The 123,916-nt window shown below is 42.1% G+C and overlaps 4 protein-coding genes across 8 annotated transcripts; 1 reads left to right on the top strand and 3 right to left on the bottom strand.

Annotated features, from left to right (window-relative positions):
- Window positions 1-10,276: 10,276 nt before the first annotated feature.
- Window positions 10,277-11,793, top strand: LOC128744697 (uncharacterized). 2 transcript variants are annotated; one of them, XM_053841875.1, is made up of 2 exons: window positions 10,277-10,318; window positions 10,379-11,793. In XM_053841875.1, exon 2 carries the CDS (start codon window positions 10,391-10,393, stop codon window positions 11,522-11,524), a length of 1,134 nt encoding a protein of 377 aa, XP_053697850.1. In that variant the 5' UTR covers window positions 10,277-10,318; window positions 10,379-10,390; the 3' UTR covers window positions 11,525-11,793. The 2 variants fall into 2 exon arrangements, 1 of the variants encoding a protein (XP_053697850.1); XR_008412406.1 differs by having other exon boundaries at window positions 10,315-11,600; window positions 11,665-11,793.
- On the bottom strand, window positions 11,778-15,543 carry LOC128744696 (vacuolar protein sorting-associated protein 33B). 2 transcript variants are annotated; one of them, XM_053841874.1, is made up of 5 exons: window positions 15,356-15,543; window positions 15,244-15,302; window positions 14,899-15,036; window positions 13,755-14,012; window positions 11,778-13,685 (listed from the first exon to the last, which is right to left on the bottom strand). In XM_053841874.1, the coding sequence occupies exons 4-5, from the start codon at window positions 13,910-13,912 to the stop codon at window positions 11,891-11,893; spliced, it is 1,953 nt and encodes a 650-aa protein (XP_053697849.1). In that variant the 5' UTR covers window positions 13,913-14,012; window positions 14,899-15,036; window positions 15,244-15,302; window positions 15,356-15,543; the 3' UTR covers window positions 11,778-11,890. The 2 variants fall into 2 exon arrangements, with proteins under 2 accessions (XP_053697849.1, XP_053697848.1); XM_053841873.1 differs by having other exon boundaries at window positions 14,899-15,116.
- Window positions 15,544-21,664: 6,121 nt separating this feature from the next.
- Window positions 21,665-76,388, bottom strand: LOC128744461 (uncharacterized). Of its 2 annotated transcripts, none has more exons than XM_053841491.1 (4): window positions 75,817-76,388; window positions 31,724-32,202; window positions 23,595-24,728; window positions 21,665-23,517 (listed from the first exon to the last, which is right to left on the bottom strand). In XM_053841491.1, exons 1-4 carry the CDS (start codon window positions 75,844-75,846, stop codon window positions 22,638-22,640), a joined length of 2,523 nt encoding a protein of 840 aa, XP_053697466.1. In that variant the 5' UTR covers window positions 75,847-76,388; the 3' UTR covers window positions 21,665-22,637. The 2 variants fall into 2 exon arrangements, with proteins under 2 accessions (XP_053697466.1, XP_053697465.1); XM_053841490.1 differs by lacking the exon at window positions 75,817-76,388 and adding an exon at window positions 52,969-54,116.
- A 648-nt stretch (window positions 76,389-77,036) lies between these two features.
- LOC128742024 (TP53-binding protein 1-like) lies at window positions 77,037-118,801 on the bottom strand. Of its 2 annotated transcripts, XM_053838202.1 has the most exons (8): window positions 118,394-118,801; window positions 108,665-109,895; window positions 107,279-108,597; window positions 105,813-107,214; window positions 78,280-78,455; window positions 78,055-78,206; window positions 77,791-78,000; window positions 77,037-77,729 (listed from the first exon to the last, which is right to left on the bottom strand). In XM_053838202.1, the coding sequence occupies exons 1-8, from the start codon at window positions 118,443-118,445 to the stop codon at window positions 77,268-77,270; spliced, it is 5,004 nt and encodes a 1,667-aa protein (XP_053694177.1). In that variant the 5' UTR covers window positions 118,446-118,801; the 3' UTR covers window positions 77,037-77,267. The 2 variants fall into 2 exon arrangements, with proteins under 2 accessions (XP_053694177.1, XP_053694178.1); XM_053838203.1 differs by lacking the exons at window positions 77,037-77,729; window positions 77,791-78,000; window positions 78,055-78,206; window positions 78,280-78,455 and adding an exon at window positions 88,623-90,110.
- Between the last annotated feature and the right edge of the window lie 5,115 nt (window positions 118,802-123,916).

Genomic DNA, 123,916 nt, shown 5'->3' on the forward strand with positions numbered 1-123,916 from the left:
TGATGAAAGTGCTGAAGAAGCATGGTACGAGGAAGTGCAGATCAAAAACAAAAAAGTGTTGTTCAAGCTTGACAGTGGTGCAGCTTGTAATGTGATACCGTTTAACGTGATCAGTAAATTGGGGGTGGAATTGTATCCGTCCAAGACTAAACGGTTGGTTTCATATAGCAATCATAGAGTAAACGTGGTCGGCGAAGTACAATTACCTATGGTAGTAAAAGGAAAGGCGGAAAAAGCAGTTTTCAAAGTAGTGGAAGGGGATGTTGCTCCAATTATCGGAAGAAAAACAAGTGTTCGCCTTAATCTGATCGCGAGGGTGGATCAATTGAGTATGGAACAGTCATTGTTTCAGGGTCTTGGCCGTGTTAAGGGATTCGTGTATGATATCGATTTAGTAGAAAACCCGACTTTTGTCACAGTTCCCGCACGAAGAATTCCTCACTCATTACGACAAGCCGTTAAGAACGAGCTGGATTCGATGGAAGAAATGGGAGTAATAAAGCCTATTAGCGAGCCAACACCGGTAACAAATGCACTTGTCATTGTCAGACAAAAAGGTAAGTTGCGCATATGTATCGACCCGTCTCAAGTAAACCGAAACCTCCTCCGTCGCATGCATCCCCTATCGACAATTGAAGAAATATCCGCGCGTATCTGCAATTCAAAAATTTTCACAATACTAGATATGAAGAAAGGCTTCTGGCAAATACCGGTATCAGAAAGAACAATGCAATATCTGGCGTTTTCCACACCGTGGGGTCGTTATACTTGTAAAAGGCTTCCCTTTGGATTAGCATCAGCTCCTGAAGTCTTCCAAAAGATAATGAACACATTATTAGCAGGTCTAGAGGGCGTTGAAAGTTCTATGGATGACATACTCATTCATGCTGAAACTGAGGAAAAATTGAGGAAGTTGACAAGCACTGTTTTGAGTAAAATTGAAGCCGCTGGTCTTAAATTGAACAAGGAAAAATGTATTTTCATGCAAAAGTCAGTAAAATTTTTGGGACACATAGTAACGCAAGACGGTCTACAGGCGGATCCAGAAAAACTAAAGGCAATCCAGCAACTCAAACGACCAACTAACAGATTGGAATTACAGCGCGTACTAGGAACAGTGAATTACGTGGGCAAGTTCATTGAAAATCTCTCTGCTGTCACTGAGCCCTTGAGAAGACTGTTAATCAAAAACGTTGAGTGGTTCTGGGATAGAGAGCAAGAGGATGCATTTTCAAAAATAAAGGGTCTAATGACATCCCCTCCTGTGTTGAGTTTTTACGATGTAAATGGGCCGGTAACTCTGTCCGTAGATGCAAGTTCCAAGGCATTTGGTGCGGTATTATTACAAAAAGAAAAACCGGTAGCATACGCGTCAAAATCCCTAACGTCAGCTCAAGAGAATTATCCTCAAATCGAGAAAGAAGCCGCAGCAATTCGTTTTGCTTGTAACAAGTTCCATGAATACATCTATGGCAAGCAACTGATAATAGAAACTGACCACAAACCGCTGGAGTCGATCTATAAAAAGTCGTTAGACAGAGCTCCTCCCCGCCTGAAGAGAATTCTGTTAGATATAAGTCAATACGGTCCAACGATTCACTACAAAAAAGGGAAGGAAATTCCACTAGCGGACATTCTTAGCAGGGATGTCGTCAACCAGGACATCAAAGAGAAAACAGACGAATTGGAGGTTCATGTCGTACTGCAGATGTCGAAATCTGCTAGACTCGAATTAGAGGAAGAAAGTGCTAAAGATCCGGAAATTCAACAACTCACAAGGGTCGTTAAGTTGGGTTGGCCAGAGGATAGAAAAAAGCTACCCGTGGAACTACGTCCATATTGGAATTATCGGGACGAATTGGCATGTTATGAAGGTCTGGTATTCAAATCACATCAAATCATCATTCCAAGGAACCTGAGACGAAAGATGCTAACAATCATTCATTCAGGACACACAGGTGTTCAAGGCTGTATAAACAGAGCGAAGCAACAACTATTCTGGGTAGGAATGAACACTGAAATAAAGCAAATGGTGGAAGTTTGTTCTGTTTGTGCAAGACATCAAGACTCGAATCAGAAACATATCATCATTAACAACGAAATACCAACTTTACCGTTTGAAATTGTCGGATCTGATCTCTTTCACTTTCTTGGGGAGGACTACATTTTAATCGTGGACAGCTATTCAGGATATTTTGACTTTGAACGACTCAAAGAAACTTCGAGTAGATCGGTGATTAAAGTTCTGAAACGATGGTTCGCTTGTCATGGAATTCCCCGAATACTTTATACTGATAATGGCCCACAGTATTCCTCAAGAGAATTTGTCAATTTCAGCAAACAATGGTCTTTTGATCATGTCACCTCTAGTCCCCACTTTCCAAGAAGCAATGGCTTATCAGAAAGATTTGTTCAAACTGCGAAAAAGCTGCTAAAAAAGTGTTCGGAAGACAATACAGACGTCGACCTAGCTCTACTGCTATTCCGAAACACGCCAAGGGATAATGAGTTGGCGTCGTCAAGCCAACGTTTAATGGGACGTCGATTAAGAACACCCTTGCCAAGCACGCAAAATTGCTTGAAACCAGCTCTGATCGACAGGGTACCGGAAAGCCTAGAAGCCAAACGACTACTACAAAAGCAATACGCAGACAGAGGAGGTAAGGAAGCTCCAGAGTTCACTGAGACGCAGCGGGTAATGGTACAAAACGTTAGATCACGACTTTGGGAACCAGCACATATCAAACAGAAGCTTGAGCAACCAAGGTCTTATTTAGTGAAACTTGCAGATGGTCAAGTCGTCCGTAGAAACGCCCGGGACATTAAGGAAACACAGTCGTCGCCGTTACCATCGATGACCACAGAGTCAACGCCGTATGGTAGTTCGATCGTCCAGTTGGAAACTACTCCTGCAGAGCGCTCGCCAGATGAATTGAATCACGACAATCCAGCTTCAACAAATACAGAAGAACGGCAGAATGAATGGCAAGTCGAAACGCGGACCAGAAGCGGTAGACTGGTTCGTTCAAACAGAGACAACGATTTCGAATATTATTAATAAGACTTTGAAAAGGAAGATGTAACATATAGCAGTTTATAAAGTGTAGCCCCCCGTCAAATATTACTGAACAGTCACTCACACACATACCTATCACTTGTATACCTTACCCAGAGAAACCGTTTAATAAATCAGTATGTTTAAGACACGCGTCCGAGTAACACTTCGTTCCTACAAACACCAGCACCCGCGCGACCTTCGTACAAGGAACCATCGGTATAACAGACCACATAGTCGGAAATTTTCCTTTCCATGTAGCCTGACATCCAATCCTCTCTAGGAGGAAAGTCACTTGAGAAAGTCCTATACGGGAAAGTACGCATGAGCGTTACATCGCTACTGTTTTACCTGACTCACTGCGAATATGCGTATTATTGAAATAAAACGTAACCATACGTTTTATTCGTTTATAACGCATATGCAGTTAATATCGATAACAAACGATTTTTTATAAGTTGTGCTTTTGTTATTGCATTTAATTTGTAAAAAGTTGCATAAATAACAATTCAGTTTCACAATACAATTATTGCGTACTACTGGCACATGAAATATAACGTTTAAGCACGTTATTTATAGTGATCAAAATTAACGATATTTTCGACACAAGGGCGATATTTTTCGAAACATTTCGAACCAACACGATCCCGCGAACACAACGCATATTCGCAGTGAGTCAGGTAACACAGTAGGAGCAAGGGCAAACTTGTCCTCAGCAACAATTTGCGACCACAATCGAGTATGACCAGTGGAACCGTCCACAGACTGCCAAAGGCCAATCGCGTGTAGTCGATAAGCACATATTAGTGCCTCTTGCTTCAGGTGGAAGTGTAGAGGTTTAATATTGAAAATAGCTTCTAGGGCGGCAGTAGGAGTTGTAGTAAATGCACCAGACATTGCCATTAAACACATCCTTTGAAGATGGTTTAGCTTTGTCTGGACAGTCACAACTTCCCCTCTCTGCCACCATACAAGACAACCATACGCCAGTATTGGTCTGACAACGACCGTGTATAACCAGTGTATGTATTTGGGTTTAAGCCCCCAAGAGTTGCCAATTGCTCGTCTACATTGCCCAAAGGCCATGCACGCTTTTTTAATTCGGAAGTCAATATTTGTGGACCAGTCAAGCTTGGAGTTGAGAATCAACCCCACGTACTTCACTTCGTTCACAACATCAACATCCGAATCGTAAAAGCGCAGAGCGCGAGCTCCATTGGTATTTCTACGTCTTGAAAATAAGACGATAGATGTTTTGCTCGGATTTACCGAAAGTGCAGTTTCTCGGCACCACGTTTCCACGACGCGTAGTGCCTGCTGCATTAAGTCAAATAATGTGCTTATGCACTTTCCAACTACTAGGATGAGATAGTCATCCGCAAAACCATATGACGGATAGCCTAGACCATTGAGTTTCCTCAATAGGCCGTCCGCCACAAGGTTCCATAAAAGAGGCGAGAGAACGCCACCTTGTGGACATCCACAAACACTTTGCTTCCAAATGCTTGCTTGCCGTAAGGACGAAAAAAGCAATCGGTTACTAAGCATTTGTTCTATCCACTTTATGATTATTGAAGGCACATTATGATAACGAGCAGCCTCCAAAATGGAAGCGAAAGATACGTTATCAAACGCGCCTTCAATATCCAAAAAAGTTCCTAAGCAAGATTCCTTTTGGGAAAAAGCAACCTCAATTTTATCCACCACATCATGTAATAAAGTGGTTGTAGATTTGCCACTTTGATAAGCATGTTGTGCTGAATGAAGAGGAACTTCTATTAAGCTTGTTCCGCGGATGTGGTGATCAACAATCCGCTCAAGTGATTTAAGCAAGAATGACGTTAGACTGATTGGTCTAAAACTTTTTGCTTGCTCGTATGTCGCGCGTCCACCTTTAGGAATGAACTTAATGGTTATTTCACGCCATTGAGTTGGGATGTACCCAATAGCAATACTACACACAAACATCCTTCTCAGAATGTGTTTGAAGTACTTGAATCCTTTCTGCAGTAGAATAGGGTATATTCCATCTGTTCCAGGAGATTTGTATGGAGAGAAGCTGTTCACGGCCCACTCAATCGCTTCAGTTGTGACAAGTCTCCGAGCAAAAGCCCATGAGTCTAAGCCACCTAAAACGATTTCTGGATCGTTTCGAACTTCAGGTTCCACACAGCCCGGAAAGTGACTATAAAAGAGACATTCCAGGATTTCATTGTCATTCGAACAGTATTCACCGTTCGAACTTCGAATGTTATTAACCTGATAATCTTTCGATTTTGACAGTATTTTATTAAGTCGACTTGCCTCGCCGAAACTGGAAACGTTGCTACAGAACCTGTGCCAGCTCGTGCGTGCTGAAGACCGTAGAGCCTTTGCATAGGCTTTCCGGGCCTGCTTGAAAGGCTCCACGCCATCCCTCCGACGTCTATTCCAGGCTCTCCTGCATCGTTTCTTTAGGTCCGCGAGATGAGAGTTCCACCACGGTGTTCCTCTAGTCGTTTTAATAGTTTTTAGCGGGCAAGCTACTGTAGTATCCATCAGTGTTAGTCACTGTTGACCGAACCTTTCGGACGACAGAGCAACAACAACCGATAAAGTCTACGTTCGTCCAAAAACTGACTTTTTGCTTAGAGCATAATATAACATGCCCCAGTATGCGTAAGTCTCATATTGAACGATTTCTTGATTTCTCTCTGTTTCCCTCATCGTTCGTACGATGAATTCTCGCAACACATGCGAGAGACTTTCAGTTACACTGAAGCAAATAATTCAGTTTCATCAGATTTATTTTTACGTTGATTCATCTAACTCGGTACATTCCCTACATTCACTCTCTTTTCTACTCCATTGAAAAATTATCTTAAAAAATTTCATTATCATCGTTATCATTTTCGTCATCATCGCTATAATTTACATCACCATCATTATTCTCGTTATTAACATCATTATATTTGTCATTACCATCATTTTTGTCATACCTATTATTTTCATAATTAGTTATCATCATTTTCGTCATTTCCATCTTTCTCGTCATTTTCATCATCATCTTCATCGTATTCGTCATCGCCTTCGTTATATTCGTCATTGTAATAAATTTGTTTCCATTACAATTTTCATCATTACCATCGATTTTGTCATTGCCATCTTAATTTTCGTAGTTTCCATCATTATTCCCATCTTTATTTTCATCGTTTCCATCATCGTTTTCGTCATTTCCATCAGCATTTTCATCATGACCATTTTCATTTTCGTTATCATCATCATTTTCTTCATTATTTTGATTTTTGTCAATTCCATCGTTATTTTCGTCACTACCAACATCGTTTTTTTGACATTACCATCATAATTTTTTCATCACCATCTTTAATTTCATCATTTTCGTTAACACATTTTATCGTATTCGTCATCCCCTTTATCATATTCATCATCTTCGTAAATATCATCATCATTTTCGTCATTTCAATCATTTTCGACATTGCCTTCATCGTATTCGTCATCACTTTCATTATATTCGTCATTATCATTTCCGTCATTTCCATAATCATTTGCGACATTTTCGTTTCCATTACAATTTTCGTTATTACCATCATTACCATATTCATCATCTCCATCATTTTCATAATTATCATAATCATTTTCAACATTCCATTATAATTTTCATTTCCTTTATCGCCATTTCCATTCCTATTTTCGATATCATCGTTTTCGCTTCAAACTCATGCCACAATGTGTTGTGAAAATCAAGCTTTAGTTGCCAATATCTAAATTACACTGTATTTCCTTTTTTCGTCCTTTTTTTTCGATACTCAGAAAAAACTGGCAAAAACACGCACACAACCAAGAAAGTTCCTCTCAATGGAGCTATCGCACACAAGCGATTCAAACGCACACGAGCGATTTTCAACAGCCCTCCCAGAGGCGTTCAATATACGCATACCAACGTATTTCAATAAAGTAAGACGCGCCCAAGCGAATTACTATAAGTCCCGCTCAGGGGAGATATCGCACTCAAGCGATTCAAACGCATACGAGCGTTTTTCAACAGCCCTCCCAGAGGCGTTCAATATACGCATACCAACGTATTTCAATAAAGTAAGACGCGCCCAAGCGAATTACTATATAAGTCCCGCTCAGGGGAGATATCGCACTCAAGCGATTCAAACGCACACGAGCGTTTTTAATAGCCCTCCCAGAGGCGTTCAATCTACGCATACCAGCGTATTTCATTAAATTATTCTGCCTTCTCAGAGGCGCACGAAGCATGCGTATACAAACCAAACAGACGCGCACAAACGTCTTTCGTTCCGTTTCAAACAGGCGTTTGCCAGACGCCACCAATTATTCACTGAATAATTTAACCAGAAACTATACTCACTCTTTGGGATCATTTTCCTTCTGCGCCAATGTAGTATCCATCAGTGTTAGTCACTGTTGACCGAACCTTTCGGACGACAGAGCAACAACAACCGATAAAGTCTACGTTCGTCCAAAAACTGACTTTTTGCTTAGAGCATAATATAACATGCCCCAGTATGCGTAAGTCTCATATTGAACGATTTCTTGATTTCTCTCTGTTTCCCTCATCGTTCGTACGATGAATTCTCGCAACACATGCGAGAGACTTTCAGTTACACTGAAGCAAATAATTCAGTTTCATCAGATTTATTTTTACGTTGATTCATCTAACTCGGTACATTCCCTACAGCTACTTCAAAAGATTCCGCAATAAAAGATGTTGTGACATCTACAGCCACATCCAAGTCGATCGATGACTCAATCGTCGGTTCGAATCCTTGAAATTTCGTCGCCAGTTCCTCCTCAAAGAGTTCCCAGTCAGAAAATCTCGGATTGCGAAAGGTTGCAGCGTTCAAGGAGACACCCAAATGATCAAAATATATAAAGCAATGATCAGATATTGGTGTCTCATTTGAAACATGCCATTGTGCCAACTCATGACTGATCCTGTTAGAGCAGAGCGTTATATCTAACACTTCCTCTCTACCAGCTCGTATGAAAGTTGGACATTTGCCAATGTTGAGTATTCCAAGGTTAGTACTACTCAAATATTCCATCAAATCAGAGCCTCTCGGATTGATATCCGAGCTGCCCCAAATGATGTGATGGGCATTGGCATCACTGCCTACAATGAGCGGAAGCCCATTAGATTGGCAGTATCTCACCACATTTCTGAAACCGTCGCTGGGAGACGGTTCATCGTGTGGTAAGTATGCAGAACAGTACACATAGCGCCTATGGACATCATCCACGACGAGTTCTACTGTGACTGCACAAATATCTCGAGTAGTCAACTCCGAGATAAGGCATGCACTTATTGACCTATGCAACAATATGCATGCCCTGGGCATCAAACGAGGATTTGTCATACCAGTTTTGCTGAAAGCAGCAAAGTTCTGGTTTCCAATATCCGTCGAATGAAAGTACCCCTTGCGAAAATATGGCTCCTGAACCAATGCGATGGTGACAGAGCCATTAAAAAGTTTTTCGCATAAATACAAATTTGCTGCCCGTTTGTGTTGAAGATTTATTTGTGCGACCCTAACTATTTGACTAGCGGAGTATATGCACAAACAATCTCCAACACAGATCAGACAGCAAATTGTAAGCGAAGCCAATTATATTGGCCAGAACGCACTTGGCGTAAAACCCATAAGGGAAATTGGGCAGGACTACTATGCTGTTCCCACGAAACGCAAGGGACAACAAAGATCGACCGTACCAGAGCCCCGCATGGCACAGTAGGGGCAAGATGCCCAAAGCACTCCGTTCGCGACTGGCATGTTTTCACCCCTCCAGCCATTCAGTCATCGGCACGGAGGTAGACCTTGACTTAGGGGCTCCTGATTTGCCGACTCCCGGCAGGATCAGGTCCCGTGGCTCAATTTTTGCCCAAACGTACAATTCGGCACCAACCGCCAAAGGGCCTAACTGCAGATTGTGTAAAACAGACCGATTTAGAGGCTCTCTCTCTCTCTGTGCTAAGCCAGCTGAGAAAATAACTCTCTCCCGGTGTGCCCACACCCCGCAGCCGCGCCCTCCGAAAAACCTGCGCCGAACTGCATGATTAGGTAGCCGGAAACCACACGGCGAGTGTTCCACCTTCTCTGTCTGCATACGACAACCAAGGTTGCGTACCACCAGGTGCGCAACTTTGGCTACCGTACCCCAGCCGGCACCTCGTGGAGGTAGAGATAGGAGTTAGAAAACAGAGGTGATATATTTGCACATGTTCACTCATTTGCCAGCCAGTAGAGTGACTATATACAGAGTGGCGACAAGTCATCCCAAATGTATGCAATGCGGTTTTTCCAATGTTTTTCTTTCTCTTTCCTGCATACGCGTTGGATAGGTCGTCTGCTCGATTGGAATGACACTGACAGATAATTATCATTCCAATTTTGACATTGTCGCCACTCTGTATATAGTCACTCTAGATGTATGCAGAGTTGTCAAAAAGATTGTTCGCATATTACGAACACAATTTATAGCGGCCATCATTATAGCGCGTAAAAAGCTGGATAGACCTTTCCATTTATGTGTGTGTTGGTGCTTGAAAATGAGACAATCAGGCATCAGCTCTTTCCCAAAATGAGGCAAATATCATGTATTTACATGCGTATTTCGTGTTCGCTAGTGTGGGTGCTTGACCTGTCAGAAAGCTCTATACCCTGAATAGAGTATTTTACGTGACGTTTAATACCATATGTTTTTTGTTTGTTTATGATCTTGACACTTACTGGTAACGACAACATGTACTAGTAAAAGAGAGACAGAAATATATTTGGTTCTGATGTCACAAATTCTCTGAAAATTGCTTACGCGATCCGTGTAAGTGTGAGCGGATACCAGAAGTGTTTCCTTCTTCTTCTTCATAGCAATGTAAACAACAACAAACTGCACTGCTCGAATATAAACCATAATCTGTCGTCGTAAACAGCCTTATAGCGTATCTTTTTCACATTTTGTTTTCCTAATGCATGGGGTGAATTCGTGATTTCAAGCTTGAAGTTTAAGCTGGTATCACATTGATCGTCAGCGAACATCAACGGCAACGTATCGTGTGATTTCAGCTTTATGCAGATTTCGAGCAGTTCGTTTTTCGAGCAGCTGCGTGCATTTAAAAATTTCTGGCAGCAAAAGCAGTCAGTCAAATGACGGATCACACAAAGCCTTCTCCGTTCTCGTTTTGTTTCGTTTGTTTACCAAAGAATGTCAAATTTTTACTGCAAGAACACACCTCGGCCTGTAATTAATTTATTTCCTTTCAAAATATTACTAGAAAATACAAATTTTAACACCTTGTAGTGCCCGTAGTTGATGCAGCTGGTGCAATTTTACACCTTAGATGTAAAAATGTTACGCACAATTATAAAATTTGCCTACCAACGACAAAAAACACTGGCACGATGTTATGTACGTCGCGCCCGCAATCCCGGAATTGAACGCCGGATGAAATTGCTAAATGATGATCAATTGCAAACCAGCGCAGAGGAACTGGACCATATGGAAGAAGCCGATTTCAGTCAAATACATCAATCTCACAAACAATACGAACAAGAAGTGGAACAGCACCGGGAACGTCTGCAGTCCTGGATCGTCGGTAATAAGTACTTCAAAACGAAACAGCTAAACTTCCTGACCTGGTCGGAAAAGGAACAAATCCGCTACTTGCGCAACTTCGACTCGGAAGAGTGGACCATCGACAAACTGGTGGAAAGTTTTCCGGCAGATAAATATACGATAGTTAAGATTCTTAAAGCAAAATGGATTCCACGCGATGCTAGCCGAGTGCAACGGCACGACGAAGCGGTCCGTGAAAACTGGGAACTGTTCAAATCGGGCAGAATCAAAAACATTGACGACCGCTTTGCGGAGCACTTGGGTAAATTTGTGAATCGTAATTTTCAGGAAGTTACAAAGCCTAAAACTGCGGCTAAACGTCTGTACGAAATACGCCCGCTGCCGGAGGATGGGGAATTTTCCAAAATTATCACTAGTTGTAAGAAGTACTCTAAAGCTTCCGAGGAAGCGTCGGAAATTCCGCAAATAGGCAACCAGGTAATGGAACCAACTATTCCGGAAATTCCGTTTAAAGCACCAAAAACGGACGTCTTTTTGATGGGGGAAATTACTGATCGTGCTCCGAAAACGCTGGCTCAGATGAAAAGAGAGCTGGGTCAGCCGGTAGGTAGCGAATCTACTCAGGAGTCTCAGGAGCCTGCTAGCTGCAGTGTAGGGGAGAATGTTATACTAAATGTCAAAAAATATGATTCGGACATGGTTTCCTTTGATCAAGATAAACGCGCCGCGACAGATATTAAGGAATTTATACAAATACCGAAAAAGCTGTACAAAAAAGGCGCGACGTATCAACTGGATGATTGCTTCTATGATGACGACGGAGAGTTCCTTTATCGAGTGCCTGGCATGACCGGAAGAGTAAAGCGTTGATTTGCGCTGGTTGCAATGACGGAATAGTAATACAACAGTCGCAGCACATGTTTTAAGATTAGCGATAAACATGCGAGTAAGTACAGAAAATTATCAAATTATAACTTTAAAAACAATAGTTTTGTTTTACTTTGTGCAAGCTTACAGTGGCACCGAAGTGTGCATGGCGATGGAAGGTTTCAATCTGTTAAAACTTGTTCTAAATAGAGTATGCTAAAACACGTCTAGTTAGTTGTCTGAGACGTGCAGCTTTATTAGTACAAACGCCGAAAAACGTTTTCTAAAAAATTGAATTCAATTTTGTAATTTTATTCATTTTGGTAAATTAATAACTTTAACAAAAAATAGTTTCTTTTAAATCAATACCTAACATCCAACAATACTTTCGATTATATCACATCCGGATTGAATGGAATCCGAGGCCAGCACTATTTTGCCACCGGTTAGTTTCTCCACCAGCTGACAAGCGGCTATCTCGGCATAGCTGAGACCACCGACCACGAACACGAATATCGTTTTCGTTTTCAGTGGAAGCAGCTGGTTGATGTCACCTTTGGCGCTGGTTATCGACAGCTCGCGCAGTGTCTTTGGGGCGAAACTCTTGCCACCGCCCAGTTTGAGTCGTTCCAGATGTCCGAGACGGTTGAACAGATCTTCGAAACTGTTTCCGCTGAGGATAATCTGGCTTAGCTGGGCAATCAGTGGGATGTAGTTTCCGTTGAAAACGTAACTAGGGCACTGTTTTTTGCCTGTGCCTCCACCGGTTTGACCGCTGGAAGATGCACCTGATTCGGAGCTCTGCAGTGGATCGGTTGGTAGAAGTTTCAGTTTATTGGCTTCAATTTGAAACGGAGATTTCAGAATAGGTATAGATATTTGCGATAGGATTTTCGTTTTCGTTAGATTGGTTGTGTCTGGAAATAGTTTTGCTTGAAACAGATTGTGAAAAACCGTCAGCAGTGGATACCCAAAGGCATTTAGATATGCGGTCATCAGTTTGGTGATGTCTTCGCTCGTTAGCCCGACGGTGACATGATATAAACAAATCAACCGTAATGTATTGTATTTGTGCGCATCGGCTGCTAGCTGTTCGTCTATATAAGTCAGAATTTGCTTTCGATTTGTATTGGTCAGAATGCTTTCCTCAATTAGTTGTAGTTTCTCGAAGTTTGCTCCAATTTCTTCAACAATCGTTTCACAAAGGAGCAAATGTTTGAAAAGTTCTTTCTTTTGGGCAGCCACTTTTGGTAATTTGTTTGTAACGTAATCCTTCATTTCCGATAGTTTCATATCTTTCGAATATATTTTCCCCTCCAGGCCTAGAGCTTTTGCCTGGGAACTTAACAAACCAATTACCTCCGAAAAATGTCGATATCGATTCTCCTGATAGATTAAATCGTGCGTTCCGTTCATTGTGAGGTGCGTAGTTTGCTGTTTAGACTTCGTCCCGCTGTCATTTTGCAGAAAAGCCAATTTTCCACTCTGGATTTTGTTTCCGGTTGTGTCAACCGTTAAAGACCCCGAGTTAAACTTGTGTATCTCCAGCAGTAAACCGGCATAGACGACTGGCGTTAGCAAACACGAGGGATAATCCCGATCGCGATCAACGATCAACATGACACTAAAATCCGGATTTTCTTTCGTTTCGCCACTTTTTTCCTTCCTATCCCCTTCGATAGTCTGCATCATTTGCACTATTTTTTCAGCATTCCCTCCCAAGCTGAACACCAGATTCGGACGGCCCATGACCATTTGAAAAATTCGCAAACTTTGTGCAATCGAACCCAGCAGAGAACAGTCCTGCCGCACGAAAACATCCGGAAAAACGTTCGGTAACTCCAGGCTGAGCAGGCCTTGATCGAATACTATAAAATCCCACTGAAAACTGTACAATTCAACCGATCCGTACAGGCCTTCTTCCTCCAGCAACTGTTCAAAGCTGGCCAGAACAAGCGGGAAAACGACCACGTGGTACTGCTTGTTGCCTTTGTCTGCTTCGGCCACCAAGAGGCTGGTCGAGGTTTGACTCTGATAGCTGTTGATTTGATCAAGCGCATTTTTGAACACAAGCAGATCAGAAGTGAGTAAATAGAGAAACTGTTTCCGTTTCGGTGGAGCGTTCTTCGGGTCAAATTTGTAGATTTTGTCGATGCCTTTTTTCCTACGGAACGTTCGATAATTATTCATTGATAACGAATTTAACAACCTAAGTAGGTAGCAAGAAACTTACTTTAGCCAGGATGCTCCGACAATATGCTCGAGTGGTTTGATTAGGGCCGGCTCGATCACCAAATCTTTTTCCAATGGGATTGAGTAGAGGATATGCTGCAGTTTCTCTTGTGCAATTTGGCGAAATCCGTACAACTTTTTACTTAACATTGAATCCATTAGTAAATATCCTTTGGGCGAAGCCACAATTTATTGAATTGCACATGAAAAACGTACCGAAATGAATACTCGATACTCCTGATGTAAAAAGTATAAAAACCTAAAAGCAACAAAAATTTAACGTAAACAGAAATACAAAAAAAATGTAATGTCAAACTTCCATTCGTCAATTGACAGCTGCAAGTGCGATGTAATTTTGTTTGTAAATTATAGATCATTTTGCGATGACGTCATTTTGCCGTCAAATGACACCACTTGGTGGTTTGTTTACATGTTTTTTGTCACATCCAGCAGTTTCGATTTAAAATTTCGTGAAGGATTACTGCATCAGTTGCTTTAAAATGCATGTAAGGTGCTTTCTCTTAAATAAAAACTATAATTTTTTATCATTATCTGCCGGACAAAGGTAGAAAACTCAATTCAAACTTTAACACCATGTAAACAAACCACCAAGTGCTGTCAAAAAAGTGTGGTTAGGAGCTCCCGTGTAATGATCTATAGATCATTTTGCGATGACGTCATTTTGCCGTCAAATGACACCACTTGGTGGTTTGTTTACATGTTTTTTGTCACATCAAGCAGTTTCGATTTAAAATTTCGTGAAGGATTACTGCATCAGTTGCTTTAAAATGCATGTAAGGTGATTTCTCTTAAATAAAAACTATAACTTTTTATCATTATCTGCCGGACAAAGATAGAAAACTTGATTCAAACTTTAACACCATGTAAACAAACCACCAAGTGCTGTCAAAAAAGTGTGGTTAGGAGCTCCCGTGTAATGATCTATTGCAGGGATTGCAGATTTTTACACTGAACACAATCTATAGCCGGTGGTTGGTGAACTGGAATTTCAGGCTGATCAAACGCTTTCATACCTGATTGTATTCAACCTTTGTCTCAACTAAGTTTTGTTACTAGACCTTTTTTCAGCTCCTACCCAAGTAACAACGGTAGCTGAATTGCAAGGGCAATGGCTGTTTACTTACTTTACTTTTACTTTAGTAGCAACATTCCGTTACCGATCCTGCGCCGAACGAATTATGGTCCTCCAGTACCGTCGGTCCTGGGCTGCCGTTCTCCAATCCCCACGAACACCAGCTGAATGTGCATTGTTACAGTAGCAACTGGACGGGATAGAGAAGAGGTTGTTTTCGGTTTTGTAACACGTATATTTGATGATGATGTGAAGCGCGTTATAAAATCCCTTTGAGGGTAGAACCAAATAGATATTGAATTATCAGTTACTGTATCGACTTTCAATTCAAGCAAATAATATAACGATCAAGCATTTACAATTAGATTTAAATTTAGGATTGCATGTAACTACTCACGTTTAGTCTTCTTCTACCTTCCTCAAGTCCGTACTATATCCGTACTGTAGGTTTAAGTACTGTAATTGCATGTGTTAGCTTAGGTTAGGATATAAGCAAATCTTAATTTTACCTTTGTATGTAAGTAGCACTAGGAACTAGCATATAATAATCAATTTAGGTTTAGATGACGATAAGTATATAATAATTAGCACGTAATGACTTTAGCGTTAAGTTGAAACTTCTAAGATAATCAAACATTTAGTAATAATTAATTGTAACCACATTTTCGGCTTGTTATACATCCGCAATCGCACTTTGATGACTTGCCTTTTTCTTCTACTTACGGTCTGTCGTCCGTCAAACGAGCACAGTTGGCAATTCGGAGCAGGGTTGTGTTGTGTTGAACAATGTGCATGGACGCAAGGTGCGTCGCATCCCGTATAGGGTTGTGACATGCATCGTCTTCGACAGCACACACCTACCGGGTGCGGGGTCTGCCTCGGAGTCTACGGCCTCTTCCTTGTTGTCTGCTGAAAATAGTTTTGGCTACTCTTTCATCGGGCATTCTGGCCACGTGTCCAGCCCACCGCAGCCTGCCACATTGCACTACCTTCACTATATCAGCATATTTGTATACTTGGTACAGCTCGTGATATAAATTCCTTCACTACTTCCTATCGTTCCCCATCTAACTCCACCTCGGCACCAACACCACTTGGGCCCCCAAGTTCCCTAGCAGCAACGATGTACTTCATTTTGGCGATGTTAATGGTAAATCCCAATCTTGCCGCTTCCCTTTTAAAGGGCCTGAAGGCCTCTTCCACTGCTCTACGGTTGATTCCGATGATATCGACGTCATCCGCAATACCAAGAAGCATGTGAGATTTCGTGATGATAGTTCCATTCCTTTCCAAGTTTGCCCTTCGTAATGCACCCTCCAAGGCAATGTTGAATAGCAGGTTAGAGAGTGCATCCCCTTGCTTCAGTCCATCCAGCGTCACGAAAGCAGCTGAGGTCTCACCCGCTATTCTAACGCATGATTTGGATCCATCCAGCGTCGCACGAATCAGCGTAACTAGTTTCGTCGGAAAACCAATGTTCTAGCATTATCTGCTACAGCTCATTTCGTTTAACTGAATCGTACGCCGCTTTAAAGTCCACAAACAGATGGTGTGTCTGCAAGTTGTACTCCCGGAACTTGTCTAGAAACTGACGCAGGCTCCGTCGTGGAGCGACCCTCACGAAAACCCGCTTGGTACTCGCCGACGAAGGACTCCGCTAACGGTCTCAGTCTACAGAACAGGATACGAGATAGCACTTTGTAGGCAGAATTGAGCAATGTAATTCCTCGACAGTTTTTACACTCCAGTCAATGTCCCTTATGTAAATTGGGCGAATGAGGCCATCCAACACCTTCTCCGGCATTTGTTTTTTCTCCCAGATCTTGACAATGGTCCGGTGGATTGCTTCGTACAGCCGCTCGCTCCCCGCTTTTAGAAGTTCAGCCGGGATACCGTCCTTCCCAGCAACCTTACCGTTTTTCAGCTCACTGATTGCCTTCTTAACCTCCTCCTGTGTTGGTGGCTCCACAGCTTGACCATCGCTTCCAATTTCCATCCTGTCCCTGCTGATCTCCGCATTCCTCTCCATTCAATAGTGTCTGAAAGTGCTCCTTCCACCTGGCTGCTACCGCCGTTTTGTCGGTAAGCAGGTTGCCAGTACTATCATTGCACATCATAGGCATGGAAAAATTCTTGCATCTCACCGTTTTACAGAAACTCCGTGCGTCGTTGCCGGCGTATCGCTCCTCTGCGCCGGCGAGCACGTGCTCCTCGTACTCGCGTTTCTTTAGACGATGGATTCTTTTTTCTGCTGCTCTAGTCTCTCTCTAGTCTTTGACGCGTTGCCGCAGTGAGCATGCGACTCCTGGCCTGGTTCTTTTCATCTGTCACTCTCTGGCATTCGGCATCATACCAGCTGTTACGCTGTCTTCCACGCGTCATGCCTACCACCTCTCTCGCAGCTGTTTCGATGGCACCATGGATGTTCCTCCACAGCCCATTTATATCTTCTTCTACCTGCTGTTCTGCGATTCGCTGGTCAAGCTTCCTCGCGTACTCCACCGCTACGCCATCTGCCGTTAACCGCTGGATGTTGAAACGCAGCGTCCTCTCAGTGCGAGCTTTCGCCGTGCTCGACAGCCTTGCGCGAAACTTACTCACTACGAGATAGTGGTCAAAGTCGATATTTGGTCCGCGAAAAGACCCCGTACATCGATAACATCCGAAAAGTGTCGACCTTCAATCAAGACATGATCGATATGAGAGCTAGAGTCTCCATTTGGATGCCTCCAGTTGTGTTTCCGAATATTCAAACGTGGAAAGTAGGTGCTACAGACGGCCATTCCTCTGTCCGCGGCAAAATTCATGAGCCTCAGACCGTTATCATTGGTGGACAAATGAAGGCTATGTCTTCCAAAACCTGCACGGAAGAATTCCTTCCTCCCGATCTGCGCGTTTGCATCTCCGATGATGATTTTCACGTCGTGTTTTGGGCACTCTCCATAGGTCCTCTCAAGCCTGTCGTAAAACTCGTCCTTAGCATCATCGGATTTATCATTTGTCGGTGCGTATAAGTTGATTAGGTTGTAGTTGAAGAATTAGCCCTTAATTCTCAACACGCATATACGGTCATCTACGGGCCTCCACCGGATAACTCGTTGCTTTTGTTTACCCAACACTACGCAACCGACTCTATGTTCTGCTTTTTTGCCGCCACTGTAGTAGATTTGGTACTTGAAAGAAGTGCCTGCAATAGGGTCTACTGCACGGAATTCCCTTTCTCCGGAATTTGGCCACCGAACTTCCTGAATAGCAGCGATCTCCTCTACGAGTTGATGCAGCGCTCGCAAGCAAGCAAGTCAGCCCATGCCGGTTCATGGAGAGTTCGGACATTCCAGGTACCAGGTTCCCAATCATCATTCCTTAATCGTTTTCTTGTCCCTTGCCGTGTCCTATACCGATTGCTCCGTTCTGAATTTCTTTCTTCGTTATTCGTGGTAATTGAGTTTTCGGTATACTACCTTACCGGGGTCGCGATACCTATATCCCTCTGATGGGTCTGCCATCTTATGTATAGCTTGCAGGATACAGCATTTCATATTCAGCCACCCGTTTCGAGACAGACGCTGTGTGAGCCGCCGTTCACCTGGAGAACAGGCGCTCTAGTTCGCACCTCCTAGCTTAGCTGCTTCAGTAAGTACATGATGCATTTCCGGGTAAGGCCATCGACCGTCATCATTTGACTTAGATCTGCGTGGAGGCGCCAGGTGGGAGCTTGAGAGAGCCAGAGCTGAGTTTGACGCTCCTTCCAGGTAACTCTCTCCATTTCATACTATAGATATTTTTGGCTGCTTAAAGGTCGATGAGGCGTTAATCAAGCGACTGAAAAAGCATTGCAAAACTATTTCTCGTTCTAAAAATAGAATTGACAGTATTACGCAAATTGGCTATTTGAAAGCGCGCAAAAGCCTCTAATAAGCTTCATTACAGCTTCGAAAGCAGCTAATAACTAGCCTAAAGCTTGATAAAATCACCAGATTTAGATGTCTAAGAGCAGAAAAGAGGTCTTTATTTCTAAACCTGGATCCTATAGTTCAGCCACAGGCTGAATAAAATCAGTTATAAAAGCGTTTGATCAACCTGAAATTGTATAATCAAGCAAACGGAACTAAATTTGGCATGTGGGGATTTCTGAAAGCAGAATTTTTTTCTATGATGGTTTGAGATCCCTCCCTTTTCTGGAAGGGGGGCTCTCATCAAATAAAACAGAAATTATTGCATAACTCGAAAACTAATCGAACACGAGAAATTTTAAACTCTTCCATAAAACATTAGTCAATAATAAGACCACCAAAGTTACCTATAGTAACACTAGATGATTCAGGGCGAGACGGCCGCAGACTTCGAGTATTGCCGGCGACCCACCGTCGGAAGCACTGGCCACTGTGGAAGGGCGGGGGCTCTGTCTAGGTTTATTCTTATTTGTTTTCCTAGGTCTACTGACCTCTATTACTTTCCTTCAGTTGAGTCCGAACGAGCGACAGCGAGTGAGAGGATCACACCCGGCAAATAATACTTTTCACGAAAAGGTTATTCCGCGTTATGGTCAACTGGGAATTGGTTTTTCGCGAAATGGTATTGGAGGTATGTACTCGGCGAAATGTTATATAACCACGGTGAATATATAAAATTGGCACACAAGCTGGGCACAGCTTTTATAGTGATGGGCGAGATGCAGAAGCGGGTGATCTGGTGGTGGCCGATCAACCCCCGAATGTGCAGATTAAGAATCAAGGGCCGATTCTTTAATATTAGCATAATTAACGTGCACAGCCCTCACCTCGGAAGTACCGATGATGACAAAGACGAATTTCACGCGCAGTTGGAGCGTGAATACGACCGCTTGCCAAGACATAATATCAAAATTATCATCGGGGACTGTAATGCTCAGGTTGGTCAGGAGGAGGAATTCACACCGGTGATTGGACGATTCAGCGCACACCCGCAAACGAACGAAAACGGCCTAAGACTTGTCGACTTCGCCGTCTCCAATATCTGTTGTGAACAACATACGATACCGGCGCCCGCCACGGTATAATCCAGCGCGACTGAAGCAACCGGATGTCGCCGAAAACTACGCGTTATCTCTCGAAACCGCGCTGCCGGAAGAGGGTGAGCTGGATGAAGCCCCTTTTGAGGACTGTGCGAAGAACTCAAACAGCTGTACCGCTTTCACGACACACGGAAGTTCTATCAGAGACTTAACGGATCTCGCAAAGGCTTCGTACCCCGGTCCGAAATGTGCAGAGATAAAGATGGAGGTATCTTGACTGACGACCGTGCGGTAATCGAAAGGTGGAAGCAGCACTACGATGAACACCTGAATGGCGTGCAAGCGGAATACCATGATAGCGGAGGAAGTGACCACATTGGTTTAGCAAGCAACGAAGATCTGCCACTGTCACCCCCATCGATAAGGGAAGTTAAAGACGCCATCCAGCGGCTGAAGAACAACAAAGCAGCGGGAAAGGATGGCATTGGAGCAAAACTTATTAAAATGGACCCGGACAAGTTGGCCGGCTGATTGTCAAGATTTGGGATACGGAACGTCTACTGGAGGAGTGGAAAGACGTTATCTGCCCTATCTACAAAAAAGGCGTTAAGCTGGATTGTGATAACTACCAAGCAATCACTATCCTGAATGCCGCCTACAAAGTGCTGTCCCAAGTCATCTTTCAACGACTATCGCCAATAGCCAATAGATTTGTGGGAAGTTACCAGGCCGGCTTCATGGAGGGTCGGTCTACAACGGACCAAATCTTTACCCAGCGGTAGATCCTCCAGAAGTGCCGCATATGATAGCGTTAACCGACAAGAACTATGGAAAATTTTAGACGAAAACGGCTTTCCGGGTAAGCTTACTAGACTTATCATGGCTACACTGGATGAGATCCAGCGCTGTGTGAGAATCTCGGGTGGATTGTCGGACCCATTCGATTCTCGCAGGGGACTTCGACAAGGAGATGGTCTCCGTCCTCCGCCTTAAACTTCTAAATTGTACAATTGGAGCTGTTTAGCTTCACAACGGATACCTACGTTACTGCCCTCCGAAATGTTTTCTAGAGTTTTCACAACAGCGGAAAAATTCAAACGATTTGATACCTTACTATGCTGCGATCTGGGTCCACAACCTGTTGGATACTCGGAAGGAACGGGGAAATGATATGAATCGATTAGGTACCACTTGAGACTTGACCGAAAGACCAATTATATTTCTGCTCTCGATATAAACTGACAAATAATTTACAGATTGCTTCGATTCGACAACTAACAGTATTCGCCGTTGAAATATCGAATGTTATTAACCTGATAGTCTTTCGATTTTGACAGTATTTTATTAGGCCGACTTCTCATGTCCGAAGTGGAAATGCCAAAAGTGCAGAGCCTGTGCCAGCTCGTTCGTGCCAGAAAGTCGTAAAGCCTTTGTATAGACTTTCCGGGCCAGCTTGAAAGGTTTAGGGCCATCCCTATGACTCTGTCTATTCCAGGCTCTCTTGCATCGTTTCTTTAGTTCCGCGAGTACAATGGTGCTCTTCTAGTCATCTTAATAGTTTTTAGCTTCCGCAATTAAAGATGTTGTGGATTGTGGTTTAATCAGCGGTTCGAATTGACAATGCAATAGACAATTGCTAATGTTCAGTGTACCAAGATCACGACATCTATCTATGAAACGTCAGTCTCCACGAATAAAAACCTATGTTTACATCCTTCTGGTGTGCTACAGGGAAGCAATCTATGGTCACTACTTTTTCCACTGTCATTTCTTCTCCATTCCGGCATTCAACAGAGTCATGAATAATCAGATATGTTTATGCATTACAAAAATCACCGTTAATTACTGTTTATATACAGCAATATATTGTAATAGTATTAGGTGTTGTAGGTATGGTTACATTTATTTGCCTTGCTATAGCTACTCACTAAGCTAACGTACTTAGTCAATCACGTTCCAGGTTATTTTTATTTACTACTTGCAGAAAAATTGGGTTCAAACTAGAAATAAAGATAAATTGATTCAATCTTGGTCTCATGAATGAAGAACGAAGATCGGTTACTCTAAGTTGTAGAATCGTCGGTATCCATAATTGAAAAGCAAAGTGCTGATGCTTATTTAGACTTAATTGATAGGCTCTGTTGTTCTAATGAATGATAATTCCCGTGTGCTAAATAATACATAACATAGCTATTAGACTAAGTGTAAACATTTCTAGGTGGACGTTGTTACCGTTGCTAGAATTTGGAACTTAATTAAAGCAAATAAAGTAGAATGGAACAGCGAAAGAAAAACATAATTGCACAAGTAATTCGTAATAGCTAAAACAGGTGAAAATAAGCAACAAGGACATATACCTATAACAGTGTTTTGTAAACCACTATCTAATTCTAGTTAGACAAAAAATCAAACGTTATACCAGTACGTGTCAATACTAAATGTGTGATTCTTTTGTTTGCTTTCCCAATGTCAATGCTTTGCTCTTTTGCCCCTGGCTAAGGCATAATTCTCCTCTAAAAGGCCAAAGACAAAAGAGCACACTGTCGAAGCAGCATTCGATAGATTAAATTATATCGCATATCTACGGTAGGACAGCAGTGTGACTTAAAAGAGTAAAATGCCATCAATACGCAAATTGATTTCATCGATTTAAAATCTAGAGAAACTTAATGGACTCTTTTCCTATACTTTCACGGATTACCAATCTTAAAAGTAACATATATTTACACGTAGAAATAACAGCCCAGCGAAAATATCTCCAATCCAATGCGAAACAACGGTATGCCACCACAATTCGATTAAAGGAGTAGCTTTCTTTTGTTGTTTTGCTGTTGAATCTGTTGCGAGGCGTTCAGCTTTCTTCCTATTTCATCTACGCTACCTGTCGTGCCGGAACCGGTATCCGAGACCAGTAAGTCAATGCTGTGTCCATCTTTCGCTAGCAGACCGGGTGAGCTGGCGAATGCATCGAGATTCACCGTACCCTTTCCGGACATGGTCTCTAGCAATTCGCGATCGACAATCACCTCGCTGTGCTCTGTTTTAATATTCTGCAGTCCGCTGTTAAGCTGATTCATTTTCTGTTCAAGCATTGTTTGGAAATGTTTCGATTTATCATTTACTTCTTCGGCTTCTAATTTAATTCTCATTTTACTGCCACCGTTCCAAATATCGTCGTCCACGTCATAATCCACCAGCGAGTGTACCACCTTAGCTTTCTTAGCCTTTGGCTCTCCCTCGGAAGAATAGTCATGCTCACTGGCGATTAGTGAATTCACATTGAAAGCCATGATTTCATCGAAGTTCATTTCTTCATCGACCAGTGCATCACCGAGCTGTTCCTTGGTGTCGAACAGAAGCGAGCGCCGGCTTTGGGCTGCAGCCGTCTGAACCTGGGTCTTTTCGGCAGCGCTATCCTGCAGCAGTTCGGCCATCTCGAGCGAGTCCTGTATGTTCTGCTGCTGAGGTGAACTGCCGAGTTTCAGGTTCGGGACTGCTACCAGAGCCATGCTGAGCAGTAGTACCATCAGACAGGTAGCCGGCTGGGTAGTTTTGCCTGTGCCCTTGGTCAGCAGCGATTGAATCTTCTTCATCTGGCTCATGAGATCGTGATTCTGGCTTTGCAGAATTTTGATACGCTTCAGCAGCGTCTGGTTTTCCTCGGTGCACTGTTTGACCCTGTGAAAACAACGTGGAAATGAATGTTAAAAAGAGGGAACTCAACCCACTATTATGGGAAAAGTATGCAATCTTACCGTTCTTCCAGTCCATCGACGTACTCCTTCTTCCGCTTGCGCGAGTCCTGGGCGGATATCTTGTTTCGGATCTTACGCCGGATTCGCTTCAGCTCTCGTTCTTCATGCTTGGTCAGTGGGTAACTGGTCGGCAGACTGATTCCTTCCTTTGCGAGCAAACGTTTTTCTTCCGTTGTGAGAACGAGCTTCTGATAGCCTCCGGAAGCGGTTTTCCCATTGCCAACGACGCTATCATCGCCATCCAAGTCGTCGTCTTGGTCCAGTTCGGCATCCGAATCGCTGACCATTTGCTGCTGCTGCTGCTGCTGTTGAACTTGCTCGATGACGGAATTGCTTTGCTGCATAATGTCCTCAAAGACAAAGCTTTCGTTATCACTGGCATTTTGCGTTGCGTCGCTATCATCAACAATTAACTGCTCTTTAGGTAGAACTACGTTTTTCTGAATTAAGCCTTGTTTCGATTGCTGTAGCAGATTGGCAGCAGCCAGCTTGATGTTGGCCGATTTAGTCTTTAGATTAGCTGAATTCACAATTTTGATGGTACGAAGGTCCTGAATGGAAACCGGTACCAGAATTGAGCGTCCGTTCTGCTGCTGTTGCTGCTGAACGCGGTAGATTTTCCGGACACCCGTTTGTCCATTGCCTGGGGCGGAGGTTAGTACTACATTCTTGTTGTTTATGAAAACGGTTCCGTTGGCTCGGCCGGCGGTTACATTCGGTGCGGCAGTACCGTTCTTCAGCTGAAGGGTAACTTTTTTGTTGGCATTCGATCCGTTCGCTACGGTTACAGTTTGGCCGCTTTTAGCCGCCGGCGCAACCCGGTAGATTTTCACTTCCTTTCCGTTGGCAAATTGTGCCGGCGAGGGTTGATTTTTGATGGGGGTCTTTTTTGCCGGAATAACGGTTTTTACCGTTTGGTATTGAACCTTTTCTGTTTTAACGACCGACGGAGCAGTCGGAGCAGCGACGGTTTGTACCGTCTGCTGGAAAGCGACCGCTTGCGGTTTCTGGATTGGCTGCGGAGTCAGCTGCTTGACATAGCGGGGTGGTGAGTTCTGACCGCCACGCTCGCTAATCGACGGACCAGGGGAAGAGAGAGCCGGGCTGAGTGCTTCATAGTCCGTTGCGGGGTCGCTGCAAGAGTGAGAAGACACTGGTTGTTAAATATTGTTGGGAAAATATGCTGGTATATCGTGGATTGAATTTAAGTTTATTCTAGAACTTGTTTTAATCGATAATCTAGAAAACTAGAGAGATTGGGAGCAATGTAAATTCTTAAAAAAAATGTCCTCAAACCCTATGTCACTTGACAGTTCGTTTTATTATCATTAGATACGATCGAAGCAAACTGTGATCGAGAGCGGTCGAGAAAAATTTTTCGCAGGAAATTATTTGAAGTCGTAAAATTTCGTTTAGTTTATTCAAGCTAATGTGCAGGTGATATTTTGTGCATATTTCGCAAATGACGGAAAGATGGCTTGCAGTTTTTTCAACGCATTTGGCTTTTTAAGATCTTCAGGGTACGCGGTTCGATAAAATCAAATTTCTATTTTGTGAAGGAGAAACTGTGCTTTTGTGGATATTTAAGCCTAGTATCGACCTGAAAAGAAATGGGTAAAAAGATAGGCCAAGAAATGCTAAAGAAAAGATTTTCCGTTTGCGATTTCTTTACCAGTATGCACCTCACAAGAAATATTGTTTTACTTTCAGATGGCGCAGTTTTACATGCTAGTGAATTGAAACGTCACTTTTCCGTACGGAATAATATCCGGCGCAATTATTACCACAAGAAAAAATGACAGATAATTGCTTGCCTTGCAGTTGTCAAAATTTCTTCGGTAAATACCAGGATTTTTTCTTGAGCTGTTTTCTTTTCAGCTGGATACTAGGCTTTAGGCTGCCTAATCAAATGGCGAAGAATTCCAGTTTTCAATTTCAAGAATGTTTGATCAACTTATTTGAGTACACAAACGTGGTAGCATTTTATTTATACTTTTAAGAAAAAATATGGATAAAATTATTCGTCACGATTTCGAAGGAATTCTCAAACTTTTCCTGTAATAAGGCTCATTAGGCGGCGCCCACTTTCTTCGTCCATCGTTTTGGCTATCTTATTCCACCAGGTCTATCTGATTGATGCCTTTGATAACTTTTCCCTTTGCCTTGAGTCCTCCTTTTCATGATTGCCCAGTAATTCTCAAAAGGACGGAACTGGGGGAAATTACGTGGGTTAAGGTCTTTCGAAACAAACTGGACCCCTTTCTCTGCAGTCTGCATACCATTCTTGAACGACTTTGCTGTGATGACAGCTTGCCAAATCTGGCCAAAACGCCGAGCCGAGCCGTTGCCAAGTAAAATTTTTGACCTGGCATTTGCCCGAAGTCAGCCGTGACATAGGTTTCATCGTCCATCAGAAGATACCCACCGAACTTGGTTAGCACCCAGTCGTAGAGCTTTCGAGCACGGATTTTGGCCACCTTATTCTGTTTTATGGTTCGGTTTGGCTGTTTGCTAGCTCAATACGACTTGATTCCTTCTCGGAGTCGAATTCTCCTCATGGTACTATGGGCAGCACCGAATTTTCTGGACAAATCACGTTCCGACAGATTGGGATTCATTTTGATGGTTTTCAAAATCTTACCACGCACTTTCCGGTCGACAGTTTCACTCCGATGATTAGCTTGAGGCTCCCGAACCGTCGTCAATCTTCCCTTATACCGTTTGATAACGCGCCATACGGTATTTCTGGTCAATTTCAGCTGTTTAGATAGCCTAGATGCAGACCACAATGGAGTTTCCAAATGACTGTGCATAACTTTTTTCCTTCTTTCGGCTACCATGTTGTTTGTTTACGAAATACAGTCGTTTTGCGGAATGTCAAAAATACATAGGTGAAGCTAATAGAATTTTCGACACGTGGGCACTACTTTAAGTTGGATTTCGAGTCTAGTTTTAAACCCAATATAAAACCTATTTATTTCGATTTTTAAGTCCAATTTTATGTTAAACTAGTTGAGCCCGAATCTTACGATCCGGAAAATATAAATGTCAGAATTCAGAATTCCGAAGACTGCGGGTACATTCCATTGGCCAGTGTTTGCAAAGATGTTTAATCTTTGTATTAGTTCTTTGAGTTCTTATATTGCATAATATAGCTCTAAGAAGTTGTACCTAAAAGAGTCATAGCCGGAATCTGAAACAAATAGTATTTATGGTCGCATTGGATTTTATTTAACTGAATAAAAACTTCTGGCTGTTTGCAACATTTATGTAGTCTGATTAGAGTAAAATGCTGCTTAGAAAATTCTTGATCGTTTACTATCATTAACTCATTTTTTGAAATTTTACGACTTGGTTCGGTCTGATTTAACACCGACCATATGATATCGCGACAAGCAATCGAGTCAAGCAGTTGGGCCGAGCAGTCGAGTCGAACAGTCAAGTCGAGCAGTCAAATCGAGCAGTCTAGTCGAGCTGTTAAATCAAGCTGTTCAGTCAAGCAGTCCGGACGAGCAGTTGAATCGAGTAGTCGAGTCGAGCAGTTAAATTGAGCAGTTCAGTCGAGCATTTTAATCGAGCAATTAAGTCGAGTAGTCCAGTCGAGCAGTTGAAACGGGTAGTCTAGTTGAGCACTTGAGTCTAGCAGTCGAATCGAATGGTTTAGTCAAGTAGTCGGGTCAAGCGGTTAAGCTGAACAGTTGAGTCGAGCGGTTAAGTCGAGTAGTCCAGTCGAGCAGTTGTATCGAGCATTTGAATCGAGCAATTAAGTCGAGCTGTCGAATCAAACAGAAGACAAGCAGTTGAGTCGAGCAGTCAAATCAAGCTATTCAGTCAAGCAGTTCAACCGAGCAGTTGAGTCGAGTAGTCCAGTCGAGCAGTGCAATCAAGCAGTTGAATCGAGCAGTCTAGTCGAGCAGATAAATCATGCTGCCCAGTCAAGCAGTCGAATCGAACAGTCCAGTCGAGCAGTTCAATCGTGCAGTTAAATAGAGCAGTCAACTCTAGTAGTAAGTCAAGCATATGTGTCAAGTAGTCGAATCGAGTAGTCCACTTGAGCAGTTAAATCGAGCTGTTCAGTCAAGCAGTCAAGTCGATCTGTCCAATCAAGCAGTTGAGTCGAGAAGTCGAATCGAACAGTTCAGTCGAGCAGTTCAGTTGAGCAGTCCATTCGAGCAATCAAATCGAGCAGTCTAATCGACCAGTCCGACCAGAGAATACAGCCCATTGCTACGAAAGCATGACGTCCTGTCAGGGACCTGGTTTTAGTTATTGATAAGCCTCTTATGACGTCCTGTCAGAGACCTGGTTTTCGGTACAGACATAAGCCTCTTATATAAATAGATGATGGTGGAAAACTCCAAATGGAAGTCGCAAAATCAGTGTTAGGCAAAAAAGCAAAGCAAAACAAAGCCTAGGTGCTACATTCCGTTATCGAAACTTGACCTTCTGTTTTTATACGACAGACTTCGCAGCCAGCTGTTAGAGTACAGGACAATTGCAGGGCCGGTTGCTACGATCCCCTATTGACTCTAACAGCCTCTTCCAGCCGAGATTCGAACATACGACGACTGGTTTATTAGGCCAGCATCAAACTAATTTGGTTAGCGGTACCCACCACAGAATTATGTGAAATATTTTTTTCTTGTTTGTCAAGAACCTAAGTCCTAATGACTGAAAACCTTGGGTTTCCTGAATGTTTACCTAATTTGAAAATTCATGTCTCATGAAGCAAACAATAGTCTGTTATTTCTTAGCATATTCACAGATCGATGACCGATGAATTTAGAGGTAGTCCGTCTTCTGCTGCTCTCCAGAATAAGAAGCAAAGGAAAAGAAAAAATCAGACAGAAGGGGAAACAACGGAGGAAAACTATACGAAAGGAAAACGTTACAAAACCTGAACAAACGGGTTAAAATTAGAGAAAAAATGCGAGAGAGAGAGAGAGAGAATAAAAACTGAAAAAAGAATAACGATAAAACGTGACAAAATGGGACCAAAAAGAGAAAATAAAGAGAGAGAAAAGGTGAAAATGTAGAAAATGGAAGGAAAAAGTGGGAAAGCGAGCCAAAAAACAAAAGGACTGGACAGAAAAAGATAAGCGGAAGACAAAAGAATAAAAATGAAAGAAACGAAGGAAAAAACAGAGAAATCGAAGAAAATAAGGATTAATTGAACAAAAAAGGAGGAATAAAAATACGAGAGCAGGAAAATGGAGAAGCGAGAACAGAAAAAGAGGAAGAACGGTACAAAAAAACAAAAAGATGAAAATCAGAGATAAAACGGAACAGAACAGGAACAGCCTCCCAGTTGGCCTCGAGGTATGATGCTGGCCTAATAAGCCAGTCGTCATATGTTCGAATCCCGACTGGGAGAGGCTGTTAGAGTCAATAGGATCGAAGCAACTGGCCCTGCAATTGCCCTGCACCCTAACAGCTGGCTGCGAAGTCTGTCGTATAAAAACAGAAGGTCAAGTTTTGATAACGGAATGTAGCATCTAGGCTTTGCTTTTTTTACAGGAACAGAAAACGCAGAAAAGATGGCTATAATAAGAGGAAGAACGGAACAGGCGAACACGAAAAACGGTATAGAACAGCGGGAAAAGACGAAAAACGGGACCAAAAAAGAAAAAGTCGAAACGGAACAGAAAATGACAAAACAAGACAGGAAAAGATGGGCCTGAAAATGAGAAAAGTAGAAAAAAAATTTAAGAAAAATGGAAACTGGAAAACAATCACGTCTCTGGAAAGGGAAAAGGAAAGAAGAAATGAGGAACAGAGAAAAATGAAACAACGGGCAGAAAAAAGGAAAAACTAGAGTGAAAAGAGGGAATACGATACAAGGAACCAAAAGGAAAATCAAGTATAGCAGGAGAGAAATAGGAAACGAGAAACGAGGAAAACAGGAAAAAGAGCACAAGCGGGATATATAACGAAAAAGAAAGAGAAAAAACCAGATAAGGGGACCGAAAAAAAAATAAAAAACAGGAAAAATGGACTGGTGAACAAGAAAAAGTCATAAAACGGGAGATAAAAAAAAAAAACAAGAAGCCAAAACAAAAAACAAGTTTACGTTTGACCGCGAAAAACTCAGTAACAGTAAAACGAAAAACACACCTGGTGTGGTAGAAGCAAAGGACAGTCATATTACAAATAATAACCGTCGCCGAGGGAGCGTATGTGTTCGAAAGATGGAATACTGATAGGGACAAAACTAGATCTGAGACTAATTAATACATGGGTGTGGTATAGTTTAAATGCGTAAAGCATTCGGGTACCAACCGAGAAATTGTGGGTTGGAGTCCCACTACCACAAGCTACCCAATATTTTTAGCCGCAGATCGAAATTTTCCCAGTATTCAGTCTAACATTTTTCGCACCAAACGCTTCTCTGCTTTAATCAAAACAGACAAAAAATAAGTTTGAAACATGAGGAAAAATAAGACTGAACATAAAAAAAATGGGACGGCAAGCGAAGACAAACGGAACAATGAAACAATAAAATGATATTTTATGCGAAAACCGGACCGTTATCATAAATCATTTTCATACTTTTTGAAACAAAACATCCCAGAATGATTTTTTTCGAATACTTCGCGAACAATTCGCTTCGCTTGGTTCGGTGAGTTTTGCGCGAAGTTTCGTAATAAAAATTGGAAGGAAACTATTGCTGACTGCAAGAAAAATTTCAGCTTCAACAGTGTGCAATCGCGCAATCATAAAAGTGTTATTTTACATTGAATCGTTTCGGTATCTTCGGCGCACCTTTTGCGTTATAAATATTCCAAGCAAAGCAGTGCGCTGCTGCAGGCACTTAAGCGGTTCCCTCTAAAAGAGCATTTTTATGACCGATTGCGCGCCCTTTTGATGGCATTTTTTTTGCAATCAACAATATATGTCAATGATGAAACTGGCACTTTGAAGCGATATTGCGATACATTGGAAACGAGTCTCATTCCATTCTGCTTCTGCTCGTTGTACACCAGATAGTTCAACAAAAGTATGTTTTGTTCGCACTTCGTACGCCAACTTCCGAGGTTTTTTTTTTTTTATCTGCAAATCCAGTCAAAAGTTGGAACAAAGTTACGGTATGACTCGCAAACTACTGAACCGATCAGAGTGAAAATTTGTATTCAGGGGTTTTTGGGGTCGGGGAAGGCTCTTATAATAGTTCGAGACCCCATCTGGAAGGGAGAGCTTTCATACAAATGAAACAGAAATTTCTGAATAACTCGAGAACTAATCAAGCAAATGGATCCAAAGTTGGCATGTGGAGGTTTTTGAAGGCACGAAATGTTTCTATGGAAGGCGAAGGTCCCATACAAATGATACACAAACTTCACACAAACATGAGAATTATCCAGGCAACTACAACACAAAATGTGCTTTCTTTGGGTAAGAAGAGTGTTCCGAGAGAAGTTTGAACCCTTCCTTAGTCAAGAAAGGGGGATGGTTGAGCTACTTGAGCGGCTTGAGGCCGGGTCAGTTAGGATACACAATACAAAGAACCTGCATTTCTAAATCTAACAATCTAAATTTTAGTTCTCAAATGACACCCAAATTTCAAGGCAAAGTCAAGTCTTGAGTTTGTTTTGAGATAGAAAAAAAAACGTAAGAGTAATAATTTAAAAACTTTAATATAACACAGTAAGTGCAAAACTTCGTACTACAGAATGAATGGTAAACGAAGTAGTAAATGGGTTGCACCCATTAATGGATATTCTGAGTGGGAGAATTATTATTCCGCATATTGAAGCATGTGGTACGCTAAAATCGTCACTCTCAAGGCTGTGGTATGCATGTGTCTACTTCGCAGTCGTGAATTCACAACCATATTCATAAAACGCTGTCCCAGATAATGAATCCATAATGTAAAAGTTCTATCGCGACGACTTTGGCTGCAATTCTTTCACACTGAAGCTCGTTGTTTTAAGAAACAAGAAGCGCATGTGGTAAACCCATTAGCATTATTGTGATTCTGCTGGTAGCAATACAGTCTCAACTATGCTCCGTTACTTTCACATTCATTTGGTTTCCATACCTCATTCGCTTACAGTGCTAAGTACCCCACAGACCTACTTTACAACTACCACAACAAAAAACAAAACGGTGATAACTATTTAGGTACTTACAAATCCAAATGGTCGCTCGAAAGTCCACTGTCGGAGGCAGCCGAGGAAAGTGCCTGCTGCTCGGCGTTCCGTTCGAAGATACTAAACTCATTCATCGCATCGTCCGTTTCCATCTTAACCGCCGGCGATCCGGTGATTTCCTGCGGCGACCCGCTGACGAAGTCGTCCTCGTAACCGCTACCGTCCAGCGAAGCGGCACCACTGTTCGGAAATCCGCGGAACTCCTGGTCCGATGCGAGCGAGGACATCGGCGACAGGGCCTGCTCGGTTTGACACTGGCCCAGGGCCAGCCCGCACACCTCCTCGTAGCTGGTGAATCCATTGTGCAGGTTGTTCAGCAAACTGGACGTGATGTCGTTCATGCCGTCGCCCGTTCCAGCCACGGGTCCCGTGACGCTGCCAGCATCGTTGAACAGCAAATTGTTGTCCAGCTGAAACAGGTCCATAAAGTCGTCCGGATTGGAGGACCACTCCTCCGGCTGGAAAGGAAAAGAAAAGAAAGGAAAATATGAGTGTACTGCAAAAAAAAATCGAAAGGTAGGGGATTTATTGGGTGGACGTCGTCGATATTGCATAATTAAATTAAAAGGATTTTGTACGAGAGAGAAACAGGGAAAAGATTCAAGGCGAACGGGTTCGGTTTGATGTAACCGATAGGGTTCAGTTATGAGAAAATAGATGAAATGATCCAGTCTGTCTGGGCCCGAATGGCATGGAAAATTGTCGCTCGTCAATAAAGTCTGCGCACCCGGTTGAAAGTGGTTGCGGTGACTTTATAATCATGTATAAATATTAAATCGGAGAATAGAAAGTAACCGCTCGCGTGGCAGCGTGGTAGAGATTTTTTTTCGGTTACGAAACTTTTTTCTTTTTTATTGGACTGCCTGAAATGAATGGACAATTGGCGAGTGGCCGAAAATAGAAATAAAAAAAAAATGGCGAAGAAGATTGGTTTCTTTTTGTGCTGCTGGAAAACTGTAGAGCACTATGTGAGCGCAGAGTGAACACCTAGTTTGTCATTGGTATTTATTCCATTTGTTCAAAACTAGCAGACAGTAGTACGGTTTGCTATATAAGTACTGGTAACACAGAAATTAATTTTTAATTTAGAAAGCATTTACCCAACAGGAATATTATTGTGTGATAAATCACAAAGTTCGATAGCGCAACAAAACTTGATGTTAGACTGGAAGATATCAGAGGGTTTAGTTGTAATTGGTTAGACTAACATGCTCAACTAGAGTTTGAGAGCTGTAGGTTCGACTCTCGACTTCGCTTAGTCGATATTTATTGTCTAAGACTAAGATTTTCAGTTCATCTTCCCTCCCATGGGTAGGTGGTTTGACGCGTACTTCGGCCAAACGACCTAAAAATTCTTAGTTCCGCATGTAGAATGTTTATAGTTTAAGTTGGATATATGTGTAGTATGTAGTATTGCATAATTTAGCTTTTTGTGTAGCATGTGTCTCGTAAAGCGGAATGGAGCGAAATCGAACGGATTTGATTTTAAATTCAATCCGTTTGGGCCGAAGCACCGGGAGGGCTTACTCAGTTCCCTAGATAAATTGCTGGTATGCACAGAAATTTCTCTAGAAAACTGAAACCAAATCCTACCCACCATTCATGAGATTTTGACTTACTCATGAAAATTAAAATGTATCGCTAGTTAGAACGAACGAGTGTTCAAAAATGATGTGATGTCTTTATTTGCGTAATCGAGACATTTTCTATGAGATTGCCATAGAATTTGTGGCTGTTATGCGATTATGGACAGCACAGCACTGAAAAATATACACACACGTACATGTATACATGTGTATGCATGTATGAGTGTGCATGGGTGTATAGGTACGAATGAATATATGTTTGAGTGTTCTATGATGAGTCGGAAATTCTTCTTATACCTATGCTGCCAAATTACAATTATTAATGGGCAGGAAGTTATAGTCAGTAGCTGTGTTCCTGTGTCAGTTTCCTATGCTATTACTATTATTACTAATATTGCTATCGTTGCTGTTACTGTCACCTCTATTGTATTGTTTGGATGTAATTATAATTATTTTTTTTTTTCCCTCCTTTATTAGAATGATTTGCATGTCTTGTGACTAACCGCGTTAACGGTATTCAACTAACAACATAAAATGATCATGAATGACGCTGTTTGTCTCCCAAGGGCCTTCCTAATGCTGATGAGCTTCTGTCGGAGAGTCCATCAAGTCGAACGGTGGCAACTCACCGGCGGCCTGTTCCTCTCCATTCTTGCGGCTGTCGTCGCGGTCGGACTTAGTGGATCTCTCGAAAAGCCTTATAGCCTCGATATATATTTTGTTCTGTCCATTGCCCAATGCTGGCAGACGTCAACTGAAATTCCATTTCTAACTAAATCTTTTTAGAGTTAAAACTTCTTCAAACAAAAACAGGTATTCGATTTTCTGGCTGATTCAAGCGATAGCGAAGGGCTGTCCTCAATCATTTCCACTTCCTAAAATGGGGTCATAGTACATAATATATGGCCGTGGTATGAGGATTTTTTTTTTTTTTTTTTTTTTTTTTCGATTCAATACCATCCTCACAGAATTATCAACGTCGTTAACATCTTATTAAGTCTTGCTTTAGTGACAGCTTGCACTTAAGATCTAACACGGCATATATACATATCTCCAAGTGAAGTTCTTTTTGATCCACCTCATCTCTTCTTAGTTACAGAATCATTTCAATTGACCACGGTCTGAAGAGCATACCGACAAATCGGTTGACTACCGCTACAAATATGCAATTAATGCCACCGGGAATAATACGAGCGAGTACCAGTCCCCATTATATCGCATCTGCTCTATTTTTCGGAAGTTCAAGTAGTTTTTCGATAGTTCTGAGCGATAATATTGCTCTTGAATAATATTCCGCACAAAATATTCGAAAATTTACGCCATCAGCTACAATACTGCAAAGATGGTAGATAAAGAGGCGGCTGTGGCTTTTAATGAGCATAGGTTGTTGAACAGCGCTGGGTCAATCGTGATGACATGGGTATTTGGGAGATGAGTAGCGTCCAGCCTAGCGAGTAGTTAGTCGGTAGTAACATAGGTGATGGTCAGACATAGAATTCTCGTGATATTACTAACTTGAAAATTGCAATCAACATGTTGACTAAAAATTTCCTCTTTTCTTTTCTTTTCTTTTCTTTCTTTTCTGCCTGATCTCTATCGCTTCTTCTCACGGCAACAATAATGTTGCCGTGAGGGGAGGCAAGAGATCAGCCACAGATGACCACACTGGTGACAACGATGGAGAGGACGGCCGGCGTGGAGCCTGCTTTAGGTTCAATTAAGATTGACTACGAACAAGACGAGGAAACAAAAAAGGAAGGAGAAAACAAGATAAGTACAAGCCATCTTATGCTATATTGACCAAGCACACAATTATATCAAGCCAAGTTCTGTCACTCTTCTTCCGCCCATTAATCCATAATCACCAATACATTATGGAGCTAGCGTAATCCGCACGGATTCTTTTAACATTATCACAACCACCTTATCTCAGCCCTGGACAGACTTGGCTCTAACTGCCCCACCTTGTGCTGCAAACAGAAACAGAAACAGAAGACTAAGATTTTCAGTTCATCTTATTTTTGATTTGTCACATTAAACATTTACTCTTCGCGGAAAAGAAAAAGTAAAGTGACTTATAGTCGATTAAAGGAAGAAAAAAAAATTATTACTTTTTTGAATCAAATCAGTTCATGATACATTTGAGATTTGACCTAATTGGTTCAACAATGCTTACTCTGAATTGTCGTTCTTATTCTCTCATGATTTGCCTTTGTTTTTCCGTCTTTCATCTTTCACTTTTCGTCATTTGGTTGCTTGGTCTATTATCTTTAAATTTTCGGTTGCTGTGTTATGCGTACTGAGTCACGTTTTGCTGTCAGTTTATTTATTTATTCATCTCCAACATTTAGTTGCACAGATTTCTTACTAAATTATTCCCTTAATTCTAACTTTTTAGGTAACCTTGCTCATATCAAAATCAAATACACTTGACGTTTCATTAAAAGCTCTACAGCACATAAAAACACCCTTTACGATACATAACTTGAATCTGTTAATAGACTGAAAATTGGTCTTTTGCCCTATTTATAGTCTTTTGAACGTTTTTGTTGTCTTTTTTGACTTTTTTATCACTTCTTTTGTGTTTTTTTTACGTAGGACTACGTCTTACGGCAAGTTTTGAGATAGGGTGTCATTCCAAAAAATCGAAAAATGCGAGCGTCTCGAAAAATGATAGGTTTTGAACGCTAATAGCTCAGCGGTTTTCCGATCGATTTTCAATATTTTTACACCAATCGATTGGAAAATCTTCTAAGAATTGGCCTAAATGTAGAAAAGTATGGATTCTTGATGTTGAACTATTGAAAAATTGAAAATATTGAACCTATGTTTTACCAGAATTCTTGCTTCGTGATTGGTTGTTGGAAATGACGTCATCAAAGTAGAAACGCGTTTTCACGCTTTGGCTTATAATTCAGTCAATTTTCAATAGATTTCCAAGATATTTACACCAATTGATCGGAAAATCGATTTGGAAAATACAGAAAACTATTGATTTTCAATGCGCGTCATTGCAAAATTCAATTATTGCCATATTTTTGCGTTCCCTCGTCAGTGCTTCCCTAGCATGGATGACAGAAATATATACGATACAAGCTTCCTTATGATTATGTTTAATTTACGCCCTATAGAATCCGATCGAAAAATGTTGAGTAGAAGCTGAGCGTGTGTTAGAGCTGGAACCGCCCAGCTAGCTTCGAGGTACGATGCTTGTGTATTAAGCCAGTCGTCGTATGTTCGAATTTCGGCTAGGCGGTGCTTGCTAGTTAGAGTCAGTAGGATTGTTGCACTGGCCCCGTAATTTTCCTGTACTCTAACAGCCGGCTACGAAGTCTGTCGATAAAGAAGGGTAATGTCTAAAGACGGTATAAACCCATGGCTTTGCTTTTTGTGTTAGAGCTGGAGCACTCGTTTCGCTGCCGTGAAGGAATATCTGGCTGCTGAAGATCCGGAATTGGCAGAAAATATGCTGCTCGCGACAACGAAACGATCAGAAATTATCGTCACTTGCAGCTGGCCATCCGCAACAACGAAGAGTTGAACAAATTGCTGTCCCGTGTCACCACTGCTCAGAGAAGTGTCTTTCCAAACATCCAAGCTGTTTTGTTGCTGCCCAAGAAGATGGAAAAGAAGGTTTCAATTTTCAACATATCACGTCGACAAAATGTTCTTTTAAGGACAAGACATAATGTTCATGAAGATTTGAGGAATTTTCGCTCACTGATTTTAACTCTATTTAATTTAGACTGATTCTAGTTGTTCGCTTCTCATCAAATAATTTTAACCGATCACCTCTTGCGCTTCTGTTCGCTTGTTGCTGCTGGTTGAATTGGCCGTCTCGGAAGGTAAGAAGCAGCCAACAAATATACTCGCTCAATATATTCGGTCAAGCGTCAAAATGTATAAAACCAAGGGTTTAATAAAATGAAATAGTTTTAGTAACATCTTTTGCATCTTCATATAAGAATTTGTTCGTTCTTCAAAGAACGGTTTTCGGTAATTGATGAAACCTAGGAAACTTGGAACTTAGGGCTTTTCACTCGGTTTTCTTTAGCAACACAAATTTATCCATTACCAATGCTACAGTAATAATACGTAGCGTAATTTTTCTATGGCAGCAAAAGGCGAATGGCTCATTGGTAACTTTGCTCTTTTGTACAGACTGAAATTGAAATGCTCCATTTTATTTAACGTAGATGATAGAATGAAGGCCCATGAAAAATAGGTGTGACCGATTCTCGTCGCTTGCTCTGGTACATAACACAAGGTAAGCCGCGAATTCAGCATTATTCAAACGCTAGCTGACGCGTGCACGTCTGCAGTTCCCGGTCGCTCGTGTTCATCGGCTGCTGAGGAAAGGAAAGTATGCTGAGCGTGTAGTAGAGCTGGAGCACTCGTTTCGCGCCGTGATGAAATATCTGGCTGCCGAAGTTCTGGAATTGGCAGGAAATATGCTGCACGCGACAACAAAACGACCAGAAGCATCCCACGTCACTTGCAGCTGGCCACTTGGAGTGGTATTTCATCGTGATTCAGGACCACACACGAACGGTTTCGTTGATCTCATAGCTGCTGAGGCTTTCCGGTTGGTCCGTTGCAACAAGCCGTGCCTGGTTTGCGGTTATCGGTATTCCAATTTACCGAACAGAGAAATACGTTAGGTGCGTTAGTGCAAGTTTATTGCAAGCTGGAGTTATGATAATCAAACAATCGGCCCTTTTAAGGGCCACACAACGATTGAAGAGTTTATTATATTTTCTTGCCCAGGTAATACCGTAATAATACAGGCAACGAGGGAAAAGTTGAATATTTCGCCATTGCGGACGACCAATAAATGACGGAAATAAGTTTTCTGGTCACGGGCGACATTTTCTACGACTTCCAAAACGTCTGCAGGTTGTAAATGCTTTATCAGTGTTCTTTTGTAAGCCGCAGAAAAGTTGCGCAAAATTTCAACTTCTTGAAAACTCGCGCGTACCGTCTACCGATTACTCGAGGAAAAGCACTATTCAACGTAGAAACATATAAAAATTTATTTACTTATTTATTTATTGGTTTAGTTACTGACTTGGTTTCGTTTTAATAAAATATATTCAATCAATTCATGGATATAACTCCAAAATCGGTTGAGGATTGAATGTATACAATGTTTCTACTTTGATAAACGTTACGTTTACGTATGCAGCTTGTATACAGGAAGAACATACATGGATACATCCTATTATCGCTACAAAGAGACTTACGTGGTCCTATGTCACCTATGCGGTCGTGTCTTGTGCACAACCCCTCTGATTTTTTTCGTTATTTAGTTTTTTGTTAAGACAACACAAATATTGTCTTTTTACTGCCTTTTGGTCGGTCTTTTGTCTTGCTATATATTTCTCATGTTTTATTGCTTTCTTGGCGATTTTTCAATATCTTTTTGTCGTTGTATTGGTTTTGTCTTTTCGTCAACTTTTCAACATATTTTCGCCATCTTCGCTTCATCAGTTTTCCGTAATCTTTTCATCGCATTTTCGTCGTCTCTTCATCCTCCTTTTTTCACCTTTTTGTTGTGTTTTCTGAAAGCTTAAAAATTCTTCAGTTTTTTCTTATCACGTGAAAAGAGTAAACCTAACTATATAGGAGCATATAGGACAAGGATTCAACCTACTTGGAGGTTTTAAAGAATTACGCGTTATTTGCTCGACAGTAGCTAAGAATTTTAAGGTTCGTTCGTTGTCTTTTCGTCATTGTGCTGTCGTACATTTTACTTTTTGACGCCCTTTCATCGTCTTTTTGTCATCTCAGTCATATTTGTGTCATGTTTTCATGGTTTATTGTCATTTTTTCATAGTATTTTCGTTGTTTTTGACGTCTGCTTTTTGCCGTCGGCGATTTTTTGCCGTTTGTATCGTATTTTCGTCGTTTCGCAGTTTTTGGTCTTTTCGTTACTTTTTTGTCATTCTTTCGCCATTCAATTTGTTGTCAAAACAACAAAAATGTTGCCTTTTAGTTATTCTTTTGTCGTCTTTCTGCCATATATGTGTAATTTTTTTGGAATGTTTTATTGCCTTTTTGGCGCAGTCTTTTTGTTGCAGTATTGGTTTTGTCTATTCGACAACATTTCCTAGTATTTTCGCCATCTTTTCATCAGTTTTTCGTAAACTTTTTATTGCATTTTCGTCGTCTCTTCGTTGCCCTTTTTACGCCTTTTTGCTGTGTTTTCTGAAAGCTCAAAAATTCAACAGTTTTTGCTTATCACGTAAAAAGAGTAAACCTGGGAATGAAATGGGGAAGGCAAATGAGGAAGCGTCCAACATAGCTCAAGCCATCCCAAGCCCCTACCTAGTGCCTCCACGTGGCCTTACTCGGTAATGCTCTATTGAGTAGCCAAGCTAGCAGGTGCGATGTTGAGTGGTTCCCTGAGAACATATGTCACTTTTTTCCCGAACTCCAACCAGAAAGATCAGTATTACTATCTCTGTGAATATAATACGGGCAGAGAGTGAAAGCCTAGTAGTACCAACTAGTATCCTCGATCGACCATATCCTCCAAAAGGGCCGGGAATACAGAGTTCCCACGCATCATTTGTTCGTTGACTTCAAAGCCGCATACGATACCATCGACCGGAAAGAGCTATGGAAAATCATGGACGAGAACAGCTTTCCCAGGAAGCTCATTAAACTGATTAAATCTACGATGGATGGTACACAGTGCTGAGTTCGGATTTTGGGTGGATTGTCAAGTTCATACGAATCACACAGAGGGCTTCGTCATGCCTGCTGTTCAACATAGCGCTACAAGGCGTTATAAACCGAGCGGATATCAACACGGGCACGATATTCAAGGTATCCAGAAGGTGGCTAAAGCTGGACGGATACGATGGGCAGGGCATGTTGTAAGAATGCCGGACAACTCCCCTGCAAAGATGGTGTTCACGTCAAATCCGGTAGGAACAAGGCGACCAGGAGCGCAGCGAGCAAGATGGTTAGACCAGGTGGAGCGAGATCTGGCGGAGAGTACTCTGTGTCCGAGGAATTGGAGAGCGGTAGCCCTCAACCGAGTTACATGGAGAAACTTTGTTAAACAGGCTTTGTCTTTGGACGGCAAGCCACCTAAGTAAGTAGTAAGTATCCTCGATCGACCTCAGCTTCGCTTTGACATATTGGCTAGATTTTATTAATTAGGAATCACAGTGACGCCATTGTCGTTGTACCACTGTTTGGTCGAATTTGAACAGATACAATTCGCCATGTTGGACCAGAAATGGTAACAACCTCTTTTGTAGGCATTCTTTTTGACAAATTACTTGTTCCAGAAATTACGATGTATTTTACAGTTTTCAGTTTTATTTTTCGTACCAACGTCGCAATCGTAGTTTGTCAGCAAATTTTCGTAGAACTTCTTTGAGCATTTTTTATCGCCAGATTTTACTTTGAATTACGAACTAGTGCCTCGAGTCTTCTCAAACCAGCCCTCTCATTTGCTTGGCGAAACTCTTGTCTTTCTCACTACTCACTACTACTTTCTCACTCTCTTTCGATACCAACATGGTGTTCGGTTTGAAAAGGCCCAACAATTTCGAAATAGTTTTAGGAGTTTCAGGATGTTCCTTTTGTTTCCGGGTATTTCCAATGGATGGTTAGACATTTTGCAAATCGTTTCAGGATAGCGCACACCGTGCATTTGTTATAGTTAAAAAGTTCAGCAGTCAACTTACGTGCGGATAGACCGGGATTTTCATTACGAGTGTGCAGTATCGTTTGGCAACGCGATTGTTCTGCGTGACACCATGCTCATAAAATGTCTGTCGACAAAGAAGGGTCAAGTCTTTTTGCTCATAAAATGAGGGCCTTTGCATTAGCTCCCTAAGAAACACAGTTTCTACCGCCATCAGCATCAAACCTAGAAATCGGTTTTGTCTCACTGTCGTCCTCATGTAATTTTTCAATCGACCCTAGCGAACCAATTCAAGAATAAAACCCTTACTACGATGCACGCAGATGATGGCAAATAGGCTTAAGCCTGCAAAACACCACAAGCAACATCGCTGAACCATAAAATAAGAAAATGTTACGACGGATGCATGCAGATAACGGCAATCGCGCTCTATTTTCATATCTAATAGAAGTTGTTTCACATTCTCTTTTTACATCCTTCACTGGTACTGAATCACCACAAGGACCAATCTGTTGATATGTTTGTTCAATGAGATCGCTGAACCAACACAACGCTCTCGTCGGGTTGAACCTTTACCTCGTTAGCTTCGTAGTTAAAAAAAATGGAATTGTAAAAATAAAATTCGAATTGCATGTGCAGCGGTGTGAAGTGTAAACGAAATCATGAACAAATGTCGAAAATGTTTTAATCTGGTTGAATTTTGTTACGTGTTCTATGAATAGATTAAACATGCGGACGAGTCCCCAGTGGAAATAAGCTTAAACTGGCATCAAATACCTATTATGATTCTGTGATTGAAACGTAATTCAGTGAAATTTTGAGAAAAGATAAAATACACAAATGGCAGCATTTTTCGTGTGTGCCGTTTTTTCGTGCTCAACCTTTACGGTGTTAATCCCTTGTTTATGTGCACGTCAACTAACGTTAATTTACAGGAATTTTTTTCGGAGCCTGCAGCGGAAAATTGACATGATTGATGTACAACTCTTTGGCTCGAACCTCAAGAAAAAGACCAAAGTAACAAATAAATTAGCATTGGCCTCGATTTTACATTCTGAACAAACCCGTTCTGAACGATTATTGTATTTGAGAAATCAGACTGAAATCTGAATCAGATAATCGAAACCATTTCCAAACGTTTTAGATTTTTGAAGTTTTTGAAGAAGTTATATTGCTTTTATATTGGTTCATAGGAAAGGATAATAAGGATTGAGGTACAAGGTAAAATATAGGAACTGCTGTGCAAATCTTTAAATTAAAAACAAAAACTGTATCTCTTGTAACGCAATTTCAGATGATTTGATAAGTTTAGCTTTTTCCGGCATAAATGATCTCATTGGTTTTTGAACGTTTTATGACAATATCAATGATTGTACATTTTCAGCAATATTTCGTAGCAATTGTTCTGCATCAAAAGATGGCCAGTATACATGAAGGAGGCATAAATCTTCCACAATCTTCTTTTCTTTAATTTCAGGCTTTTACACGATTGTGAGGAACGTGCTGCTCGAGACAAAGATGTTGATTGATACCTGATGTATGAAGAAAGATGGTCACCTTAAAATTAGTTCTTCATGAAACCCTCAAAAATTGTAAGAATTGAATTCTAATAAATTGAAGCTAAAATTTTCGACCTTTCTAGAAATTCTCGTCAAAAGTGTACCGTAGTGGAATTTGTCTAGACCAATATGCGTGGCAATCTCTCTGTCTCTCCCCAGTTGATATGGCAGCAATTTAATGCTAATGGCACACCGGTTTCGTGCCGGCGAATATCGTAGACATTGCGGTCGTCTCGTATACTCGCACACTGCTTGGTACTAGAGCTTTGAGCACTAGGAGAGGGTGTTTGTGTGAATACACACACCTGAGTCTGAGCGGTGGTGGCTCAATTTGAGTAGATTGAAAGCACGTGGTGGCTTTGGTCGCCGTTCCAAGCAAGTAACCGCAAGAATGTACAGCAGAGCTTGTTGACGTATGCATACTGGGTAAAATTTGAAAGGAAACCTGTTTTCGTGCTTTCTGCGCGTGCTTTTTGTTTTTTTTGGGCGGTACGCAAATCGGCCGGCGAAGAGCTCCGGTTTCGGTCGGCTTTAACCTATGCAACACGTTGAATGACGCAATGTTAAACGCGTTACTGCCTGGAGCGCTGTGAAACAAGATCGATGAATGTCAATCGCGGCGAAAGGAAAATCTCTTTCGAACGATTCAAGCTCCAGCACGGGCTTGGGATAAATAGGTCAATGCGGTGTTTGTCATCGTGACACTGCCCAGTACCGTCGGTCGGTCGGTTGGTCCGACGATCGGTTGGCTGGCTGAAGCCAAAAAAAAATTTGAAACGAGCGAACCCGGGACTGTCTGAGTGTGGTATACGAAAACAGCAGCGATCGGTAACGGGACTTGAATTCTTCGTTAATTTTTGTTTCATTCCTGTCTAGCTTGGAATAACTTTTTTAGCGTTTGATCAGGTGCAATTCAACTGTTAAAACAAACTTACACCGGTGATCGATGAAAGCTCATGATTAAAAGGTGTTGCTTACACTTTAAAATTTGTTCAGCGCTAATTTTTTGTATTTTTAATCGTCTACAAAATTTGACATGTAATATTTCGAATCAAACTTATGGTTATACTGGAGAGTGAAACATTATGTGACCTTTCCAAAAACTGTGTAAGAAAACAAAAAAAAAGAGTGGTGACACAACAACGTGGAGAAAAAGTTGTTTGACAGCTTCAGAACATTGTAGCGTAACGAACCCGAAGCAAACCCCAAAAATTATGGAGCGATATTTGAGGTTTGACAAATTAACCCGTGAACCGTATTTGTAGATGGGTTAAAACAGTGTTTTAAAATGTACAGAGGACGAAATGAGTTAATTGTAAACGCTTTTACCGCCCAACTCGGGCTAACTGGGACCAACCCGGTTAATAAACAAATTATTTTGTACAAGCTTGTCCGTGCTAGTGAAAGTTGATGGTGATAATGCTAGTAATGGTGATTGAATATGGTCGATACGGTTTGTAAATTAGATACCGATCCTTCGTATCAAAAAATATTTAATAATAATATTTACATTTTTTCGGCTGCCAAGCGGAGTTCAAAGCCCTTAAAGCTTTTAAAAGTTTCTCAAAATTGTTTGGAACTGCATTTGCTTGTTAACCATGTAATAAACTTAGTAAACCTGTATTATTTCTTGTCCTGAGCCTGACAATCCGGATATGGCCCTTAGAGAATTCGTTGGGCAGTATCAGGCGGGCTTTATGGGTGCCTGTGCTACTACGGATCAAATTTTTACTCTCCAAAAAACCCTCCAAAAATGTCGAGAGTTCTATGTGCCCATACATCATACTTTCGTGGATTTCATAGCAGCATACGATACAGTTGAAGAAAACAACTATGGCAGATAATGCACGAGTACGGTTTTCCGAACAAACTGACGCGGCTGATCAAAGCTACTCTGGAGCGAGTGATGTGCTACGTGCGTGTTCCAGGGACACTCTCGAGTCCTTTCGAATCGCGCAGAGGGTTGCGGCAAGGGGATGGACTGTACTGTATGTTATACAATATCGCTATTGAGGCTGTGAACCATTTCGCGAAATTTTTAACTTTTTGATTAAAATTTGACAGTTCGATGGTTTTTCGAAAATAACCCTGCTCGGGAGCATGGTTAGTTTTGACCAAGGTTTTGACAGTTCGATGGTTCGTTTCAGAGCCAATGAGATATGCACAGGTAAGGAAGAGAGCTTCGACGTGTTTCACTGATTTTTCGTTGGAATTTTTTTGCATTGGTATGGATGCTTATCGCATAATAAATTTGTTCAAACAACCCGGGTTGAAATGAGATGAATTTTATCTATCAAATAAAAGCAAGTCAACATCAAAAATTCATCCAATTTTAACTCGAACAGAATAAACAATATTTTCATCCTCACCTTATAGGCTCTCATTGAACAAAAAAAACTATCAATATGTCAAATATGAAATGGTTCGCATTCTGAACTGATTTTAACCACTCGAGGAGAAATAACCATCAAACTGTCAAATTTTAACTAAAAAGTTAAATGGTTCACAGCCTGAAGGTGTAATCCGGTGACCGGGCATCGAAACTAGAGGAATGATCTTCAACAAGAGTAACCAACTCCTAGCCTTCGCAGACGACCTCGACATCATTACTAGAAACCATGCGATGGCGGAGGCAATCTACGTCAGACTAATAAAAACGGAGGCTAGGAGGATAGGGTTACAAGTCAATGCGTCGAAATCCAAATATATGCTAGGAAGCTGCTCCAGAGAAAGCAACGTTTGCCTCCCACGGGCAGTGACGGCGATGAACTGGAAGTGGTTGATGATTTCGTAAATTTAGAATCTCTGGTCACCGCCGACAATAATACAAGTAAGGAGATCCAACGACGCATTCAAGCTGGAAATCGAGCCTAATTTTCCCTACTGTTATTCTTTATTTAAGAGGTTTTCAGTCTGCAGCTGGTTCGCCTCTTTCCTTTTCCCTCTGCAAGACGCGTCGATCTAGGAGCATACGCCGCCGCACAAAGCTGACGAAGTACAAGACGCTAATCAGACCGGTAGTCCTCTACGGACTTGAGACAGTAAGTTATCTTACGTTAGCAGTGTTGGGCACCGCTAATTCGCTAATTCGCTAACCGACCAATCGAGAAACGCTAGTTATACTTTATAATTTATACTCAAACTAGCCGAATTGCTGCTGGGCCATGATTCTAAATGAAGTGCCGCTGTTTATTTTAAAAATTAATAAACTGTAATCATTTTATCCATTATAATAGGTTTTGATCTTAGGTAAATTAAGAAAAGCCATGCAATAAATGTAAATTACAAATAATTTGTACAGTGATAGATTACAATGCAAGTTATTGCGATATGTTCAAAAATAAACAGTAACTTTTAATTTGCAGTTTGCGATTAGTGATAAGCGAAATTTCCACGATTATCGAACAAATTGTATCGGTTAGCGAATTAGCGAATTAGCGGTGCCCAACACTGTACGTTAGTCTTACGTGCACTAGCCGTATTTAAACGAAAAGGCGGACTATTTTTGGTAGAGTACAAACGGAAAGTGGAGAATGGCGCTAGTTCAAGCGCTACTTGGAGAGATTCCCATCGTACACCTGGCAAAAATTGGGACACTACGGTGGACTGGCCACGTCGCCAGGATGCCGGACGACTGTGCAGTGAAATTCGTTCTCTTCAAGAACCCCACCGGCACCAGGAATAGAGGGGCCCAACGTCGTGTCGAGACGCGCAACGAATTGGCCACGAGCAGCCCAGGACCAAGTACAATGGAAAGGAATTCTTGATACGGCAAGAGCCACCCCCGCTCTCGGCTGCTAAAGTAAGTAACAGTCTCGTGACAGGACATTGTACGAGCAAATACTATTTTCGCAATATCGGTTTCATACAAGATATTTGTCGTTTTTTGTAATGCCGATGGAAATCTTGAAATTTTTACCCTAAAACCGTGGAACACTAATAGGACGCAGGCTTCAGAATCTAGTAACTAGTTTAATAAATCAAGTTATCCCTGATTGACACCTGTTTCGCTGGTGATAGCCAAGCTTCATTTGCACAATAATTCTGCAGTACTTCAGCTGCATAAAAAAGGATAAGTCAATTAATTGTTAATCGTTTTAGACATCTGGTGAAAAAAAAAATTACAGATCAATGCCGCAAAATTTGAGATAAAAATATAAAGTGTCTAGTTTGAACAAAATCCTATTCAATTTAATTTTTATTCGTTATTCCAATGGTTTACTCGAAGCCAACTACGCTGCTGAAATCGCACACTTGTTCCGATATCATTTTATTAACGTGTTCAGTGACGAAAATCTCGAACCACAAGATATAATCGTCGCTACCGGAAACGTTGCTAGACGCTTTGCCCTCGCACTGCCATTTGATATCTCCGTTGACATCTTTACATGTGCAGTGGGAAAAGCATTAAAACCATATATGGGATACGGCCCTGATGGAATCCCGCCACTTGTTCCGGCAGTCAGGCGTTCCACAAGGAAGCTAACTTGAGCTGTTTTTATTAGTTTTATTTAAATGAAATCTCGAAAATTTTAAAATTTTGGCGAATATAATACATTTTTGTAACCAAATATGACTTCAGACATGCCACAAAAACTTTTTGAAGAATGTATCAGATCTTAATGATAGTGAAAAAATAGTTAAGTACACTCAAGTCGCTTTTTACGCGAAGGATACGTCCCGCGTAAATGAAAACCGCGTAAATTCCGAAATTCGCGTAAAAAACCACGTAAATTCTGAAATCGGCGTGAAAAAACCGCGTAAATCCCGAAAATCGCGTAAAAAACCGCGTAAATTCCAAAATTCGCGTAAAAAAAACCGCGTAAATTCCAGGGATACTCTGGAAGTTCTGATGAACACGCACTTCCCTGGTTCGACAGTGACCACTGGACAAAACATAGGCGGGCAACAGTGGAATGGGTCATTACACAATGTGCCAAATGATTCGGTTCTACTTGCACGCCGATTGTTTACGGAGGCTTCGATCAATTGGGCACTCAGCTCTTTTGAACCAATGAAATCTCCAGGTCCGGATGGTATTCTACCCATTTTCTTACAAAAAACGGACGGTGTTATAATGTCCAAGCTCATCAACCTCTTTCCAGCCAGTTTCACTTAGGGATATATCTCGGAGAATTGGCGGAAAGTAAGGGTGGTACCTAAGGCTGGCAAAAAAGACAAAAACATGCCTAAGTCTTTCAGACCGATAAGTCTGACTTCAACGCTTCTTAAGCTGATGGAGAAAATCACGGATAACTATATCCGCAATGAGTTCTTAAAAAACTCTCCGTTACATGTAAATCAAGATGCATACCAACACGGTAAATCTACCGAAACCGCACTGCACAGCTTAGTGACGTTAATTGAGAAATCGCTCAAATATCAAGAGACGGCACTGTGTGCTTTTCTTGATATTGAAGGCGCTTTCGATAACACGTCCTTCGCGTCAATTAATACGGCTCTCTGTCAAAAGAGAATCGACCACACTACAATAAGCTGGATTCAAGCAATGCTCTCAAGCAGACAAATTACAGCATCATTGGGAGATACGTCGGTCACGATTTCGGTGATCAAAGGATGCCCACAGGGAGGAGTTCTCTCTCCCCTGCTCTGGTCACTGGTGGCCGACGCACTCCTTCACAAGCTATCACAGCTTGGTTATGAGACCATTGCTTACGCCGACGACGTTGTACTTATCGTCAGAGGAAAGTTTGACGCAGTATTGTCAAGTCGCTTGCAAGGAGCTCTAAACACCACCATGTTATGGTGCTCACAAGAGGGACTTAATGTTAACCCCACCAAAACAGTCGTCATACCATTACTTCCCCTATACTAAATGGTGTTAGACTGGGCTTCAGTAATGAAGTCAAACACCTCGGAATAATTCTCGATAAAAAACTGAACTGGGCTGCCCACCTAGATTATGCTGTTAAGAAAGCAACTTCGGCTATCTGGGCATGTAGCTCACTGTTTGGCAAAACCTGGGGATTGAAACCTCAACTAGCCTTTTGGTCATATACTACTATTACACGGCCTAGGATAACCTATGCTGCAGTCGTATGGTGGCCAAAGGTGAATGAGGTGACAGCCCAAGCCAAACTTAACAAAGTTCAGCGCCTGGCCTGTCTTACAGTTACCAGTGCCATGCGTACAACACCTACTGCAGCCATGGAGGCAATGCTATGCTTACTGCCTTTGCATCTTCATGTGAAGAAGGAAGCAGAGCTCGGCGCACTACGGTTGCAAAGGAGTAAAACTATTCTCGAAGGTGACCCGAAGTCATCTTCGCATACTTCGGGAGTTCAATCTGACACCCTTAGTAACTTCAGTAGACTGCATGGAAGCTGGGCCCAATATGAACGTTCCATATGAGGTGATTGAAACTGATCGCTCAATGTGGAATAATGGAGGGCCCGATCTTCCATCTGGAACTATCTGCTTTTTTACAGATGGTTCAAAAATGGGGGCCTGCACAGGCTCCGGAGTCTACGGACCCGGCATCAGGGAAACTATCTCATTAGGAAAGTGGTTCACCGTTTTTCAAGCAGAAGTATATGCAATATACATCTGTGCAACAATATGCTTGGAACGAAAGTACAGGCATGCGAAAATCAGTATCTTCACGGACAGCCAAGCAGCACTACTGGCACTCAAGTCCGCCAAATGCGTGTCCAAATTAGTTTGGGAGTGCAGCACAGCATTGAGGGAGCTCTCCCGCCAAAACAAAGTTTTATTACTTTGGGTGCCCGGTCACTGCGGAATCGAGGGCAATGAATTTGCTGACAACCTAGCAAGACAAGGATCAGCTCAGCAATTTATTGGTTTTGAACCGTTTCTGGGCACCTCCACATCCGCCGTGAAAGGCGAACTGATGACATGGGAAAAGCTAGAAATAGCATCCCGTTAGAATCAAACACAGGGTTGTAGACAAGCCAAAAAGTTTATCTACCCAAACCCTGCAGTAGCTAAAAAACTACTCCATTTAACTCGTAGTGAACTACGCACAATCACGGGACTCCTAACAGGACACAGCCCCGCTCTTTATCATTTAAAGAATATCGGCAAGGTATCATCCGACACCTGCCGCTTTTGTAACTCTGAACCTGAAAGTTCAGCGCATCTGCTCTGCTATTGTGGAGCTCTAGCATTATCAAGGCACAACTTCTTAGGAAGTTTCCTTCTTACTCCATATCAGATATGGAGCTTAAATCCCAAAACGGTCATTGGCTTTATAAACCATGTAGTACCGAATTGGGGCACAGGATTACAACTATCCCGCTCAACTCCATCAATGGGTATGAGCGGTCTGTAAACTGTGTACAGCGATCGGGGCCTGCCACAAAAGACGATCATTAAGACTGTCGCAGTGGCCTTTTAACCCAATGCCCTTCTGGCATACAAAAAAGAAAAAAAAGGTAATAGGACAACAGTAGCTTTGTTATTGCCATTTTCGTCAACTATGGTAATAGCAACTATGATGTTTTCAGGTGGTTTGGTTTGAATAGCGCGCGATGCTATGAAAAACATCAACCGAAGGCTGTTTCTCTGATACTACTGGGCTGTTAACAGTGAGTTTGGAAGACGTAAATACCCAGTGATTGATATCTTTTCTCCTTCGCTGGGTTTATGATAAAACGTTTATTTTTCGCTTCGTTGAAAGGCAGAAGGAGAAGTTAGTTCGTGTATGTGCTCTAAATACCCACACATTTCTTCCAGGTTAGCAGGAACACAACATTCAGTTGGGTACACCTTTTGTGTGCTTACTTTTTCAACCAGTAGCGCGAATGTTGTTCGTTAATTACCACGAGCTCTTTGTTATTCATTGAGTATTGGCTATGTAAGGCGTTGGAAGCTTCGCAAATCTATATCACTATTTCCAGACCAGTCACTGAAACTCGTTGGCGGCTGAAGTATAATTTGAAATTTGACGGAGAATATGTCAAACCACAACTTGCGTCAAATCTATCAAAGGTAATTCAATTAGGTAATAATTGAGAGTCACAGGTTAGATTGTCTTGAGGCACAAAACCAGATTTCATGCAGGGCGAATTGTGGTCCATCATTTTAAATATTTAAAGAGTGCAATCTATGAATTGTTGTAGACTTATCGAATTGTAGCATACACTTCAACCTAATAATATTCAAATTTGATATGTTTATACGAAATCTATAGTAATGTATCAACATTAAGAGGAGGGATTGTACCTATAGGTGTATACATTCGCAGTCCTACACCAAGCCTGCACTGCCTATAAATGCATAACCGTCCCATCTGACTTTTCACCGCTTTTGAGATAAACCACAAAAATATGTTTGTTCCCAAGATGTTGAAAAAAATATCAAACTACGTCAGTCCCATATTACAAATAAACACATAACAGTCACAATAGTAAAAATATATCAATAAACATCTATTTTTGGGAAATGCCTGGACCGATTCGCCTACAGCAACTACCAAACGGAAGATTTTATGGCCTAGAAGAACACTATTGAGGAGAATTTGGATCGGATGTACGATTCCGAAGTTACAGTAGGAACAAGTTCCGGAATATATGGGACTTGAACATAGAAGCACCTTGAATCACAACAAACTCATCATGTGACATCTATAGATACACGGATATGCAAATCTAGACTATTGGTAGTCGTATAAAGTGTTCAAGACGTCATTGGCCACATCTAAACATGTCCGTGAATGTTCCAGATATCTCTACATGGATCAGTTTCTGAATTTAACTAAAATATAACATGTGACATCTCTAAGTCGATACTCGAAATTGCAAAACTAGTTTGAAATAGTTCATTTGTTGTCACATACTGTGTCCAGGATCACATTGGTCATACTCGGACACATTCTGGGAATCTTCCGGACACACAGGAAAGCGACCAGCTTCTGAGATCTCAAGATAACAAATTACAATACAATAAAACAACAACGACACGTGGTCTTGAAAATACCGCCGAGTCACCGACAACGCAAGGATCAAGGTTTGCTGTGCCTGTGACTATTATGCGTTTATTCTTGCTTATTCAAGCACAAATAAACGCATATCAGTAACTTCGGCAGTTTTTCTAAGTTTTGGAACAAATTTTAGGTCACTTGTGAACAAATTGCTTGTAAAAGTATTCTGTTATGAGCATTCAAGTGATTTTATGACGATTTGGACGATTTGTTTCCAAAATCGATTCAATATTAAAGAAAAATTGTCGTGGCTTCAACAGCGTTTTTCGCAGTTGAACGTTTTTGCAGATGTGACTGTTTTCCATTTATAGGCAGTGCATTTGTGTCCTGAGTTACAAGTCCTTCTACTTTTTCTCCTATCTATTAGAGAACAGTGAGACAAAATAACACTTTCACATTTGTGGTTGTGGCTAATTTTGATCGTAACTGAAACGACTGAAACTTTTTTCTTCAGACAACTAAATGAATCGAAGAACTCGTTAGTACCTATCATAAAAACCAAATTCTAGGAAAAATCAGAATTCTTTTTGATTTATGAAATTACTGGGAAAATACACAGAATTCATCAATATCGTGAACAAAAACAGTTCATCAAAACTTCAGCTTCGATAACCATAGAAACCTGACGACATGCAACGAAAAAAAAACAGAGGCTACTATAATTACCCTCCGGGTGCCTGCCATGGTTTAATGCAATTTGTCTAAAAAAAATGCACCATTCGACAGCGAGACAAGGCTTTCGAACCACACACGACAGCATATTGCTGATTTGCTGGTTGATGAACTGTTCTGGTTATTTTAATTTCCCCCTGTCGCTGCCCGGCATGACCTTGAATGGGCGGGCTATTTCTTCAGCCAAGCCACATCAACACGCACAGGTAGACGTTATTATCAGTGCACAGGTTCTATAATAATAAGCGTGCGAAGTGCATGCAAGAGACGTTTACTTGCTTGTTTGCTGGTGCCACGGCGCTCGTACGGGCAGTAATTTGGCGCCCCATTCAGGCCACCACAGGAAAGTGCATTAATTGCGAAAAATGGTAGGTATATACCTGCTTCCATTTTGAGCTTGAGTGAAGCGAGCGCGCGCTGCTCGAGGCAATTGTTGGATATTTTGATAGACAATGTTGATGAAATTATAAATATCGTACAATAAACAACTTTTTACAAGTTGTTGTACCTAGGATTGCAGGTATTTAATTAACTTTGGACGTTGATAACGATCCATAATTGTTTCTTGGCAATCAACGAATTTAGAGCATGGAATGACATAAAAGTCAAAATTTCCTTGTAGTGAAATTGAGTTTTCAGAGACTTCACAACCAAGTGTAAATCACAATAGTTACAACAATCGTCGGAAAGAAATATGTAGCTATGCAGTAGCTTTCAACTAATCGAAAAACCATAAGCTGTTGCACGCGCTATAATATAACAAACTAATCGAAAATACATACGTTGAGCAGAAAATCACTCATAAGGCTCTCCATTGCTGATTGCTGCCAACCCTACTCGATTCGGTTTCCGTAAGCCAAATCTCCGCCGCGCTTTCTTATGCACTGCTGTTGCCCCGCACGCAGTGAATGAATCAGATTAGATTTTTCCTTGCGCGCTATTCACCATCACCATTGAATCGTTGCTGCTTGCTCCTATGCTGCTGGTTGCTGGTGGTAGGTAGGGTACGGGCGGACGGCAACAGTTGCTTACGTCGATCAGCTCACGTTGTGTAAATGTTTGAGCAGATTGCTGCGACCGACGGTTGTTTCCTCTTCTTGATGCCGGTGTTGTTCTTCTCGATCGAGAGCGCTATCGCCGTTTTACGCCGACTGGCGTATGGTTTTCCCACTCCAGACCGCGGGGAAAACAAAATTGTTCATTCACTTCGAACGGTCACTATTCATCAACCGTACCGCCAACACTGCAGCAGCAATTGGTTAATATCTGCTGGTTTCGATTCGACACGCTTCGGCGGAACATTTTCATGGGTTTGGCCACAACCCGACTTCCAAAAAACAAAAAGCGAAAAATCAAAATCACAAACTTTTACTCCGAAGGTAAAATAACTCCTACTTCTTTCTTAAACTCTTTCGGCAACGTTAAGTTGTGTGCCTCGCGCTGCCACGCTTGGTAGCGGTTGAAAATTATTTAACGTGGCAATTATTTTATTCCTTCATCCACTGATTACATGAACTTTACGGGTGGTTCACTTTTTTTATAACAGAAACCACTTTTGCTACACTAAAAACCTGTTGATAAGCGTTACACAAAAAAAAAACTTTCGGTCGAACTGCACGGAGTGCAACTGCATATCACCTAGCAACACGCACGTCGTGAAGGTAGCAAACTGATATGAATATAGATCACTGGCATGCTGTGCCTTCCGTTCGGAAGTGCAATTATTGGTGTAATTTCGATAGGAACGATGCAATTTTTCCTGCACACTCGGCCAGCCAACTGCGATATGCGGCTATATTGAGAAGCTCAGGTGAGAAAAATCCGGGGAAACCCACGAGCGTTCGAAGCGACCGACCGACCGGGTACCGTTAGCGCGCACAGGCAGCAGCAAGCAACAACCACTTTGTAGCTCGGCGTTCACTAGGAAACTAAGTCACCTTTCGCCAAGTGAAACAAGGCGAACCACAGTAATAAGTCCCATTCCCATAGCCGTAGAGGATAGAGCGAAGCGAACAACATGTGCAAGCCTTTCTCTGTGTGGAGTTTCTTATTCGCGTATCGCTTGCATACAGATACAACATAGCTCGCTACACGCGGAGTAACCGGTGAATGTAAACGGAACCAGACGGCAGGAGGCGGAGTAGATAATAGGAGCTGGAGCGGAGCAGATAACGATGATTGAAGTGTACTGTACACCCAAAACATCGGCGGCTGAGCGGAATGGTTGGTCCTTATACTAAAGGAGACCGGCAAGCGGCAACATTATTATGTTATATGGCATTTGATTGGAACGGAAAGCAAACGACAAGAGCGATACTATAGATTGGATGGGTTGTACAGCATAGCAGGTTTAGCAAGTGAAATAAATATGAGTAGGTGTATGATTTATTGTATTAAAGTCTTTCTATCCTTTCTTTTATTCATGTAACCGGTCGTGGAGCCCAGTGGATCAAAAAAGTTCAAAATAAAACAGCTTTAAACTAGATTACTAATCCATTAACTGTTACAATACATTAGTTTTTACAGCTTCTAGTTAATTGAATGCTATAGTAGCAATTTAACTGCAGCAGTAATGTGAGGCATGAAAAATAGTTTGAGAACGAGTAACTTTATGGTAAATAAATTTGGTTAGATGCAAGAACACTAGAAGGTAATTGGCTATAATGGTCATTGCTGAATAGTGTAATGAACAAAAGTCCCAAGACGTTCCCCTGTGGAGCCCATGCTGCTTGCTTGCTAAAGGATTAGGATTTAAGTTAAGATTTCTGTCAAGGCCAACCTCAGTTGTCTAATATCCTGAGCAGGGCTTCGACCGATCCTTTTTTTCTACCGCAGTCCCACCAACGCGCATTCAAGTTCACACCGTCCGTTTAGTGATAGAATACGAACGCTATGCATAACACATCTGGCAGTTTGCTCAGTCAAACGCCGATGGCACGCAGTAGTATGAACGCATTCTAAAGCTTTTTAACATTTTCGTTTCGATCAAGTTGCCTTTACCGTTTGGAGCAGCGAATGACTGCAAAACAGTCAAATGACTGGCAGTCACCACGCTTACGAAAAGCAACCGCACAATCGTATGATTCAATACTACAAAAAAAAACAACCACTACATGTGCATGGAAGAAGTCGGTCGGACTCCGTCCAATACAAACGAATATTTTGCTTGCGTCGGACCGACGTCCGGGTGACAAACTATTACTGTGAGCAGCCGATTTGGAGACAAAAAGAGAAACGAAAAAATACGTCACCGTATGCTTCCAGTCAGTTTGCAGTTTATATTTTCAAAGCGCAAAGCAAAACGGGAGATCGACTGTTTGCTTTTGCAGAGATGCCGCATGAATTGTAAGACGGCAGCAGCGCAAGCGGCAGATTGACTGGATTCAAAAAACAGTCAAATGATCGTTCAAAAAGCGGAGTTTGAATGCGGAAAGTTCGCATTCACGGCAGTCACATTCAACTTGCGATCCCTTTTCCCTGATCCCCTGATCCTGAGGATACTTGCAAGCATCGTAATATATGCTTTAAAAAATGGATGACTTTATCGATAGGTGGTGAATCCACCTATCGTCATCGTCAATCGTAGCAATCCTGTTGTGTATAAAGAAAGTTGCCAGCGTTTTCAGTTGTTGCGCAGCAGCAATAGCAAAAACAGACAAGCAACTACGCTGGATGTTTTGTTCGTACTGCCAGCTTCACGCTGGAACTGGAACGAAAAAGAAGGCAAGAGTGTCAAACGGAAGGCTGGTACCGGTCACCCGGTAAAGCGCAGCAGAATTTGATTAGATGAGGAAGACCGAGAGTAAGGTGGCCTCGTCGTTCCGCGTGTTGGATCGAGAGGTCGGAGCAACCGGCCAAACGATGAAGAAGTACCTTGCCAAAATTACATTTTAATGTAAAAACGTCAGTCGAGGCCGGGCGTGTCTGAGCAGCAGGCAATCGCCCAGGAGCAGCGGCTAACAAACGGGTGAAAAACATTATTCAGGCGACGATTCAGGATGACGATACCTATTTGGCGCTGGATGGGAACGACTGGCAGGGAGCCGGGTACTTCACGTCCCCCACTACGTAATATCCCGTATGAACAAAAGAATTTGCTTCACTTCTCCCATAAGATTAACACGGTAAAAGGAAAATCATACGGCCTCAAAACGTCAAATATATCTTCCACGCCAACTCCGCGAAGAAAATCCTTCTGTGGCTGACGATCATCGAGAAGGTATCTCTAAGCCAACAATTTTCAATGTGTCCCTAACACAAGCAGTTTTTCCGGAATGCTGGAAGAAATCAGTAATGTTCACGGTGCTGAAAAAGGGCGATAAATGGATATATTGCGTTACTACCGTGGAGTGACCTCTTTATGTACCGCATCTAAACGTTTTGAAATCCTCACAAACAAAGAACTTTTTAGAACTGCGAAATTTGACATTTTCCCAGAGCAGCACGGATTTTCTCCTGTCAGATCTACCGTTACCAATTCAGTTCAGTTCTCAGCACTGTGCTTCACCTCCACGGATCAAGGACTTCAAGTCGACCCGATATACACCGACCTTAAAGCAGCCTTGGATAGAGTCAATCACCATATTCTGGTTGCCAAACACGGTCGTCTGAGTGTGTCATCAAACCTTATCTGCTGGTTCGAATCGTATCTGACTAATCGCCGACTGTGCGTCAAATTGGGATGAACGGAATCCGATGAATTTCATAATCCTCAGATGCCCCACAAGGCAGCAACTTAGGACCATTGTTGTTTATCATTTATTTAATGTTGTCTGCCATGTTTTACCGAAAGGTTGCAAACTTTTAGGAGCGTTTGGTGAGGAAGAATGGTAGACTGGATGGTATTGCGAAACTTCGATGTGGGGCCAAAAATATATTGCGTAGTTCAATTACTGAGTGGGACACTAACCCACAGTCTCTCGGTTTGCGTCCAAGTCTTTTGACAAATAAACCATCAGTACACGACACTGTATATTAGATAATCTCACATCTAGTTTCGATTAGTGGTGGGCAAAACGGCTCATTAGTGTGAACGGTTCTGGACCGTTCATTTTCTGCTGCGAACCAATTCAAATCAGCGGCTCATGGTTCACGGTTCGTTGGTCCGGTTTGTTCACAGATCGGTAGACTACGATTTACGAACCAAACTTCGTGTTACCTACGAGTGCGTTCAAAGAACCGTGTTTCTTTTTCAAGAGCCTCTCGTGTTATCGCGGTGCAGCAATACGAATACTAAAAGTTTGGGGAACGACCCCGAATGTGGAAAATGCATTTTCTCCGTATGCTAACCATCCTGTCAGACTTGTCAAGAACATATTTTCGTATATTTTCTTCATACAGCGGGTCTTAACCCAACCTACGGTAACAAGGAAATTTCCCCACCTGTTATATTTCCCTAGGCGAGTTCTCCAATCGCTTTCTCCTATTCTGCCGACCGGCAAATTACACTCTGTGTGCAACTTCCTTCTTCTTCTTCAGCGGCATAGAGCCGGGGTGGCGGCTCGTACTGTTTCAAGCACTCGTCTCCATTCAACTCGGTCTTGGGCCATTCGTCGCCAATTTCCTAGTCGTCTCAGAAGTCGCAAATCGCTTTCGACCTGGTCGAGCCATCGTGCAAGTTGGACCCCCTGTTCCTGGTGCCGATAGGGTTGTTGAAGAGGACTATTACACTGTCGTCCGGCATCCTGACGACGTGTTCGGCCCACCGTAGCCTGCTAACTTTCGCTAGATGTACTCCGCCACTCACCGGTTTCAGTTTGTACTCCGCCAAATATCGTCCGCAGCACTTTCCGCTCGAACACGGCAAGGGCGCGTATGTCCTCCGTGAGCAGCGTCACGGCTTCAAGTCCATAAATAACTACCGGTTTAATATGAGTTTTGTACATTGTTAGCTTTGTGCGGCGGCGTACGCTTGGTGATCGCAGCGATTTACGACGGGCAAAGTAGGCCCGATTTCCCGCTTGGATGCGCCGCTGGATCTCCTTACTAGTGTTTTTGTCCGCGGTCACCAGCGATCCCAAATACACGAACTCCTCTACCACTTCTAGTTCGTCGCCGTCAACGGTTACCGTCCGTGGGAGGCGCGCGTTTGTTTCCTTTGAGCCTCTTCCTTTCATGTATTTGGTCTTCGACGCATTTATTTTTAGCCCAATTCTCCTAGACTCCGCTTTCAGTCTGGCGTAGATTGCCTCCGCCGTCACAACGTTCCTGGCTATGATATCGAAGTCATCTGCAAAGCCTAGAAGTTGGCTACCCTTGGTAAAAAAGAGCGATGTTGAACAGCATGCAGGATAAACCGTCACCTTGTCTCAACCCTCGTCGCGCCTCAAAGGGACTCGAGAGTGTCCCAGAGATGCGTACGAAACACATCACTCGATCCAATGTAGCTCTGATCAGTCGCATCAGTTTGTCCGGAAAACCGTGTTCGTGCATTATCTGCCATAGCTTGTCTAGATCGACTGTATCGTATGCTGCTTTGAAATCAATAAAAATGTGATGCGTGGGCGTGAAGATAGGAGTTAAAACGACTACTTGTTAACACTTGTCTTCCCCCTCCTTCATAACCGTCTCTTCATCAATTGTAGAACCATCGTCTCTAAAAAATATTAAACAAGCTGTTTAATTGAGCAGGTTTTTAAATTTATTTTCACTGCGCTCTTTTGTCAAACTGGGCCACGCAATCTTAGAAATATTTTTGTTACTTTATACCACCGTTGGCCGTTCTACTTTTTGAAGTGTGTATGGATGTATATGACGGCTGTCGCCTGTTTCTTGGAGATGGCTATTACTCTCGTTTGAAAGGCATTATTGCCTAGCAGATCACGTTTAAAAGTAATAAGTAAAAACGTGAAAACAACATGACACTGTATTCTCCGAAACCGCACAACCGATTTCAAGAATTTTAGTACTAAATGAAAAGTCCTATTATCGTCAAACTTTATGCGAAGTTTCATCAGAATGGAACAAACAGTTCAAAAGTTACGCTTAAAAATGTGTTTCGACTAGGTCTCAATTAGTCGAACGTTTCTCAGAGATGGCCAAACCGATTCATGCGCTGTTACTCTTGTTTAAAAACTACCTATTTGCGTACCTAAGATTTTTGAGGTAATTTTTTCAAACTTTTGTAGTTTGTAGCGGTGATGAAATATGAACAGTAAGCAGAAGGTGGGACATGTAGTGATAAGAAAACACAATACCTACGCATACGGACAGCATAGCGCAATCCTAGAGCATTTTTTAATGATTTATTACGCGTTGCAGACTGCTTAGATTCGATGTTTGATTATTGTGGTGTACTTTTTGATTAAAGTTTTGCTACTTTGATTATTGCTAGCGGCATTAAATAGAAACTATAAAGGAAAATTTCGATGGGGAAAACCCAAGCGCGGCAATATACAATCGGGTGTATTAAAACACATCTTCATTGCTTCAGTAAATGTTAGCGTTTGTTGTTTTTAGCTAGAATACCTACAGTGGGTGGTTACCTTTTCTTTCTTTTGATCTAACTGAAGGCCATCACACACACACAGTTTATCTGGAAGCATTCAGGGAAGACGGTGAACTACAAACTGTTGTGTTTCACTTTACAACATTTTTATTTTGTGATAACATTCATCTGTAGCTCTGTTTTGTATGAATTGTTTAGAAACCGGCAAGGAAAAGAAAAACTTCTGTACTGACGATTTGAACAGCTATCGTTATCACTTAGCCGAAGCACATGGGCACATGGCGTAAGAGTAGATACTTGAGTCTAGGAATATAATCGCTCTCGACACGAATGATGTCGTTATCGTTACTTTATCAAAGAAACACTGTACCTATCAACCTTGGATAGACCATATATTGCTTGATGATAAAACCAACAGAAAGAAACTTTTTGATAATAGCCTGCGCGTTCAATTCAGTGGAAAAAAAACAAAAGCAAGTTTTAATAGGTTCCGAATTCCGCAGTTATGCGCCTTAATTTGTACAGGGGTATGCCAATACACACAAATATTTGGCTTAAAAGTAAAAATTTAGCATTTACACAGTGTCTGCCGTTGGGATTTGTTAGGCGCCAGTCACCTTGCATATATGTACAGCTAGCATCGGTTGAATGACGTACGTATATACAGGTGGCATTGCTTATTCATGATGATATATAATTATTCATCGGCGTGCCGAATCCCTTTCCGCCTGTTAAAACACAGTAGCAGACCTTATTCCTGATCACATCACAGTAAAGCGACAAATACTTACAGGATCCATTTTTCATCAATTATTGATAGACACTATTGCTGTGTTAATCCCACATAACAACTATCCGTGTTGGATATAATTCTTATGATTATGAATCACACACTTTGAAAAAAATAAATCTAGCACATTACACGTGCAACATTGGCCTACATTAGAGGCTAAATCTACAACACAGTTGATTGTCAATGTTTAATAGCTTTCAATTGCATTTCGTTGTACCACTTACAGCACAACCTTGCTTGATGATGATTAGATCACGCGTCACGCAGGTAGAACGTACCGGTTCGGACTGGTTGAAGCGCTGCTGGTGTTTGGCTTGGGCCTCAGCACCAGCAGCAGCGGCGAAGGGTTCCCGTGGAGATTTCAACGGTTTCGAGTTCAAAGCTCTTCCCAAATATGTAGTTGATTATAGAGTGGTCATCGCTCGCTGGTTTGCTATATATGCTAGAGCTAGTAGCTAGAAGCGAAGCAGCAAAGAAAATGGCAGCAGAAGAGAAATTCTTTCCGTCTAAGCTTCGCTACCTAAACGCGGACACGTGACTTCCTCAAAACGAGAAAGACGAACCCCGCTCGCTCACAGGCGGCTAGAAAACGAAATATGCCTACCTATGGTTCTTCAGAAATTCACCAACGCAACGGATTACTTCATTGCCTTTTTCCGTTTCTTTGATACGAACATGCTAGATTCTAGCTTTACCTGCTCTTTTAGGCTGTTTGTTGCGCATCACAACCAACCGAACAGGCCAATTTTTGAGCATCATTCTATGTATTCGATCAACTTTAAAGGTGTATTTTTTATTATGAAAACCTTATGTACGAAGTGGAGGATTAACTAACACCAGCCCTATCCGGCTGGCTTGGGCCGATAGTATCAATTAAATAAGGAATAACAATTGAAACTTCCACCCTATATGAATGATTGCGTGTTGTAACTGTGAATAGTTATTTTTACTGAGGTTTCCAGTTTTCAACCCGTGGAATACGCCCTTACATAACTTCAATTTATGCTTGTTGTTGTTTTTTTTTCGGGTGCTTGAAAATCATTGAGCAGAACTGCTTGTGCCGTTTTCTCACCAACAGCGTTGCCGGACTTTGCTGAGAAAAAATCCGTAGTTTTATCACCGAAGTAAGCGTTACATTTTCGTTTCAAAATCAATTTAATTACGAAGTTTAATCAAATTTCAAATCAAATTTTAATTTAAAAAACAATTTAACTGACATTGTAGGTTTGCTAGTATTGTTGGTTCTTTTAGCTGAAAACTGTAAAATAATTTGAATATATTACTATCTGCTTTCTAATATTTTTTTTTTCATTCCACCTAAATGTGTAATCACACACATTTGTTCTTTATCACATTTGTTTTACAGGTGTTGTTTGAAGTAAACTAGTACTTTTCGAATTAAATCTTTAAATCACAGATTTGAGATTTAACTTAAACCACTTTTACCCCTCCATTCCCAAAAAAAATCCTTCTCCATTACTTTCCCTTACCGTCCCTTCATCAATTGTAGAACCATCGTTTCAAAAAATATTTCAAAAAATATTAACTTAAATTCATTAAGGACGCTTACTCTCGGCTTTTGTTATTGATGTTTCATTTTTGTCCTTCATCTTTCATTTTTCTACGTGTGGTTTTTCGATTCGATTGTGGTTCGTTGTATTTTTGTCGTCTTTCGTTTTTTGTTTACATCGGCTTTCCATCTATCTGACACTTCTTTTTCGTCATCTTTCCGTCATTTTTCTGCTGTCTCTTCGCCGCCTCTTGATCGTCTGTTTGTCGTCTATTTACTATCTTTTCATCGTTCCTAAATCGTATTTCTGAAACCTTTTTATTGTTTTTTTTTTAACGCGTTTTCACCGTCTTTTGCCATCTCTCTGTCGAGTTTTTGTCGTCTTTGGATGGTCTGCCCGCAATCTTTACATCATATTTTCGTTGTCTGTTCGTCATTTATTGACCTTTGTTTTTTCATTTTTCTTTGATTTTTTCAACATCTTTTTACCGTTTTTGTCGTCATTTTTGTTATTATTTTAGCACCTTCATTTTGGCATCGATATTTTGTCGTCTTTGACATCTGTTTTATGTGGTTAGTTAATCGTTGTTCTGTTTGTTATCAAACAGCCGCAAAAAAAGATCTTTAAAGGTCCAAACACAATGCATACGGATTTTACTACGTTGCGGCAATTTGACAGTTTTTCCATGGGTTTTCTGTCAAATATCCGCAACGTAGTAAAATCCGTATGCATTGTGTCTGGGCCTTAAGACTGTCGCAGTAGCATTTTACTCAATGTCCTCCGCGCTTAAAAATACACACAAATCTTGTTTTACGTCCACTATTGGGGGGACGTAAAAAAAAGGACGTTAATTTAAATTTTGGACGTACAACGAGAGGTCGTTAATTCAAATTTTGGACATAAAAAATGTGACGTAAAACGAAATCACGTAAAATGAATGGACGTAAAACGAGATTCTAGTGTATACAAAAATGTCGTTTTTTACTGTCGTTTCATCGTATATCGTTGGTTTTTGCATATTTTGTCGCCGTTTTTAAATGATTTTTGGCGTGTTTTTGATGTTTTTTGCTTTTATTGTTACTGTTTTGGCGTCTTTTCGTTGTATTATTCGTATTTTCATATTATTTCCTTCGTCTGTTTGTTGGTTTTGACACTTTTGAATGTCTTTTCGTCATGACCGGGATACCGGGATGCGCCGATTTTAGCATTGTGGGAACTCCTGACCCCCCACCCCCCCGCCGTAGTCGCGCCATTCTTGCCTGCGTTCAACAGTCATCTTGGTCCTACGTGCGGTTGCAGGGAACGGAGTTTCCAACATTGCATTCATGGCAAGTACGAACTTTCAAGCCCGCATCGCACCACTGATCCGCTCTGCGCTTCTAGGCCACTAAACCCCAACGCTCCTGCCTTCCATGGACGACGCAGAACTGGTACCTCAACATTAGAGTCGAACAATGCAGCCGTTGCATCTAGCGATGTGGACGATAACCGTCCCATGCGGTGTTGCTATCAGAACGTGCGAGGATTACGGACAAAGGTAGACCCGTTCTTTTTGGCTGCTAGCGAGTGCGACTACGATGTTATTGTGTTGATCGAGACATGGCTGGACGAATGTTTGTACAGTGCGCAACTGTTCAGCAATGGCTTTGCTGTCCATCGCACCGATCGTAACCCCTTGAACAGTAGAAAAACCCGTGGCGGGGGTGTTCTGATTGCTGTTTCAACTCGATGGAACAGTTATATCGATCCAACGCCTGTGCCCAATGCTATAGAGCAGCTATGGGTCAGAATCGCTACGCCTCGTCGAGTTGTGAGTATGGGTGTCATCTATTTGCCCCCGGATCGACGTAACGATATTAACAGCATTCATGAACACGTGGACTCTATCGGTGCTGTTTTCTCCAACTTGGACCTCAGTGACTATGCTCTGCAGTTTGGCGACTCTAATCAACCTCAGCTCCGGTGGTGCAAGTCGAGCGACGCGTCTTTCCAGGTCGACTCCCTGATGGCTTTATCTGCTGCCAGCTCTACACTTATCGACGGTTTTGCCCTACATGGGTTGATGCAAGTCAATGGTATTGCCAACAAAAACGCCAGATTTCTTGATTTAGTCTTGAGTAACGAGGCCGCAACGCCAGTCTGCACCGTTTCGGAAGCAATTGAGCCTTTGATCACTCTCGACGCAGACCATCCTGCTTTGGATGTCCTGTTGAATCTCGCAACGCCGATCATTTTTGAGGCTGCCTTCGGGAATGATGGTACACCGGACTTTCGCCGAGCTGATCATGATGGAATCAGATCCGCTATCTCTCGCGTTGACTGGCAGACAATAAACTCTGCTACATGTATTGACGACGCCGTCGATTATTTCCAGTGAACACTCGTAAACCTAATTAGTGAATCTGTACTCGACGCCCACCCGCCTTTAAAACCTCCTTGGTCGAACAATCGCCTACGCAGACTAAAACGGCTGAGGGCTAGAGCTCTACGAAGATACTGCCGGAATCGTTCTCACCTTACAAAACAGGAATTCAACCGTGCGAGTAACGACTACAAGAAACTGAATAGATTTCTGTACCAACGATATGTTCTCCGCACACAGGCATCTCTGTGCAGGAATCCAAAGCGATTTTGGCATTTCGTAAATTCCAAGAAGAAAGAGGCTGGTCTGCCAATGTCAGTTCATTTTGGGGAACAAGTTGCTAACTCTGAACTTGAGAAGTGCGATCTTTTCGTCTAACATTTTAGCAATTCGTTCAACGAACGTTCTGCCTCACCTGCACAAGTCGCCATTGCCATCAACGACTGTCCTATTGATACTTTTGAGTTCCGTCCATTTCACATTAGTGAACAAATCGTAATGTTTGCACTCCAAAAGTTAAAGCTTTCTTATGCTGCTGGTCCCGATGGCATTCCAGCGTCCATTCTAAAGTTGTGCTCGGAGGTGTTAATTACTCCACTTACAAAACTGTTTAACAGGTCACTGCAAGAGAACAAATTTCCTGAACTATGGAAATCCTCATTTATGTTCCCTGTTCACAAGAAAGGTGATAAGAGAGACGTTCGGAATTACAGAGGCATCACCTCCTTATGCTGCTGTTCTAAAGTTTTTGAGATTATTATCAATGAGGCGCTTTTCTGCTCATGTAAGAATTACATTTCAACTGCTCAGCATGGATTCTATCCCAAGCGGTCTGTTGCGACAAATTTGACCGAATTTGCATCACTATGCGTTCACACAATGGACAACGGTGGACACGTTGATGCTGTCTACACTGATCTCAAGGCAGCATTTGATCGAGTGGATCACGAAATACTGTTAAGAAAACTAGAAAAACTTGAAGTCAACAGATCCTTAGTCGCCTGGTTCAGATCCTATCCGATAAACCGATCGCTTCGCGTTAAGATCGGAGCTTCTAGTTCCGAAGTGTTTACGAATGTTTCGGGTGTCCCCCAGGGTAGTAACCTTGGGCCACTTTTGTTCTCGTTATTTATCAATGAACTTTCTGTCATACTGTCATCTGGATGCCGCCTGTTTTACGCCGACGACGTCAAAATATATAACATCATCAACAGTACTAATGATTGCGGCTACTTGCAACTAAATGTAGATCGTATGCAGAGTTGGTGCTCCCGGAATTTTTTGACACTTGGTATCAACAAATGCAATGTGATAACCTTTTACCGTAGACAGAAACCGATCATGTTTACTTATTCAATTGCTGGACACAGACTTCAACGGGACACAGACTACCAAATTAGAGACTTGGGAGTTACTATTGACTGTGAGTTGACCTTCAAACCTCACTACAACGACATTCTGACGAAAGCCAACAGACAACTTGGCTTTATATTCAAAATCTCCGAAGACTTTCGCGACCCGCTGTGCCTACGGGCGTTGTATTGCGCACTAATCCGCTCAGTTCTTGAGTTTAGTAGTGTGGTATGGTGTCCATACCAAGCGTGTTGGATTGCTAGATTCGAGCGAGTACAAAAAAAGTTTGTTCGCTACGCACTTCGTTGGCTACCATGGCGTGATGTTACGAACCTGCCTTGCTACACTCATCGCTGTCGGCTACTTGGAATTGATACCCTAGAATGGAGAAGATTCATCGCACAAGCTCTCTTTGCTGCTAAGATCATCACTTCGGAAGTCGATTCGCCTGAACTACTCCGGCAGTTTTACTTCTATGCTCCAGAGAGAGTTAAACGTCAACGCAACTTTTTACACCTCGCAGCTCGTAGTCGACAATAAGGACAAAATGAGCCAATGCGTGTCATTGCCAGTGCATTCAATCTCGCTTACAGCATTTTTGACTTTAACGTTCCATTGCATGTTTTTATGAGAAGACTATCATGATCCTGTGTTCGTTTTATTTTTCATTAAGACAATATTTTGTCAGATGAATTTTATTCAATAAATAATAATAATAATAAATAATGACTTTTATTTGTTTTGTCGTTTCATGTAGCTGTTTTGGCTTCTTTTCGTCATTTTATTGCAATCTTTTCGATGCCTTTTCGGCGTATGTTCGTCAACTTTTTGTTGCTTTTTCTTCGTATTCGTCGTCTGTCTGTCGTATTTGTTATTTTTGTCCTGTTTTTTGTTCTTTTTTGTTGTTTAAGCGTTTTTTACCGTTTTTACATCGTTTCTTTGTTCAGCGATTTGTTATCATATTTTATGGCGTTTTTGGTTGATCGTTTTTTGGCGTTTTTTCATCGTATTTTTGTCTTCTTGTCTTTTTTCGATGGACTCTATCTACTATCATTACCTTTTCGTCATTTTTCCATCGTCTTTTTGCTGTTCTTTCGTCGTCTCTTTGACTGCTATTTACTGTGTTTTGTCGTTCTTTTATCGGCTTTTTAGCATCTCTTTATTGTCTTTTCTTCGTATTCATCGTCTTATTGTTTTTGCCGGTTTTGTCGTCTTTTTTGTTGTTGTTTTGGCGTATTTTCTTTGTTTTTTTGCCATGTCTTTATTGTCTTTTGTCGTTGTTATGTTATTTCTTTTGTTTTTTGGCCACTTTTTGCCCATTTTTTGGTTATTCTATTTGTTGGCAATATAACGAAAAATGTTGTCTTTTCACTGCCTTTTCATCGTCTTGCTGTAGTGTATTCGTCATTTTTTCGTCGCCTTTTTGGCACTTTTAAAATATCTTTTTGTTGTGTTTCTCGTAGCTGTTTAAGCACCCTTTCGTTGCCTTTTCATTGTGTTTTCATGTTAATTCCGGCGAATTATCATCGTCTTTCACTGTGGTTTCGTCAACTTTTCTTCGTATTTCCATCGCACTTTCATTGTCTTACACCGGCTCTTCGTTGTTTTTTCTTCGTATTGTAGTGGTGATTTCATCACCTATTTGCTGTGATTTCTGATGGCCTATATATTCAACAGCTTTTAATTATCGCTTACAAGAAGGCAAAGCTAATTAATGCAAATAGCTTGCTCTTTTTTATTTTAAGAGATTTTAAATTCACGCATCTCCCACAACTTAACAATAGTGAAGTTCTATCGCACTACAGAAATCTGATTAGAAACGGGTGAAATGTGCGAAGAAATAAAAACGAAAATATTTCACTTTCTTCCCGTACTTCAACCAGAGTGTTACTGACCAGACCAGAGTATTACTGACATTAATATATGTATATCATTACATCAGCGCATACAGTAACGAAGAGAATATTCCCTTTTTCATTCTAGTTTCTTTTAAAAATGTCGAAACTATTTGATGTTTGTATTAAGACTGTCGCAGTGGCCTTTTAACCCAATGCCCTTCTGGCATACAAAAAAAAAAAAAATTTGATGTTTGAGGTCGACATTCGACATCTAACATAGGCAAGACATTACCTAACATAGGCAAGCCCAACCATATTGTGGTAGATTGACAACTACCTAAAACTACGTGCATGGCATGGCAGGCCTTTAAATTCGAGCCGCCGTAAAGAGCTTTCATCAGTTCAGTTCAGTTGCAATGTGAATCGGTTATCTTTCAAATCAGAATGCAGTCAACATTATGGAGCGAGCAGTTCGGCGACTTACCGTCGCACATCTACGAAAGTATTTTTCAACATCTGACCGTTTCGGATCGACTGAAAGCTTCGTTGGTGAGCAAAAATTGGCATACGGCCGTATGCCATTCGAGGATACTTCTTAGGGATATAGCCGTCAAAGTGGGCTTTTTCGAAATACGACGGCAACGACTACGCTATACCCAACGATGCCATATTATGGACGAAGAAATCATCAAGAACCTTCAGCGGCCATATCAATGCGTAATTTTTCCTCAAGGAACCAGCAAGCTGGGTTCAGGGATATTATCTCCCATAGTGAAACAATTAGATGCGAAATTTCGCTTTCAGTCGGCAAAGATAGAGCGGTTCGGCATACATAGCTTCTGGGTCGGTGAGTATTTGGCTCACGTACAAAGTTTGGAAATAACCATCGACTTAACCGCAACTGAGGTCTCTGGTCTGGACCTCTGGTCGGATGCGTTCAAAGCTTTCCAAAATCTTAAAAATCTTACTATGCATCACGGCCACGACAGGGTCCTCCAGTCGGCGCAGAAGTACTGCCGTAAGCTGTCCAGCTTACATTTGAGAATGCACGCAATATCGGCCCGTTTGCAGTCCAGTCTAGTCTTCCCGGAACTAGAAGAGCTAATAGTAGAGATAATATTAGTTCGTTGCGCGATACAATTCGTTGCAGATGGTCCACATACGGTCACATTGCCAAAATTAAAACATTTAACAATCCACTGGAAATACGAGATGATGTCGCAGGTGCAGTGTGGATTCTGTATGAATTTAGTTTTGAAAACTCCCCAGCTAGAAACATTAAAAACTTCGCATCTCAACTCGCGGACAGTACCTATTATCAAGTCAAAACCAATCACATCGCTCTGGTTAATTCTTTGGATGTACGGATATTCACTCTGGACCAAGAGTTGAGCTAATAAAATAAAAGTTTAACCCAATGAGTATAGATTACTTTTGCCTTTCTGTTTAGAAACTCTTCTCTCACAAAGGGTTTGGCTATAGGTCTCCGCTTTCATTCCTGGCACTGATTTAGCTGAAACTCGTGTCGGTTCAATATTCGTTATGTTAGTAAAACTGAAAATAAAGCTCTATGTCGGGCCCTTTTGTGTTGTCATCATCAGAGTTTCAGGGGGACCCGCGCGTGCTCCACGAACTGACTCTGAGGTCACGCTGCCAAAGGCCGGCATATTTTGAATATGATGATGATAGGAGGAAAAATGATAGATGGATCGAATATGCGAATATGCTTTGCTCTGGCCGTCTGTAGTATACTGAAGTAGGGTATCTACTCAGTTTCTAAAAAAGGGTTCCTTTAGTTTTCCAGATTTTTGCAGGATTTGAGGAAAAAATCCAGGTTACTCCAGGTTATGTTATTCAAGAAATATTTGCGGCAAATAATATAAAGATATTTTAATAAAAAGTTAAACATATTATAATTTCTGGTTATCATAAACTTCAGTTTCTACTAACTACCATCAAATAAATATTGTCGAACCATATGGTAATCGACGAAACAGATACCATTCACGCTCTTTGATTTTCTGCTGATTAACAGAACCATACTTCTTACCGTCAATACTCCAATTCCTCCAAATCCATTCCAAGTATATTGGAGATCATTGATATTTTGATCCTCTTTCATATTTTTTTCAAGTAGATAAAGTTAACGAACCTTTCTTTAAAATTTGTGACGAACAACTAGCTATCAATCAATTCTAAAGCTAGACATATACATAAGCTGGAAAACTACAATTCTATGAACTTGTAATTCTACCTTTTATATTTGTTGTCCTGTATCGTAATTAAACAACGATTAACTATTAATTTGAATTTAATTCTTGATTCTTGGGTTATATCAAAGATGTATTTTTGAGACTATACTTCAGAGGATTTTCTTGAGCTCCAACTTAACAAGAAATAGTTAGTTTGGTTTGGTTTAGAGCCTTTAACTTGAAGGGTCATTCAACTCTTTCAAATTAAAGAGAAATAATTAAGACTACAGTTAAACGTAGACAAAAATGTGTGCGTAAAATTAGTATAACCGCTTGAAAACGTTTTTGAGAAAACTTCGTAAAACTTCGGCGTGCCAGGGGTCGTCAATTTAACGCATGCAAAATTACACAAATTCACTTATTCTACTGATGCGCATCTCAAACAGATTTTAGATTGCAGGGAAACTGTTGAAACAGACTATATTCATATTTTATATTCATAAATGTAGCTTCTTTGCTATTGAAGGGTAGCCTGGTGCTACCCTACGAGTTTGGGGAACGGCCGCGAATAAGAAAAACGCGATTTTTCCGTGTGCTAATCATCCGACTGGACTTGACAACTCTCGTATATTTTCTGTATGCAGCAGGTTTTACCGTAAGCTACCGAAACGTTGATATTTCCCCACCTACTCTATTTCCCTAGGCGAGTTCTCCATGCGAGAACCGCTTTCTTCTATAATATCGACCGGCAAATTACACTCCACGCGTGAGTTTCTTATCTGTTACTTTTCTCGCGCAGGTTTATTCGTAAGCTCGAGTGCAAGCGGGGGACAAAAAATTGATAAACAAAGTTGCTTAAGCGGAGAGCATCACTCGCACTTTTATCGCTTAAGCATGTTCTCGCAGCACCGAATTCTTTAGCGCCCATTGCGGCTAACTATTGAATCTCCACTGTGGAGTTTTTCTGCAAACCACGCGGAAATGTTTATATGTTTAATTTTCGTTCTCCGAGCCACAAGGCATGCGAACTAGTTTAAGCTTTCTGACCAACGCGGCTGGTTTTACTTTACATGGATTGACCGGGATTTAATCCTCTGGGTTCAGACTAGATTTCTGAATTGGATTAGATGGAGGGTAGGGTCGTTACTCGTTATCCAAGTCTGGATACAGTGCAGTGAGGAAAACATTGCGATAGATTTTAGAGATTCCCTGAGGTTGGGTAAAATTATTCTCTGGGATTTCCAGGTTGTACCAGAGTAAATAAAAATCCCTGAGGATTCCCGGTTTTCAGATAGTAGACACTTTTCTGTGAGGAAGTAGAGATGTCCTCAGCCCCGTCTAACATTGCCTACCAGGGGGGATTTATTCGAAAAGACGTTTTTTTTTTGTTTATAGGAGACTAGACCACTGCGCCCAGCATTTAGATTTATTGTGGTATGCTCCATCCTTAATCTATGTGCACTGTCTGACATACCACCAGTAATCCGAGCAGTTGTCAGTACTCAGTATACACAGTTGTCCAGGCTTTTCTTACCACTAGATATAATAAGCATCGTCGACTGCCGCAGTTCAGTTGCGGCAAGCCAGTTTTCTTTTATAGTAATGTTTTCCCACTCTTTGAATTCCACTTTCAGGGCACTTGGTGAGACCCCGCAAAATGGATCTGGACCAATAAAGTTAGTGGATGAACCTTGTCTTGCTAATGTATCAGCTTTCTCGTTTCGTTTTACCCCGCAGTGTCCTGGAACCCAGTACAAATTTATTTGGTTCATTTCAGCCAGCTGTCGGAGAGAACGGGCACATTCCCATACTAATTTGGAACTATCTCAGAATTTGGAACTATCTCAGAAAATGCAGATATTTGCATTACCTATATTGCCTACGTAGACAGATGTATGAGCACTCTAAAATCGCATATATTTCCGCTTGGTACGCTGTCGGCCAGTGACCCATAGCTATTGATCTGTTTATTCCTGGTCCAGTAATACCGGCTCCAGTACACCGGTCCATTTTTGAGCCATCGGTATAGAAAATTACTGAGCCTGGACGCACAGGAGGGCTACCGTGTTCCCAGGTTAAGCGTTCGGGCAAGATGATTTTACAAGGAATTTCGAAGTTTGGCGTCGTGCTCATCCAGTCTTCTATTCCGGTAGTTATTTCATTTATACGGACTTCCTTCAAGATCGAAAGATGTCCTGTTAAGTTTCCCTCCAGCAAGGATTTGTTGCGGTTTAATCGCAATGCTGTTTTCTTTGCTTCCAACTGTATCACTTGATCGAGAGGGAGGAGTTGTAACATTGCCTCCAAAGCTTTTAATGGGATGCTTCGCATGGCTCCTATCTTTGATCCACACGCAAGTCTTTGCAATTTGTTTAGCTTTTTTTGGGTTGATGTATCTCTCGTTTTAGGCCACCAAATAAGCGAGGCATAAGTTATCCTCGGCTTCACTATTGTTAAGTATACCCAGTGGACCATACTAGGTCTAGGCCCCCAAGTTTTGCCGATTGCTTTATTGCACAACCAAATAGCACATGTTGCTTTATTTATAACTTGTTCTACGTGGGCGTTCCAGCTTAGCTTTTTATCTAGTATGATAGCATTACCTTTATCCATTTTGTTGTGTAGACGTCAATCCTACGTTTCCTCATAGCTTCTTGCATTGATCTATGAGAAGTGTTGTCAAAAGCTCCCACTATATCAAGGAAGACTACCAGTGAGATTTCTTTTGTATCTATAGAATTCTCAAGCTTGCCAACTAACATGTTTAATGCATCTACTGTAGATTTATTGCTTTGAAATGCGAATTGAAATTTACTCAATGGAGCTTTCTCTAAATATATTGCTTTAATGTAATAGTCGACAATTTTCTCCATAGTTTTTAAGAATATGGAAGTCAGACTGATTGGCCTAAACGCTTTTGGGAGTGTTTTATCACGCTTTCCAGCTTTCGGTATGAATATTACCCTTGTTTGTCTCCAAGCGGTTGGTACATGATTTAATATATAACTGGCCCTACAAATTTCTTTCAATAATGGGATAGTTAACTGCTTGCTCTTCTGCACCATTACTGGCAATATCCCATCAGTACCAGGTGCTTTGAACGGTTCGAAGGAGTCGATTTCCCATTCTATTTTGGACTCAGTAAAAATGGCCTTGGCTATTTCATGAGCTTCTAATTCAGCTTCATTCGTTCCTGGCCCTGACTCGTTTAGATTTAGCATCTGATTGTTGTTGATGGGAAAAGATCCTGGGAAGGGTTTTTCCATCATCAGGCTCAATGTTTCCTTGGAATCACTAGTAAAGGTACCGTCTTCTATTTTAAACCCACCCAGTCCATTATTATGGTCTTTCGAAAGCGCTTTTTGTAGTCTAGCAACTGCAGGAGTGCTTTCAACCTGTTCACACATCATCCTCCAGTTCTTCCTACGTGATTTCCTAAGTTCTATGTTGAAAAAGACCTTTTTCTCTATATCTCCAAATACCGCTGAGCTAGGATCAATCTTTTGACGTCAAAAGAAAGATATTTTGATAAGGATTCCAATGGTGTGATGCGGCAAGCATTTGTTTCCAACAGTTTTTGCCAAAAGAAGGGCCCTACTTTTCTCGACATGAAGAGATGTAAAAGTCCATATCTCCGGATTCCGCTGGGATAAAATTGATCAATACATTTCTGTATTGTTAGAAAAGCGGGGTAAAATCCCGTTCATTTGGCCAAAACTGCTCGGAAGAGACGCGTGCCGTAAACACGGACTACACTATTGGAATCCCCACAAAAATACCTTCTCCTCAGCCGCGCACCCGTCATCAATTTTCTAATGCGAACAACCACAAAGTAAGACAAATTTCGGACCATCAGTGGTTATCAACTTATCAGGGCTCGACCCATGTAACAAATTTCATAATCCATCCTCCTGGAATTTATGCACTGTCCTACAAAAAAATTGAGCGCAGCATGACGTGGGCGTTCGCGGTAGTCGACAGTAGCTTTAAACCATAGAGTCGCACTTGCCTCTCAACCCCCGAGACCAAAGGGCTAGTGCGCAGTATTAACAACGGGAATCCGTCACCAAATCCCAAAAACCAACCACTAGAAATATTATTTATGTGAATTAAGCCCCCAACCGATCCAATCAATACGACATTTTTCGGAGATATTTGTGATAGCTGCGAAAAACAGGAACGAGCCGGAGAAACATTCATCTATTTATTATCAGAGATCTCTGTACTGGCCATATTTCTTAAATGGGCTAAAAGAACTCTCTGAACAACACAGCAATCACAATTGGTAAATTTTTACCTCCAATCCCACTTGAAATCACAAAAGTATTTTGTAAAAGTAAACGTGCCCGCAGTTCACTTACCGATTAAAAAGCCCTACACCACGCCAAAATTCAGTTTTATCGTAAGACAGAATTACCTATCTTTAAGGATTTTTCTTTATTTTTGTCTTTGATATAACGTTTTGTCGTTTTGTTTTAATTTGTCCCAGTAAACGTTCGCGTCAAATTTAAAACAATCCGGTTGTCATGGTGTTGCTCAAACTTGTTTCTACCCCGATCCTATCTGCGAGGGAATCATTACCGGCTGAGTCAACCAACTCATTATCACCAAAAAAATTCAACTGATAACAAACCTACTGGCACGTACCGGTCATCCTCCGGTGTTTTACCAAACAACCAAGCACAAGCACTGCACCAAGCTAACGAGGAGTGAGGTAAAACGTTTATTACATACCCCATTTTCCTCTACGAGGAAGAGGTTATCATCATAGTTTAGACCGAGGACTGTCCGCTATTGACGCGGATTTGCCCCAACAGTTGCAAATGTAAATACACGGTGCGATTAGAACTGCAGCAAACTTTCTGTTGCTGCATGCTTGCAATTGTCCTTGAACCTGAATCAATCAATATACACGTTTAGAAAAGCTGTGCTTGTGCCATTGAACCGCACACACGCTTTCAAACCTGAAGCCGTTTTATGATTGTGGCGCGTTTTATTTGAAGTAGGACAGTCCTCAGGGAATTAAACTGAAAGATAACTGTACCCTATGATAGGTACGAACTGCGCAAAAGATCCATATAGCCTAAATGTGCCGCGCGAAAAAGTCCAGCAAACAACAACAAGCTTCGGAATGTTTGCTTATTTCTGTCACCCGTGCCCGTGTGTGTTCTGTGGTGGGCAGCTCGACTTTGTCAGCCATCAGCATAATGCGATGTGTGAATGAACGTTTCACGACAAATTTGCCTGCCTGTGGATGGATGATGCCAGTCACCTGTGTCGCCCGGAAGGAGGGAACCTGAGGTAGTGGTTAGTGCAGGCAGAAAGCAAGCCGACCAGAAATCGGTGAATGAGTCAAGGATATTTTTAGTGGAATTTTGTGCCACGAGTCCAGGACAAGCCAATAAAGGATAGGTAGACGGGGAATGTTTTCCGGGGTTGTCTAGTCAGATTTATAAGCCTATCAATTTGTTTGTCTGCCTTAATCCTGTTTGGCAGTGTTCAATAATGTAAAGGGTAGACAAATGATTTCGAGTCACAATGCGTAATGCAGGAAACAATTAAGGTGTAAGGTAATGGTACAAAACTATGAGATTTCATAATCAGTTGATTGGATTATATTTTTTGTTGGTAAAGGCATTAAACTGGAATGCATTTTATAATCTAACGATTAAGTTTCCCAAGTTGAAGACTGTTTCGACATTAAACCAGATTCAATCACAAAGGTGATTTACCGCAAGCTCTCCATGAGTCATTCTTGTTGTCATTCAACGAATAAAGCGAAAAAAATCCACGAACCGACTGTGAAATTTTAAATACCTAACAAGTGCTCTTGATTTATTGTATTTCTATCAATCATCAAGCAATTTCTTTGAGGTTCAATCATGGACCTTCTTTTTTTGCTATCGAAAACTTCAAAACAAGACACCCTGTGGCATCAAAAGTAGCTTGAGCATGATGCAATGTTATCAAAATAAAGTTCGGCCACGTCATTGTATTGATGGAAAACAATTTATAAGGTACGTATATTGCACCTATACAGGATGTATACAATGACTGTTGTAATTACAATTCGTAATATTCAATTTAGAGAATAAATTTCATAAAAATATATCGAAATGTTTTAGCTAACTTACCAAATAATTATTTATATCTTCCATGTCCATACTCGACGTTCAACATTCGTTTCAATATGCACCACGAACTTAAGATATCGATGTTTTTGATAAATTCACAATCAAAATTTTTTCACCTTTATAATTTCACCAGTAATGATTTAAAACAAATCGGAACAGAATGAGCTTCAGCAATCTTCAGAGCAGATAAACAAAATCTGTGTACACAGCGATGTGTAAACACTCACATACACACGCACACACCTTCGGCTTTGTTGATGCGCTTTCCCGCAGCAGTTTTATGAATGATGCAATCTGCCGATGTAGTAGTGAAATATGCGTCACTTTTCCTCCACAAAAGGCGTAGCTCACCACTTCAATGAAGTAGAAATCGAAATCGCGAAACCACCTTATTTTGAGCGGATTTTAGTACGCACCGAGCCGTTATTCGACGGTGACAACTACCGGAAGCTATTCACTAGCACTCGCCGAGCAAAACTTGAACGGTACCGTTTGTTTTCACTGCCAAATCAAGCGTATAAAACCGGACGAATAACGACGAGCAATAGTTCGGGACCAATTTCGATTCGTTGACAGATGACGGGCTGAAGGATTTTCCACTTCCAACGTGTAGCTTTTGCAGGGTTGTAACGCACCCTCTGTTCGCAGCGTTACGCTTTTTCATTCGATAGAAGGTCGAAGCGTTACGTTTTTTAAAATGCCCGTGGCACGTGATGAATGTTTTAAAAAGGTGTTTCTCTCAATATGAATAAATGAAATAAATAGATATTAAACTACAACTAATTGTTGGTTTCTCTTCAAAGGACCGGTTTTACAGCTTTATTGATTATTTAACAATTATAACAATTCATTTATAAATTGCACAACTAACGATTAATTGATTCCTAAATATTACTTCACTGCAGGTATTTTAGTTTAATTCTATTCAGGTGATATTTTGTGTAATATATTAAGCAATCCTGTAAGACACACTTCGAATAAAGAATAACCAATCCTACGTTATTGTTTTCTAAGTTCAATAAATGCAACAAGTCAATTAGATTAAAAAGAAGCGCATTATTTTGTAACAGCTAGGTATTTAATATAAACTTTGTTTTAAGGATGAATACATCCAATTAAAAGGAACAGAGTGCTTGTAAATCAACGGTCTGATATGCGTAGCATCATTAAAATTAAAAACTAGCATTTAATCGAGTTCAACAATTCATTTTTCAGTAAAATATTCTCAAAATACTTGTCATAAACAGTGTGCACATACAAAAACTCGACAAAACCAGAAGAGAAACAAATCAAAATTGTGAAAACTAGCGTGCTTTTTATGATTATAACTAGTATTTATATAAAAAATCCAATTTCAGTTATGTATGTAACCAATTAAGAACAAAATCTAGAAAAAAACGACACCCCATTGCCAGGGACTGAATCGACCTATTTTTTCTTCTTACTTCCTTCTAATAATCATCGTCCTGATAGATTTGCGTAAGCTTCTCATGGCTATCCGGCTCGCAGATCCTGCCGACGATAAGACTTTGCACCACCCAGACGGTGGACACGATCAGCAGCCCGTAGCGGGTCGCCCGCAGTTTGATATCCTCCGGAAAGGCCTGATCCGTCAGCATGAATCCGGACAGGTTCTCCGTCAGATCGGTTTCGCCCTTGATCAGACGGACCGTGGCGCCGGCAAGCTTACACACTCGACTCCAAAATTCGGTAAAGTCTTTGTTAAGGCTAGCAATCTGAATGCACTCCCTGGCGAATGGAATTGCAGCGGTTCGCTGGTCTTCGGCTCGGCCGCAACTCCAGCGCATGTAGCGCTCATCGACAAGCGACCAGCCGGAGGGTAGCGCGTACGTTTTGAAGTCCAGCAGGGTAAGCTTTAGGCAGCAATCGATTATCCATTCGTGCGATACGGCCTGTAGGAGAGTGCACCCAACATTAATAGTTCGACAAAAATGGTCCTTTAAAATAACTTACTGGAATGTCAACTGCCAGACACTGCACATATTTGGCTGTTGCTGAAGGGTGAGGGGCAATCAGTCTACATTGTTTATATTTAGTTTTTGGAATGTCCTCAAAATGCTGATAAACTTTGCCGCCTCCGGCTTCTATCTGCTGTTGTAGATGCACTTTTACAAAGGGCGCCACACTGAAGCGGTGATATTTGTTTCTCATTGGATCATCATCCTGCAAAATTTACTATTTATAAATGTTTCAAAACGCATTTCCTATTCACATTACCAGTCTGTTACTCACGCCCTTAGGGGGAATTGTACAAGTTAGAAGGAAATGCTTGTTTCTGAACAATGCCTTACTTTCCGGTATGGGTCCCAGTAGCTCCTCCAATGCTTGACCGGTACCGTTACCCAAATATTCTGCGACCAAGTGCATCCCTTGAAGGAAAAAAAAACAAGATTTACGTCCAACTGTAATTTGTTTCAAATATGGGTTTCATGTTTTACATACGTTTAATTTCCGATTCTTTCTCCGTTCGCTGGAGTTCCGGTTGAACACCGTCAACCAGTTCCAGCCCGGATTCCGGACTCGGTGGAGCTGGAATTTGTACCTCCTCTAGAGTGTCGGAAATATCGCTGCTTTCGGAGATGGCGCTCGTATTCGTGGCTGGCAGAGTCTGAGTGTTGCTGAAACAAAAAATCTAAACCTATATCTTTGCAAAATGGTTAAGCTTTCGCGCATTGCTGACTCAATTGACCGCAGTCACACTTGATCGACAGGATCTAAACAGGATACAACTGATTTTAGATTTAAGATTTCTAGAGGTTTTTAGATTAAAAAGATTGTGAACATATTTCAGAATTGTATAAAATGCTCCGAAGGGTCCCATTATTCTATGAAATTTTCTACTCGGGTATAGTTAGTTACTTTACTTTTTCGGCGACAAGCCGCTTATCGAATACCTGCCGAATTCAGGAGCCGTCTCCATGTTTTTCGGTCGGCTACTGGGTCTGTCTCGAAGTCGTCGGCCTCTGTCGGATTTTCTGCTAAATGTTATTTTCAGTGCTCTCATATCCGGCATCCTTGCTACGCGGCCAGCCCATTTTAGCCGTGCCGTGTAGTCTACCTCGTTTCACAATATCCGCTTCTTTGTGTATTGGGAAATGTACCCAACAAGGAAAAAATACTTGGTAATTTTAATGATTCATGCGCCCGCGTCTAATATGTCGCCAAGAATTGATCGCAGCATCTTACGCTAAAAAATGCCAAGAGCTCGTCGGTCGCTCTCTTTCAGCGTCCACGCTTCGTAGCCGTAGAATACCACCAGGAGAATTAGCGTCTAGAGGGCGAGTTTTGTGCGGAGTTGTAGGCTACGGGACCTCAGCTGGTTACTTAATTTGTAGAAAGCTCTGTTGGCAGCCGCTATCCGCCTCTTTACATCACATATTACTAACTATTCTGTACCAACTACCATATGCTTTGTTTTGGTAGAATTTATGATAATCCATATCCTCGCAGCTTCCTCTTTAAGATGCGTATATGCTTCTTCCACAGCTCTACGGTTAACCAGGGGGGTGAAATCAAGTTGTGAAAATTTTACGGACTAAACATCGAAAATAACAGCTAATAATAGTTTAATTATAGCTTAAAGGCTGTGTTTAACTGCTTTCTGCTTAGTTTCATTTGTTTTAAAACGAATCAACCAGTAAGTAACTAACGGAACCAAAGGTAACAAACAGGTACCCCCACCAATGAGTGGGACATGGGCAATGTATGTAGTTTGACAGCCACACCACCCCTCTGTGGCTAACTCCGAGGATTTCGATGTCAAATGTCATCCGTAAGCCCTAGGAGCATATGAGATTTCAAGATGATGGTACCGCTTCTCTGCACGCCTGCCCTTCGAATAGCACCTTCCAGTGCAATGTTGAACAGCAAATTCGATAGTCCGTCACATTGCTTTTAAAACATCTAACATCACAAACCAGTCCGATGTCTCACCCGCTATCTTGACGCGCGATTTTGAACCACCCAGGGTAGCACGTATCAGCCTAATCAGTTTTGTTGGAAAACCATGTTCAAGCATAATCTGCCACAGCTCATTTAGGTTAACTGAATCGTACGCCGCCTTAAAGTCTATAAACAAACGGTGAGTTTGCAAGTAGAATTTCCGAAGTTTATCGAGGATTTTTCGCAAGGTGAACATCTAAATCCGATACTGCGGTAGTCTGTAGACTTAAGCTTGTATACAGGTCACTCGGTCCTTCTACTGCTACCTCAGGCTGTTGTTTGATATTCGGAAGTTGAAACTTCCGGGGATGGGAACTATTTCCTCTTCGATCTGGAGTGAACATCGCGTGGAATGCGGTAAGCTACCGTTGGTTGAATTGTTTAGGTCCAATATGTCCAGAATACCTAGGGATATCGAACTTTCAGCGTCAACCGTTGTCTCATTACAACGAAGCTTAACATATTCGTCGAACAGCACAGTGTGGTCTACACGACCTTCTCTCCACATTTGAGGTGGGATTGCGCCGTGCTTCAGATTGAACTGCTCGTTCTGACTGTAGTTGAAAACTACCGGTTTCGGTTGATTGTAATTAAGATCAAGGATTATCCTCATGTTGCGACCAAGCATCTGCTGTGATGCTGTCTTGCCATTGGGAACACGACTAGATGTAATTCTATATACTTGGAGGAATGTCTGGAGCGTTTCAGAGATAGCTTCCTCTTCGTTGATTTTACGTAATGAAGTAATTATTATCTATTCCTGGCCAGTACACATGGCTACGTGCAACAGCTTTCATCCTCTCCAAATGCATCTCGATGAACGAAAAACGGCCGTTCGACAGTGTTGACAATATTGTCAAGTTTAGAAGGCCATCCACGTTGGATACTGGAGAGTAGCACTACGCACAGACTTGAATGTTATCGGTAGTGTGCTGATGGCTTCTTGAAGTAGCACCTCAACGTCGTCCTCTGTTTGTATAGAAGCAATGATAAAATCCTCATTTGGGGTGACGTTGCGATTCTCGTATCGAGTGATTTTCGTTCGTTTCGCCCATTCGTTTAACGTGGTCGAAACGAACCAAAATCACTCGAAACGAGAATCGCAATGTCACCCCTGCTTTGACGTTGATGTCGATCAATCGAGATAGTACGTCAACATATCCGAATTGTATAATGGATACGAATTCAATATCGAAATTATAGCACATGAGTGTCAGTGCCCAACGCTGTAGTCGGCTTGTTGTGTGAACTTTCTTCAGTCCGAAAATTCGCAGCAGGGGCGGTGATCTTCTTATCTAGCAACTCCTACCCCTACCTCCACGTGGTACCAGCTGGAATACGAGCAACCTTAGCGGAGATCGGGTAACCAACCCCGGTGGAAACTAAAGTCGTATACCAACAGGGGAGGAGGCACAGAGTGTCTCGGCACTGCAAGATGGCAGCCCCATCACGAGACTCGGTAGCGTAAGCCCTAGTACGGCTACCTATCTAAACAAAAAAAAAAGCTTGATCAGCTAGAACCCCGAAAGTTTGGCATCGTGGCACTGCAGGAGATCTGTCGCAAGGGCGAGAAGGTGTGGAGGATCCGTGGTGGCAGGGCCCGATTTTTCCAGAGTGGTGGAGCGACCAACGAGCTGGGAACGGGCTTCGTAGTGTTGGGCAAAATGCAGGATCGCGCAATGAACTGGAAAGCGATCAACGAGAGGATGTGCGTGTTGAGGATAAAAGGCCGTTTCTTCAACTACACCATCATAAACGTGCATTGCCCACACGAAGGTAGACCCGACGACGAGAAGGAACGGAAGGGTTCTATGCGCAGCTGGAGGCAACGTACGACAGCTGCTCACCACGGGACATCAAGATCGTCATCGGGGATATGAATGCCCAAATCGGCAGGGAAGCAATGTGTAGACCGGTGATCGGGCCCCACAGCCTGCACACCGACACGAACGATAACGGCCAGCGATGCATCAATTTTGCGGCTTACCGAGGCTTGGTGATCAAAAGCACCTTCTTTCCTCACAAAGATATCCACAAGGCCACCTGGAGATCACCTGACCAACGAACCTCGAACCAAAACGACCATATTCTCATCGAGAGCCGGTTTTTCTCGAACATCGCCAACGTGTGCTCCCTACGGAGTGCGGATATTGACTCGCACCACTACCTAGTAGCAGTACATGTGCGCTTAAAACTATCGACGGTTTCTACCTCGCGACAAAGTCGCCCTCCTCGGCTAAACATTCGGCAACTAGACAACCCGCGAACTGCCGAAATCCACGAGAGAGAATTTGGCCGAGTATCGACGAGCGAGGAATGAGTTGACCACGATCCTGAGAAGGAAAAAGCACCAGAAGGAGGACAGAGATCGTGAGGAGCTTGAACAACTATTCCGGGCTAATGATACCCGCAAGTTTTACGAGAAGGTGAACCAAACTCGCAAGGCCCACACACCAAATCCTGACATGTGTAGAGACGAGGGAGGGGATCTAATCACAAACGAGCGCGAGGTGGTCGACAGGTGAAAGTAGTTCTTCGATGAACACCTCAACGGCGATATAGCAGCAGGAGACGCAATGGAAGTTAACCTCGGAGTACCTTCAAACGACCATAGCATACCGCCTCCCGATCTCGAAGAGATCCGACGAGAAATCGGTCTGCTGAAGAATAATAGAGCCGCCGGGAAGGACCGACTCCCGGCAGAACTCTTCAAAAATGGCCAAGAACCGCTAGTAACGGCACTTCACTGGCTGATTTCAAGGATTTGGGAAGAAGAGAAACTACCGGAGGAGTGGATGAAAGGCGTAGTCTGTCCCATCTACAAAAACCGGCGACCGGCTAGACTGCTGTAACTACCGCGGCATTACACTGGTCAACGCCGCCTACAAGGTGCTCTCCCAGATTTTGTTGCGTCGTCTATTTCCAATAGCAAGAGAATTCGTAGGGCAGTATCAGGCGGGCTTTATGGGGGCCCGTGCTACTACGGATCAAATTTTTACTCTCCGACAAATCCTTCAGAAATGTCGAGAGTACAACGTGCCCACGCATCATATTTTCACAGATTTCAGGGCAGCATACGATACAGTTGAATGCGAACAGCTATGGCAGATAATGCACAAGTACGGTTTTCCCGACCACCTGACGCGGCTGATCAAAGCTACCCTGGAGCTAGTGATGTGCAGCGTGCGCGTTTCGGGGACACTTTCGAGTCCTTTCGAATCGCGCAGAGGGTTTCGGCAAGAGGACGGACTGTCCTGTATGTTATTCACTATCGCTATTGAAGCTGTGATCTGGCGAGCGGGCATCGAAATGAGAGGAACGATTTTCACCAACAGTAGCCAACTCGTAGCCTTCGCAAATGACTTAGACATCACTACTAGAAACCTTGGGACGGCGAAGGCAATCTGTGCCAGATTCAAAACGGAGGCTGGGAGGATATGGTTACAAATCAATGCGTCGAACACCGTATTTGGTATAAAGGACCCCAGAGAAAGCAACGTTTGCCTCCTACGGACAGTGACTATTGACGGCGAAGAACTGGAAGTGATTGATGAGTTCGCATATTTCTGATCTCAGATCACCGCCGACAATAATACCAGTAAGGAGATCCAACGACGTATTCACGCTGGAAATCGAGCCTACTTATCCCTCCGCAAGACGCTTCGTTCTAGGAGCATACGCCGCCGCACAAAGCTGACGATATACAAAACGCTAATCAGACCGGTAGTCCTCTACGGACTTAAGACAGTAACTTTACTTATGGAAGACATACGTGCACTTGCCGGGGTATGAAATGGGGAAGGCAACTAGGAAGAAGCGCCCAACATAGCTCTAGCCATCCCAAGCCCCTACCTAGCGCCTCCACGTGGCCATACCTGGAAATACTTCAATTTGTATAATTGAGTAGCCAAGCTAGGAGGTGCGGGGTCGTGCGGTTTTCAGTTCCTAACCTTACAATTGTAGTTTTAGGCAACCATTAAACCACACGACTTTATTTTCAAGTATTATATGATTTAAACTAATATTTTTGGCCAACTAATCTATTTTCAGAGAGCGAAATAAGGCGCTATATCCTTGGCCAATTGCAGCCTGGCTTCTGGTCTAAATACCATTAGTTCATCCCTGAGGGTCCGGAGTATCACTTAACCTTTATTAGCAAAGATACTCCCAACGATTGTAAATAAATCATTATCTATGTATACGGGAAGCGTTTGGTACGGGAGGTCCACGCTTTCTTCCTTCCCCTTGCTTTCAAGGAGTCTAATGGAATTAGATATTTTTTCTGGTTCCACTTGATTCCTTGGAATTCTCTCTGCGGTACATGCTGCGCAGTTGGCCTGGCCGTTGACAAGAAAAATGATTGATTCAAGTAATCGTCATTTTCCAGGATGCCTTCAAGAATTGGCTGCGTTAGTGTGAGATTAGATTAGGAAGACATACGTGCACTTGCCGTATTTGAACGAAAGGCGGACTGTTTTTGGCGGAGTACAAACAGAAAGCGAAAAGTGGTGAAGGCGTACGAATCACGAGCTACAGACACTGCTTCGAGATTCCCATTGTAAATCTGTTGAAAGTTGGGAGATTACGGTGTGCCGGCCACGTCGCAAGGATGCCGGACGAATGTGCAGTGAAATCCGTTCTCTTCAAGAACCCCACCGGCACCAGGAATAGAGGGGCCTAACGTGCTAGATGGCTCGGTCAGGTTGAAGCCGACTTGCGTGTGTCGAGACGCGCAACGGATTGGCGACGAGTAGCCCACGGCCGAGTACAATGGAGAGGAATTCTTGATACAGCAAGAACCATCCCGGTGCTCAGTTGGTAAAATAAGTAAGCGAGGAAGATGTTCAAAGGCAGAGCTGGCCAATTACTGATCAACCATACAGACACCTTTCAACCAACCATTAAAAAAAACTCTTCTGAGTCTCATATATCGCTGACCAACAAAATTGGCAGCGCTTGAAGTCCACAATACGTCGCATCGACCGTAACAACTCCGAAAAGCCGTTGTTTATTGAAATTGAAACAGCGCACAAATATAAGAAGTCTTGCAGAGCACAAGAAATAGCCTTTTCAGTCGAGATGCTGAAAGCTTACCCAGTATTGTTACCGCAAATATTGCATCAGCTCTTCAGCAATATCTGGGAAACTGCAACATTTCCGGTGGACTGGATGCCAGGCATCTTGGTAAAAGTCACCAATAACGAGAACCTATCTGAATATGGGAACTAGGGCGACGTCATGTTGCTTTGTATCACTTTTAATGTACTTGGCGCTACTCTCCGGTAGTAGCAAGCTGGATTCCATGCCGACCGATAATGTGTGGATCAGATCACGACGCTCAGACGCGATTCGCCTCGATTCTACATTCCGATCAGAAACGTCCCGATCGACGTGTGCTATAGCATACGTTGTATTCCGATCGAAGCGCAATTTCTGATCGGATCCGGCTTCGATCGGTATGTAGAATAGAGGCGATTCGCAAATCATCGAAATTTAGGGCTATGTCGTTGATTTCGAAAAAGGCACTCGACCGACTAAATCACGAAAACAACTGAAGTGCACTAGGGCGTAGAGTAGTTCCTGATAAGTTAGTCTATTTCATCAACGCCTATACCTAATCGAGGATTACCCGAGGTCTCATAGTTAACGTCACAAAGACAAGTTAATGAGAATGAACATTAACAATCCCTCCGATTCCATAGTAGAGGTTGAGGAGGTCGAAAATTTTCAATATCTCGGTAGTCAGACAACCCCATACGGTGGTACCAGGACTGATGCAGACACATGAACTAGGATGGCCAGTGCCTGGATAGATTTAGGTTTGGTGGCTTCAGAATGCATTTCCAATTCGGAACTCAACCGTCGATGTCACCAGCAGCAGATAGAAACAGAGATTCGGAAGCTTAAATGTAGGTGGATCTAACAGTTTTAGGAGGGGAGCGAACGAAATCTGCAAGAAGACGTAGGCGTAGTCTAGTCAACTGTGTTCAGACTATTGATGCGAACCACTCCTGGCAACAGATGAAAGCCATGGCAAATGTCCGACGACAGTTGGGAAAGCGGACTTTTTTGTTCTGCCGTTCTGCCAGCGGACATGGACATATAACTAATGAAGTCATTTTGATTTTGTTCCTGGTGAAAAAAAATTCCTGGTCTGCTCCTGGATGAGTTGCCACTCTGTGAATGGTAGAGGCTCCAACGAGACAAACATGCCTTTTTTACGGACGGTAATTGTTGACGGCGACGAACCAGAAGTGGTAGATGAGTACGTGTATATTTGGTTAACTAGTTTGTTTATTTATCCAGTAGCGTAAGGAAAACCTTTTTTATATGCTACTTCCGAATAATACCTACCGAATCTGGTAATACCTACAAAAATTCACTACTTATTACAATAATTTTCGTTTATCACTTATTACATTAACATTAAATTTAACGGTTCCAAAACTCTAGACAGCCCCATTTAAAAACTGCTTCCGTTGTCGATTGCTTAGCAGTAGCAGGTAAGGAGTTCCAACTTACCACACCTCGTACGAATAGCGAATTGGAGTAGATGGTAGTATTATTACGCGGGATAATTAAGTTTTGAAGGCGACGTTCTTGGGATGGTACAAGCTTTTAGTAAAGTACTGACGGCGAGCGCGATGTGATGAGTTTACGCAGGAACAAACAGGAACGGTAAGAGTATAGACGTTGCAATGGGCAGCCGATCAGGTTTTCATGCAGATAACTAACATTAGCGAGGTGTCCAAGTCCTTATACAAAGCGAACACAACAGTTTAGTGCAACACGTAACCGGTTCATAGAGCTAACACTTGGGTTGACGTGCAATAGATCTCCGAAAAGAAAGTGAGGCAGTATCAAGACCTTGAAGACCTTTGAACCGAGTGTTTACAGGAGCAGCAGATGCACAACCATGAAGCGAACGAAGACAAGCATAGATTTTGCCACATTGCTGGTTTATAAGACCGTCCCTTCGGAGGTCCGCTCGATCCGTCCAGTCAATAGTTTGGCCGCTAAGTGTGATTGGTGGTATTCCTGCGCCTTCCTCCAATAAACAGTGCCTTACTCATTGACTGCTTAACGTGTAACTGGTTTCTTTGGGACCACTCTGCAATTCTGACAAGATCTGAGTCCACCATTTCAACGAGGTGTCGAGGGCAGGTATCCGGGCGGCCAATATATAATTCAATATATACAATCTGTGTTCGATCTTTGAGCTAAGACTCCAACAAACTCGTAACAGATCTGGAAAAATTGAATTGCGTTTCCAGCTTCGTGCATAGTAATCAGTGAGAGATCGTGTCGAATGCTTTAGAGAAATCTAGTAGAAGTAGTACAGCTGATCCTTTCATGATAACTGCGCTGGCCAGGGCATCGTACACATGGAGTGCTGCTGTTTGTATGGCTTGTCCCTTACGAAAGCCTGCTTGAAACTCCGACAGTAAATTATTCTCAGTAATGTACTCCGACATTTGATTCTTCAAAAGCTTTTCGAACGCCTTCGATAAAGCGCAGAGTATGCTGATTGGGCGAAGGTTTGTAAGGGCATTAATATGCATTTTTTTCTGCAGCGGTACTACCTTGGCTTGCTTCCAGTACGAGTGATAGGACGATGTACTTATGATACAGTTAAACAAGTAGGTGATTTGAAATTTTATCGGCAACCCATCTAGTCCAATAGCATTTGATTTTATGTCCCATACAGCGTTTACGATTTCCCAGGATTGCACCGAGCGAAACGAGAAACAGTATGGCGAATTTTGAGGTCTTCTTCTTGGATTATCTGCGGCTGCACTGCGAATGTAGCTTGATAGAAAGACTTGGTTGACTTCAACTGAATGGAATTCACACTTGTCCTTACCACCTCCAATTTCTTAGGGGCGCTTCCAGAGAACTTTAGTTGAAACTTGGCTATTTAAGAATCTATGCATATATTGAATTTGACAGAGTACAAGCTGAAAGCGGAGAGTGGCGGATGTGTATGAATCAAGGGTAACGGACACAGTTTGGGAAGATTAACAACGTACATTTGGCAAAAGTCGTTTACCTACGGTGAATTGGACACGTCGTAGAACCGTTTTCAGTTCTATTCAACAACTCCGCGGATCCCCAGAACAGAGGGGCTCAACGTGCGAAATGCCTCGACCCGGTCTAAAATTGAAACTTCAGAGAAATCTGGGAATTGGGCGACGAGTAACCCACGTTAGAGTTGAATGGAGCTTAAAACCATACAAACCACTTCTGCAGCTGAATAAAATTGCGCATCTTCGGTGAGCGCAGCTTATTAAATGTCAGTGTGATATTTTTCGATTTTTCGACTTCGATTTCATGAGCCAAAGCATGCCCATATACAAGAATTATGCAACAGACAAACCGACGTAGTGCTACATCAACCATGCGGTCGTGTCTTGTACACAACCCCTTCTAATTTTCCTTGGAGGTTGTAAGGTCACACTAAACAGACTGAGAGAGCGTATAGGGTAGTGAAGAGAGAGAGCAAAAGAGAATGAGCTAAATAGCCACTGTTGCCAGTTACCATTCATAGAAAAAAAAACAATGTAAAAATAAAAACAAAGCAAAACAAAACAAAACGAAACAAAACAAAAATGGTCAAACGATTTGGCATTCCCCGAAACAACCCGGCACCGGGGATATTCTCTTTTCCTCACAACATCTATAACGCTCTCTCTCTCTCTGTTTCTATTTCCCTTATTACTTTTATTATAATATTCAGCATAAATCAAAAACAGGGACTTATCGGATACCTACAGCTACATACTTTTTGTAAAACAAAAATAATTTCAACGCCGCGTGTGATTTGTTAAGAATAATTACGTTTTTATTTGTGTTCTTTAATTTTTAAAATTACTATTTCCAGAATATTCTTTTCCTTGCCACGCACATGATTGGGCGTGCTTCAGTTTTATTAGCGTTCGCTTTTTGTTTACTCTGATTCTACTGTAGTTTCCATTAAATAATACCGATATAGCAGATGTATGAGATTGTTTTTTTTATCATCCTTCTAACGTTATGTGTGGCTTCTTAACGGTCATGAACTCAATGACCACTAAAGTTTGCGACTATATTTAAGTTCTGTCGATATAGAGTGCCAATTGTTTAAAACAAATATGCCAGTGTTCGCTTTCTTTTTTTCCTCTTTGCTCAATTTTGATTACAATATCTCTGCGAATGGATTAGCGGCAAATCGTTATTTTGCTCTGGAACATTCATGAATGAATAAATTACGGAATTTCTGCACACCTGCATTGTTTTAGTTGCTTGTTCGAACTAGCCTCTCGCTCTCTTTCTGTCCCGATCGCTCTGTTTTCACACACACCCACACCCACACACACACACTGATACAAGAAGCAAAACAGGACGCTGACATATTGGATTTTTGGACCAAGTAACTATCAGTATTTATCCCGGCACGCGCTCACTAGCAGAGTGTATTTATGTCACATTTTTATAGATTTCTAAAATCTAAGTTTCGTTACCTGTAGAACTATCGTCGTCGATGGTACAAAAATCAGTAAAATAGACGTCGGTTAGTTTTGCCCTGCCATATAGAACAGCTGTCAGCATGCTAAACTTCTATCAGCAAAAAGAAAAGTAATCGTACAGGTTAAACCTAAAACCTAACTAATGATTTAGCAGTGATTCAATATGTTTAAGTCTGGTTCGTTTTGTTCTGCACTGTTGTTTTGTAGGAATGCCAAAAAATCTGACCAAATTAGCTCTACTTTCCTCATGGTGGTTGGTGAGCACGTTTTGAAAAACAAAAAAAAGCTAAACATTTACTTTTGCCAGAGGAAAGATTTTCTCTAAATGCGCGTACAGTCTCTACACTTTGAAATGCAAGTTTAGCTAGAACACGTCACTCTAGGATCGTTCACGTCCGTCCAGTCCTGCGTGTCAAAATCAGTTTTTTTTTGATATTGTTCGAGGAAAGTGATCGCCGCCAACCATTGATAAGAGTAGTGACGCTCTCGGCTCCGTTTATGGTTCTAAAATTTAGTTAGGTTTGGCGTGCCATTTTCAACACAATGCGCTCTTCTAATGTACGAGAATGCACAGAAGCAGGTTCTGCGACCGCTACAACGGTGGCTGGCTAAAATATTTTACGGAACCTTACTTTTACTAGCCACGCTCTCTACAGACTGTGTTAGCACTTTCCTTTCATCTCTGGATTATGATTGAAATATAGCTAAAAGTTATTAGTTTGTTGCTGCTATTGACTATAAATTGTTTGTTTTTTTTATATATCTGCATATTGATGGTTTTTTTGCCGGACTCGAGAATCGCGTAGAAAGACCGTTTACGAAAGCCTAGAAATATAGAAAAATGATAATGGTTGGGCACACAGCATTTGATTGTATTGCACATTTTCAAAAGAAATCATTTCACTACTATTTTTGAATCTTGTTTTTTTACTTCAATGCTTAAAAACGTGCAATATTTTGCATTTTTTTACCGAAGACAGAAGTATTTCTCCACAAGATGGAAAGACTTCACTTAAGAAACCTTCAAAAATTCAAAATCCAAATCGTTTTGAGGCATCATGTTCCCTTCGTAATAATAATACACTGACGAGGACAGTAAAATAGTGTCGAAGGAACCTAGATTGTTAATGAAAAACTTCTTGCTTTGCTACGGTGACTTCATATCTTCTATGGTAGCATCTCTCCCTTCAAGTTGATATATCAGGTAATCGTTCAATTCTTACGTCAAGATACGCGACCACAGAACCCCCGAAAAAACGACGCCACGAAGAGCATGCAGTGGTCAGTAAACCACTTCTTGTTGGTACAAAATCGTCTACATCACAAACCGTGTTGACCGTTTTCTGGCTATACCTCTCTCGACTACGCCCCAGTGTGAAACCCGAAGCCGTCGCCGAGTTAGTTAATGATTGTTTGCAATGCAATGATCAGATTAAAATGATTCCACTGATAAAAAAGGATGCTGACCAGTTCAAAGTCGTTATGGACGAAAAGTCTCGAGACATTGCTCTTGGTACGGGTACATGGCCTCAAAGACTACTTTTCAGGGAATTCGAAGGCACTAGCGTAAAAAACTACTGGGCACCATCTGTACCTCGAGCAATACCGACAACTCCATGTATAGATGTAACCCCAGCGAGCAATCCTTCGTCCTCCAACGGAGATCCGGGACCGGCGCCAACAGGGTCTTAGAGTCCAAATGCAGGACACCGCAGTCGAGCTACTGCTGCCAGCTTACATCGGTCGTCTGGGCCCTGCGTGTGGGTTTGGGGAAACCCTCAACCCGTCCGTCACAATCGAGCATTGCTGTCCCGTCGATTGCTGCCATCAGAGCCGTTCCATTTCAGTGCTCGATACCGGTGATGAGAATTTCCAACTTGCTTTCTCAGGCAACTACCGACTTTATAGTCCATCCTCGCTTCCTGACGTTCTCTCCATCCGTAGCAATGGCTTCTGTAGCGACCCTCTGCACCGAGTCTCCGTTCCCAGCGCTCACTCAAACTGCCATATCACCACAACGATATAATCGTTTTAACTGAAACCTGGCTTGACGAACGAACCTCTTCCACACAAATCTTCGGATCAAACTACGACGTCTTCCGTTGTGACCGGTGTGTACACAACAGCTGAAAATCAACGGGCGACGGCGTTTTATTGCCAACTCAAGGCCTCTGTCTTAGAACACAACGATTGGCTACTTGTTGAGCAAGTTTGGGGGACTATAAAATTATCCGATCGCTTTTTATACCTGTGCGCTGTATATTTCCCACCGGCTCGAGTAAGGGACGCCGTACCCCTTAAGGCGCATATGGTATCGGTCTCCGTAATTACTTTGGCAGCCTCCGCTTCTTACTTACTTAATTGGCCTAACGTCTTATGACAAGGCCTGCGCAGTATAATTTCTCCATCTGTTTCGGTCCATGGCAACTGATCTCCAGTTCCGCGGGCACCCAGTGCCTCCGCTTCTTACGATTTGCTAATTCTGGGTGATTTCAACCTTCCCGGGATTAATTGGCGTGAACGCGGCAGCGGCTATCTGTTCGTCGACTTCACTTCTGTAACCCCGATCACCACCGAGTTGTTCGACTGCTATAGACTGCAAATTACCAAAATCACCACTGAAAACAGACGCTGCTTGGATCTCTGCTTCGCTAGTGTTCGCTGTCAGGCTCCAGAGTCTAGAATGTATGTTGGTACCTGCTCCACTGGTTAAAGATGTCCTCCATAATGCACCGCTATTAGTTCCGATTCATCAACATACACCATGCATAACGACCGACTCACCACTGTCCGTCTATTACGATTTCAACCGATGCCGATTTTGATGCGATCCAGAGCATATTAAACAGTAGGGGTAATAGGGGCATAATGAGCATACGGGGCAAAATGGGCCACCGTTCGTTTGGGCATATTGGACAATCAATTTCGCTAATTTGATTAATGAACTTGTTGATAATGTTCTTAATAAGCATCTCAACAAAAATCGCGTCCAAATTCGTTGACATATCTGAGATATTGAGAAAAAACTCGAGCCGATTCAGGAATGTCAAAATACTATAAGAATTGCAATCCATATAATAAGCTCTATAGCCATTTGTTGCGTGCTATGGACTTCTCCACTCCATATATGGTTACTATTACCATATACGAACAATTACTTTGTATGATTGAGATATTTTTTTGTTTTATCGCATTATTATAATTGTTTTTGATTAGCATGGCTGTAAGGGGCATAATGAGCATGCCTGGCAATGTATTTGTACATCTATACCTATAAAGAAGGATTTCTGTCTGTCTGTCTGTCTGTCTGTCTGTCTGTCTGTCTGTCTGTCTGTCTGTCTGTCTGTCTGTCTGTTTTGTGTTCCTTATAGAATCAAAAACTACTGAACCAATCGGCGTAAAAATTTGCATGTAGAGGTTTTTAGGGCCAGGAAAGGTTTTAGTGATGGTTAGAGACCCCTCCCCCCACTAAGAGGGGGGGCTCCCATACAAATGAAACACAAATTTCTGCATAATTCGAGAACTAATTAAGCAAATAGAACCAAATTTGGCATGTGGGTGTTTTCGGTGACAAGAATTTATTCTAGGGTAATTTGAGACCCCTCCCCTCTTTATAAGGGGAATTATAACTCCTCTCCCCTTTAAGAGGGGGGGTTTCCATACCAATTTCCTCATAACTCGAGAACTAATAAAGCAAATGGAACCAAATTTGGCATATGAAGGTTTTCGAGGGCAAGAAAATTTTCTATGTTGAATTAGGACCCCTCCTCACTTTAAGAGGGGGGGCTCCTGTACAAATGAAATACCAATTTCCTCATAACTCGAGAACTAATCAAGCAAATGGAACCAAATTTGGCATGTGTGTGTTTTTGAAGACAAAATTTTTTTCTAAGATGAATTGGGACCCCTCCCCACTTTAAGAGGGGGGGGGCTCCTATACAAACGAAATACAAATTTCCTTATAACTCGAGAGCTAATCCAGCAAATGGAACCAAATTTGGCATGTAGGTGTTTTTGGAGGCAAGAATGTTTTCTATGATGAATAAGAACCTCTCCCCACTTTAGGAGGGGGGGCTCCTATACAAATGAAATACAAATTTCCTCATAACTCGAGAACTAATCAAGCAAATGGAACCAAATTTGGCATGTGGGTGTTTTCGGTGACAAGAATTTATTCTATGGTAAATTGAGACCCCTCCCTCTTTATAAGAGGAATTGTAACTCCTCTCTCCTGTTCCTCCTCTCTCTTGTAACTCTAAGAGGGGGGGCTCCTGTACAAATGAAATACAAATTTCCTCCTAACTCGAGAACTAATCAAGCAAATAGAACAACATTTGGCATGTGGGTGTTTTTTTTGGTGACAAGAATTTATTCTATGGTGAATTGAGACCCCTCCCCTCTTTATAAGAGGAATTATAACTCCTCTCCCCTTTAAGAGGGGGGACTTCCATACAAATTTCCTCATAACTCGAGAACTAATCAAGCAAATGCAACCAAATTTGGCATGTGAAGGTTTTCGAGAGCAAGAAAATTTTCTATGGTGAATTAGGACCCCTCCCCACTTTAAGAGGAGGGGCTCCTGTACAAATGAAATACAAATTTCCTCATAACTCGAGAACTAATCAAGCGAATTGAACCAAATTTGGCATGTGTGTGTTTTTGGAGACAATTTTTTTTTCAATGATGAATTGGGACCCCTCCCCACTTTAGGAGGGGGGGTCCTGTACAAACGAGATACAAATTTCCTCATAACTCGAGAACTAATCCAGCAAATGGAACCAAATTTGGCATGTAGGTGTTTTTGGAGGCAAGAATTTTTTCTGTGATGAATTAGGACCTCTTCCCACATTAGGAGGGGGGGCTCCAATACAAATGAAATACAAATTTCCCCATAACTCGAGAACTAATCAAGCAAATGGAACCAACTTTGGCATGTGAAGGTTTTCGAGGGCAGGAAAATTTTCTACGGTGAATTAGGACCCCTCCCCGCTCTAAGAGGGGGGGCTCCTGTACAAATGAAATACAAATTTCCTCCTAACTCGAGAACTAATCAAGCAAATAGAACAACATTTGGCATGTGGGTGTTTTTGGAGGCAACCATTTTTCCCATGATGAATTAGGACTTCTTACCTTTTTAGGAGGGGGGGGGGCTCCCATTCAAACGAAATACAAATTTGCTCATAACTTTAGAACTAATCAAGTAAATGGAACCAAATTTGGCATGTGAGAGTTTTAGATGGCAGAATTTTTTTTCTGTGGTGTATTACGACCCCTTTCCCTTTTAAGAGGGTGGGCTTCCATACAAATGAAATACAAATTTCCTTATAATTTGAGTACTAATCAAGCAAATGGAACCAAATTTAGCATGTAGGAGATTTTTGAGTCTTGAATTTATGTTACGATAGTTAGAGACCTCTCACCCCTGTGGTATGGGGATATGGACTCTCATACAAATAAAACAGAAATTTTGGCGAAACTCAAAAACTAATCCAACTCGAGAAATTCGAGACTCTTCCATAAAACATTAATCAATAACAAGACCACAAAAACTATCTATAGTAACACTAGATCATTCAGGACGAGCCGGTCGCGAGTGTTGCCGGTGACCCGCCGTCGGAAGCGCCGCCCACTGGGGGACTTGCAAAACTCGAGAAGTGATAAAGATCATCCGAGATTCATGATTTATGTACAACACAGGTTAATTTGTGGCAATACGAAGTTTGTCGGGTCAGCTAGTAACCAATAAAGGCTGGAAAGCAATATAAACATAAAAATGACACAGTCAAGTACCGTACAAGCACCATATTCAAAACAGTGCCTAACTCTGAACAGTCAGACATTTTTCTTGATTATTGATAAAATGCTAAATATTGAAATAAGTTAAGTTTCCACATCTTATAAATTATCCATTTCTGTAATTATATTTTACATAGCACACCCTGTCAATGCAGAACGTAAATAAAATAAAAAATTAAACCGAGACGACGATCGATTGAAACGTAAACAAACATGGCTGCTTAGCGGATTGCCTAACAGCATCGAAATAAATTTCTCGCTAAAAAAAGTGATAAAAGAGAACTTTTTCTCTATATCGGTATTATAAACATTAAAAGGTACGTATTCTTGTCATCCGGAGCATATTTTTTATTCGCTTAAGTGATTAATATCATGAAATAATTATAAAAACAAATGTGTTCAGAATAACGCACCTTTGTTTTCGTCAGTTCCTAAAGGTGAAAAAATGCCGAGTCACAAGAGGAATATGTCTTATGCTTCATGGAAGCTGGAAAAGGCGCTCGTGATGAAAAATAAAGGCTTTTCTATACGACAATCGGCTGCTATGTATGGAATTCCAGTAAGTACTGTACGCTTGGGACAAAAGTTCGGTGGCTCCCAAAAAACCTGCGAAACCAACCGTTCTCACATCCGGAGAGGAAGTGCGTATTGTAGAATGGGTCGCACAGACTGCTAGAGCCGGCTTTCCAGTTGATATGAAACGTTTGAGGACTACTGTTGGTTATTTTATTAAGCAGACTGGCAGGCAAAATCCATTCACGAACGGGATTCCTGGTCAAAAGTGGGCGGATCTGTTCATTAATCGGCACAAGGAACTTTCATCACGAGTACCAAGCAGCCTCTCCAAGCAACGGACTCAAGTTTCCGAGATACAGATTCGCAGATGGTTCCAAGAAGTTGAAACCTATCTCAGGGCAGCAAATATGTATGATATTCTGAATAACCACTCTGGCGTGTTTAATATGAACATCTATCACATCTATCTATCCGCTTGGTACCGAGAAGAGAGAGGGTACTGGCAAATTCAAAGGACAAATACGTTCATGTAGCAAATGCAAACTCTGATCGAGAATGCTATACAGTTTTATTTGCTGCGAACGCAGCTGGTAATCTAGCACCGCCTCTTGTCCTTTTCCCATAAAAACAAAGAGCCCATGTTCCGGTCGTCGCCACGAGCGACCAATTTAAGAAGTACTATTAGCAGCGTGAAAATGAAAAGAACAAGGAAAACGAACTACGCGCAGTTAAAAAGGCTGAAAGAGAGGCCAAAAAAGCGGCACGGAATTTGAAAAAATACACTAAAATAAATAAAACAACTTGCTAAATCGGATTCACAATTAAAAAAGACTTTTTACTGCAGATTCGAACTATTCAGAATTTGGAACACTAATGTTCAGAGTAAGGAACGTTGTCCGCTTTGGTGTCCAGAATTAGGAACACAAACAACAATTACAAAAAAATGGGTTTTAGTTATTCAATTTCATTATTTATGACGATTGTCATTTTTAAAATACAGATTAATGTTACTGCTTCTTGATGGTAAAGAAAGAGCTGTAATAAAATGTTGAATTATTTTTTTATGTTTTGTTGAATTTTGAAACTGCTTAACCGTTTAGAATATGGTGCTTGCACGGTATAATGTTGCGTAATTGTAAGCAACAATCAACCCGAAAATAGCGGTTACAGAGCAAAAGTTGTGTCGTTCATCTACCTGCCACTTGAACTGCCATGTTGCATATGTTGTGCAACTGAAAAAAAAAAATCGTTAAATAGAAACAATCATAAAATAACCGCTGAATGAAATCAAAATAGTCACCATTTCTCTTTTCTTCTATTTGATATAATCCTTTGTTATTTTCCAGTATAAACTGGCTAAATTGGTAACTTTAACTAATGTGCCCATATTGCCCCGTATGGTGGCCCATTATGCCCCGTATGGTTTTTGAACGAAGCAAAAAGTATCATTTTTTAAACATTTAAATTTAATGGCTGTTCATAGTCAATCAATATTCTAACATTGATAATTTATCAAAGACATGTCAAATCGTAAGTTTATGGCAATTATTAGAATTTTGATTACGCGCTACATGTTTTATGAAGCGTTTTGCTTAGGTGGCCCATATTGCCCCTACCACCCCTATCGACTGGAACGCAGCCTTGGAAGAGAATGACGTAAATACTGCCGCCTTGACCAAATCTCAACGATTCTCTCACTAACCTCACTATTGACGATTCTATGATCAAACAGGTCTGCTTTGAAGTTAAAAAGCTCAACTTCCAGTGGACCGGGTGGCGTACCTTCAATCTTTCTAAAGAAAAGTATGGATGCCTTGGATGCTCTAACCCGACGACTATTTAGCTCCTCAATTAGCAGGTATATTTGCTTCTGCTTGGAAATCCACTTACATGTTTCCAGTACATAAGAAGAACAAAAGAAACGGACAACTACAGAGAGATATCTGCCTTATGTGCAATATCGAAACTCTTCAAGCTCCTTGTGATCGTGCCAATTTCCTCGTTCGTTCAGCAATACATCGCTGACGAGCAACGCGGATTCATGCCCAAGCGCTCAACGTATACCAATCTACTAACATTCGACGACCGTTCTTAGACAGTCGTTATCTATACTGACCTCTTCGCCGCTTTCGACAAGCTGAATTATCAAATCGCCGTCGCGAAACTGGGCATTGGAGGGCCGCTGCTTCAGTGGTTTAAATCGTATCTGTCGAACCATCCTATTAATGTGTCTATCGATGGGTTCACCTCACCGGATTTCACCGGTTTTTCTGGAATCCCACCAGGTAGCCATCTCGGACCGTTGGTTTTTCTTATTTATTTCAACAACTTAATGCTCAAAGGTCCTCGGCTTTTGTTCGCCAACGACTTGAAACTGTTTTCAAAAGTTAACAATTCATCGGACACTCTCGCACTCCAGGAGCAACTGTTGATATTCACCGGATGGTGCAAACACAATCGCTTGGTACTAAACCCCGGTAAATGTGAAGTGATACGGTTCTCGAGAAAGCTGAATCCTATAATATTCGACTACCGATTATCAAGCGTACCTTTACGCCGTGTAGAATGCGTCAAGAATCTTTGGATTCTTGCTGCACTCTAAATTGACTTTCAAACAGCATGTTTCGTTCGTTGTCGACAAGGCCTGCAAAAACTTGGGATTCATTATGCGTATCGCCAAAAACCGTCATTATGGCTCGTAAAAAGCTGGATAGTTTACGTTACCAATCCCTTCCAAAATGGTACCAGTTATCCATTTCCAATTGTCTTTGTTTAGGTAAAACTTAGTAAAAACCAGTGATCTGAAATTTACTACGGCGAAGTGCTTCGGGTTGAGCAGAAGCTTCGTGTGTTGGTCGTATAAGGTCCATAGCAGTTCTTATGGTACGTCCTTGAAGCTGGTGACTTGGGGAGTTATCATTAAGCACTACTGACGGTGTAGATCTGTAGACTGGCAAAAATATCTGGAAAAACAAGGAACTCAGCAGTCGTAAACTGACTCCCGTTGTCGGATACAAGCGAAACAGGGATTCCAAAACGGGCTTCACATGGGAATGATATAGTAGTCGACCTGGTAATACACACCTTCCATTGCCCAGCAAAATCCAGATGTAGTCGCTGTCATGGTCCTTCAGCACGAGGCAATGGTTGTGGTTGTAGATGCACAGTTGTAACGACGGGCGTAATCAACAATATCGTTGCCAAGCGATGGACAAAAAACTGTGCTGTGCTGTGTGTGCCATTGCCTTAGTTCTTTCTTTCCATTGTGGGCATTAGACCACCCAACGAGATGCAGAACCATACCAGGGTGTCCTTCATCTATGTGCTTTATTCGTTTACGAAAACCGTCGGGAATAACAACCCGTACCCACGGAATGATTCGTGGCGGCTATAGAATTCACGAACACTGGAATCTGATGTTGAACATTGCAACGGGCTGCCGATCCATCCTGAATGTAGCAAATTACCTTCTGGAGAACAGGATCAGTAGCCGAAGCACCTCGAACCTTTCGAACGTAACAGGAGTATTCTGCAGTGTTTCTTCCTGTTGTTTTCGTAATTGGCGATAAACCTTGACAAAACATCAGCGTATCCGAAATTCTGCGTTGAGATGTATTCGACTTTAAAGTCATAGCACAGAAGGTGGTCCTTTTTCCGATGCAAAAACTTGGTTATTGGTCAGTATCATATACAGTAAGTATCAGTTCAAGATATTTGTGATCTCTTTCTGAGCAAATCGGCATTGCTCTGGTCGCAAATTAAAGTCATACTCACGAAGCTGCTTTAAAAGTTTGCAGATTATTGCATGATGCTTAACTTTCGTTTTGCTATATAAGATGACATCGTCTAAAAAGACTTCAACTCCTGGTAGATCCAAAATCATCGTCGACATGAGCTGTTGAAATGCTCCTGGTGCGGATTTAGCTCCCGGCGTCAATCGAATGAAACGATGCAGTAGCAGTCCTTCGTGCGTGTTAATCGTAAGCAGTTTTTCTGTTTTAGCATCTACTTGAGAAGGTAAGCATCGGACATTTCATTTCATTTATTCATTGTCCAGTAGCTTAAGATATACATTTTGCTTCCGACGATTCCGACGCATAACAGCGGGCGGTAACGACTTCCAATTTACCACGCCTCGAACGAACAATAAACTTGCATGTAGCTTGTCGTGTTCTTGGCTGGAACTACCAAACTCTGCCAACGGCGTCCACGGGTTTGGATAAGCCTCCGCTGCAGAGTACCTACAAGGAGACTGAGTTTTTAGCAGATTCCTCCGGAAAACGCACAACCGATAGGCATAAAAGCATTGTAAAGCGCGTCCAATAAGGTTCCGCTGAAGGTGACTCACATAGCGTCACATACGTCATAGCGACTCAATCCGCCCACCATCCGGTCATCCCACTGCACATCATTTTGGAAGATAAAGCCTATAGGTTGCTGGCACTTTCTGACCATTCGGTGCTATGACCATAAAGTACAATTCCAGGTGCTGACGAGATCATTTATAAGACAGCAGAAAAGTAGAGGACCAAGCACTGAGCCTTGAGGAACGACGGACGGCACTTTCATGCTACGTGAGCCGCGATTACCACAAAAAAACTGTCACTCAGCTTGGTCAGTAGCTTACTGAGCGGGATTGTATCAAAAGTCTTTGAGAAATCGACCAGTAGTAACATATCGGAACTTTTTTTTGACCGACAATGGATGTGAGCTCGTCATACACTCGAAGAGATGCGGTTTTGATGCTATGTCCTCAATGGAAACCAGCCTGATAGTCCGTTAGCAAGCCATCACCTTCTAAATGTAGAATGTCATTTGCTGTTTAAGAAACCTCTCAAAAGCCTCGACGATTACTGATGTCGTTCAAATGAGCCTTTTTCTTCAATGGTATAAAACTTTTGCGTGTTTCCAAGAGTCAGGAAATGTGGAACCCTCGATAAACATATAAACAATGTGTTGCACCGACTAGCTGTAGAATGATCTTCACAAACTTAAAGAACAAACCGTCCATTCCCATGGCGTTCGACGACCAACAGATCGATAATGCTGAAAATACGGCTGCCCGCGTCCGGTAGTTTATTGAAAATGAATTATTGGTAACGGGTAATGATTTGACTCCAACGCTGCACCCAATCCGGTGGAATAGTCGGCACGGTTTTTTGATAACCACAATGGGTACTGCCTAGTCTGAGTAATCCACAGATGATATGAGGTACAATCTTTGCTGTCGTTACATCTCAACCTTTGGTTTTGGTCGGAATACAGGTTGTACGTTTGGTACCAGATGTAAAGTGATTTTTGTTTCAGTGCCACTGCAGAGGCCTCAACTATCCTTAAACACTGCCGGAAACTGGTCGAAAAAATATTAATCGGACTAAGGGGAAACACACAAGATGCATGGCACCGCATTCTTCTTCTTCGTTCTAATGCTGCTAACAGTGTTCCATGTCGCAGACTTGACAGTTGGGAGCGGTGACTTGACCATATGCCCAGCAAATTTTTTTTAACGGTGGGATGGGCTGTACTATAAATCGACTTTTGGTTCTTTTAGGAAACTGATTACTTCGACTTTCGATGTTTTGTGTTTTAAATAGTTCGACCAAACTATCAAACTATTGTTGTGCCTTGATTGTTACCAGCTGTTTGGTTTTTGCTTTTGTTATGGCTACAAAGTCGTCTGCATATTGAACCAGAATGGTATCGTCGGAACTGCAACTGTGTAGCTTAGCCATGTACAAATTAAACAACAACGGTGAGAGTACGTCTCCTTGCGGTAACCCATTACTAATTATACGAGTTATTTCTGTACTTCCACTCTTTATCGATAGACGTCTATTTATTAGAAAAGAGGTGATCTAGCTTAATATTTCAGGGGGGATTCTTTTATCAGATAGAATTTCTTCTAAGATGTCTGTGCGAACGGCGCTGTAGGCGTTGCTTATGACGATGAAAATTCCTATATTTACAAATCCATTTCTTTTATTCTTTAGAATAAGATTGGTGACTAAACTGCTACAGATATTTGTAGAATATCCTTTTCTAAATCCAAAGGATAACTCTGGTAGAATTTTGTTGTTGTCTACAAACATTTGGAGTTCCTGTAGAACCGCCGTATTTACAATTTTAGTGAGCGTGGGTACTAGCGATATTGGGCGATTTCCAGCTGGTGTTGCTTGATCCTTTCCGGGTTTTGGGGTGGCAATTATACGGATTTCTTTGAGTTGGTCTGTGATGTGTCCATTTCTCCACATGGTATTTATGTCGTATAATATATTTTTCACTACATTTGGCTTCAATTGTCTTAGCATGTCGTAGGTAATCCGGTCAACATCTGGTGTAGAGCTTTTCTTTTTCTGAAGGATGTTTTGCCATTTATTAGCATCCATGATATCGCCATAGGTTGTTGGGTTAGGTGTCCTGTTTGTTTGGAATACTGTCATTTGATCCGAAGTGGAGATCCATAAATTGATTTGATAATTCCATACTGTCTTGCACTGCATTATTTCGAGGAGGATTTTGTCGTCCGGAGTCTTCTAATTTTGTTCCAAATTTCTGTCGTACTTGTTTGTGGATCTATTGATTCTGTGAGTTTTAGTATACCATTTGTAATGTTCTGCCTTTTTAGTCTTTGAAAGACGGCTGTCATTTTTTTGGTTTTAGTAGATTTTCCAAGTTACTATGTTGATTGAATTGTGATAGCGCCGATTGTTTGTTTTTCCAGGCATTTTCGACTTCTTCACTCCACCAGTATTTGGGAGAATATTTATTTAGTGTCTTATTTCTTTTTATTATGTTATTTGCCACTTTGGTTAGATCTTTTATTCCTTCCACTTCACTGGAATCTAACGAATTTAGCTCTTTGTTAATCCGTTTTGTATTGAAGAAGTATTTCTTCTTTCCATATACTTGCCAACCGATTCTTCAAGTACCTTCCAGGTTGAATCTAGAACTAAGTTGTTTGACACTAGTATCAAGTCTATCGCAGATGCATTTGAGTTTAATTGTTGAGGTTTATATGTAGTGCTTCCATCATTCAGTATTATGAGATTAGTGTTGTTTATTTCGTGGAGCAAAAACGTGCCTTTTCTGTCGGTTTTTTCGTTTCCCCAGGCTAAATGATGGCTATTGAAATCACCACCGAAAATCACTTTATCGAAACCTCTCAACTCTTCCAAGATATTTTCAGTGTCCTGCTGGTATTCGTTTATGTCGATTGTTGGGCTAATGTAAATCGCTTCCAAAATTAGGTTTAGAGAAATAACTTTAACCGCAGCGCATTGATCTAGCTCTGAATTTACGTTTAGTTTAATCGGTTGGAAACCGTATTCCTTTCACAGATATATGCCAGCTCCTTCGTATCCACCATCGCGAGATTCTAAGATCTTATTATAGCCACTTACGTTATACATGATTGTGATCGTGCTCATGTTCTCTTTTAGTCCATGTTTCTGACAGAAATGCAGCAGAGTATGGCCCAGCTTTGAATATTACATTGCAGTATCGTGAATTTATCCATTGTAGAATCGAAGACGAAATATTATGTGGACAGTGATTTATGATTTGAAAATCATATCGAATGGCAAGAACTCTCTAGTTACTTGTACGAAGTTTTCTTTTGCTTTGCCTTTCAGATTACATTCAGCAATTATTTTGGAGTAGTATCTCATTAGTGTTTCTTGCACGGTAACGATTGAGTTTTGCGTTAAACTTTGCTGAGTTGTTTCCGAGTTTATTTGCGAATTTACTCTTTCATATTCTGAGGTTTTGTGGGGATTGTCCAAACCAACCCCGATCGATTTGTTTTCCGAGTCGTTTCTGCGCGTTTACGGGATTCTTGTTGTTTGTTCGAGGGACAGTGAACTTTTTTTGCATCATTTTGTCTGTTTTTGTTGTTCATTTGCGGGTTTCTGGAGTTTCTTTCTCCTGGAAATATCTTTGCAGAACTTTCTGCTGGAGTTGGCTCCTCTGCGAATTCAGGGAGTGCATTAAAACTATTTTCGACGGGGACAAAGTAACGTTCTTTGGCTTCAAAATACGTTAGGCCATTCTTCGCCATTAAAGCTTTGATGTTGTCTTGGTGGGTTCTCTCCGGGCAGTCTCTATCACTTGTGTTATGACCAGTTTTGCAATAAATGCATCTTACCGCTGAAGTGCATTCATCGTACTCTTTCTGGCTTTCGTGTCTTGATCCACATTTTTGGCATCGTTTAGTGCTACGACAGTCACTCGTTTTGTGGTTGTATCGTAAGCAATTCAAGCACAGTACAGCTTTCCTAAACAAAGGTTGAACTTTGATTGAACAACAACAAAGTTCCACTGTTTCCGGAAGCCTATTTGATCTGAATGTTATACTAACTCTTCCTGTTGGTGATAACGAATTTTCTATGTAGCGGTTGAGTCTGTAGACGTTTATAATGGGGATTGAACTTTGAATATCTTTAAGTAAATCGTCTGGTGATAGTTCTAGTGGGATTACAGATTACCTGTCACAGATATGAGATGCTTTGGAACATAGGTTTTGTATCCATAACTTTTTGTAAGACTGTTTTGAATCAAACGATTAGCCGCTGTGAAGTTGTTGAGCTATACCAGTACTTTATAACTTCCTGAGTTTTTGATTTCCGTGACATGTTTTTCAACTCCATAGATTCTTTTTAGCATTCGTCCAACAGATATTTTGTTAATACTCGCTTTTGGTTCCTTGAGTAGTACATATACTCTGAATGGAGCATTATCCATATTAGTGTAAGTGTAATCTGTGGTAGCGGCTGTCGGGGTCGAAGTTTCTGAAGTTTCTGAATTTGGTGGCGGAGGCCCGCCATCTGGATCGTCGGTCTCCATTTTGCACCTCGCCCGCGTGGGCAAGATGGCAGTCAGCACGTTTTAATATCAGTAGTTATCTCTTAAGATAACTGTAGTTCGAATTGATTTTCTTCACTTTCCTAAGCGCGTTTTATTACAGATAATTAACGAGTTAAGAAATCTTGAAAAATTTTATAGGTTTTTCGAAATTAAGGGTTGGAATATTCAGCACTCGCGAGGGCGTCTGTACACTTCCCGTTTTACCGAAAGAATGATGGCACCGCATTGCCAACAGGGAGATGGAGGTAATCGTTCTCAATTGTTGACAATTTTACATCACTTTGCTTCTTTTTGGAGTAACGAACCGTTTGCACGGAATAAAAATTGTTTTTTCGCTGTCAACGCCGTATTGTGCTTCAGATTCGATAGATGCTGAAATTCAGGGTCTACCAAGTTGATTGTATCAGGAAGTTCAGATTCAAGCGTTGCGAAAAGTCAAGTTCTGACGTCGATGTCTTTCGCTGATTTTAGACCGTAGATGAAAACCGAAATTTTGAACTGGTTCACGGACGGACGCTAAAGCTCAAAATCTTCACATTGTCGATTATCTATTCCGGCATACGTTACGCAGTTGTCTGCGTTATTCTTGATGAGCCGAACGCGATCATCTCGTTTGCTGAACAAAGGTTTCTGCTGTCCAAAAATTGATAGTTGAGAAACTTCTAGTGGATTGGAACGCTTAAGCTGCGCAGCTTGAGCAGCACATTAGCTGGATTATCCAAAATACCACCGTCCTTCCTAAAGAGATCTTCATAAAGCAATTCCGTTTTCCGGGTCGTATTGAAACTCTTTGATAGTAGATGAAAAGAATTTAATAGTTTGTTCTGAAACGGTTCCTTGCGGTGCTGTTGGTTGTCCTCCTGACGTGTTCCACAAAGACCAGCTGGCGGTTGTTCTATAGAGAGACATCTGCCGGATAACTCCCGCCAGCGAAGACTTCTGAATATTATCATCTCCACCATCAGAATGTCGTTGAATTATCAGAATTTCTATCATGGCTCATCTTACCGAAAATTCCTCAAGTTAGATATTCATCTCCAAATTGTTACCTTCGTAATATTTTACACTGACGAGGAAAGTAAAATAGAAACCTAAATTGTCAATGAAAAACTTATTGCTTCGCTATGGTGATTATAATGCAAGGCCTACTCTGAATTTTCTATGATATCACATCATTAAAAAAACGATTGGCTTGAAAAGAATTTTAGATTGAAAAAACATTAACAAATCCTTTTAAAAGTAGACAGTAACTGATACCTTCCCCAACAGTTCCACCTTTTCGGTTGTTTCGGACCGTCCCCACACCCCACCGCACCGGCAACTATCAACGAGTCGTGAAAAGCAATCTCTTACCTTCGACCGCGGCGTCCTCCCTTCTTGCCTACCCCGCCGGAGTAGCCTGCCTCCGGTGTGGCTGGTGTTTGCGGTTTGTCCGCAGCTCCTCCTCGCTTGCTCCTGGTCGATCGCGAGCCCTTATCGCTGGCGGTGGATGATTCTTCTGGGGTGCGCAGGATCGGCGTATTGGAAGCACTCCCGCCACGTTTGCCACCAGTCTGGGGCGACTGCGGCAGCAGCTCCTCCGGCAGCTCGACGGCTTTGCATGCTTTGTTGATCGCTCTGGCTTGCTCTTCGTTCAAATACATATCGGAAGCGGTCACTTCGACCGTCTTATCCCCCAGGGCGACCACGTAGACAACCTCATTGTGCTCGTTCCGTTTGATGTCCGTTACGAAACCGGGCTCGTATGTGTCTCCACCGGTTAGGGCATGTACCGAATGATCACGGATGGGCAACGTGTCTTTGTCGCCGATAACAATCACATCCTTGGAGAGAGCTTTCGAGGCTCCATCTTCGAACCGAATCATATACTTGTTATCACCCTTGTAAGCGGTGACTTTTCCAGCGTAGTACTTCCGATCGGACCATCGAGCCAAGCAGCAACACAAATATTCTTCGGGGCTTTCTTTGACCGGTTCAGGAGTGGCTGACAGTTCCTTCTGGTTGCTTTTCTTTGCTTGCTTAGCCGCCGGCTGTTTCGATTTCAGTTCGTCCTCCTCAGCCGCATCCGACTCGGTGTGAGTCCGTTTTCGACCGGTTTTCTTAGCGGCAGACGAAGGTCGACCCCGTGAAGTTTTCGCCGTTGTCGACTTATCCTGCTCATTGTCCGAAACATCCTCATCGTCTTTGCAGAGTTCACGTTTGATCTTGCTGAATTCTTCGATCATTAGACTGGCAAGTGCTTTGGCCCCTCGAACGGTGTGCTTCGATTTGACGAACGCGTCTTTTAGCTGACCAGTTCCGCCGGAAGAGCTTTCAGTTGTACTGGAATGCGACAGAACCGAGTCGGCAGCAGGACGTGGAGGAGGGAGAGAGAACGGACCAAGACTGCCAACGCTACCATTGGAGGACTGTTTTGATGAATCGTTGCTGGTCAAATCTTGAGTGGATATCGCCCCAGCTGATCCCGTTGATGATAGTTTATGCTCCAATTTTTCAACCGAAAGAAACTGGAGTTCTTTTCCGTCGTACCATATATTGACTTCGTAGGTGGCCTCTTCGGATGTTAGTGCGGTGGATAGCTCCAGTTTGTTGACCGTGGAGGATGTCGTGGCAGCTGCGGTATCCGCTGTGGTAATGTCTGCCGGTGCAGGGGCGGGTTTTTCATCCAATTCAGACGTCGAAGATATTCCGTTGAATTTTCTAGCATTACTAGCGTACAGATTGATCTCCTCGGCGGTGCTTAAACCGGACGAAGCTGTAAAATGTTTAAAATTCAGTCAATTAAAAGCAGCCTAAGACAACAGTCTTAAAAAACCTACCTGTGCAAGAATCCACCTCCGATGATTCCGTTTTCAAGCTACTCTCAGTTATATTGACCGATACCGCCGTTGTTGTTTCCTCACTCGCTATCGGTAATTGTTTTTCCATTTCGGAAGATCCGGGCACTCCCGAGGTGGATGCTACGGTTGCATCTTTTTCGTCCACGGTGGAATTATCGGCGACGATTGCGCTATGCTCGTGGGACTCATCCTGCCGGCTGTTATCCACCGAGGGCCGCGTGATTTTGCTTACATCTTCCGAACTGACCTCGAACTGCTTCTGAATCGGTGTGGAATTATACACGTTGCTAGAGCTGACCGCCGTATTCGGGGTACTGCTTCCGTTGGAAATCAAATCCAGCCGCTGCTTTAACCGATTCGCTAGCTTATCCGAGCTGGACGTCGGTAGAGAGCATTCGATGCTATCGTCCAAAGTTTTTGATGTTTCCACTTTAGATACACTCTCGGGTCCATCGGTTGAATCGAGGTTTTTGTTATGCGCCGAACCCGTAACCTCGGTCTGACTGTCGGCATCGGTGGCAGTATCGTCTGATTTGGTAAGCGTTTCCATCAGCTCCTCGCCAGTTGTATTTAGGCTTTCCGTTACATCACCGTCACTAGATTTGCTTTGGGTCGGCTCAACTGCAGCTGAATCAACTTCCATTGCTTCCTCCTCAGGGGCAAGCTCGGCTGGAACTGGTTTGGAAGTGGAAGTAGATGCTGATTCTGTTTCGGACGTTGATTTGCTTACTTCCTTTTCCTCATCAGTACACTCATAGATTTCCTTCTTTTCACAGACTGGCTCGACAACTTCTGCTTTCGCAGGTTCATCGTTAGGTTCAGCATCTACTTCCATTGCTTCATCGGATTTGGCCGCCACGGTTGCTTCGTCTGGAACCGATTCAACGGGAACGTCAGCGTGCGACTCTACCGATGGTCTTTCGTCAGAACTTGTGACTGCATCGGGTTCAGGTGACTTTTCCATGGCCTCTGATGAGTTGGGTGCAGCGACTTCTTTTGGCTCTGAAGAAGAACTAATTCTGTCTTCGTTTTTATTTCCTTCTGGCACTGACAGAGAACTAGTCGGTTGGTCTTCGACAGAGGACTCTGTGGCTCTGTTGGCTTCACTGTCCGACAACGGCTCCGGTTTGGATTGAGCCTCACTTTGTGGAAGATCGTCGCTCGTCTGTTCCGGTGAGCTTTCAGTTGTTTCGATGGATTTAGGAACATCTTCCTCCGGCTTGGAAGTTGTGGGCTCAACAGTAACCTCATCTTCGGATTTCTTTTCTTCCTGGGTGACGATTGGGTCCGTCGATTCCCTGTAAGACAAAATAAAACCCAAATTTAAGGACCTCAAAATTTACCTTTTAACTTAATGACACTTACCGAACGTCCTTGTCCATTTGCGTCGGCAGGGGCTCTTCGACAGCTTCTTTAGATTTTCCATCTACCTCATCCGTCTTAGTTTCAACCGATGGCTTTTCACCTGTTGAGTCGGTTGGCTCGGATTGCTGCTCCTCCACGGCTTGTGCCTCTTCGGACAACAGTTTCTCCTCATCAACGATTGCATCGACCGGTTTACCAGATTCAGTTGATGGTTCAACATCGTCGGATTCCGTTGATTTAGAATCACTTTCCAGTAGTTTATCCTCGTCACTGTTGGTCTCGGATTCAAGCGCAGGTGTGGCTAGCGAATCCACCTTGTCATGTTCTTCTTTTTCGTTTTCAATTAGTTCAGTTGCAACAGCCGTGGCAGGAGTTTCCGTTTTTTCCTTATCCGAACCCGAAGGAAGATCAGACTCGTTTTTAGGCGGCGCTGCTTCTTCCTGATTCGGTTTATCATCAACAGCTGTCACTGATACTTCAGGGGTGCTGGTTTTTTCGTTAGTTTCTTCAACTTTTTGAGTTTCGACGACCTTTTCCTCCAACGCGGCACATTTCGGCAACTCTTCAACCTTCGGTTCATTATGTTGTTCAGGTTCAGTATTCTCCGCCGGTTTATCTACAGCAACCTCTTCTTCTTCGACGTGAATTTTTTTGCTACAACGTTCAAGGGCCTCGTCATCTTCCGAATGGCGGCGTTTCGCAGAATGCGATGGTTCACCTGAATCACCATTTGGTGTTTCTTCGACTGTAGTAACAGCATCGTCATTTTTCTTAACTGCAGCACCGTCAACTTCCATGCTTTCTGGTTCATTCTTGTCATCGCTCACTACGGAATCTGCTTCACTAGTGGCTTCCAGTCCGTTTTGGTGGTTCACATCTACCGACGGGGTAGGATCTTCTTTTTTCTCCTTGCATTCGGAAGAAGCAGTCGCAGAGCTTTGCTCTTCTCCTTTTTCGATTGCTTCCAATCGTTGAATCAGATCATCATTTTCCATGTCGACATCGTTATCCGAGTTACTTCCACCGGTTGCGGTGGTAGTTTTGGCAGTTTCCGAGTTGCCGGTGTCTATTTTATCCAGCCTTTCCAGCAGATCATCTTTTTCGAGCGGAATGGAATCGGTAGACGGTGCAACGCCGTCTCCGCCACCCTTCAACGTAGCGGCCGACTTGAGCTCATCGGCGACTTTTTCCTTCAGGACAGCTGGATCCATCGGTTCAGTTGGAGGAGGAGCTGTGGAGAATACGGTAGGCAAATGTATATTAGTTAACTAAGTTAATTAATTATTTCAATATCATTCTATTGGATCATTAAAGTATAGCTTTGAAAAACATATGCTGCTTCCGTTTCTTCGAACAAATAAAATTTAAATTTAAAAACGCAGTAAGCGTTTGGTTTGACTTGGTATGAAAATTTTCGTTTTTTCGATCAACATATCTATTTGGAAATCATTAAAATACTTCAACCTTGACAACGATTGGCTGTACGGAGGACCTTCAGTCTCTTCGCTGATCCTAAGTCCGTCAAAGGGGAGTGTGGAAAACCGTACGAATAACATTCCGGATCCTGAGACGCGACCAGACGATGACGGGGCACCAACGACGTCTCTTGTTGCTCTCAAGCGACTCTCTAGTGTACATAAAAAGCGGCACAAGCTGTTTCTCAACAAAGGATACACACAGGAAAAGGCCAGGAAACTGGCCCTTCGCTCTGACGACAAGCTACCGCAACCTCTCGAGCCTAAATCCATTGCGAAACAAGATTCTCCAGCCATACGCCTTAGAGTGGCTTCTCCTACAGACACTCCCAAGCGACCTACTGGGTAATCAAATTCGTCGCTAAATTTTTGCTTTATTTATCACGCATTGCCCCGCACGTGTCTGAGGACGAGATTTCAGCTCTTGTGCAAGAATGCGTTGCTGGTTCTCAGTCGATGGTTAAAAAACTAGTGAAACGAAATTCCGACCTGAAATCGTTGGCATTCAACTCGTTCAAAATCGGTATAGACGCTCTAGATGCCACAAATTGGCCAAGAGTAGTCTTTTTTTCGGGAGTTTGAAGATCGAAATAAATCGCATTTTTGGGAACCAGTTGCGGTAAAAATTCCGCGACCCACGATTTTGGATCCGTCGCAGTCATCAACAATCAATTGATTGTTCAACCACCGTCGGATATAGGGGACCAGCGGGTCCCCAGTTCAGTTAAGTCATTGCAAATTTCAAATTTTTAAAAAATTTATGCAGATTCTGTCTCCCATAGCCCATTTTCCGGCACCGCCGGTGACAACGCCCGAAGCCGCCAGCTACAACCCGATTATTCATCCGACCCGGTGCTTACACATCTATTATTCTATTATCAGAACACACACGGATTGCGCAGCAAAGTTTCGGAGTTTGCACTGGAAGTTTGTGACTCGCCATACGACTGCATTGTATTAACAGAATCTTGGCTCGACTCGCAAATCACTTCGACTGAACTGTTTGGCACAGAGTATACAGTATATCGTTGTGACCACACTCCAAAAACTAGCACTAAGGCTAGGGATGGTGGAGTGGTTATAGCCGTTCGACGTTCATTGTCATCCGCTTTGCTTGTCGATGCCATCGATGAATCAATTGAACATTTATGGGTAACGATAATGAACAATTATTCAAACATTGTGATCTCTTTATATTCCATTAAATCTGCGCAATGAAGTTGAAATCATTGGCCGCCACATCTCAAGCGATGTGAAAGTTGGTAATTCAATTTCTTTTAATGATGATTTGCTTTTATTCGGCGATTTTAATCGTCCTGGACTATCTTGGTCGTTGCATCCACAAACGGGCTACCTATTTGTTGACGCTGTACGGTCATCGATAAATGTCGGCAGTTCCCGTTCCGTTTATTAGATGGCATGGACTTACACAGCATGTACGAGGTTAATCCCGTATGTAACCAGAACGGCAGGTTTCTAGATTTAATTTTTGCGAATCAGCAAGCTTTATCTGCTTCTTCCGTCACGACCGCGCCCGATCCCCTCTGTAATATCGGCATTCATCATCCGCCATTGATTGTCAGCTTTAACAGGACGGTCAAAGCTAATTTTATTGACGAATTTGATTCTAACCGTTTTGATTTTCGTCGGGGAGATTACGATGCAGTCAACTTTGCATTACGAGAAGTCGATTGGATCTCAATCAACGGCTGCAACAATCTGAACGAAGCTGTATCGAGATTTGCTGCTAAAATTCATGAACTTATTCCACAGCATATTCCCAGAGTTCGTCCACGGTCTAAGCCAATTTGGGGTAACAGGTTACTTACACGGCTCAATCGCACACGGAAATCTGCTCTTCGTGCCTACCGGAAAAATAGAAATCCTGTCAACCGTTGCCGTTTCATTTCTGCAAGCAGATCATACCAAGCGTTGAACAAAGTCTCTATCGAAACTACGTGCAAAAAATAGAGCGCAATTCACGTTTGAATTTAAAAGGCTTTTGGCAGTTCATCAGCTCGAAACGAAAAGAGGATGGGCTTCCCTCTAGCATGTATCTGCGACACAGAGAAGCTTCCTCTGATGGCAGCAAATGTGACTTGTTTGCAGAACACCTTTTCAGCGTTTTTCACAGTGAGTGTGCATCATCGAATGATATTACCACAGTCCTTACGCATGTTCCTAGTAATCTGCTCACCGCAGAAATGTTTTTAATTACGGAAGAGAAAGTCGCAACAGCAATTGGCAATTTGAAGCAGTCCTATAGTCCTGGCCCTGATGACATTCCAGCTATTTTTCTGAAAAGATGCTGCGATGCTTTAAAATTGATAAAAAAAGTCATGATTTTCAATCTTTCCTTGCGATGCCAACAGTTCCCTTGTAGCTGGAAAGAATCATTCATGTTTCCAGTTTTCAAGAAGGGTGATAAACGTAATGTAGAGCAGTATCGTGGGATCTCCTGTTTGTGCGCCTGTTCGAAAGTGTTCGAAGCGATTGTTTACGATCATCTAATGTTTAGCATAAAAAATTACATCTCTACTGCACAGCACGGCTTTTTCCCAGGAAGGTCTGTGACTACAAATTTACTAGAATTCACTTCTTTTTGCTTACGTGGTATGGACCGATGCCGTCAGGTTGACGCTATCTATACCGACCTGAAGGCTGCATTTGACAGTGTGGACCATGGAATACTTTGTGCTAAATTTGATAAACTAGGAGTCTCTGTTGCGTTGTTAGCTTGGTTAGAATCATATCTACACAACCGGAAAATTGCTGTAAAGTTGGGTTTATCCCAGTCTAGCTGGTTTACTAACAATTCTGGAGTTCCTCAAGGCAGTATTTTGGGACCCTTACTGTTTTCGCTATTTATCAACGATATTACAAAACTATTACCACCTGGCACACGACTATTATATGCGGATGACACCAAGATTTATCAGCTTATTACTTCTTATGACGACTGCACTTGACTTCAAATGCTAATCAATTTGCTTTCTGACTGGTGCTGCCGCAACTACATGAGTTTAAGTATTGCGAAGTGTACTGCAATCAGCTTCCATCGTAAAAAACAGCCCTTAATGTTTGACTATCGTATTAATGGGATAGTGGTTAAACGCTGCGATGTGATCTCTGATCTCGGAGTTGTGCTGGACACACAACTAACGTTTAGGCAACACTATTCAATGATCGTAAACAAAGCAAATCGACAACTTGGTTTAATCCTGAGAGTCGGCAAGGAATTCGAGGACCCTGTGACTCTGCGCATCTTCTATTGCTCTTTGGCGCGTTCAATTCTGGAGACAGCTTGCGCTGTCATATTACAACTGGGTAAAACGCATTGAGCGCGTACAAAAACAGTTTGTTCGTAGGATATGCCGGAGACTGCCACGGAGAGATCCTGACAATATGCCACCATACGCCAATCTTTGCCTCCTGCTTGGTATTATTACACTCGAACAACGACGAAAGGAAATAATGGCTCAAACGGCTCACAAAATTTTGACTGGTAGCTATGATTGTCCAAACATCCTCTCAATGCAACAACTACACTGCCCTCTGCCCCGGTTCAAAAACGGCTACCTGTTCCTCGTTTGTGCCGATGTGGTGACAGTAAGATGGCAGGAGACTACGGTACCAACCCTCAAGCCGTGGGTAGAAGCGCTGCTACGAACATACACCACCTTTTCGAGCAGCGGAGATACCTCGAGCGAGAGGATCCTTCGTCTGCTCCAAAATCAGAACGATGGCCTCTACACAAACAAGGCGAGTACTTCGTCTCAGTGTGACAGGGAACACCGGCGAATTGGCGTTGGAGACAGGCCCTCTGTCTGCTAACCTGATTGTTAATAAAGGCTTCATGCTGAATTTCTGATCGCCTGCGATGCCAACGTCCACTACACAATTCGAGGCAGCACGGATGTGAATAACAGGGGTGAGTACCTATTTGAATACCCAACTGCTAACAATGTCAATGTATGCAATGTAGGGAACATCCCTTCTTTTGTTAATGCTATCAGAGATGAGGTTCTAGTTCTAGACCTCACTCTGTGCAACACTTCTTTAGTAGAGAAGGTAAAAAACTGGCATGTCTCTGATGAACTTGGTTCATCAGACCACAGGTATATTGTTTTTGATTTTGAGATAAACTTTCTCAAGAGAGAATACAGAAAATCAACCAAGATGTTCGTTCAGAAAACATCTGAGTAGCTCTCGGAGCTTCTGTTATATTAATTTACGCATACTAGCTGAGCTGGATCCTATAGAATAGGATTATTAATGCTTTTACCGCTAACTGTCCGTTAATTACGCGGACAGTTTGCAGTGATGTGCTCTGGGGGAATTAATCGCTCAGCAGCCTTCGTCGGGAGGCTAGGCGTTTATTCAACAAGGCAAAGATTACGTCCAGTTGGGAGGCCCAAAGGGCATCACTAACCAAATACAATGCAAGAGCTTTACTAGCTCAAAAGGAACTCCAGATTCAAGTTTTGCAAGAGCAACCAGACTCGTTTTGTAGTGTACTAAGATGCTCCAAAAATTTCAGCCAACCAGACTCTGCCTGAGGCGGCCCAAAAAGCGTTAGCTAAGGACCATAACAATGGATGGTTGGAGATTTTTATGAACAAGCATTTCCCATGTTCGCCAGTGACCACTGAAAGTTGAGTCATCACACAATGTGTCAAACGACTCGGTTCTACTTGCACGTCAACTGTTTACGAAGGCTTCAGTCACTTGAGCACTTAGCTCCTTTGACGGAAACCGCACTTCATTGCCTAGTGACGCTGACTGAAAAGTCGCTCCAATATCAAGAGACGGCACTTTGTGCTTTTATTGATGTTGAAGAACCCAGTCGACAATGAGCTGGATTCAACCAGGAAAATCACAGCGACATTGGGCAATACGTCGATCATAATCTCAACGATTAAAGGATGCTTTGGTTACTGATGGTCGACGCACTGTTGCACAAGCTATCACAGCACGGTTATGAGGTCATTGCGTACTGACCTGGGAAAAGCTAGAAATAGCATCCAGTTGGTATCAAGCGTAGGGCTGTAGACAAGCTAAATAGTTTATCTACCCAGACCCTGCAGTAGTCAAAAAACTACTTTCCTTAACGCGTAGTGAACTGCGCACAATCGTGCGATTCCTCACCGGGCATTGTTCATGTCTTTACCAGTTAAACAAAATTGGCAAGGTCTAAATTGGCATTTGTCGCTTCTTTTGCAGCTTAGAATTAGGAAGTTCAGAATACTTGTTCTGGTCATATGGAGCTCTTGCGTCTTCCAGGTACAGGCTCTTCGGAAGCTACATATTAACTCTATACTCTGTCTGGAAACGCAATCCTAAGAACATTATACAATGGGTATGAGCAATTCGTAAACTGTGACAGCAATCGGGACCAACTACAAGAGACAGGGTCCATGACTGTCGCAGGTGTATTTTGAACCCAGCGCCCTTCTGTCACACAAAAAACACGAACATATCTAGGGCGTACTTAGGTGTAGATCAAAGTGTAGATTCGAATATACGATGGCTGGCTTGCTAGCACAGCATCGTACTCCGAAGCGAACTGGGCGGGCTTAGATGTAGAGGAATTCCAGATAAACTAGTCAATCCCATCAAGGCTCAATACGAGACGTTCTCGTGCAAGGTGTTGCACAATGGCATCTTGTACGGCCCTATAAGGATTACTGCTTTTATTCCCGGTGCTATTTCTTATCGATATGGATGGGATTGGATAATTTCTAGGAATTTGGAGGAGCAAATTTTTACTCTACGTCAAATCCTCTAGAAATGTCAAGTACAATGTGCCTACGCATCATATTTTCGTGGATTTCAGGGCAGCATATGATACAGTTGAACGAGAACAGCTATGGCAGATAATGCACGAGTACGGTTTTCCGAATAAACTGACGCGGCTGATCAAAGCTACACTGGAGCGAGTGATGTGCTACGTGCACGTTTCGGGGACACTTTCGAGTCCTTTTTAGCAAGAGTAGCCAACTCTTAGCCTTCGCAGACGACCTCGACATCATTACTAGAAACCTTGGGACGTTGGAGACAATCTGCGCCAGACTAAAAACGGAGGCTGGTTACAAATCAATGCGTCGAAAACCAAATATATGATATGAAGGGCCTCAGAGAAAGCAACGTTTGCTTCCCACGGAGACAGCGATGAACTGGAAGTGACTGATGAGTTCGTATATTTGGGATCTCTGGTCACCACCGACAATAAAACAAGTAACGAGATCCAATGACGCACTCAAGCTGAAAAACGAGCCTACTTTTCCCTCCGCAAGACATTTCGATCGAGGAACACACGCCGCCGCACAAAGCTGACGATGTACAAAACGCTAATCAGACCGGTAGTCCTCTACGGACTTGAGGCAGCAACTTTGCTTACGGAAGACATACGTGCACTAGCCGTATTTGAACCAAAGGTATTGCGGACAATTTTTGGCGGAGTACAAATGGAAAGTGGAGAGTGGCGTAGGCGTATGAACGACGAGTTGCAGGCACAACTTGAAGATTTCCATTGTACACCTGGCGAAAGTTGGAAGACGGTGGGCCGGCCACGTCGCAAAGATGCTGGCTGACTGTACAGTGAAATCCATTCACTTCATGAATCTCACCGGCACTAGGAAAAGAGGGACCTAACGTACCAGATGGCTTAACTAGGTCGAAGCTGACTTGCGTGTGTCGTCGAAACGCCTAACGAGTCGGCGACGAGCAGCCCAGGATCGAGTAGAGTGGAGAGGAATTCTTGATACAGCAAGAGTCACCCCGGCTCTTCGGTGGTAGAAGAAGATATATGTAGTGAGACAAATATGCGTCCGTTTTTTAGTGGCACAGGTAGTCTCAAAATTTATTTCGAGTTTTTCTAGTATAGACGCCATGTTTTGGATTAATATTTTAAAATAAATTTAAAAATACGCATTTTCTTGGCAGTCAGTTAGCTAATATTTTATACAATGCAAATGTGTTCAAGTACATTACCATTTTCGTATTAAGCTCAAGAGACCAGAAGGAAAACATTGCCATTTGTAACCCTTTATTTTTTTCATATCCTTTTATCTTGTATTTTTACCAACACAGACATCAGTTTAATGATTTACTGCAGCTGATAAATTTGCGCTTGATGAGTTAACTTAGTGATTTCTCGTTTATTTAAAAAATTCAGTCGAAACTTTTTTAGAGCCAACTGTACACGGTCTGACGTTGACAGCGGTAGCTCAGGAAACAGGTCGAAAAATGTTTGAACGGAATGGAAGATTCCTTTCCGATCATCGTCAGTGAGCAGGCGCAGATGAAAGTGCGCTTAATGGAAAGTATAATTTTTCCCGCCTTTGTAAATACAGCCGATTCTGTGGCTTGGTAACTTCTTTATTACCACTTTCGAGATCTAAATTTTTTAAACTTTTTGACAGTGTTCATTTATGCTATGGCAATATACAATAGCTCGTTCACAAAAACATGTTAAAATGCTGACTGCATTTTTATATGTGTTCTAACAGACACTCAGGATGTTAAGAAATATACAATATTACCTTCACGTGTTTTTTTGGTCTCATACCATATTGTTAGTACTGACCTATGCACAATCGTGAAAACCGTTTTTTAAAGATTTTATAGCAAAAATTTATCCCACGTAGTTCTACGTCAACCATGCGGTATCTGTATAAAACAATGCTTGATTTTTTTAAATTCTTCCTGTTCTTTCACAAGTTATAATTCAGTAGTTGTTTAGGATGTTTTTTTTTCGAAACACCTACATAATATAAGACTAACTCACTTTTTTTGCTGAAATTTAAATAACTCCTGCGGAATCTTTAGATGTTGGATTTTGCCTCGACGCTGGTTAAAATCGCACGCAAAACACATACACATACTCTATCGCGAGCAATAAAAACACACAAAAAATGAGTTAAAGCAGCGGTTTTAAAGTGTTGGTGTTGCCAAGAGCATCGTCTCTTTTCGTTGTCAAGATTTTGCAGAAGCTGCTGCTTTGCTTCTCTGATGCCAAGAAGAAGTGAAAGAAGAAGTAGTGTACCCACCGCCGATCGGAGGGCACGTATGCGGTACGGGGAAAAGGTATTACCTGTTAGCCCTCGCCAGCGCCACCGCTGCACGACCCAACCCAGAAACTAGAAAAAGTCAGTTCTGGTACAGAAGATAATCCCGTCTTTCCCTTCCGGGGAGGGCTCCCAAACGGACAGAAAACCACTCCACAAATCACGTTCACCCCGGCGGAACTTACCACTGTTGGAGGAAACAGGCGATTTTTCCGTCAAATTCGACTCCGCATCCATTTTTCCTCCGGTATAACGCTGTATAATTTTTCAGTTTCTTCGATTCAGCCTTGTCCTGCTTACTCCCGGCAACTTTCACTATCGGTCGTCTCGTTCGCACTCACTTTGAAGTTCAAAACGCGCTGCTGCTTGTTCTCACACGGAATACCTCATACAGAACACGAAGAGAAAGATGTCCATCACCAGCCGCGGAGCAATATCTTCCGGGTTGATTTTCACCGCTAAATACCACTTTTGCCGGAAGAATTTCACTTTATCCACGCGCGCTGCACAAAGCTAAACAAATTTGTACTAGTTTCACTTCGGATTTTCGCGAAAAACACTGCGAACTTTTGTTTAGCCGAGCCCGATCGAGTCGCTTACTTTTTCAATGCACGCGAGCCAGCGTTGCCAAGAGCGCTAGAAAATGCTGTTGTGTCCGACTTGTCATCACTTTCGGGTGGAATATGTGAAATTTGAATGAGGTGGTTTTCAATAACAATGATCATACGATTGTTGAAGCTAAAAACTTTCGTAAGCTCTTTTGGCGAATAAACATAAAAAAAGCATTAGAAGTTTGTTGCAGTTTTGTCACTTTGTCTAGCAAAATGTGTAAATTTGGATATTGAGATAATTCAGTTTCTGTGAAGCTGGTAGAAATCTGGCACCGCTGAAGCAAAGCCGCCTTCCAAGATGGACGTCTGGTTTGCGAAACTTGACAGGCGCCGGCTATAGAAGCAATTTTCTTGAAAGTTTTGTTACGTTTGCGAATTGTGCGTGTGTTGGTGCCGTTTGTATACAGGTACACGGAGATGTGAATTTTAATGTGAAGCGTCACCCTGCTGAACCGGTTCGGCTCGGCGAAGAACGTATAGGGTAACGCTTATATTTGGAACACGCGGAGAAGATATTATGTTTCCTTTTGATGAAAAGCTTGAATTTTTGAAGATATTTTTTGAATACTTTGAAACGCTCTCAGCTACAATAAAAATTTATAACATCTTTCTTTGAAATATTGTACTTTGCAAAATTATTTCCTCTAATGCCAATGTGCAGGACAGGTAATTTTTTGAAACGGTTTTAATATATTTTATGTGTTTTATGTGAGTTTGATAATTAACCCTCTAACGGGCAACACCGTAAAACGATGCGATCAAGCTAATGACTATTATATCATGAAAGTTCACACAAAAAAACCTTAAGTTCTGATTTTCATGCAAAAATTATTATCTGGAGGAGCGCCAGGTAAGAAAAAGTCCAATTTCTCTTTTTCTTTTTTCATGTCTAACGCTCTGCCCAGATATTTTTTCAATTCAGATATATTACAAAATTAAAATAATGCATGAAATTTACTCATAGAAACATTTTTTAGGTCAATCATTTTGTTCTAGATGTCCTTTTCCTTCAAAAGTAAAAAAGGGAATATTCGCGTATTAATTATTTTCCGAATTTTTCGGAATTTTTGTTTTTGAAAGATGATAACTTTTGAATGCATGTTCAGAATATTATGATATTAGTATCAAAATGTCAAGAAATCTGTTCTGAACACATTTTGCGTATTGCCAATTAAAAACAAATTTTGCATGCGCCTCTGGAGCTCCAAAAGCGAGGGCCATCTACAGACGGTCTTACCCGTTAGAGGGTTAAAAGTTTAAAATTATTTATCATTTTCGGGTAATTTTTCAAAAAGACGTATTGTTATTAATTATGTTTATTTACTTTATTAAGTTTTTGGAAAGTTAGATTAATCAATGAGGTATCTTCTTCACTTCACATCAAAATCAACCGTTGAGCAGTGCACTATGGGCAAAAACGAGAGAAAAAACGGATGCAATTAAGATACGACCTGCAGGCTGATAAAATATACGTGATCCCAAGTAAAATTTTCCGGAGAATCGCGTGGTGCCGACCCCTCTCCTGTTTATCTAATGGAAAATAGAGTGTAGTGCAGACACATGAATCACGATCTATACCAAGTATACAAATATGCTGACTGACATAGTGAATGTAGTACAATGTAGCAGGCTGCGGTGGGCTGGGCACTTGGCCAGAATGCCAAAACTATTTTCAGCAGAGAACCAGGAAGAGGCCGTAGACTCCGAGGCAGACATCGCACACGATGGGAGATAAGTGTCCGCTGTCGAAGACGATGCACGTTCAATTGCTGTTCGTGAGGATTGGAGAACGCCAGCCCAGGAGCGACAGTATTGGAGGACCATATTTCGTTCGGCGCAGGATCGGTAACGGACCGTTGCCACTAAAGTAAACTAAGCGACCTCTTCACTCCCAAAAAGGTTTGTGTTAAACGTAAGTGTTTTGGCTGTTGATCATTTGGCGAAAATTTTAATTTTTTGATTAAAATTTGGCAGATTAGTAGGGGTAGTGCGGATAAGACCGGCATTCCTAGAGTTTTACTAGACAGCATCAATTAATTGTTTTATTAAACACTGAACATGTTAGTATTCATTATTGTTGCACGTCTCGACACACGCAAGTCGGTTTCAACCTGGTCGAGTCATCTAGCACGTTGGGCTTGGGCCTCTCTATTTCTGATGCCGGTGGGATTCTTGAAGAGAACGGATTTCACCGCACAGCCGTCCGGCATCCTTGCGACGTGGCCGGCCCACTATAGTCTCCCAACTTTAACCAGGTGTACGATGGGAATCTCTCCAAACAGTGCCTGTAGCTCGTGATTCATACGCTTCCACCACTCTCCACTTTCCGTTTGTGCTCCACCAAAAATAATCCGCAACATCTTTCGTTCAAATACGGCACTCGCACGTATGTCTTCCGTAAGCAAAGTAACTGTTTCAAGTTCGTAGAGGACTACCGGTCTGATTAGCGTTTTATACATCGTCAGCTTTGTGCGGCGGCGTATGCTCCTTGATCGAAGCGTTTTGCGGAGGGAAAAGTAGGCTTGATTTCCAGCTTGAATGCGTTGTTGGATCTCTTTGCTCGTATTATTGTCGGCGGTGACCAGAGATCCCAAATATACGAACTCATCAACCACTTCTAGTATATCGCCGTTAATAGTTACTGTCCATGGGAGGCACACATCGCTTTCTCTGGAGCCTCGTCCTATCATATATTTATCCTCCCAGCCTCCGTTTTTAGTCTGGCGTAGATTATTTCCGCCGTCCCACGGTTTCTAGTAATGATGTCGAGGTCGTCTGCGAAGGCTAGGAGTTGCCTACTCTTGCTGAAGATCGTACCTCTCGTTTCGATGCCCACTCGCCAGATCACATCTTCAATAGCTATATTGAATAACATACAGGACAGTCCATCCCCTTGCCACAACTCTCTGCGCGATTCGAAAGGACTCGAGAATGTCCCTGAAACTCGCGCGTAGCACATCACTCGCTCCAGAGTAGCTTTGAACAGCCGTGCCAGTTTGTCCAGAAAACCGTATTCGTGCAATATCTGCCAAAGCTGTTCGCGTTCAACTGTATCGTATGCTGCTCTGAAATCCACGAAAGTACGATGCGTGGGCACGTTGTATTTTTGACATTTCTGGAAGATTTATCGGAGAGTAAAAATTTGATCCGTAGTAGCACGGGCCCGCATAAAGCCCGCCTGAAACTGCACTACGAATTCCCTTACTATTGCGGATAGACGACGCAACAAAATCTGGGAGAGCACCTTGTAGGCGGCGTTGACCAACGTGATACCGCGGTAATTACAGAAATTTAGGCGGTCGCCCTTTTTGAAGATGGGACAGACTACACTTTTCATCCACTACTCCGGTAGTTTCTCCTCCCAAATCCTCGAAATTATCCAATGAAGTGACGTTCCTAGCGGCTCTTGGCCATTTTTGTAGAGCTCTGCCGGGAACCTGTCGTTTCTAGCGGCTCTATTATTCTTCAGCTGATGAATTTTTCGCCGGATCTCTTTGAGATCGGGTGCCGGCACGCTGTTGTGTTTGTAGGTACTCCTAGGTTAACTTCCGTTGCGCCTCCTTCTGCTATATCACCGTTGAGGTGCTCATCGAAATACTGCTTCCACTTGTAGGCCACCTCGCGCTCGTTCGTGATTAGATCCCCTCCCTCGTCTCTACACATGTCAGGTTTAGGTGTGTAGCTCTTACGAGTTTGGTTCACCTTCTCGTAAAACTTGCGCGTGTCATTAGCCCGGAATAGTTCCAGCTCTTCAGGATTGCGGTCAACTCATTTCGCGCTCGTCGATACTTGGCCAAATTCCCTCGCGTGGATATGCTTAAGTAGTTTTTCCAAGCACTTGTTTTCCTCTCTATCGTTTTTTGGCATTTCCCGCCAAACTAATCATTTCGTGCACTCTAGGGCTGTCGGTATTGGGCGCTTTTGGTGAAAACCGGTATTTCGGTATTGGCGTACAAAATACCGGTAATACCGGTAAAATACCGGTATTGGCAGATTATTCGAAATCAATAGAAATGTCGATGTTTTTCAGTAAATCTTTTTATTTTGAAACTTTAGCTTCAGTATTGTTGCTTAGCAAAGTAGAATTTAAGCAGATATAATACTCTTAGCGATTTAATTCCCTTACTAGAACGAATTTTATTGCCAACACTTCCAACAATTGTAAAAAAACTTCCGCTTTCATAGATGTCTGGCGAACGGCTCTAAGAACATCAGGAATTTTCCTTTCATTTCTCCAAATTTATAGTAGGAAAACCCGCCTTTAATTATTTCCTACCCGCCTTTAATAAATATCTTGTATTGTAGCTTCCAGCATAATTAATGCCCTGGTCTCCTACAGCCTCTCAGTAATTTTTTCTCCATCCCCAAACCGGAACTCCTGCATAACGTCATCCTCTTCATCATCGTTTACAAATACCTTCTCTTCTCTGTTATCAATCTCACTATTCGAATATCATTCGAAAGACTTGAAAAATATTCCAAATTCTTTCCAGGCAGATCCTTCGATGACAAGAATGCTCAAAAGTATTCTGATCAGAGCCCAGCATCGTCGAAACAAATAAATGAAGCTAACTTTCCCTTACCTTCGCTTCATATATGAATTGACTTGTTTCATATGTTGAACAGAACATTTCAAGCAAGCTTCAGCTGAAGCTACTGACTGTGTCAAATGAGGACGATTGACAGTCAGGCACGATTTGCCGATGATGAGTAAATTAGTAGGAAATGCTACTCAAAATCAATTCAATTGCATTCAAAGTCTAGGCTGACCTTTTTCTGAATATTTGATAGAGAATACAAATGAAGTTTTAAAACCGGTCGTCATGATGAAGTGAAAATCGTTTCAATGACGCTGATTGAAGCCAGGTTTGAAACGGGCGCTGCTTCTGTTGAAACTGAAGCTTCATTACTTCATTGTTGAATGACAATTTATTATTGTAAGTGACGTTTCTGGGCCCTGATCTTGTTTCCTAAATTCGTTATTTGAGAGCTTCGAATAACTTGGTCGCTTTTGAATATCAAGTTGTTCAAAAATAAATTGAAACGCGACGTCTGGCTCATACAATGAAACATTTTTACAGAAAAGTTACTCTACTG

Source organism: Sabethes cyaneus, chromosome 3 (genome assembly GCF_943734655.1).
Source record: "Sabethes cyaneus chromosome 3, idSabCyanKW18_F2, whole genome shotgun sequence".
NCBI lineage: Eukaryota > Metazoa > Arthropoda > Insecta > Diptera > Culicidae > Sabethes > Sabethes cyaneus.

Coding starts and splice junctions, on each gene's coding strand:
- LOC128742024 (XM_053838202.1), bottom strand. CDS start 118,445: ATGGATGCGGAGTCGAATTTGACGGAAAAATCGCCTGTTTCCTCCAAC. Junction 109,896..118,393: donor GCCTGTTTCCTCCAACAGTG/GTAAGTTCCGCC, acceptor TATTCTCCACAG/CTCCTCCTCCAACTGAACCG. Junction 108,598..108,664: donor CAAATGGACAAGGACGTTCG/GTAAGTGTCATT, acceptor TTTGTCTTACAG/GGAATCGACGGACCCAATCG.
- LOC128744697 (XM_053841875.1), top strand. CDS start 10,391: ATGCAGCTGGTGCAATTTTACACCTTAGATGTAAAAATGTTACGCACA.
- LOC128744461 (XM_053841490.1), bottom strand. CDS start 53,001: ATGGAGAGCCTTATGAGTGATTTTCTGCTCAAC. Junction 32,203..52,968: donor TGAGTGATTTTCTGCTCAAC/GTATGTATTTTC, acceptor TTTCCTTTCCAG/CCGGAGGAGTGGTCCTCCAA. Junction 24,729..31,723: donor TCGAGCGACCATTTGGATTT/GTAAGTACCTAA, acceptor TCACTCTTGCAG/CGACCCCGCAACGGACTATG.
- LOC128744696 (XM_053841874.1), bottom strand. CDS start 13,912: ATGGATTCAATGTTAAGTAAAAAGTTGTACGGATTTCGCCAAATTGCA. Junction 13,686..13,754: donor GTCGGAGCATCCTGGCTAAA/GTAAGTTTCTTG, acceptor AACGTTCCGTAG/GAAAAAAGGCATCGACAAAA.